General features: G+C 41.1%; 6 protein-coding genes across 22 annotated transcripts; 5 read left to right on the top strand and 1 right to left on the bottom strand.

The window, feature by feature from the left end:
* Nucleotides 1-4,485: 4,485 nt before the first annotated feature.
* On the top strand, nucleotides 4,486-7,061 carry LOC129377445 (probable N-acetyltransferase camello). 4 transcript variants are annotated; one of them, XM_055057396.1, is made up of 3 exons: nucleotides 4,486-4,632; nucleotides 5,873-5,970; nucleotides 6,070-7,061. In XM_055057396.1, exon 3 carries the CDS (start codon nucleotides 6,077-6,079, stop codon nucleotides 6,737-6,739), a length of 663 nt encoding a protein of 220 aa, XP_054913371.1. In that variant the 5' UTR covers nucleotides 4,486-4,632; nucleotides 5,873-5,970; nucleotides 6,070-6,076; the 3' UTR covers nucleotides 6,740-7,061. The 4 variants fall into 4 exon arrangements, with proteins under 4 accessions (XP_054913371.1, XP_054913369.1, XP_054913370.1 ...); XM_055057394.1 differs by lacking the exon at nucleotides 5,873-5,970 and having other exon boundaries at nucleotides 4,487-4,632; nucleotides 6,073-7,061; XM_055057395.1 differs by lacking the exon at nucleotides 5,873-5,970 and having other exon boundaries at nucleotides 4,487-4,632.
* Nucleotides 7,062-8,650: 1,589 nt separating this feature from the next.
* On the top strand, nucleotides 8,651-44,423 carry dctn1b (dynactin 1b). Of its 10 annotated transcripts, none has more exons than XM_055057387.1 (31): nucleotides 8,651-8,788; nucleotides 18,004-18,255; nucleotides 19,008-19,083; nucleotides 19,955-19,986; nucleotides 21,672-21,692; nucleotides 26,165-26,182; nucleotides 28,442-28,462; nucleotides 29,725-29,895; nucleotides 31,202-31,225; nucleotides 31,515-31,712; nucleotides 32,053-32,257; nucleotides 33,014-33,092; nucleotides 33,215-33,374; nucleotides 33,457-33,561; nucleotides 34,269-34,460; nucleotides 34,569-34,685; nucleotides 34,771-34,923; nucleotides 35,627-35,787; nucleotides 35,924-36,092; nucleotides 36,229-36,297; nucleotides 36,468-36,680; nucleotides 36,962-37,123; nucleotides 37,524-37,655; nucleotides 37,808-37,936; nucleotides 38,373-38,515; nucleotides 38,608-38,774; nucleotides 40,142-40,269; nucleotides 40,356-40,539; nucleotides 41,535-41,608; nucleotides 41,708-41,797; nucleotides 42,259-44,423. In XM_055057387.1, exons 2-31 carry the CDS (start codon nucleotides 18,028-18,030, stop codon nucleotides 42,394-42,396), a joined length of 3,759 nt encoding a protein of 1,252 aa, XP_054913362.1. In that variant the 5' UTR covers nucleotides 8,651-8,788; nucleotides 18,004-18,027; the 3' UTR covers nucleotides 42,397-44,423. The 10 variants fall into 10 exon arrangements, with proteins under 10 accessions (XP_054913362.1, XP_054913366.1, XP_054913358.1 ...); XM_055057383.1 differs by lacking the exons at nucleotides 8,651-8,788; nucleotides 31,202-31,225 and adding exons at nucleotides 12,838-13,250; nucleotides 38,948-38,959; XM_055057382.1 differs by lacking the exon at nucleotides 8,651-8,788 and adding an exon at nucleotides 12,838-13,250.
* Nucleotides 44,424-44,477: 54 nt separating this feature from the next.
* alms1 (ALMS1 centrosome and basal body associated protein) lies at nucleotides 44,478-57,292 on the bottom strand. The gene is made up of 18 exons (XM_055057381.1): nucleotides 57,203-57,292; nucleotides 56,390-56,477; nucleotides 55,951-56,071; nucleotides 53,275-54,901; nucleotides 52,990-53,149; nucleotides 51,352-52,356; nucleotides 50,894-51,009; nucleotides 49,403-50,261; nucleotides 49,156-49,275; nucleotides 48,288-48,455; nucleotides 47,283-48,064; nucleotides 47,063-47,180; nucleotides 45,974-46,192; nucleotides 45,664-45,863; nucleotides 45,361-45,526; nucleotides 45,199-45,256; nucleotides 44,851-44,950; nucleotides 44,478-44,726 (listed from the first exon to the last, which is right to left on the bottom strand). The coding sequence occupies exons 2-18, from the start codon at nucleotides 56,475-56,477 to the stop codon at nucleotides 44,682-44,684; spliced, it is 5,952 nt and encodes a 1,983-aa protein (XP_054913356.1). The 5' UTR covers nucleotides 57,203-57,292; the 3' UTR covers nucleotides 44,478-44,681.
* Nucleotides 57,293-57,933: 641 nt separating this feature from the next.
* si:dkey-33c12.4 (uncharacterized protein LOC560112 homolog) lies at nucleotides 57,934-68,942 on the top strand. Of its 5 annotated transcripts, none has more exons than XR_008607918.1 (18): nucleotides 57,934-58,128; nucleotides 58,412-58,464; nucleotides 59,567-59,636; nucleotides 60,638-60,792; nucleotides 60,999-61,082; nucleotides 61,170-61,226; nucleotides 62,530-62,712; nucleotides 62,808-63,002; nucleotides 63,110-63,164; nucleotides 63,261-63,351; nucleotides 63,464-63,605; nucleotides 64,137-64,241; nucleotides 65,012-65,120; nucleotides 65,201-65,417; nucleotides 65,551-65,625; nucleotides 66,246-66,348; nucleotides 66,713-67,890; nucleotides 67,990-68,025. XR_008607918.1 is itself a non-coding variant. In XM_055057354.1 (18 exons), exons 1-18 carry the CDS (start codon nucleotides 58,101-58,103, stop codon nucleotides 68,132-68,134), a joined length of 1,950 nt encoding a protein of 649 aa, XP_054913329.1. In that variant the 5' UTR covers nucleotides 57,934-58,100; the 3' UTR covers nucleotides 68,135-68,942. The 5 variants fall into 5 exon arrangements, 2 of the variants coding, with proteins under 2 accessions (XP_054913329.1, XP_054913328.1); XR_008607919.1 differs by lacking the exon at nucleotides 67,990-68,025 and having other exon boundaries at nucleotides 66,713-67,664; nucleotides 67,805-67,890; XR_008607920.1 differs by lacking the exon at nucleotides 67,990-68,025 and having other exon boundaries at nucleotides 66,713-67,489; nucleotides 67,805-67,876.
* A 26,454-nt stretch (nucleotides 68,943-95,396) lies between these two features.
* On the top strand, nucleotides 95,397-97,103 carry LOC129377332 (nanos homolog 1-like). Its single transcript, XM_055057212.1, has one exon. It carries the CDS (start codon nucleotides 95,515-95,517, stop codon nucleotides 96,181-96,183), a length of 669 nt encoding a protein of 222 aa, XP_054913187.1. The 5' UTR covers nucleotides 95,397-95,514; the 3' UTR covers nucleotides 96,184-97,103.
* Nucleotides 97,104-107,745: 10,642 nt separating this feature from the next.
* si:dkey-33c12.3 (uncharacterized protein LOC335380 homolog) lies at nucleotides 107,746-110,289 on the top strand. The gene is made up of 3 exons (XM_055057268.1): nucleotides 107,746-108,916; nucleotides 109,011-109,135; nucleotides 109,230-110,289. The coding sequence occupies exons 1-3, from the start codon at nucleotides 107,909-107,911 to the stop codon at nucleotides 109,288-109,290; spliced, it is 1,194 nt and encodes a 397-aa protein (XP_054913243.1). The 5' UTR covers nucleotides 107,746-107,908; the 3' UTR covers nucleotides 109,291-110,289.
* Nucleotides 110,290-111,077: the final 788 nt, after the last annotated feature.

The following is a 111,077-nucleotide window of genomic DNA, read 5'->3' as shown; positions in this document are numbered from 1 at the left end:
GACTGATGGATCATGTCATGTCTGCTCTGTCATTTGCCTTCCTGGACAGTTTTTTGCTGCTGCTATACGAGGAGCATATGGCTGATATGTATGGGGTCTAATTCAGCCAGAAAACACCTGACATTGCCGGAAACCCTGGATTCTGACACTTGCACCGGATGAGTAGAAGTCTGTTTCCTCATGTCACGCTGTCTGAAAAATTTGAATGAAATCAAGAGCAATTGGTTGTAAATTTAGCGGGTGGGGACTGAATAGTAATTTTTTAGAATTTTGTGGACCCAGAAGTGTTGCTGCCGCAGTTTGTCTGACTGTGGTACAATTGGTTTAACATGCAGGACGAAGCAGTAACACATGTTTCTTTGGTTCTGTAACACAGCAATACAGTTCAGGACTTAGATGGTGTGGTAAAATGCCTTTTATATGTTTTGAATTTGAACATTATAGTTTCTCCTCCTCTATTTTTTCTCTCCATCGACTGACACGTATAAAATATAACAAACAAAAATTGTCTGGGTAAACACTGGTTTTGGGACGTCTTTTGCTCCCTGGTTATCACAGTCTGTTTGACATCACACCAATCACATTTGGTTTTACAACCTCGTCCTCCCATTTGATTTACAGCAATTTCTGGAGACAGGAAGATAGGACAATTGGCAGGACACATGATTTGTAGAAGACTGTTTTGACGTTGGTAACCTTGTAGTGCCGGTCAGTACTTTTGGGTTCCTCTCTGACTTATATTTTTATGTTGATTTTGATAGCGCTTTATTTAGTTTTTCTCTTGCCAGGGTTGTAGAGATGTGTTTTCTTTTCCTTACACAAGGTGACCGTTCGTGGTATGTACTTCTGCCACAGATGTTTTCTTTTTATTTAGGAATGTTTAATTGGGTTTTGTAATGGTACTTGGCTAGTTGTCTATTTTTCAGTAGATGTGAATTTGGTTTAGTATGTTGATAATCTCCTGCTAGCTGCTGCTGCACATTTGGCTATACCTCATTATAATTTGCCGTTTAATTTGGATTTTTCTATAACATAACTGATGTTCTTTGCAGTTCTGTTTCAGAAAAAGGGGGAGAGCAGATAATTCTCCAGTAAAACATGAGATTGAATTGAGAGAGCTGGAGAAAGCATTGCTTCTGTGGTGATTCATGCAAGGACTATTGATGCTTAGATATAAAAGTTTGTAAATGGTAAGTATTGCGATTGAATAGGTGGAACAGAACCACGTGGTAAAATCATTCAACATCAACAGAGTTTTTGCCAGAAGAACTATCTATTTGGAAGGAAAGAAGAGCCATCATGAGATGATATCTAATTAAAGAGTATGTGCCATCCAGCCCGCACATATACACAAATATGCACAATCAATAACTTATTTTGCAGCTTAAACGGAGACGGTTCATTGTGGGTGCACATGTGTGTTTCTTGGTTGACAGGCTTTCAAATCTATTTTCAGTCAGACATTTTCCCAGGATTTCTTTTGGAGTGTATTTTAATTACAACTTTATTTATTATATTCTTGTATTATACTTTAATAGTTTATTTGAGTTAGACGTGAGTGCTTAATTGCTTAATTGTTTTGATACACTGAACAGATAGAAAATAAATGTCACTATAGTAATCTCTGGCCTTGGCCCATCATTTTTGGGTGTGGTGGCCCGAGTCATAAGAGAAACCGTCACAGGTCAGGTTGATAAGGTGATTCTCCCCGTAATATGAAAATAAATGTTTTTCCAGGTAACACATGGAACGACACGGGTAGGTTTTCACAGGTAGGTATTGAGGTGTTTTGAAACCATTTCTCAGGATTTTTTTATATACAAGGAGTACAATTAACTGTCACAAGGATTTGATTACTTATTAGATTCCAGTGATGGATTCCAGGAACTAATGAGGTAGGTTGATGCTACATTTCAGGTATCAGGATCTCCAGGAAGTGGAACAAAATCCTGGGTTTGAATCATTTTATTTTTGGTACAATATATTATCCATAAGTTGCAGGCAAATGTGGTGATTGAATGGAACAAAATACAAAATTGGCTAAAATCTGTGCACAGACAAAATTTTAATGGGGTAGTTGCAGTGCCTGTTATATTGCCTGTTGCTTTGTTGTCTGTTAGGATGTCCATTAATAAATTTACAGGGCTTTTCTCTTCGTACGAGCATGAGATCAGAAGAAGATTTCCAGGGCCAGCCGTCAGAACTCCCAGATGGACAGGTAACCCTGTACATTTATCTCATAAAATATTTTTTTGATGAGTTACAGTTAATAGCAGCGGAGTTTGTGGAGTACCAGGGGTCACAGGAGAGGTCGGAGAAGAGATCTGCATCAGGATACACCTGGGTGAGGCTGAAGGTCATCAAAACGGCAGTGGTCTGAATCCTGCTTCACTGAGCTCTACCAAGTCACAGGAGAGGACGTCCGAGCCGCTCCGACTGATGGTGTGATGAGAGACCTGGTTCTGATGGGGCCAGCAGAGGATCTTCAGTTCACATCAGACCCAGAGGAGGAGCAACACTCTGGGCCAGAAGGATAGCAGATTTATTCCTGCTATAGGTTCTGGTTCCTGGAGTTCAACGTTTTGAGGCCCAAAACAGGCATAATAATCCTTTTTGGGTTTTCTCTGATTGAATGAGAGGATGAAATCCCTCAATTACACTCACGGTGTTGGCATAATAATCCAATATTCAGTGAGCTTCGCATATTCAGGATGGACGCCTGCTAAAACTGTCGGGATCAAGAAGAAAGGAGTTGCCGATTATTGCGAACTCTTGCGAACTGTTGCGAACATTTCTTCCTATTTTTTCTCCAGTTTTTAATTTTTCTTCACCAAAGATTTTATATCTTTCAGGAACAATCGATGGACACGAAGCAACATAAAGAAGTAAAGACATTATTGTTTAATATAAGTGTGTGACTGTATGTATTGGTGTTATTTTTCTCTTCACAGCATTGTTGTGTTTTTCATGTTGTTGTTTTTACTGTTGATATTTTAGTGCATAGTTGAATGTTTTTTACTGCTTTAGGTGACAGGAAGTTTTTTGTGTTTTTGTGATTTTGTATTGATGTTATGTGATGTATGTTTTTCTTCTTTTTGATGTGACTGGGGGATCAAGTCTTGTTATTTTTTGGGGTTTTGTTTGTCGGGGGAATGTTAATCTTTCTGTTAAATCCTTATGTGTTTGCTCCCAGGTAAGTATGGTCATACTTTAGGTGATCTCTTTTTTAAAGAGATCAAAAGGGGAATGTTGACATAGAATTTTAAGTTAGCACAATACTGCACAGGATAGCTTTGACACATATAAAATATAACATAGAAAGTTAAAGTACACTCTAGGTTCATATAAATTTAGATGAAACTAAAAACAACGGCTCAATCTCTGAAACGCAGATAAATTCTTAAAAGGAGGATCAGACAGAAAAAACAGAAAACATAGGCCTAGACTCCTTGGATCTCTTGAGATAAGGAGCCTATATGCCAGGCAATTAACAAAGTCCTGAGCATGGTTCAAAAGTTCACTAGGATCTTAAAACTTTTTATAAATAATTTATCTATATTAGAATTAACTATATTTCTTTAAGCATGTTTTTAAATAGTTACTTATTAGATCCAAACTTATAGTCATTATTTAGCATTACATTGTGTGCAAGCTTGGTTAAAAATACAAACTACTTTCTTGTGGAAACATTTTGAGGCACAGATAGCGCTGCAGCTGCAATCATATATCAAACTGGACAGCGGCTGATACGAGAAGGGCTGGGCCATATATCTGCTTTTGGGCTCTTAGCAGGAGGTATAAAATAACATTGAGACAGCCCACACAAAGGAAAAGAACACACCTCCTAATGCATATATTTAAATGATGAGATTACGCATTCTATAAAATGATTTGGTTTACAGCAGAGTTGGAATCTCTTTGTGCTGGGTGAGAGTTTTCCCGGAGGATGCATCTTCTGTCTTTTTTACTCAGTTCTTTGTCTCTGTTCTGTAATGTCTTGGACTTTTGATATTCTAGGTGAGGTGCTTATTGTAACATTCTTCTTGCATTGATTTTCTCTGGATAAAACTCTGAATATCTGAAGTCTGACGTCGTATGATTGCTCTTTTCTCTCTGCACACTTACACAGACACAGGAATTCGGGACTAAGAATTAATTAACGAGCTAAGATCAAGTTCTTCATCTTTTTAATTCTTAACAAGGTGCAAAACACTACCCTAGTCTTTGTTTGCATTAAGCAGAAGTTGGCTCTTTCTGCACTATGTGACAAAATTATCTGCCTGGGTCATGTACTCCTCGTGCCGCGTTCAATGCGCCTCGGACGTGCCGCGGTGTTCACAGACACGGCAGGGAGAAAACACTTTCTGAGTTGTTTTATTTTCGTAGGAACGCCATGAAGCTTTCAAAATCCCACAAGAAACATTCATATAGAGAGCAGAATAACAGTATATATTAAAAAATTAAACAAAAAGCGACTTAAAACACCTTTTCTGTGTTTGTTTTTCCGAGTACCGATGAATGCACCATCGCTGAACTGAAGTGGGATTGGAAGAAGAGGGAAGTCGGTTCGAGGAGGTTTTAGCAGCAGGAAGAATCGCTCTCCGTTATTATCCCATGTATTAATAATATAAGGTAAGGAAGTTGTGTTTATCGGCAGAACCCCACAGAGCCTCGGCGTCGACTCTCAGCTTCGTGAGTCGAGGAAGCATGCTAGCATCTCTTAGCCGGTCTGTTATCGTCAGTGGTTGACGGAGCTCAGATTGACGAGCTGAGCTCGCGCGGACTTGTTTATTAAACGGCCTGCGGGGATTTTCACCTGCTAGCTACTGGAACCGCATGACTGACCTCAAATCAACCACATGCCCTTCAGTTTATTTGAGGTCAGTGGTTAAAGGTCAAACTTTAACCAGTTGTATGTTTTGTCAACTGGATCATTTATTTGCCAAATAAATACAGTGTCATAGTTTCGATTGTTTTTCTTTTGTAGTAGCTGTGAGGGCGGGCTAACAACTTTTCATTGTCTGTTTTTTTTTGTTGTTTAAGGCACTTCCCAGACTTCCAACACAATGTTTGGTGTGATCCCCACTGTGGGACACAAGCACAAGATGTAGCTAGCGGAGAATCCTTGTATGTGAATCAATATATATTATTACTTATCATCATCCTGGTGAATGTTCACTGCTTTTCGACCTAAGGGGAAACTTGTAACACTAGTAATATTTTTTGTCAGGCCGCAGCTACAAACTTTTTTTTGTATTTTGGGTGGATTTTATGTAATATAGTCAAAGTGTAGTGCATAGTTGTGACGTAAAAATATTTCATGCAAAGTAACACAAATAAAGAATGTAATGTTTAAGAGGTAATCTTTTTTAATAGGTTGCAAACTGTGACCTTTTAACATTTTTTATACCATCTGTAAAAATGGAATGCATCATTGAAGATGATTAAACTTGAAAAAAAAATCAAATTGTTCAACTTTTAAAAACCCTCACCAGCTTTCCAATAACAAGTCTTATAAAAAAGCAAGCTATATCTAAAATAGTCCCTTGAGCGCTGCATTTTGCATTGTTTCATTTGTGGACGATGAAGATGGATGGATTCAACAAGTTTGAATGACACACAACTCTTTATGAATATGCGATGTGAGGGCTCTGCACAAAAAACAACAAACGAACAATCAACCATCCCACGACTACTTTCTGTTGTCTTTCTCGTCGTTTTCACCAGCAGTAAAATCCGATTACGTGACCTGTGTTGACACAAAATAAATGTTTTCATGGCAGTTTTGCGAAATGCGTCCATTTCGATACATTCAAAAAACTTCTAAAAATGTTTTTCCATGAAACGGTTTTTGTCATTTCAATTTCTACAGTTTTAAGGTTAATGGAAATGCAGCTCGACGCATTGTAATGTGACCCAGACTCCTGAACTCAACTTTAGACGAAGGCGTAGACATCATCTTGAGAAAATGTTTGTGTTTTTACTCAAATAGTTTGTACTATAAAAGTTATTCACAATCTCTTCACATTTTTCCCCCTTGTTTTAAATTTCATTCATTTCTGTGACCAGCAGAGCCATGGCCAGCATTCAGATTAGAAAGTACCAGGATGAGGACGCTGAGGTCGTCAAGGAGCTCTTCACCTTGGGGATGAGCGAACACGTGCCTTCGTCCTTCACCCACGTCCTGAAACAGCCACTGGCCCAGATGTTCCTCATGGTCACGTTCTGCGCCCTCATCACCAGCTCCAAGTCCTTCCTGCTGCCCGTCTTGGCCGTCACGCTCATCCTGGCCGCGGTCCGGCAAATGTTCAACCAATACATAGAGACCAGCCTCAGGAAGGACCTCAACGACATCGGCGGGACCTACCTGCAGAATAAGAACTCGTGCTTCTGGGTGGCCGAAAGCGACGGTCGGGTGGTCGGGACTGTGGGGTGTCTCCCCGCCGAGAGAGCGCCCGGGTTTTTGGAGCTGAAGCGCATGTCGGTGCGGCGGAGTCACCGGGGGATGGGCATCGCCAAGGCTCTGTGTCGGACGGTGGCGGATTTCACTCGCGAGAGAGGTTTCCCTGCCGTCATCCTTTACACGTCCGTGGTGCAGACTGATGCTCAAAAACTATACGAATGCATGGGTTACACCAAGATAAGAGAGTTTGTCTTGCCAGAGGTTATGGCTAAAATCCTGAACTTCACACTGTTTGAGTACAGACTTGATTTGCAAACAGATAAAGAAAGAGACTGAAACAACAGCATTTTTGGGTTGATGGTACCATTCAGTTATTCTTCAGCTATCAAGGGACAGCACATGCAAAGCAAACTGTTTGCATATCACTACTGAAAAACAATCATCCTAGAGAAATCAGCAAACCTCTATTGGTCTTCATTAGAACATTTTTAGTACTCTATTGTTTTAAGGGCGTTCCGATCTGATTTTGGTATCGGTCCGACGTCAGCCAAAAAAGTATTGTACTATATCTGGCAATAGAAGGATTTCAGTTCAGCAGTGGTAGCAGACCTGTTGTGTAATAATAACCAGGTCATTTGTTGACTACTGTTCTTTTGAATACTCTCACTTGATCAAGCATTTTCCACCATTCCACACCACTAAATAAGTAATAAAAGTATGGCCGATATGTTCTGATATTGTATCTGGTCAATATTGGTATCGGCCAATACTCAAATCAACATCGGTATCGTATCGTAAGTGAAAAAGCTTTATCGGGACACCTATGCCATTGAACTATAATATCCGAGAAGTATGATAACTATTTTATTATTTATTTAATAACAGCTTAATTTCTTTACAACATTTCAGACTTTTTTGGGTAATCTAAGCTGTGCTCTCTTTAATCTTTCATTAAATTTCTGTTGTGCCCAGGTGTAAAAACTTCTTATGTACTTTGTTCTGTATGTAAATGTAAGAGGTTGGTTTTCTTCCCTTGATCAGGTGTATTTTACCCACCAGCAAATGAAGTTATGATTTCAGCACTTCTAAGATAATCTATTAATGAGGTATTTAATTAAGGACGAAAAGAACAAATGTAGCTTGAGTTGGATGCCTAAATCCATGTTAAAATAAGAATAACCAGAATTATGGTTTGATTAATGTTTGAGTGATAATTAAGTCATTTTCAGTTAAATGAACGGTATAGTTTTGCAGAAGAAGCTTTGTCAGTGTTTTATTTTGATAAATTTGCCTTCACCTTTCAGAAGGTGACAGTACGAGAGGACTTTACAATAGTTAACCAGAAATCTTCAATTTAATTTGAATTACTGATAGCAAATGTCAAAGCCAAGGAGTGAATTCAGTCCAGTTATACCGATAGATCTTGAGTCAATTACAAACATTTAAATTGATCTTAGTTGTCAGACAATGCAATCAAATTAAGTTTATTGCTAAAAAAAATTATCTCAGGAAACAAGAACAAAAATCCAGCAGAACCAAACAGCCGGTCAAGACCGACTGGGGGTTTTATTTCAGAGAAAGGACGTGATACATCCCATAGAGGAAGGGATGTAACAGGAAATATAATCTGAGAAACATTCACCAGCCCAAATTTGAATTAGATTGAGATGTGAGGTAAATAACTGTCAGTCTGTGCTAGGAAAATCTTCATGTGGCTACATTAAAAATATTTCTGCATAGAAACAAAAATACAATTCCGTCATCGCAACTTAGGAATCACGGCCAGATGTAGAAAAAAACTAATTAAACCTAGTAACTAAAACTAGTTTAGTAACTAAACACAGGTTTTATGTCCAGATGACCAGCTTGCTTTGGATAGATTTTTTTTCCCATGAGAAAATATGTATTGTGAAAACTGAGTTTTTGTTCACATGTATTAAATTTTTTTATCTTTTTGGTCTAATATTAATATCTCTGATATAGCAGAGAGAATAAATAATAAGGCTATTTGAAATATTGAAAGCAAGTACCATATAGTCTTCTTAAAATAAGTAATTTTCTAAATGATTTATTTCTTTTTTCTTTTTTCAAAATTGCCTTTGGCCAAATAAATAAATCATAACGGTGACAATATGTCAAAAATATTACACAATAAAATATTGTCTGTGTGTATATATGTTTTTGCTTAAATGACCAATAAAGAGTTTGGGGTGTCGGTCATGTCACCGGGCTCCTCTGCTCCTCTGAGTCCGGCTGAGTCAGGCGTCAACTCGGACGCAGCAGGACGGATCGGTCCGGTCAGACAACCATAGATGGATGCAGCTCTTCGGGGACGCGGAGCTGAAAGCGAAGCCGGATTTTGTTTTTGTTTTTTGACGCAAGCGGGTAAGACTCAGCGAGCAGCTGTCACTCTGAGTGTTGACGCGTCGGTGGAAAATGTATAACCAAAACAATAATTGGTGCATGATGATAAAATGTCGATAAAAGTTTAAAAAAGGGGTTTATTTCAGGGAGTCAGCCGGTGCATGCTAACAGCTTCTGCTGCTAGCAGCCGCTCAGGGAGTCGCCTCACTGACAGCTGACAGCAGCGATGGAAACCACTCGGTTTTATGTTCATTTTAGTTTGCAAATATGCAAATGTTTTTATTGTAATCGCTAGTTGAAATGGTAAAAGCACGCAGCGGTTCAATAGGTTCACAAAATGTAAGGACGCCTCTGTAAAACAGAGGCGTCTGAATCTGACAGTAATTCAGCGTAATTGCCCTTTAATTTCGTTTATTCGGTTTAACATCGAATCCAGCGAGTTTCCTGATTGGTGTTGAGCTCGAACATGTTGTCAATGGGCTGCCGGACCCCTGGTTGGATTTAATCAGAAAAAAAACCCCAGCGATTATTGAATGTACTTCACATTATTTATTTATATTTTGCTGTTTAACTCCTAAAATCACACGGCCAGTTTTCACCCAAGATGGCATTAAGTTGCAGCTTTAATTACAGCTTTAATTAAAGACTGAGGCTACTAAAAAGGTTTTTATCAAAAAGAACTAAAGTAGGTTATATACTTTTAAGTTGTGTTCTAATGAATACAATATAAATGTGACGGAACACAAATTCAAATTAAAGAAGTCAAGAAAATGCCTGTGAGATGACCTTGATCATTACCTGTCAGAGGAGGCAAAAAAGCAAAATTAATGATTGAAAATGAATGAAACTGCAAAATGAGAGAGTAAAGTTATCATTTTTTTAGATTACATTTCCAAGATTAGCTGCTTTTAAAGAAATGACTTTTTTGTGTGTGTTTAAATTTTAGTCCAAAATGACTGCAGTAAAACTATTGAATTACCCTCAAAATAAATGAAAAATGATTAACATCTATATTTGGAAGAGGAGGTAAGTCCCACTTAAAGGTTTCAATAGATAGAACCAGATTGGTGAGATCAGACTAAAATGTTTGACCTCCATGGAAAAAATGCTAACCCGACATGATACCCCGAAACACGGTGGCGGCAGCGTCATCCTGTGGACAAACGGAAGAAGCCTAGAGACCCTAAACATGTCGGACTGGCTGGAGTGCATGAGATTAGCATGGCACTATGCTAGACAAAACATGCAAAGACAAAATTCTTATTACAATATAGCAATGTTTGCTATAGATCCATATTTTACTCACCTTCTTACTTCTGACAATCTCTTGTAAATTTTCACATTTTGGTCACTGGGACATTTGGGCATCTGCAGCAGCTTGAAAAGTATTCACACCCCTCAAACATTTCCATATTTAATCATGTTACAACCACAAACATTCAACGTGAAAGACCGACACAAAGTGGTGAGACAAATTGTGAAGTAGAAAGAAACTTTCACACCACACTTTTCAGTTTGTCTAAAAAAACCCTTGTATAGTTTTCTTCCCACTCCACAATTGTATGCCACTCTGTGTCGATCTTTCATTAAGATTAAAATGATTTATATGTTTATGTTTGTGGTTATAATGTGACAAAATGTGGGACATTTCAAGGAGTGTGAATACTTTAACAGGACACTGCATTCACTCAAAAACAGTCTGAAAATGTTGCATATAAAGTGTGCATTTCTGACACTTTGATCGCAATGACAATTATTTGCACACATCAATAAGGCATTAACATTACTTTTTACAATAATGTAGTTTAGGTTAGACATGTTAGAATGGCCCAGTCAAAGTTCAAGCCTAAATCCAATTGAGAATCATCGGTAAGGTCTGAATGTTTGTCACTGATATTCAAATACTTTGCAAAAAAATCCCTTTTTCAAAGTGAAGTCCATTGTTGTCATCAGTCTTGAGCGCAGACACGTTGTCCTAGTGATGAAATCAGCTCTGTTCAAATGTAGTCCTGCTGCTGTTCTTCTTTTTTAATGTTTCACACAGACAAATGTCCTGTTATTCAGATAAGCCTCATTATTCTAGTTGTCTTCATTTTTACCTTGACGGTTGCTGCTCATGTGTTCCTGGCCGCCCGGCAGACGGACTGGTCACAATGTTTCTCCTTTAAGTCACCTCTGTTCCTGCTCATCAGGTTTGGTGGAGGTGAGATGTGGGTTTTTACAGAGCTGTCTTTCTTTTTTCTCTCTCTCTGCCCTCGTCTCCCATAAGGAGGCAGATCTTTGCCTTAAGCTGTCCAACGACCGTCTCCCTCTGTGGGAGATGAGGACGCGTCCTCCTTCCCACTTCCTGCAGAGCCGGAGCGTCCCCCCCCCCCATGTTTTGGTTCTGCCTTTTTCCAATTTGCATAAAAGGGGTGCAAAGAGACTGCAGGGGTTTGCTACGTGTCCCTGAACGCCCCGTTGACGTAGAATCCAACACTAAGCCTTTTTTAGTCCGAATGCACTTTTTTTTTCTTCCCGTATGGTTCTCAGTGGCTAACACTTAGCAGTAAGCTTCCAGCATTTGCTTCCACAGCAAAAAAAGATGACAACAAAGCACAGAGAGGGTATTTGAGTTGGAAGAAAAAAGCTCCAGCCTTTGGGTTTGCTGATAAAAGGGAGTTAATCCTCGCTCTGTGAAGGGCCACAATATCACCAGGCTGGGTCTGAATGAAATGTGCTTGCGATACAAAGCCTCACCTGGATGCTCAGTGCACACTGAAACAGACTCAGAACAAATAGGCTCAGAAATGCCTGCTGCCAGTTTTTCAACTGTATTTTCAGGCTAGTTGTTGAATTTTATTTTTATTTGTTTTTGGTTGGTTATGCCAGCAAAGAAAGGAAATTAAATTTTAGCAGTGGTTTGCTGAAGACTGCAATGCAGTGAAAACAGAGATACGATGCACTTTTTGGGTTTTTTTTTCCTGCGTTGAGGATTTATTTTAGTTGGATAGCCATAACTTTGGTAAATGTCCTAGTAGGAAGTGCTTTATTGGCCTGTTTTATGCTAGCATGAGCGTAATCTCTATATTTTATTTTATTTTTCACATTTTGTCATATTTAAACCTTACTTCGATATATTTATTTAAAATTATTTTTATCTTGTGATCCATTAAATGCTGTTTGAAAACTTTCCAACTTAAAAAAAAGGAAGCATAGTATGTATTGTTAGTCTTTAGCCTGCATGCAAAATGCTATGTGTGGTGGGAAGCTAAATTCACTATACTAAGTGAGAAAAACAGCATTGGCAGCATCATACTGTGGGAAAGGGTCATTTCAGCAGATACAGGGAAGTTACAGTCAAAGTTGATAAGAACAAAATCAGTACTGATCTCATGACCTAAGGGTTGAAGGCGGGGTCACGGCTGTATGTGACACCTTGAAATCGTCCTCTGTCTCTTTAAGAAGCTCCTACTCAAACCAAGTGTTTGCTAATTGCTGCTGCTGCTCGTCTGAAGGACCTGGATCCTTTTCTTTCTTTTTCTTGTATTAGTAGGTGTTTACTCACCTTTGAATGGTTACCATGAGAGTCCAGGATGTCTCAAACATACTTGACTGAATCAAGGCCAAATTGCTAGTGTGTTTTTGATTAGGAAAACATTATTACACAATGTAAAGTAAAAAAAAAGAAGTCAATTTTGAATATGACTCAATATTTAAGTTTTTTTTGTCAGAGCTTAAATGTGTAGTTTAATTCTGCTGAGATTAAATACTCTGTTTACTAATCTGGTTACTCCTAGATAGCTGGATTTTATTTAGGATAAAAAGATTAAAGGGCGCTGAAAGTAAATACACACCACACTTTTCACATTTTGTTCACACACCCCCCCCAAAATGATCAAAATAAAAAGACATACATGGTTTAAGGTTGCAATCTGGCAAAATTATCAATATAAATAATTTTATTTAAATTTTTTTTAAACAACAAACATGCAGGCTTTAAGACCCGGCGACTCTGTCGGGGCCTACGCCGCCCTCCCTCCTGCAGAAGCCAGTGCAGACACTGACACAGTGCAGTGCAAGCCGCTCAGCTGATGCGTTCACAGCCGAACCAAGCGTGGCTGCTTTGACTTCTTCTTCTTCTTTTTTTTTTCTTCTGCCCCCGTTTTCTCGGCTTGGCCATTTAAATCATCTGAGGGCTGGATCGGTTCGGAAACTTCCTGGGACGTGGTGAGGGAAGGTGGGATCCTTGCGAGGAGACAGAACAGAAAAGAGAGAGAGAGGGAGAGATGCTCCAGCAGCATCTCTGAATCTGAATCCCCCTCCTCTCTCTCTCTCCCTGTGTCTCTCGCTCTCTCTCTTCACTACTACCACCACCTTCCGTCTAGCCGATGCTCTCCTTAATTTTTATCCCACTCCTTCAGTGAAGACAGGCAGTTTTTTAGGGGGGGACGCTCAGCGACCGGTAAACATGTCACAGACCAGAAGGAGCACATACACCCGGGTGAGTGCCTGGCTGAATATTGAAGTTGTCTGTTTTCACTGTGTCATCTCCTGCTTTCAGTAGAACGGGGGGGTTCTAATCCATTTCAGCCGTGCCGCTCTCCAGCATCAGTTGTCGCCTCTTTGTTTGGCTCAGATGCCCCTCCGGGGTTCAACATTGTTGCTTTTGTTATGACTCAACTCTCTGTCGGTATATGACAGGCATTTATCTGGGTTAAAATATTTTATTTTTTATGAGTTCAGATTTTTAATAAAAAAAACAACAAACAAATCACAAAATCCAAGATTCCTGGGAGACTTCCTGTCGGTCATCCGTCTCTGAGTCAGGCTGGCTTCCCTGTCACAAGGAGGGATGACATCAGTAGAAATTTCCTGAAAAAACATAAGTCTCTGCATCCTTCAGATTGGAAAGCAGAGTAGATATCAGGAGTGTCCTGATACAACTTTTTCACTTCCTCTGATACGATACAGATATTGAACGATGCGATATCAGCACAAATCAAATCAAACAAACCTTTGTTACTTATTTTGTAGTGCGGAGTGTTAGAAAATGTTGGATCTGGTGATATTACTCAAACCATAATATGTATGAGAACAACTGACCCATTATAGGGAAATATTATGTAAAGTCAACTTTTTTGAGCTTTTCATCATTTTGTAATTTTGTTCTCTCATCAAAAACATACCAGGCTTGTTGCCTTGGTTCTTTCATGCATGTTTGAGAATTCTTGAATCTCCCTGGCAACCAATCAGCTGTGCAAAACGCCCGGGGGGACGTAGCTCCGCCTTTGAGATGCAGCTCCTCCTCAGAGCTGCAGTTTTTAAGCTTCCATCTCACAGAGGCGCTCTCTCAGCTCCTTAAGACTAGCCAGCAACAATTAGCAAACACCTGGTGGAACTGAGCATCTGCTGAGCTCATTATAGGAGCTACTTCTCAGTTCCAGCGTTTTTTACGCTGGTAAAAACATTTTTAAAGGGTTAATAGAGGAGCAGTGCCGGCTTCCTGAAGACAGAGTTCCAGAAAGAGCAGGCGTTTTAAAGAGACAGAGGGCCAATTTCAAGGCATTAAATTAGGAAGTACAATTTCTTAAAAGTCATGTTTGATGCATGCAGCATTTTTTATAACAACTCAAAGTGGCAGAGTTAGTTGATTATGCCATAAAATCATACTCTGAACCTTGAAAACATTTCCTGCTGCCTCTTTCACCAATGGGTGTGCATGCAGGATGCTAGCGATAGAAATGCGAGGTCAGATTAAATCCCGGAAGAGACTAAGTCCTGGATCTGAGTGTTTCCATTTTAGATTTTGGATGCAGGCCAATATAATCCAATAGTCGTTTTTTTGGATGATATCAAAACGATTTCCGATATCCACATGGGATCTAGACAACCCCTAGTAGGTACTAGGTTTTTTGTTTTAAATGTAGTTTTTTCTAATATAAATAAATTCTGTGTAGCGTAATAAAATGCACTTTGCAGACGATTCATGTAGAAGTTTTGTTCTTCCAATTTTACTTTAGGCTCGCATTGTAAGAGTGTAGTGGTAGTAAATAATTCAGCAGGGCCTGTTCAGGTGCTCTTCCTCCAGCATGTGGCTGTCGGGTCGAAACTATAGAACTACTTATGACTGACGGTCGACTTAAATTAACACTTTTTAAGCACAAATATCCTCAAGGTATTCCGCATGAACCTTTAAAAGCGATGCCTTGTTTTGTGTATCATTTTTCATTCTCTACCCTTACCAGCTGAAACTTTCTGGCGTTGTTTCACTGCAACTATTTGTCAGATCTCCAAGTTCTTAACTGTGAAGTTGAGGCTCTTCATGGGATATAACCAGTTAAAATATGCATTTGTATGCTGAGTTTAAATTATTTACTGGCTTTTGGTTTAGTAATGCTTGCTTTTATGTAAGCAGTTGATGTCGTGCATGCCTGAGATTATAGGGCTGCACGGCATCAGGAAAAATTGGAATTGCAGTGCTGACTCTTTTCTTGCTTTTTCTTCATCCCGGCTCCTCCTTCTGGGTTTAGAATCTCCCCAAATTTAAGCCCAACTACTTTATTCCCCTTTTTTAGCCTTTTAATGAGTTAAAATAGCTTGACGTATACTTTTCCAGCGACCTGCTCTTTAATGAATAGGCCTACTGTAATAAACAATAAGTCAATCGATCACATTATAAATTTAAAAGAGTTTGATAATTTCCACTTGCATGATTTATTGTTTCTTCTCTCTGTTTCTACCAAAAACTGGACAATAAATGTCTTCAGCCTGGTGCTTAGATTCTAACTAGCCTTTTTTTGGAAGGACAATTTTATTTACTTCATAATTAATTTTATTTGTCGTTTCTGTTGTTTTGTTTATTAAGTTTGGATATTTCGAAATGTTTTCTCGTTTCAGTGTTAAATCTTCATGAGAAGTCGATGGATATTTGAGGATGTGTTCTTGCATTATTTTGCCATTACTGCTTGTTCATTGTTGTTTTGAGAGCGTATGTATTGTTTATCGCACAATAACTTCTGGCACCATTTATCATCCAGCAAAGTTTGTTTCCATCTGAGGCCTTAAAATGATTTTACTAGACTTATTATCTATCATTAAAATGTATTTTTTCTCTTTTCAATCTACCATTTTGAGATGGCAATGCCAAGTTTTCAGTTTTATTTCCCCATTTAACTTCCAGGTGATTGGAACATTACATGACCATATCAGCCATTTGCTAGCTTTGTGGGCCATTAGCAGCAACAGCAGCCATCTGCTTCAGCCATTAGCCACAGCTGTTAATGGGCAATATGGCTAGTTCCAGACATGCTAGCTATATCGGCTACCATGTTGTTGCTGCTGTTGGTATTAGCAAGAACAGTGTGTTGCTGCTAAAGGCCAAAGTAGCTTGGAAATATAGTTAACGTATCACTACTGACTATTAGCATGTTACTGCTCTGAATGTTGGCTTGGCTTGATTTTTCAGCCTGTGTAAGTTTTGGAAACACCTCTTTTGATCAGAAAGAGGCTTTATACAAACAGCATATAGTTTTACTATAGAACAAGTGACTTCATACATGGTATATATTAATAAGATGTGATCAACTACTAAAAGAAGTTTCAGGAGAGTTAGCTTATAGAATCTCCACATGAATTGGACACATTAGTTTCGTTTTGTTGACTGACCTTTATGCTGCTGCTGTTTGTTATGAGTTGCTTCATATGTGGGTTTTCTAGCTGGTTTAACCTTTAAGTCAAACAGGCTACCTGGACGGTGTGTGTTTACGGTAAGGTCAAGGAGAGTCCGATCATGTTCCTTTGGAGGGTAATAAAATCTTCTCCTGTGTGTGCCGTTCTGCTGACTCACCGTCAGTTCTTGGACATCGCACTAGTTAATTGAGTTTTGCAGCATTATTACCTTCTAAAATTGGTGAAAGCAAAGATAGGTTTGGTTCAATGTGTGTTTTCCTCTTCATCAACAAGCTCTACATTAAGAAGTCACAGCAGCATTTTTCTGTTCCTAAAAAAAAATTGCAGAATCAGGACAAGGATGTTGTTTGACTTTTTTTTTCATCCAGACATCTGTAAAAGAAACAGTATAAAATTTTGCTTTTGATGCATGATATATCGGCATCAATAGCACAATATATCAGCAAATCGGTACCAATCCAATATTTATTTGCTTGTGTGACAGTAATGGTAGTTCAGCACAAGATTGTGGCACGCTTTACTGAAGCAGAGAAGAAATGTTGGCAAATGTTCCACTTTGCCAACATTTCAGGGGGATATACATGGGTAAATATTGGCTACAAAAGCAATATTATTATTGGTATCGGCCCAAATATTCACATCAGTGTATTCCTGTTTTTCGGAGGTTTTTTATCTTGTCTGTTTTTTCTGTCTCTTCTCAGATTTGACCAAACTCAGCCATATACCGTACACAAGCAAAAAACACTGTATCATTTATTGTATTGTATTGTATTTATTTATTATATTGTATTGGTCATTTATTGTACAGAAATGTGTAAACATGTTTGAAATTTTAAGATATCTTAAAAAATTGCTGTTGTATTTTATTGCTGGACCTTTGCTCAAACCTTAAGCAGCGTAGTTTTAGCTTCACTTGGTTCAATTTCACTAAAGGAATGCTGTTTATTGCAATTTAGGTAAAAGTTGTTTTTTTTGATTAAAAATAGGAATAAAATGTCTTTATTAGCATCTTTTATTGCATTTCTAATATTACATAAAAAATTTTTAAAGTTGCTAAATAAAAAATCTGCAGAATGTACCAAGTTTTTTTTTTTTTTTTTTTTTTTTACAATAATCTGACAAATAGATTGATTGATTGCTCGTTAGTTGCAGTTCTGGTTCGCTATATATTTGAATGAACTGTAAGTGTGTTTCTTGTTCTTGTATTTTTAATTCCAGCTTTTATCTGCTGTCTCTCTGCTGCAACACATGATCTATTTTTAGTGTTCTAAAAAAAAAATCAAAGCAGAATCACTTCCTTTTCAACATCTTTCATAAAATATATTTAACAGTTATTCATAATCAGGGATGTAGATTTAACAACACAGCCTAAAAGAAAACAGCTGGAAGTAACAGAAATAGATTACGTTCACAACCAATGTGAGCAGAAAGCTGAAAAGTCAGGAAAAAAACCCTGAATTTGTGAACTTTTTGGAGCACAAAGGGACGTCGTAAGTTGTTTTCAGTCACCATCTGTGATGCGTTTAGGTGAGCTAAGCATGTTACTTGTCCCCTGTCCCACCCAGACCACCAGCAGCGGCAGCAGCAGGATGAGCTCGGACGGGGGCGGGCGGCCCGCCAAGGTGGGCTCCCTGGTGGAGGTGATCGGCAAGGGGCAGCGCGGCACGGTGGCCTACATCGGGAACACGCTGTTCGCCTCTGGGAAGTGGGTGGGCGTCATCCTGGACGAACCCAAGGGCAAGAATGACGGCACGGTGCAGGGCAAGCGCTACTTCACCTGCCAGGAGAACTACGGCATTTTCGTCAGGCAGTCGCAGGTAATGCAGGAAAACAAAACCACTCTTTGAAGCATCTTTGTGTGGAGTTGAGAATATATAGAAGATGTGCCGCAGAAATTCATCTGTGACCCGGAGCGAGGTTGTTCCTTCCCACCTACACCTGCTGTTGTGTTTGGATGGTTTAGGTTCAGTTGCAGGCTCTTACTGTGGGTGGGAACATTTCCCTCTGCAGAAAGACCCTGTTCTCCATTGCTGCAGGTTTGTTTTTATTTGGGTTTTTGGCATATTTTGTCTCTGAAGTTTATGTAAAAGGCTCAAATATATACATACACCTCCACTGATATGTGGGGTGTTTCAGTGGAGTTTTTTTCCGCAACATAGCAAGTTGTAGAAAAAACAGCTCAGCTGTTTGACGCGTTCAGGGATTCTTCTTCCCCTTGAACACGAGTTTATTGGTATTCCTGGCTCAGGATGTTTTACACGTGTCTTCTTGTCATCACATAATAATGCAAGGCTGCAATTAAAAAATGCTGATCTGGTCGCTTTGTCTTTATCTTCGAATGACTGCCAATTTCCAGCGTGTTTTCAGAGTCGATCCTAAATACCTGCAGTATTTAACAGTTGAGCTAAATATTTTAAAGGCTTTTCATTAATTATAAAAGTCTTCTGTTGTTTTGTGTCGGTGAAACATGAGGTTGATGAGGGTGTTGGATCCGTACGCCTCGTTGTAAAGCGGCCTGTTTTTTTCAGACATGACTGACTGCTTCGCGCTCTCTGTCTCTCTGTTTCAGATCCAGCTGGTCGACGACGGCGCTGACACGTCTCCGGAGACCCCCGAGCCAACCACCGGCAGGGTCCCCAAACGAGGTGAACATTCGCATGTGTGAAGCAAGTCGAACACGTTCATCGGGTTCCCGACGAAATTTGCATTTAGTGTTTACAGAGACTGGTTGCTAAAGTGTCCGACGGATGCAAAAATGGCGAAAGTGCACTTTAATTTGACACTCTTTGAAACTACAAAAACACTAACTGAAAAAAATAAATAAATTAAAAATCAGCAGAAAAACCATGCAAAGAAAAAATGTTACAATCACAGAAAATAGATAACCCCACACCCAACAATCAACAGAAAAAAAAAAAATCTAAAAAAAGATACTGAAACTGCAGGCAAAATTCTGCAACAACATGAAGTGGAAGCAAACGTGAAAAAAAAATACAAATACTAAACATAACTAAAATGTTATATCTTTTTCATCATTCACACACATATAGATTATAAAGGGCTTCACAAAGTCAAAACAATTAAAACAAACAAAAAAATCACATTAAGCAAAATAGTAAAAACACCAACAAGCATGAAACACTGCAAACTCATGTCGCCAAACAGGTATCCTCAGGGCCACTAGGGGAAGTCTGGAGTAAGTCATATTACCTATGTCAGTACGTTGCTGTTCTATAAGATTGTAAAAAAAATGCATGTTGGAAACAGACATGAACAATGATATACCTTTTCATTCTCTTTTCCACATCTCCTTAAATAATGAGCCACTTATTTTGGTGGCTGACTCCCCCTAGTGGTCCGGTGCTTTTTGCGAGTCGAGTTTGCAGCATTGTTTCTATTGTTTTTGCTGTTTGCGCAAACTTTACAACTTGTAAAGCAGAGTTGAATAATAACGATTTCCCATTTGAGTATATGTCTTTGTTTGTTTCTTTTTTTTTTTTTTTTTTATCTCTGCAGAGATTCTGGAGACGTCCAAGTCTGCCAAACTGGTAGGTCAAATGTCATCCACACTGGTATAAGTTGTGTCCAATAGATAAGCCACTAAAAGTGACCTTGTGTTTCTGTTTACTATAAATTAAATTACTTTTCAGCATGCTTCAGCATCAATCTGATAACTGGCAGCTTATCCTGTTAAATGATACTTTGCATTCATGCAGAAAATCAAAAACTTCAAAAAGCTTCTGAAACCAGCAATGCAGCTTAGTTTCATTGATCCATTAGAGTCCAGAGTCTAATGTTTGGTCCAGCAGGGGGCGGTATTTCCTTTAAATTAAATCACATCTGATGCTGACCGGGATTTAGATTAGCGTGTTTTCAGTGTATGATTTATTCACATGTAGTTTATGTGACATTTTCAGCTCAGACTATTTTGCTACTTATCTTAGTCTTTCAGAAATCTGATGAAAGTTCCCTGAAAAGAAGTTTCACAGCACTGAGGTCTCATCTTTAAGTAGCAACTGAAGTAACGCTACAACATCGGTGGTCTCGTTTTGTTGACTTGGACAACTTGTTTGCCACATTTTGATTTCTGTTTTTAATCTGCCCTGCAAAAACTTTTGTACTCCATTTTGTCGTTTTGAAACCTCGAACTACAGCGTCTTTTACCAGAATTTCAAATGACAGACCGACACAAATCACCGCGTGACTGTGAAGGAGCAGAAAAGTTAGGCAGAGTTTTCCAATTTTCCGTCCCTTTTCCAGCTGTTAAGTGCCATTCACTGGAAACAATTGCCTTCAGCAGTCACATCACAAGTGAATACTGCTTTGCTGTGCCTATATGTGCAAATGGAGCAAAAAGAGTTTAAATGCTCAAGCAAAGCTATAAAAAGTTCCTTTTGTCACATGAAACGCCGTGGACACGGTAAACATGAGGCACAGGGTGATCTTGGCCCATTTCCGCCACGAAAGATAAACAACAGTCCAATCACAGGTATTAAATTCATAATTTTGAGTTTTAAAGTAATAAATTATGACTTGAATTTAAAGTCGTAACTGAGTTTTTGAATCATATGAGGCTTAAATTCATTATTCTGATAATTGGGTTTTAAAGTAATAATTATGAGTTGCGAAGTCATAATGAGGGATTTTAAAGACATAATTTTGATCAAAGTCTAGTTCCATTGGCAGATTATTTTGCTGTAAGCAAGACATTTTCCCCATGTTATAAGTAAAACTACAATGAAACAAGTACTTTTTTTGTTGCTAATATTAATGAATTATTGACTCAAAACTGGCTCCTTCTTGCTGAAAAGTAACTTCTATGTTTGTTTAGTCTTATTTCAAGTGAAGTAAGATTTTGCACTAGAAACTATACCAAAAATACTTGGTAACATTTTGGTTATTTTTGTAGAAAGTCTTGTTTCTCTTTGCTTTCATTCTCTACTCTGTTCTGGTCTTTCACATAAAATCCAAATAAAACACATCAAAATTTGTGATTAAGATGAAATGTTGTAAAGTTTAATAATTGTTAATACTTTTGTCAGACGCCACATGTGCAACTCATGAGAAAATAAACCAACTAACCGACTTGTACATCTGTCTACGGTGCTCCGAAGATGACCAAAAATCACTCGCGTTCCCGTCAACCCCTGCATGCCGCTGTCTTTCTCTTGACCTTTAACCTTCACCCCTCCGCCCAACCCCACTCCCTCCTCTCCCTCCTTGGACCACGCAGCGAGGACTGAAGCCCAAAAAGGTGCAGCATGTTTCCCTAAACTCTGTACTGTTGCAGTGATGATAATGGCCGCTGTCGCCGTCGTAGCCGTGGCTCTGAATGGCCTTGCCGCTGCATCATTCCCACGATTCCTCGCAGCTCACCGCTCCGCCGCCCCCGCTGTTCGTAGCGAGGCGCTCTGCGTTTGTTCAAGAGAGTTCACCTGAACCGATCACTCCACCTCACCAGCTCACTCTGCAATCATTCAGCTCCGTCCGGCATGTTTGCTCCGTCTCTGCGCTCTGTTCCTGCCTGCTTCTTGTGCATATTTACGTGTGACGAAAGAAAAATACAGAATACTTCACTTTTAATATTTTCAGACCTTGTAGTATAAATTTGATTTTAAATTAGGACGGTTTTCACAGACTATTTTTGCATGTTTTTATTCATAGTGAATAGAAAATGTTTCGCTAAGCTCACTTTTTGCATAAGATCTGTAAACATTACTAGACTAGAAAATCTGTTTTCTTTTAAAAAAAGTAAAGATAATAATGATGAATAATATTATTATCAAATTAAGTTCAATTTACATATCTTTTAACCTTCATCACATTTTGTCACATTTGTCGCATTAATTTTTGATTCTTAGCACAAATTTGTGATTAAATTTAGGTCTTAACTTTCAGAATCCTCTCTGAACGTTAAGTAGTAGTAGCTCCTGACTATACAGACTCTCGTAGTCGTGTTTCTCGTTGACTTTCGAACCTGTGACTTCAATGCCACAGAAACCCACTGTTCATACTGCAAATTATATTTTTATAGTAATAAAATTTCTTTTTTTCTTACAAAAGAATTTTTTTTTCTCTTTTTGTAAAAAAAAAAAGAAAAACTTAAAATCTATGATAGCAAATTTCCTGAACCAGAAACAATTCAGTTCTGCATCGCTTCGCAGTCTTTCAGGAAGTGGAAAGTTCAGTTGGTGCTGCAAGAAGCTAATGAGAGACGTTTGCTGCACATATGAACACCAGGCGCAAAGCAGAAAGTCTCTGATCAGCTTTTTTTTTTGTACTCCGTCAGGATATGTATATCTTCAGAAATAACAAGCTGGAAATATTTAATATAATTTGCAGTTTTAAAAATCTGATTACATCCTTTATTTATTTATTTTTTCTGGACTCACCGTGAGATCACTGTGGCTCGTTAACCGTCATCCTCTGACTCCTACGCACGGACGTGCCTCCGTCGTAGCAAGCGGAAAATGTCAGAGTGTGACCGAGGTGAAACGAGACGCCCCCCCGCCTGCAGAGACCTGCGGAGCATAGATTTTCTGTCGGCCTGCTGTATTCGATCATTTGTAGCATGCAGGAGGCTGAACTTTACCATCGTCCAACGACGAACCTCCTCTGTTCAATCTGAGAAAAGCTGACATTTCAGAAACACACAAGGCAGTGCTGGACGTATGCATCCTTTTTACAGATGAGAAAAGGAGACATTTATCTTGTGGACATACACACCCCATACCAGCTGAGGATGTTTGGTAAAGTGTTGCAAATGCTTACATGGTGGTAATTTGATCCCCTTTCTGTCTTGCACCAAGTGACCCCTGGGCAATATAGCAGATGTATCAGGCATAAACCTGATACATCTGAGCTCATCGTTCCTTTCTGCCCTCCAGCCTCTCTCTCCATCACTCTGAGAGCATCTCCTGAATCACAGAGTGGAGAGAAAGCAAATGGCTTTCAGAGAAAGACTTTAAATATTTAAACCGAACAGATTTCCCTCGATTGCTCTGTTATGATACACATAAACAGAGTTGTTTTTGTTTTTTTCTATGACAGTGCTTTAGGTTCAAAGCTTGCAGCTAATCAGGGTATTGGTCCCAAATTAATCCTCTTACTCCTCTCTAACTTCCTGCTGAGATGTTGGCAGAGAGGAGGAGATTAGTGGAGCTGAGGGAGATATCATGGTGGTCACTTAACTCGCTTTGGGCTGTAAAGGATTCAAATGACCATTTAGATCGGCGATACCACACTGCAACCTCGTTTTGCCACAATTGTTGCACGTTCTGGGGTGAAAGCAGGGCTGATAGGTATGGGTGACCTTCCCTTTTTCACCTTTCACCACACTTACAACCACATAACTCAATATACAGTACCTTGTTGTTAGTTTATGAAATAGAGCAACACAAATCAAATACCTTACAAATACTGTCAGAAACTCTTAGGCTGCTTAACCTAAACAGAGAAAGAAAAGCTGGTCATATATACTATGCATAGATGCATGGTGCTAAATAAAGGGCAATGCTGAAAGAAAACCTGTTAGAGACTGAGAAAGACTTGAGACTGTGGCACTGGTTCATCTTCCAGTTGGACAAAGAACCAAAACCTACTGACAAAGCCACAATTAGATCAAATCAGGAACACACAATGTCAGAAAAATATACAAATTCAATTCTATGCAATATTACCACAAGAACATACATCACTTGTGGCCTTTAAGGACAGTTTTGCCTAATTTCAACTGAGCGGTACAGCATTTAGTTGGTGCACTAGGGCCTATTCTCCAATTGGGGGGAAAGGGAGAATTAACCAACTTACACCCATCTTGGCTAGAACCAAACCACACATTAACCGGCTAGAATGAGACTTGACAATGGAGACAGTGGTTACTTTATACGCTGGAGTATTCACGAAAGTGTTTCCACGACCAGTTGGACTCTCACTGGCCAGGCGGAGTAAAACCCAAGCGTCTAATAACATACTGGTACAACAACAAATGTGACATACTAGTATATGTCATCCTTGTCCCAAGCATTTATTTTTTTCTATGCCTCCATCCAGGGATTGTGTTGTGACGCCAGTAGCTCCACCCTAACCATACTGTGCCGATGTCCTTTGGAGCTACAGCTAAAGGAGGGCCAGGAACGATGTGGAGCGGGTTGGTTGCATGAGCCCCTTTTACAGAGGAACCAGAGAAAATAACATACCTAACCACATTGGCCCATGCTGTACCACTCAATGGAAACAAGGCTTTACAGTCCATCTAACTGGCCAAATATGAAAATGCAGAGATATCACTGCATGATATTTGACATATAATATCCTTCCAAATCTTGTCTTTTGTAGTTGCAGTTCGCCACACACTGATGCTGTGATGAAAACTGCGATTGGACATGTTGTCCAATTCTAGATCAAAGCATATTCATGTGGTAGAATGGCCCAAAGTCCAGACTTAAATCTGATCCTGAATACAGCTACACATCACTCTGACCTTTACTCCAATAAAAACAATGCTCATTATGTTTCAGGTAAATGATTTTTAAAAATCAACAATGATGACCTTGTGTGGAAACCAACAGGCTCCTACCTGGCTGTAACAAGCTAAATGTCACCAAACTGTCTGAAGGTAAAAGTAAGGAAGGTTTTTTTCTTTTTTTTTTTTACTTTTAAAGGTTAGAGAAAAATCCTGTCTGGACTTAGAGGCAGACAGAAGTGAAATGTCTGTGCTCACGTTGCAGGTTTCACATTGCAACACCCGGTTAGTGCAGAAAGTGAACGCCTTTAGGTGGATAGACCATTTTTTTTTATTTTATTTTACCACCTGTCAAGACTCTCTGTTACCAACAACAGGTTGATTTATCGCCCTGTTTTTCAGATGTGATATTCAAATATGTCATCTGAGGAAGATTGAGAAATGTCTTATGAATGATAATCAGGAGTGACTCCATGTAGCACATCAGGTGTGACTCCCCCTGTCTCCCCCTTGCAGCAATCCCCTGTGGTCTTTGTGAACCTTATTTTAATAATCCCATTGGAGGGTCTACCAGTGTTGCTAGGAGACGAGAGGTTTGCATCAGCATTGCTGCTCATTTTTACACCCCACCTCAACACTTCCATTCACGGCGCCGCCCTCCTCTGTCTCTCAGCCTCTGTCTGTCCCCAGTTGCTGCCTCACCCATCCCTCCTTCTCTCCCTCCCTGTCTGTCTGTCTCTGGTCGGGGTGGTGATGAGTGGGTGAGCAGCGAGGAGGCAGGGAGGGCACACAGTGATGTAATGCAGGCGCGCGGCATCGGTCCGGGCTGACAAATCACAATCCGGGAGGAAGGGGGGTGAGAAAGGGGTAGGAAGAGGGCAGGTTAAGGGAGGCAGAAGCATCTCTTGTGTAGCCGGGGCGACAGCGGCGGCGAGAACACAGAGGAGGCATCGACCGAGGGCTCCGGCTAACGGATTATGAGAGAAACCGAGAAAGAGGACATAAAGAAGGACGACAGTGGGGAGGAAGGGATGGACCGAGGCGGGGAGGGCAGGGAGCCTGGGAATAAAATCGTCACGGCCGTTTGCTCCACTGCAGCTTCCCAGCCTGAGCCGCTGCCTGTCCTGATTGTTCGGCTTCCAGCCTGTCTGTCCTGAACTCTTTTTCTCCGTAGACCTGTTTAATCTCCTTCCTCTGAGCGTGTTTCTTGGTGACTGTCTCTTGTGTGTGTGTTTTCTCCTCCTTCAAATATGATGAGACAGACTCCTGCAACCCGGAAGGTACAGAACTTCCTATAATCCTTTTTTAAAAAAAAATTTCTGTAGGGTTGTCGCCGTTGCTGTCGTTGTTGCCGTTGTTGCCGTCATACCATTATTTTACGAAGATCATGCTTTGAAGTTTTCTCTTGTTTTTCAGTGTCATTGGAGAGTCTTCCTGCTGTGTTCTTGTTGTTTAGTACATGGCAGAGGTTTTTTTTGTGTTCAAGCATGTGTCTACATCGTTAAAATTATTGTGTTACATTTAGCTTGCAGTAAAAACTTTTTATTTCATTTTCTTCCATCTTATTAAGCAGCTCCGCTTTGCACACAACGTGTTTTTAAATCATATTTCTGTGCTTATCCTGATAATGTAGTGATGGCTTTGGATTGGTTGCTCTCACTGGGTATTGGCTGCAGCTGTTTACGTTACTCAGGCTCTGTTCATCTGAACGATCCCACTCTAATCCAATAAGGAGCGATAAAGAGCCGAAGTGATAATGATGCCTAAAGCTATAAGCAGAGTTGGGGGTGGGTGTGCAGAAAGCCAAAAACAAAGAAGGTGGAAAGTAAGAAGTAGAAGATAAAAGCAGAGGAACTTCATAATGCCTGTGCATGTAATTTTGTTTTATTAAAAGAGGAGAAATGTGACAAGGTTTTCCTCAGAAAACTTGCTAACTCTGGTGGCTGGGTGCCAAGGCTTGCTAACTCTGGTGGCTGGGTGCCAAGGCAGTCATTCATCCAGCGGACCGTCGTCTTTTTAGTTAAAAAATGTTAAAAGTTGACATGAAATTTATAATATCACTAGATAATTATGTCTCCCTAAAAGATTGGGAGATTAATACCTGAACACCAACTTTAAAGCCTTTAAACATGCAAACATTTTAGAAAGACTTAAATAAATATGTAATGCTTAGCCTGGGGGCCCACCAGACTAATAATATACTGAGGGAAACCCTGTGAACAAAAGGAAAAAGTAGATTGCAATGATCAATTTAGACTTACAATATCATAAAAGTATTTGCACTCTTTTTCCTGTTTTGCTGCATTTGAATGTTTCAGACCATGAAACAAATTAAGCGGATAATTTGAGCAAATAGAAGAGGCAGTTTTTAAATGATAATCTCATTTATTATTATCATAAGGAAAAAACTTTGTACAAACCAACATATGTACTAAGACTGGGCAAGAAATCTTTGCAAAATCCGCCTGATCAATCTCAATATGTACGTTTGACAGAATATTCCAAATATTCCCTGAACTCCGATCCAGAACCGCACAGGGTTCGGGGAGATGTAGGCAGAGGACAGGCTTTAGCTGCTCAACCTCTCCTGTCAAGCTAAGCAAGGTTGGTGGCATCAGCAAACGCACTCACTCTTTGGTTACCTAGCAACAACCTGTTGAGTCACTGGCGCAGCAGCAGTTCCAGCTTTCGCCACAATGCTAATCAATATTTATTGATATTTACAATTATTGATATGAAATGTTTATATCATAATATAATAATAATATAATAAGTAGTATTCGCTAACTTGCTGCTACTGATGGAAGCAGAATTTCCTGATCCATCAGCTCTACGTCAAAGGATCAAATATACTCCAAAGTGGCCAAATCACAGCAATTCAGCAAAGAAGATCAGGCTAAAATTCCCCTGCAGCGATTTAAGGCCCAGTGCGGGGAAAAAAAAAAAAAAATCACCATTATTTGCTTGGCTTTCTGGGTTTCAGGAAGCGTTTTTGGCTGAAAAGTGACTCTGGTTTGCTATGGGGACTCTTCAGATTTCTCTGCCCGTCTCGTGTGGCATCTCAATGTCGACAAGTGATGTATCGGGATAACAAGCTATTATCTTATCATGTCTGCATTGTGTATGCAGCATAAAAGATCCAGGCTCAGATGAGATGGATGGAGACACAAAGTGGGCATTGATGTGGAAGTGACCGTACCAGTCACAGTGCGTTGTTGTTCCCGTGGTTTTGGTCATGTGGGCGGAAGACATGAGGTACAACAGAGCAGCTAAGAGCTTTTATTAAAAGAATAGTCAATGAGATGGATGGGAGGAAATTTTACAATCAGAGAAGTAGAAAATATTCCACTACAGATCGGTCATATCGCTATCATCCACCCTTTTTTCCTTTTTTTTTCTCTGTGATTTCCCAATTACAATGAATTTTGCCTTAAATCTCTAACCCTGGCTGTTTGTTTCCTCCCTTCTTCCCATTCCTTCTTCTCCTGCCCTTTGACCTTCCGCTGCTTCCTTTACTTTCTCCTCCCTGTGCTTCTCAGACCACGGCCAGAAGGCCCAAGGTGAGCTCAAGTCTTCAACACCGTCAGCCCTCTAAGTCCTCTCAGACACCATTATTTAAGTGGCTGATTGTTGGTTTTACTTTATGGACATTATTTCTAACCATTTTTACAGATTAAAATAAAAGTAGTTCATTTACATTTTTATAAATTACACTATAAGAAAATACAGAAAGAAGACAGCAATTTAAAATTTTAACTTAATTATTTTTCAGTTGCAGAAATACATTTAAGGCATTAGATTTGTGTTGAATTTAGTAGGTATACATACACCCTCTTTGGAAACAGCCTTTAGCAGTTGCTGTGGCTAGCATTGTTAGCATAGCTATAAAAGCATTCTCCATCCGTGTTCCCTAGAAAACAGACAAATTTGTTCCCACCATTTTTCTTTTGAATTATCAAGGCAATTGCCATAAAACAAAGCTGAAACAACTACAGGGTTCACATTTTAAACAGAAATTAGTAAGGTATAGTAGCAGTTAGCATGGTTAGCACAGCAGTCTCTGTCTATATTTGATTTCTGAGTTTTCCAAGCGATTTCCAATGGATAAAAATACAAAATTAAAAGCTCAAAAAGAAAAAACTGAGCAATTTTACTGCGGACCTTTCAGCCTTCTTGTTATCAGGTGAAAATCTTGCTCTCTCTTTTTTTTCCCCTTGCACTTTTACAATTACAAGAAGCAATTGTACAGTTCCTTGCTTTTTACATTGCTCTGCTTCTTTTGACTTCATTTTTAACACCTCACCAATACTGAGTCAGCATCCGCACTAAAGAGTGTTGGTACCACAACCTGAGTGTGTGTAGCATGCATTCACTGATTATATCAGCTGACTCCGATCACAAACTTGGTGCATCTTCAGTTTAATAAGCATGTTGACTCTAACAACTTTTTAGAAAGATGAATCAGTAATGTGTTCATGCTTCAGTTATTTTATGGTTCTGATCATATTTTGTGTCAGTAACCAATGAAATGAATTTACATGCAACAGTGCTTGCCACAGTTTTAAAGATATATTTGAAACAGACATTTTTTTCCGCCCAAAACCAAAGAAATCACAAAATATGTTTCTCTTCTACTAAAAGATTAATGAAACGTAGCTGATTAAAACCAGGATAATAAAAGCAGTCAAGTCTTCAGATACCGAAACACTAGAGTCCTTTGTACCAGGTTCATCTAGATCTACTGATATTTATTTCTTTTCAAAGTTGTTTCTGTTTTATTTATTCATGTGTGTAGTTTATGGATCGATCTCTGTTCCCCCAGCAACCCAGCCGACCTGCGGGCGGCGGAGGAAAGGGGGCTGCGTCCGGCTCGGCGTCGGCCGGCGAGATGAGCAGCAGCGAGCCCAGCACGCCGGCGCAGACCCCGCTGGCTGCACCAGTCATCCCGACCCTCCACTCTCCTGGGAACCCGCCGGCCCCCGTCCCCAGCAAGGTCAGGATCAACGTTAGGCAAGCTGCGTCCTGAAACGTTGCTTACAAAGTAGCAAAATATGCAGAGATTCAAAAGTCATTGTTGAAAGCCTCCCTGCTGAGGGAGAAGGAAAATGACGCCTTTGGCCTTTTAACTTACATGTTTTGAACTCAGTTGTCAGTTTATGTTGTTGTGAAACACTTTACGATGAAGTTACTTAGATTAGAAGACTCCCATTTCTGGGAATACATTCTTAATGCTACCAAAATATTTTTAGGGATTCATGCATGAAGGAATGAAAAGGTGGAAAAAGTAGAGAAACCTGTTTTCAGCATAACACCCTCTCCCCTGACTTTATTTAATTAATTGCACATTAATGTGTCAGTTCAGTTTTTTTTCATGGAAATAAAGAATATTCATAAGAACTATTTTGTGTCACTTGAATGTTTCACATCATTAAACTAAATAGTATCACAAAAGAGGTTGCTTGAGCAAATACACAGTGCAACTTCAAGAAATGATTTTCCACTTTACCTCTTCCCAAAGAGTGGAAGGTAAAAAGAAAAAAGAACAAAAAAAAGTTTAAAAAAATAGGAGGGTTTTATGATTAAAAACAAAAGTGAGAGTATAAAAAAACATGAAATGAATACAGAAAAAGAAAAAAAATAGACAAAATGAATAATGAAATAAAATGTGACAAAAATATTAAAAACAGAATGAAAAAAATGAAAATTAGTAAAACAATGAGATTGTACTAAATGTGGACAATTAAATAATAATTGAAAATAATAAAAACACTAATTATGTCACACTGTGTAATCAAATAAGTTGGAAATTGTTTTGATCCAATATTTGGGACCTTTTTCTTTATCAAATCATTTATGAATTTCTACATTTACTTTCAACTTTGGCAGGTTCAGCCAGAATCAAAACAAAAAGAGAGGAAAAAATAAAAAATAAAACCTCTGCTGGGATGTAAGAGTCTCACTGGCATTTGTCATAAATAACTGATGAAAATTGTTACTGCCATTTCTTTTTTATTTTTTGCAAGTGAAATCTTCAGTTGAAATCTACTTTTAGTATTTTTTTAAAAATCTGAAATAAATGTAGTTTAGTAATAAAAAAACATTTGATGGTAACAACAAAAAAGCACAATACTTAGTATTTTGGCGCTGGGTTTTAGTAATCATTGATTAACTTCTAACAGTAGAGTTGAATCATACAATTAATTTCCTGCATAGTGAAGAAAACAATCTCCATGAAGATCATGAAGCAACCCCACCATGAGGGGTAGGTAACCTGTGTTATTTGTGTCTCACCCCCTCAGGAGGAAGTCGTCATGGAAACAGAGGTGCAGATATCTGGGTTGTTTCCGCACTTGACACTGAACTGTTGTTTTTCTGTCACTAACATTTTAACAAGCTGTCAAAGGTGTGATGGCTTCATAGGGAGTGTACGGCCTTCACAGGGGTGTGTGTGTGTGCATCCTGTGTGTCCTCCAAGCACACATTAAATGATTAATAAGGCATGCGTGCGTGCCCCGCGTCTCCAGAGATATGTTTTGCTCCTAACGGCGGCTCCATCGAAGAAAGATTACAAAAGTGGCTTCTGTTTCTAATCCATCCATGTCCGTGCTGCAGGAGGAGGAGGCCCTGCGCGCTCAGGTGAAGGACCTGGACGAGAAGCTGGAGACGCTGAAGATGAAGCGAACGGAGGACAAAGCCAAGCTGAAGGAACTGGAGAAGCACAAGATCCAGCTGGAGCAGCTGCAGGAGTGGAAGACCAAGATGCAGGAGCAGCAGGCGGAGCTGCAGAAACAACTCAAAGAGGCAAAAAGGGTAAGGAGGCAAATGTGGAGGACGTGGCAGCTGCTGCTGGAGGCCGACTGCAGGATTCCATCTACATGTAGCTGATCGCGACGCCATTCTACGGTGAAATCCAGCTCTGGAAAAAATGAAGACAGAGGGGTTATTCCTCCAAATATTGACTTCTGAATTCTTCCTGAGCTAAAACAGTTTGCATTGTTGTTTCTAAATGAATATGAACTTTGCATTATTTGAGGTGTGAAAGCACTGCATGTTTTTGAGGAAATCCAGGATGGAATATCTAAGCCAATGAAATGGTTTACATAAATGGTTCAATGTATACACGTATAGATTGTATTATTTCCATTTGTAGGAGGCTAAAGAAGCCATGGAGGCAAAGGAGCGGTACATGGAGGAGATGTCGGACACGGCCGACGCCATCGAGATGGCGACTCTGGATAAGGAGATGGCTGAGGAGCGAGCAGAGTCCTTACAGCTGGAGGTCGACTCCTTGAAGGAGAGAGTGGAGGAGCTCACCATGGACCTGGAGATCCTAAAGCACGAGATTGAGGAAAAAGGTATGGATCACGTCGTCAGAGTGACACAAGACGTATCTTTTACGTCGTGTTTAAACTTGACGCAGACATTTGGCCCAAAGTCATGAAGCCATACTTTTCTTTAAAGTGACTAGGATTTATTTTTCTTGTTTTCTTCTCTTTGTAAGCAAAGTAAATAAGAGTTAAACCAATGAAGGCGGTGAGAAAAGGTCGGTGAAAAATTGCCGAACATTTATAAAGCAGTGGAACAAACTTTATTGTACATGCTTTTAAACAGCACAAACTTTAGTGACTATTAATGAGATTTCATGTGATAAGCCAACTTTAATTCCTCCACAGTTAATAAGTGAAAGGAAAATGATGCATGATCTTTAAAATCTTTTGTAAAAATCTGAATAGTGTGGTGTGCATTTGTATTTAGTGCCCTTTACCCCGTGGAGCCTCTGGAGGTCTCTCTACTTTGCTGCTCTTAAAAAATGATCACATCTTAAGAGTCTTGACCTTTTGTCGTTAAGACAAGATTTTCTTTAGGAGTCACTGAATAAAGTCTGGCTGAATACAAATACATGGCACAACTTCCAGATGTTTATTTGCAATCTTTTGAAAACCATTCATCTTTTTCATTTCACTTCTCATTTACTTTTATTTTTTGTTTATTACTTAAAAGCCCAGTCAAATGCATTGAACTTTGTGGTTTAATGTGACAGAATGTTTAAAATGTCTCAAGACGCCATATAGCCACAGTCATCGCTAACTTTGTTTTGGCGTGTGCATCAGGTTCGGACGGCGCCGCCTCCAGTTATCACGTGAAGCAGCTAGAAGAACAGAATAGCAGGTTAAAGGAAGCTTTGGTCAGGTGAGTGCCTCTCCATTGGAAAACAAAAGTGGGGGTTTTAATTATTCACAAAAACAGAGTTTACACACAGATCCTTCCCATTTCACTCTACAAAATCCTGCTGTGTTCCTGCTCTGCGTCAGGATGCGTGACCTGTCCGCGTCGGAGAAGCAAGAACACGTGAAGCTGCAGAAGCAGATGGAGAAGAAAAACACTGAGCTCGATTCTCAGCGAGGCCAGAAGGAAAAGCTGCAAGAGGAGATGACGGCGGCGGAAAAGACGATAGACGAGCTGAAAGAACAGGTTCGAGAAACTCTTTAGGTGCCAAAGGTGGGCGCTGTGTGATGGGTCCAGTTAGTGAGAGCAAATCCATGCTGTCCTTCAGGTGGATGCAGCTTTGGGGGCGGAGGAGATGGTGGAGACGCTGACGGAGAGAAACCTGGATCTGGAGGAGAAAGTCCGGGAGCTGAGAGAAACGGTCACAGACCTGGTGAGGAAACACCAGCAGCTCAGAGGAAGACCCACTCGCTTTCAGTAACAAACGCGTCATTGTTCACGCCGGCTTCCATGTTAGATTTATGGCATGGAGTTCAAAGCAAATTAAAGTGCTGCTGTTTCCTCATGGATTTAATCTTTAAATTGAAATGAGTCAGCAGAAAAACTCATTGATATGCAGAAAGGGTCCCCAGAGTTTCAGTAGCACTCCAGTTGTCCGAGCAGCAATCGCCCTGTCAGAATCGGTGGAGAAGTGAAAGGAACACTCTGGTCCTGACATCTCTGATCATCGTTTTATTTTTTAAATTATTGATATTTTATGATTAATTTTGTGTTGAACATTTTTTCATCTTCTGTTGAGAAAAACTTTATGATGCGTGATGTTAAGCAACATCTTTGTTGCTTGTAAGTTGCACAATGAAGTTTTTCCTTTTTTTACATTTGAAGTTATAGAAAAAAATCATTGTAGTTTACGAATACCCAAATTTTAAGATATTTATTCAAGTATGCCCATGTATGTGAACAGCAAGGTTTTTTTTCTTGTAGAAATGCACTGATCAGAATTTTTTTTTTTGATTTTATCTTTATGCTTTGTCAGTGTTCATATTTGAAAATAGCTAGCTAAGTCTCCTCTCTATCGTACCAACTTCCACACCAGGAGGGTTTTTGTTAGCTATACTTGTAATCGCCTTTGTGCCGCAGGAAGCTATAAATGAGATGAACGACGAGCTGCAGGAGAACGCCAGAGAAACGGAGCTGGAGCTCAGGGAGATGTTGGACCTGGGAGCGGCCCGAGTCCGTGAGGCTGAGAAACGAGTTGAGGCGGCACAGGAGACTGTGGCAGATTACCAGCAGACCATCAAGAAGTACCGAGAGCTGACCGCTCACCTGCAGGTGCACATACACATCTGATCGTTGCTTTTTTGATATTTTCTTAAGCGTATCCGGCTCATGCTTTTCTCACACACCTTGTGTGCGCTGAATGTGGGGGATTTGTTGCAGGAGGTGAACAGAGAGCTGACCAGCCAGCAGGAGGCCTCAGCAGAGCTACAGCAGCAGCCGCCAGCAGAGATGTTTGACTTCAAGATTAAGTTTGCGGAGACAAAAGCTTACGCCAAGGTCAGTTCATATGGTACGAGCAAGAGGAGACTGCCGGCGACTCCACTTGTTACTCATTTCACGCAAATTGTGGTTGTTCTTTCAGGCCATCGAGATGGAGTTGAGGAAGATGGAGGTGGCTCAGGCCAACAGACACGTGTCTCTTCTGACCTCCTTTATGCCTGAATCCTTCCTTCGTCATGGAGGAGACCATGACTGCATCCTGGTCCTGCTGCTCATCCCCAGACTCATTCACAAGGTAGACTGCTCATTGTCAGAGTGCAGCTGAGGCCCTTTAGGTAGAGACACATCAAGAACACAGTAGGCCCCTCATCACACACATTGGCGTGCAGGAGTTCCCCAATGGTTTTAAAGATATTTAAAACGTCTGTTGTGAGATTGTGGTGTTTCTTTGCAAAGTATGAGATTTCAGTATATGGCATCATAGAGAACCATAGAGAACCCTACATTTATATAGAGAGCATAGGCTACACCATCCTCAGAAGAATCTTTAGAGACTCTCTGAGGGAAGTCTGTTATGCTTAGAAAATGGGACAAAGCTTCCCGTCAAAGCTACAACCTAATCTTTCCCACATCATGGTCACACTGCTCTGAGTTGTCTAATTTATTGTGATGTTTTGCCATGCCATGTTCTGACTCCTTGGACATAGAAATTGGTCTGTGTTGATTTTGCCAGGTAACAGGGCTCCCAGCTGGAGTGTGTGCCCACAACTCCAAATTGCACATACTGTAAATAATTGCATTCTGGAAGCCGAGGGAAGTTGCTGCTTAGTAATTCTGGAGTTCAAATGCAAAATATATTTGCCACACTAGCTCAAGAGAGTTGAAACAAGACCAGTCCAGCAAAGTCTTGGACATCCAGGAGAGGGATCTCTAAACCTGTCTTAAGGCTATCTTAATCCAGTGTGTAGGAAAGAAGAACCATCTTTGTGTGTCTTCAGGCTGAGCTGATCAGCAAGCAAGCGCAGGAGAAGTTTGACCTGAATGAAAACTGTGTAGAGCGAGTCGGCCTGAAGGGCGGCGTCGGTGAGCAGCTGAGCTTCGCAGGCGGTCTCGTCTACTCCCTCAGTCTGCTTCAAGCTACTCTCCACAAATATGAGCAGTAAGTTTCACTGCAGAGACGCAGATAAGAGTTCAAAATGGAGCTCACAATCCTTCCCACCATTATGCTTTTTATGTAACCCTTTGAAATACTGTACATCTACTGCAACAACCTTCTTCATGGGTCTGTTTGCCAGAGCTTTGTCTCAGTGCAGCGTAGAGATCTACAAGAAGGTGGGCTCTTTGTACCCAGAGATGAGTGTTCATGAGCGCTCTCTGGATTTCCTCATTGACCTGCTGCACAAAGACCAGCTGGACGAGACGGTCAACGTGGAGCCGCTCACCAAGGCCATAAAATACTATCAGGTCTGCAGACTTATGTTCCACATTGCTTAAAAACCGTCTCATTTAGCCAGTAAGACATTGCAATGTATCTTTTTCTCATTTTTTTTAATATTACCAGTGACCTGAATCTTTATGTTAAATATTTTTTATTCATTAGCACTTGTACAGCATCCATCTGGCAGATCAGAGTGAGGACTGCACTATGCAGCTGGCTGATCACATCAGAGTGAGTAAAAACACAACTAGTCTGTCAACAGAAACAACTAAACCACATTCATCCATCCATCCTCAATGTTATATTATTGCTACAAGTTTCCTTTATTTCCTGGAACAGCACTAGAAGTCTGTTAAGGTTTAGGTTAGGATGTGACCCCAATGGCTTGTTCTCATGTTCAGTTCACCCAGAGTGCCTTGGACTGCATGGCAGTGGAGGTGGGCCGCCTGCGGGCGTTCCTGCACACGGGTCAGGAGAAGGCTGACCTGGCCGTGCTGCTGAAGGATTTGGAGACTTCCTGTAGTGATATCAGGCAGTTCTGTAAGAAGATTCGCCGCAGAATGCCAGGAACAGATGCACCCGGCATCCCTGCCGCACTTAACTTTGGACAACAGGTAACCATGGGAGCCACGTGTTTTAAACTGCTATCCTGGTCACTTTCACTGTGTTGGCTACATCAACTCCTAACTTGTCAACTTCTTCCATAATGCAGCGATATTAAGAAGTCATGTTAGGAACAATCAAAAGGTGCTAAAATATAAACATTGCACTGCTGTAATCCAGGATTTCAGTAGCTCCTGGCTGGCTCGCCACTATTTAGGTAGAGGAGAGTAGATTGGATAAGATACAGAGGCTTTCAGATTGCTCTTCTCTTTTGACCGATTCTGCCCTGCAGGTGTCCGACACGCTCTCAGACTGCCGAAAACACCTGACTTGGGTGGTGGCAGTGCTGCAGGAAGTGGCTGCTGCTGGAGCTCAGATGATGTCTCCGCTCGGCGAACAGGACGGGCTGGCGGCAGTCAAACTGGAGGATGTGGCGTTCAAGGCTGCAGAACAGGTGATACACCAGTTCCTCTGGGTTTTTTTTCTGGGAGCAAATTGAGCCAACCTACTCAAAGGAAACAGTAACTAGAAGTTGAACTGAAGGCTATCACAAAAGGACTCCCAAGTCTTTCTTGGCAAGTCCAACCCTAAACTTCATCCTAGTCAATGCTGGCTCTCCTCCAGAGCGAGAAAGACGCACACGCACAATTGTGCTGTAAGATTTTTAGCCTCACAACACCATCAAGGTTTCCCCTAGAAAGCTCTTCAGATCTGGTTTTATTATAAGTTCCTACACACCTTCATTCCTTATAAAGGTTAGTCGTTGTCAGTATAAATACAATATGTTGCCGGGTTTAATTGCCGACTTGTTGGAAGGAGTATTCTGATGGTGGATTTAAACCTTATCTTTGCAGATCTATGGATCTCAGGGCGCCAACCCCTTTGAGTGTCTGCGACAATCCTGTAGCATTGTCATTGCAACCATGAATAAAATGGCTACTGCCATGCAGGAGGGAGAGTATGACTCAGACAAGCCCCAAAGCAAGGTAACTGGAAGGATTTTATTGGTGTGAAGCAACTGTGCAGATGTGTCTCCGTTATGAAAATTCCTCAAGTGGAGTGGAAGGGTTTTCATCCCGCACATGTTGTCCGAACGCAGAACACTAGTTTTATTTCTCTTTGCCCCATCATCCCACAGAACCTTCCACCGGTGGATCTGCGAGCCGGAGCTCTCCGAGCCGAAATCACAGACGCCGAAGGTCTGGGCCTGAAGCTGGAGGACAGAGAAACGGTCATCAAAGAGCTGAAGAAGTCTCTAAAGATCAAGGTGGAGAAACGCGGTTAAATGTGTTCAACGTCTAATGAAAACGCTTCGGTCAGAAAGCGTTTATTGTGAGCACAAATGGTTTATTGGTCGGGAAGATCATTCAACACATGAATGCATTGAGTTAAAATGTAAGAAAAAGGGGCTTCATTTAACATTTGATACACATTTTCTCAAAGTGGCTCAAATATGAACAAATTAAAATGCATTCCAAATATAAGTATGCATATAATTGAGTTGGTATGTGTAATTTTCACCCTCTGTGCTTCAGAGAAAGTTAATCAAAATCAAACACAAAATTCTTGTTTTTAAATTTTCGCTGAAGTTACATGTCAGATATTCATTCCGCCATGGGGAAAGGCATCGATAAATCACCGATTTTATTGAAACTGTGTTAGTCACCATGCAGAGACCCTCATGGCGCCGTGTGACGTTTCAGGGAGAAGAGCTGAGCGAGGCGAACATCCGTCTCAGTCTGCTGGAAAAGAAGCTGGACAGCTCGTCCAAAGACGCCGACGAACGGGTCGAGAAGATCCAGACCCGGCTGGACGAGGCCCAGACCCTGCTGAAGAAGAAGGAGAAGTAATTATGGTTTCACACGTGAGATAACCCCCCGAGAGCGAGGCGGTGGGAGCAGGTCTACAGCTCTGCCGCGGTGTCCCCCCTCTCCGCAGGGAGTTTGAGGAGACCATGGACGCCCTGCAGGCAGACATCGACCAGCTGGAGTCCGAGAAGACGGAGCTGAAGCAGCGAATCAACAGCCAGTCGAAGATGACCGCGGACGGACTGAGAGGCAGCAGCCCGTCAGGAATCGCTTCCATGGTTTCAGGAATAGCTGGAGGTGAGTGAGATCAGAAAAAGGAAAAAGCAAATCTGTCCTGGTTACTATAACAGCTGTATCTGTCACAATCTAATAGTTAATCTGTGAAGTATTTTGAGTTCAAACAAGAAATAACGTGTTTCTCCTTTTGATCTTGTTCTTTTATCTTCTGATTGATGTGCTTTGTTCTTCAGAGGAACAAAAAGGTATCCGTCTGCTTGCATCTGATGTGATTCTGCATGATGTTGATTCATTGTTGTCTCAGGGCTGAGTTTCATCAAATGAAAAATGCACGTTTTATATAATCGGGCCTTCAAAGAGCAGAAAGTATTTCAAGTTAAAGTAGACGAAGACTACATGTCTACACTATGTGTGTATTTCAGCATTTTTTATTACTGGTTTACTATTTGTTTGTTATAGTTAGATGACATAAACAGATATTTTTTCATACCCCCACCTTCTTCATTTGTGAATAAATTGCTCATGTAGCAAAAGTTAATGAGGATCAACGTAATCTCAAAAACTTCATGTCTGCTCTGTTTTAGTCTTAAAACCGACTGCAAGTGTTATTTGAATGTTGCTGTTAGCATTAACAACGACACGGCACCTGCTATCACTCTGTCGTTGTGATCAGGACTGAATGGTTGGTTTAAAAAATAGAGATGCTGGAAATGATTTTTTCATGATGTCAACCTTGGTTACAGGCGAAGTAACTACCCCCAGAAGTCCAAACCATATTAAGGATCCAGTAAGACTGCAACTAAATCATAGACGTATTGAATCTAGACTTCTCGTCCTGTCTTTAGCCGGTTTGGGACATCTTGAAGAAAGACTGTCCTGAGAAAAATCGTGTACACCATCCTGAGGCCAACCAAGAGATTCACTCATAGTTTAACTAAAAACACAGACTAGAATAGAGATCACTGTAAATACTAAAGCTTTGAATGAAAGCCAGTATACAATGGAAACCTCTAACAAAACGACGTTACGACTCTGACTGAGCTGTACACAAAAGCATGTGTCCAATCAGATCGATGGGATAAATCGTTGTTACTGTGGAGGTGTGTCATCATTTTTATTTCCAGGTTTGAGCTTTAGTTTATGGAACTAAATTAACATTTGTGTTTGCATTGTGATGAAGTATCTCTTTCAGTTTAGTGAGCGACGGATGTTGTAATTGGCCCATAAGAACGCACGACCAGCATGCATTCAACGTCACAATTGTGAGACAAAAAAACTCCTCCGTTAGCCAGAAACTTAGTACAATTGAGCGTTAAAAAAGAAACCCCTGAATGACTGAGGTATAAACAAGCGTCCTAAAGGAAGAGCGAAGCTATCATCCATACCTCCTTCCATGTCACAGCCAGCCTTCCTGTTGTCCTCCTCAGGCAACATGATGGCCGGAGTCGGCCCGGGCTCCGGCGTGCAGGTGATCGACTCTCCCCTGCTGAGTCAGCAGATCGAAGCCCAACGGCTTTGCATCAAACACCTGAAGAACGAGAACAACCGGCTGAAGGTGAGGACGGAACCGTGAGCCGCCCAAACGATCCGCACGGCTTTTAACCTCCATGCGCGCGCTCCTCCTGTTGCTCCTCCCGGCAGGCGGAGAAGATGCGCACCCAGCTCGCCTCTCTGCCGCCGCTCAACGTCACCAAGCTTCCCTCCAAGGAAGGACGACCCGAAGTGCTCTCCAGCGCCCTCTACCGCAAAACCGACCAGCTCCTCGAGACTTTGCTGCAGATGAGCGCCAACGTCAAGGTGGTGGACGTCACTGGAAAATCGCCGGGTCAGTAGAGGCTGAGTGGAGGAAGTTAGATGACTGGTTTCCTCCTCTCATCAATACTGCAGATGTTTTCTTTCGCTCAATATTGACAAAGTTTTGTTCACATTTTCATTGGAAACGCAGCGACACTGTTGCAACAGTCGCAAGTTTACAGAGGTCTGTAAACTGTATTTACTTGAGTAAAAAACGCTTGAAAAAGGCTTTAAGAATAATTTTACTGTGCCATACTTTTTACTTTTACTTGAATAAATCATCTTGAAGCAGTTCTACATTTACTTGAGTAAACGTTTTGGCTCCTCTGCACACCTTTTTGAAGTTTTGGTGCGTTTTATTGAGATGTTTTGCTGCACAAAGCAGCTCAGCATTTTGGAAATGGAAGGTTGAGTAAAACCATTTTCAAATTATTTCATGAATAATATTTCAGCTGTTGTACTTTTGGGAGTTTGTCTCTGCCAGCTCTGCACACCCAGCCTGACTTTTTCTTTTTCTCTTTTTTTATGCTCGGTATGAGTAAATAGAGAGAACCTTTGAACATTTTTTCTAATTTTTTTGTCTTGTCAAATATTCTCAGTTGGACTTTGTTTAGACCGTTCTAAACAAAGGTGGTGGGACTCGATTACAATTTGCCATTGAGTTGATTGCAGAGTCTGCAATTAACGAATTGATGAATTGCATTTTAATTGAGAACTATGCATTAATAGAATAAGCAAAAACATTTTCCAAAACCTCTTTTGCTGCTAAATGCTTGAATAAATAGACACATGATCTCACCAAAGGTATTTGTCCTTTATAATCCTTTAATGTTGGAATCCAACCATCAGATTGGTGCAGGGCTCAATTATATTTCAGGTGTTTCAGGAACTCCTGATTATGAATTTTTATATTATTCCACCTTCAACCAATACGCCGCCGGTCAGAGTCTGTGTCATTGTACTGATGAACACACTTCTTTGTGTGGAGGGAGAGGAACAGGTTGCTAACGTTGTGTTGTCCTACAGTGACACCTAGTGCTCAGCTGCTGGAACAGACGGCACGTCTGCAGTCCCTGAGAGAGACTCTGGACAGGCTGAAGGTAAAAAAAAAAAAAAATTTTTGGGATTGAATTAAAATAAATAAATAAAAAATCACTTGTAGTTTCAACCATCATGTCTTGTTCTCTGTCTCTGCTCAGGGAGAGGTAGCAGAGCACGTCGTCAATCTGCAGCCTGGAGCTCGAGTCTCGTCAGACTTTGCGACTTTCCCTTCGACCTCCTTTGTGAAGGTAGTAAACAAAAACATCAAACCTCTTGGAACCATTTAGCTAAAAGGTAACAATCGTGTTTCCATTAGAAATGTCTGCAGAACTTCTGTCAATGTCACCCAAAAAAAATCGCCCAGTTTCGCAATTGTGGCATTTCCATTAAATAAGGAATGCAATTGAAATCATAACCGGATATGTGTATTCATGCAGCAAGCCATTAAAGGTTCACCACGCTTACCACTTGCTGTTGAGTTTTTTTGTGAAATATACTCATTTTGATGCAACAGAAAAAGCACCTCGTCCCAGCAGCACAACATTTTATTGAAAAATACTCCAAATTAAAATTAGTCATATGTTGAGAAAAATACGGCGTTTCCACTGAGCAGAATTATTTTGGGATTTCCAATTTGTGCGATTTGTAGATCAATTGAAGCGCAGATCGAGAAGCTGCGGGTCTGACCTCTGTGTTTGCCTGTTTCCAGGCGAGCGAAGAGAAGCACTCTGACACGGTGCTGGTGGGTCGAGTCCTGGTGCCGTGTCCCAGCGGTCAGGAGCAGGTCCACCGCCTCGTCCTGTCCCAGTCCCAGCTGCAAAGAGTCCACAGTCTCCTGCAGACCTAAATGTTGCTTGACCCCTGTGACCCCCACCCTCCTCCGCCTGCTGCGGCACCACAAACATGCCACCATCAGTTTCTGCTCCCTCCTCCACCTCCAGAGGCCAAACGAGTCAAAGCAAGAGGAATCTGCAGCCTTAAGTGGAAGGTTGAAGACTAAAAACGGGGAGGTACCTTCATGTTTGAGATGTTAGCAGCTCTGTTGTTACAAGTGACATTTTTAATCTCAGCTTACTTGGATTTTATTTCCGTAACGCCAGGCTCGGTTTTGATGCCGCCCCGTTCTGCTCACGGCTGTTTGAAACGAGAATGTCAGAAAAGAAACGGTACAATTTGACAACTGAAACAATTTCAGGCCGTTAGGTTATTTTTCTTTTTTTCTTCTTTGGAGATATCATCAGCTCATTCAGTGACTTCCTGGTCACAAAATGAAAAATCCAAGCCTCTTCTGAACCGTAAATGCACCATTTGTAAGCGCTATATTGTGTTGCAGACAACAATCTTCAGTGTGGAGGTTGCTCCTGAATGAAGACTAACACTTTGTGTTTTCCAGCATCAGCACAAGGCGAATGAAAATGAATTTGAATCACAGACATAAAAGAGGTTGTTTAAAAAGGAGTCTGAGACACTGTGGCATGTCTAATGTTCATTCAAGATGGCAAAATGTTTAGCTTTGAACCTGTCTGTTATGCTGGATTTGGAAATGTTGGGAGCCGTTTGGAAATATCAGGGTCTCAGCAGGATCTGCACTCACTAACAGACACAGGGACTGGTGTTTTAGTAACGCTAGCCCATGTTAACAGCTAATATACAATACTATGATAAGCTAAGCTACTAACTTTGTCTTTATTTTGAAATATCACTATAGTCTTTTGTGCTCATACAGCCATCAGTTCAGCTTTTAATACAATAGAAATTATTAATGATCCCCCATGACAACAAAGCCAGAAAATAAAATACTTGTTTTGAATCTACAGATTAGGGCCATCTAAAAAAAAACAAAAAGAAAAAACAAAACAGGATTTTGACTTTTTTTTTTTCTTTGAATCCTGAGTTCAAATTTAAATATGTATCTGGCCAGAGATTCTCAAACAGAAATTGGCGTAGTCAGGTGGAAACATTACCAGAGATCAGAAATAGGCCTCAGCCTGATGGCAAACGACGTCACGTTTGCTCAGTGGTCAGTCAGCTTGATTCCATCGTGATGTGACGGAAAGCCGTGCTCCAGACTGCGGCGGTAAACCAGAGTGTATAAACTGATGCATGCCGCCCAGACTCACGAACGCCGAATTAATCAAGCTCTTCTCTGCTCCTGTGTGATTCCTGTGAAACTGTTGCAGAATATTAGGAAGTGTTTGGATCTTTTTAGGGAGTCGTTGCATTGTGCTCTGCTTAGCTTGACTGTGAGAAGGGAAATTATGAGTTGTAAATGTCATTTTTTTTTGTGTTTGTGTGTGAACATTAGAATTTGCACAACAGGACAAAGTCCTGCACATGTTTCAGCTACAAACAGAGGAGGGGATTTTCGCCATTATTCAAACGTTGGAGGAAAACCTTTGAGGCTAAAGGAAATAAATAACTTCAGTGGACACAACCTGGCTAGTTGGGTCGGGTTACGCTTCAGGTTTCTTCAATGAGAGCCCAGAAAGGTTCACATTCTAAAGACTGGAACTTTATACCCTGCAGCCATCAGTCGCCTGCCTTAGTTTTTTTTATTATTATTATTTAATTGAACCTTCTTGAAGAAAAACTACAATGATGTCTGCCAAAGAACGTTTCTTTTTTTTAGCACCATGTCTGCCAAGGCTGAATCCTCCCTGACATTTTTACTCATTTATGTTCTTTCTGTTTACACACGACTGTCATTATTAACTTGAACGTTTGTGAATTCGTCAAACGGGCAAAATGTGTTTGTATGAAAGTACGTTGCGATGCTGTGTGAATCTGCAGCTTGTCCAGCTCGTCTCTTTGTCCCCTGTGTGGTTTCCTGCTGCTGCACAACCGATATCTGATCAATAAATCCTTCAAAGCCAACGTCGGCCTTCGTTGTCTTCATATTCCCAAAACAAAAGAAAAACTAAAAAAAAAAACAAGTAAAATCACTTTAATTTCAACAACAATAAAAGAAACAATAACCAAGTTTCTGTTTCACATGATTAAAAAAATAGACAGAAATTATCTGGAGCACCTTTTTTCTGGTAAAAATATGTCTGCTTTCTTCTGTATTGAATGGCTCAAAAGAATTTCACATAACTAATGAAATAAATTAATATTTTGGAGCTGTTTGTTTAATCACTGCCAGGCCGTTCTCCTGCCCAGGACTCGGTTCCTCACTCTCTGAAAAACAGGAAAAGAACAAGAGGCATGTTTGTCGTTTTCCAACATGGAGTCAAAGCGGAACAAATTCTGATCAGGGTGTTTTTGTTCCTGACGGACGGACTGATGGACGGACGGACGGCACCTTGTTGTACAGCCTGGCGTTCAGCCTGTACGACTGATACTCGGCCTTCCGCCTTTCCTCCTCTCTCCTGCGACGCACCTCAGGAAGATTCTCATAAATTCTGTTGCAGTAAAATTTACAGTGTCAGTGTTGCGAATTAAACAAAGACGTGAGATTCATACTCTAAACTATGACCTTTATACACCTTTGTACTAAACAAACATCATTTCCTTAAAGGACACCATGGATACAGTGTCTAAGTGTTTATGTGCTGAATTTGCTCTTATTCTGTGGGACGTTTTCATGCTGTGCTATAATAAACTGAGAAGCTTCTACTGTGAAAAGCAGATATTAACATCAAATGCTTACTGTTTGGACCTCTGGATCATCTCTTTCCTGGGTACTGCTCTCTTCAACAGCGCTGTGCCTTTGCAGAGAAAAAAGCCCAACAAACTTTTAGCTGCTACAGTTACTGTAACTCCTGCCGTCCAGAGTGACGTGTGGAGCAGTGGCTCTCCAGGTTCTGGATACCTGCGGGTTTCGCCAGGCTCTGAGGTTCTTCTTGCTGGTCGAACAGCAGGTTTCTCTCTCGGCTGGCCGCAGACTGGATCCTCCTCTCCTCGGCCAGCAGAGCCAGACATCTGACCCTCTGCTTGGACTGAGAGATGAAATCCGGCCGCCGCGTCTCCAGAGCCTCCTGCAGGGACGAAGCAATACGATGAAATCTCCCGCAATGCGTATGTGTCAAACACTGAACATTTTTACTATTTGTATTTTTTTTTTTTAATTCACATTTCTGAAGAAAAAAAACCCCAAAACAAAACATAAACTTACTTGCAGAGAGACCCGAGCCAGACCAGGGGACAATAGTTTGGTTTTAGGATTCAGATCTCGGACTTGTCTCTGTCTGAGCAGCTCTCTCCACGGTCGGGTTCTGCTGTACGACTCAAACCACGCCGTGTTGGACCTCTCCGGCTGGTTCTCCCTCCTCATCTCGGACCTCAAGTTGTCAGCCGGGATGAACCACGCAACGCCTTTAAAAGCATCATTTAAAATGTCAAACACGACAAAAGTGCATCGCAAAATCATTCCCACTTCCTTGGAGAAACCCGTCTTCGGTCGGGAGTTGCACGAGCAAACCTACTTTTAGGGTACGGCTTGGTGGGGCTCCTCTTGCCCTTCTTCTGCTTCTGGTTGCTGTTTGATTTAGGAGGAGCTCTGCACCTTCCTCCTCTTCCTCCCACCGTGCCTGACGAAGAAGAGGAGGTCTGCCCGTGAGTCCTGGACTCTGCGGGAGACGGGAACGTAGTCCCAACATCTCTGGTGTTCCGCCGAGTTCCGTTACGAACGATCTCCAGCTCACCTGAGGAAGAAAGTGAAAATATTACCGACTTTACAAAACATTACTTTTTTTTTTTTTTGAGGGGAAAAACGATTAATTGATTATTGAAATGATTGTCAAGGGTTAGGGTCAGTAATGTATTAATAGTTAACTGGAGGATACAGGCAAAAAAAGAATATTTGATGAAAGAAAAAGATTCTAAATAAGCCAAAACTGCCCCAAAAAAATCTATACATTTAGCATCTGATATAAAAAAAACACTTTTTTTCTGTAAATGTGTTATTTGCCAAATACATCGAGACAAATAATGTGCAGAATATTGAAAACCAAGATGAATACATTTCATGCAGTCTTATTAATCTCCCAAAGAAATGCGTTCCTATTCCTTCCTACTCAGCCTGTCATGGAAACAAATTTTGGTGGATAATAAATCGTCCCAGTAAAAATTGTGATAAACAAAAACATTGTTGCTTTTAGACCATCTTAAAGTAATATATTGACAATGGCTTAATAATGTAAATTCACCCTGTCAAAGACCAATAAACCTAAAGTTTAAAGAGCACCCAGCGACGGAACTGGAAGACGTTTTAAATATCCAAAGTAAAACACGATACCCAAAAAAAGATATGGAAAACGGAAATAAAAACAAAACAATTGAAAACAAAAATAAAAGTGACATTACAATGCCTCTGTAAACAAAAATGGCCTTCAAAAAATATTAATCATCATATTGGAAATCATTGAGCTCCTTTTAATTTGTCATACGATTCATTGATTCCTTCCTTATTCTGACAGCCTTGATTCCTACATTAAAAAGATGAACATAGAAAAATTAAGAAGTTTTCATTTTTTCTCACAAGTGAGAGTTGATCATGGTTGGTGATGACTGACCTGCCTGGATGCTTTTGTTGACTCCTCTTCCAGCCCTCCTGGCTGTCAGGACCCTGGGAGGTCGGCGCTGTGGTGAGAGTGTGTGTGAGCTGGACGTTTGTGCTGAATCGGCAACAACCTGAGGGCAGGTGCGGAAGCACTTTTACGTTCAGACAAGTGGAATAATACATGTTAAAGGAAGCTGGAGTCTCCAGCTTCCTGTCCTCTCAGACACACGTACCGATTCCTCGGATGGCGTGAGGGTAACCGAGGAGTCGGCCTCCGTTCCTCTCCAGCCTTCCCTCTGATTGCTGATGGTGCTGTACAGTTTACCGAGTCGAGAGCTGCTGTTCACGTTTCTGACCCTGTCGGCGCTGAAGGCCCTGACGAGTCGGGCCGTGTCCATGGTGGAAGGGCTGGACAGGCTATCTGGACGATCCCTGTCTGCTGGCGAGGATGGGTGGTTCAGATGGGTTGGATGTTCCGCCTCTCCTCTGCCCACTTCCTGTCCCTTATCCGTCACTCCGCCATGTCCGCTCCATTTAATCTCCTTTCGTTCTTTCCTCTGTGTCCTTCCAGGAAAGTAACTGCTCCGCTCTTCCTGCCTCTCGGCTTCCTGAGCAGCCTGTGCGCGATGAATCATGCGAGACAGACGCTCCAGTCGCTCCAACAGGGAAGCGTCTTCATCGCCAGTGGGCCGAGCCTCGTCCTTGGTCCGCTGTTCACAGAACTTCTGCCACAGGTGGTCCAGGGTGCTCGCGCCCTGTCGGGGGGCCGGCAGAGGACGTTCTCGCTCTCTGGTCTCGGTTTGTGCCGTTTCCAAGTGTGCTGGATGAAACCTGTCATGAACCAGCTCTGCTGGTTTGTACTGGGGGAAGTGGATGGGGCTGGTGCCCTGATCCCTACTGCAGGGTTTGAGGTTGATTGAAGGCGCTCTGGCAAAGGTGGATGATTGCTGGGACGACGGCTTCACACCCTGGATCAGAGCTGGAGACCCTCGGTCTGCTGCTGCAGGAGCATCTACTGTTCATAAAGAAGATATGGAGACATTATTGTTATTACAGGCAGGGTGGATGGATGGGAGGAAGGAGAGAAGGGAGGAAAGAAGGTGGGATAAATAAGGAAAGGAAGTGATGGAACAGATGAGTGACTGCATTAAGAAGTCTTTCCATGAGAGCAGTAACCGTCATGTCTCCTGGCCAGTGTCAGATCTCATGTCCCCGTGTTGTGGGTGTGTTCAGCTCACCTGTGTGTGTGTGTGTGTGTGCCCGGTCTGCCATTGTGACGGCAGCTGTTCTCAGCCTCTTGCTGTAGATGCCCTCCTGGTGTCTGAACGCGACGCCGCGGTCCAGCCTGGGGTCCTGATCCCCAAGGACTTCGCTGCTGAAGGCGGGAGGCACGGCGTCGTCTGACCCTGGGAGGAATGCACCGGCGGTTGCTTACATCACAACGAGAGCCAATCGAATTTAGACAAAGACAAAAAGCTGCTGGGGAAGCAACTGAATATTCCCAGCCAGCATTCAAGAGGCTCCAGTCTGCCCCACCTCCACCTCTCTGCTCAGGCTGCAGCTCTCAGGCTGCAGCTCTGCCTTTGTCTAACTCAGCCCCCGAACATGAATAATGGACGTGCCGAGCGGCGTGTGTTACAACGGACCACCTGCTCTCCTTTAACAGACCGTTACAACATGACAGGAACCTGCTCTTCCTCCTCGACTCGAAGGCTTTCAGTTGAACCTTGAAATTTAGTTTACCGGATACACACTGTCTGTTACTGCGGTAACAACTACCAACATATTTAACAGACATGCATAGATGGAAATATGTCTACATTAGTGGTGTCCCGATACAATTTTCCCACTTTCGAAATGAAACGGATAATGCAGCTTTGAGTATCAGCCGATGCCAATATTGAGCAGATGCGATATCAATACAAGTCATACGTACTTTTATAACTTATTTTGTAGTGTATGACAACAACTGACCCATTTCTTATTATCCAACGGATCAGAGGGATACAAGCATTGCTGGATCGAAACCCTGGATCGGACTAAATGCTGGATCTGGACGGAGCGGCACAGTTCTAGGCAGTATGAATATTTCTGCGCTGTGTGTACCTGTGTGAGAGCTCTCCATGGTGGTGTCGGACCGGTTGGTGGAGGAAACGTCAGCTTCCATCTGAGGGACGTAGAAGAGCTCCTCACTGCCGCGAGGTTTGTAAGGCAGCAGCACAGCCACTGTTGAAAGGAAGACGAGTGACGGCACGTAAATTGCTGTTGCCACAGTTTTCATTTTCTTTTTAAAACAAAAATAAAAAGGTGGTAATAGAGTATGAAACTCAAATAAAACCTTCTAAAAACTTACCAGGTGTTTCAGCAGGATAAGAACTCAACGGTGTGATGCCGTTTCCCTGAGGATCAACGGCGGGAGCGTCTGACCTGTCAGCCGCCGGCTTCCCGCCGTCGTACCATTCTGCCGGACTCGACGACCCGACGCCTTCGTCTGGACTGCTGGTGGTCAAAGAGGAGGCCCTCACAGTGGCGGCGGCACCAGAACCGGAACAGTGGGCAGCGGAGGCCAAACTGTGTTCAGGCAGCAGAGTGAAATGACTTGTCCTGGATCCCTGCCCGACGGCCAGAAAAGAACTAGACTGGACGTTTGTCCCCACATCCTGTTTATCTACAGCCTGCGTGGCGATGGGGGGAAGTTCCTCACCCCGGCCTCCCACTGTGTCTCGCCTCTTTCTGGTACTTTCATCATGCTCAGACGGCGGTTCTGTTATAATCTGGACAAAAGGAATCGTCTCGGATTCGTCCAGATTGGTTGAAAGACACTGGCTGGCTGATGATGTTCCGGTGGAAAGCTCTGCCAGGTGGAGGGGGTCTGAGGCTGGACTGAGAGCAGAAGTGGAAGTGGGGGTCAAAGTGGAAGGTGAGGAGGTCACAGAGTTCCTTTGGGTGGGTATGCTGATGGATGGAAGGGTCTGGGGTCTTTTTGTCAGGAGTGTGACCCCTTCCCTGGCAGCGATGGCGCAAACTCTGGCTTCCAGATCCAGTTGGAGGTTGCTCTGTGGTGTTACCTGAGGGTCTGAGTGGACAGCTGGCTGCTTGTTAGCAATGTTCAGGGTAGGAAACGTTTCAGCTGCTGTCGGGACATTGGTCTCTCTGTGGACCCAAACACTGGAGGCCAGGCTGCTGCTTTCTGTATCTGTGCTCCCTTGGCTCTGGAAGAAAAGAGGGGGGGGGGAACAAGGAAGTTTTTAAAGGCCTCCAAAAAACAAGAAGAACCCACAAAATCTTGTTTCCACAGCAAACATGGGCAAACTTCGGCTTAAAAAAAAGCATTCACACCCCGAAATATTTTCACATTCCGTCACTTTGCAATAGTGTTGGTGATTCTATTCAATTAATAAAATTCTCTGTTTTTGTAGATTTTTTTCACTAATGAACTTCTTGGGTCTCCAGATTGCCATGAGTGGCGATACAGACTTAAAAGTTTGATGACATTTAAAAGTACTTTTGTGACGACGACAAAAGTGACGATAGTGTGACGGAATCTAAAAAGTTGAAGGAATACAGACATTTTAGCCAGTCGCTTTGCATTAATTAAGCTTAAAGAACCCCAGAAAAATCTGTACACAGCAACCCTAGAACAGAGGAACAGTTTGTATTTCAATTTCTGGCACACTTTGCAAGAAATTGCAAACACGCAGGTTACCTGGAGCACCTACACTCTTCAGAGACGAAAGGCTGACATAAAAATGACAAATATAAAAAATCAACTATTTGTTACATTTTGGAATGCAACTACAAAATTTGCGATTCTCTGCTCTTAAAGAGTATCGAAGATTATTACTTTGAGAGGATTTCTCATCAGGAGCTGTTTCTTGATTTCTTCGATGTGCCGTCTGTCTTCCACGTCCAACAGCAGCAGGTCACCCTGCTGACCCGAAACCTTTGACTTCAACCACTCTGCAATATGGGGACATAAATTAATGTGGGATTAACGTAGTCTGAAAAGAAAGCAGCCAGTGAAAGGAGCAACGCCAACTGAAGAGTGAATTAAAGGAGCAAGAAAGTTTTACACTTTAATTTGGTTACCAATCACTACCGATCAGAACTTGGCAGTGATTTGTATGCCTGTTGTATCAGCAACAGTCGACGTCTCTCTGTACCTGTGCGTTTTGGAGATTAAAAGTTGAATTGAATGTAAGTATCTCCAATAGCAACAGCCTTACAGGGAAGAGCTTTTAGATCCTTCTTCTTGGTTTGTTTTGATCTTAACAAAAACAAAAAATGATGTGAATCTTTTACCTCTGGCCTTGCCCTCTTCCTGATCTGTGACGCTGGGCGAGTTCGACGTCATGGTGGCTGACGACTCATTCTGCAGTAGTTTGGCCACCCTGATAGCCAGTGAGCTCTCGCTGCTGCTGTCGCTCATCACTTCCTGGTCAGCGTCCTCGCGAACCGGACAGAAAGAGCGACTCTCTGCACCAAGATCACCAGGTGTAGCCTTTTCTTCCGTTTCATTATCTTCTTCCAGAACCGCGTCGGACTGAGTTGTGCTTGCGGCTGCTGACGGCTGTGTCTGTGTTTTATCCGGCGCTGCCGCGCTGCATCCTTCCGGCTCTGTCCGCCGGGCTTGTGTGGATGGAGTACCGGATTGCTCAGATGACGTCAAACTCTCCAGCCCAGTGGAGCTTTGGTTCGGTTTCTCTGATGTAAGCATGGAGTCTGAGGAAGACCCGGCCCACGGTGGAGAGGAATGAGACTTAAAGTCTCCGCCGGTGGAGGTGGAGAGAGAGGAAGAGAACGAGGAGTTCTGCAGCCGGCTGGTTGTTGCTTTTGGTGGCCTAAAAATGTCTTTATCAGAGAAGGGAAGCGTAACGTTAGGTCCCGACGAAGACGTGGAAGACGTCGTAGATATCATGTCCTCTGCTTGAGAGAGTAGCTTATGGATCTCTGACAATGCCTCTGTGCTAACAAAGGAATTCTCTGCTTCTTGATCCGTGTTATCGCTGCTCCGGACGGATGACTTTGTATCTGCATCAGAGACGCTCGCGGCGACGGCCTTGAGATCCTGCTTGCTGTTTTGGATCAGGACAGAGGAGTGGGAGCGGTCACCGGGCCCGGAGCTGGAGGCCGGTCTGCTCTCCCTCCGAGCGGCTCCTGTGTTGGACGGAGGACAGGTCTCCACTCTGACCTGCTCTGATGGTGAGGAAACCAGTCCAAGACTGTCCGTGCCGAGAGGCCTGCGTGAACTGGAATCCACCGACAGAACGCTGGACCTGGGGAACTCGCCTTTATGGGGACTGCTACCTGGATACGAGACAAAAATGATTAGACATTAATAACATTTCATATGTAAATTAACATTTTTGTGCCTAATTTGAACTTACTAAAAAAATGAACCACAAACACAGCTTTAGACTTGTTTCATAAAGATAGATGACACCTGGGTCCAACAGTTTTCTTGCAAATATTACATCATTTTCCATAGTTTTCTTTCCTTCTAGCTCATTTTTACAGTTTAAATTCAAAGTTTCTTTATGAATTTAGGCTGTAAATGTGACAGCTAAAGACATGGGAAGTTGGATCTGAATGGAAGATTGCTGAGTGAAAGGAAAAATAAATGGATATTACAGATGAACAGATGAAAGGATTATTGAAGCCAAATACTAAATGTCCCTTTTTCATATTTTTCCGGACTTGGAAAAATGCCTAAATCAAATGTCAGACTCTTCCGTGCTGCTTCATGGCTGAGCACTCCTTAATGCTTGCACAACTAAAAACAGACCAGGACTTGAACATTTCAATGACGTGTCACGTTTAAAAAATGTGGATCTCATTTGATTGCTCTATTAGCTGCAGCTGCTAAAACATTACATTTGCTGACAAGCTTTTCCATCACGTTGCATATCATACAGAGAAGGTCATTGTAAGGTTTGTTACTCTCTGATGGTTGGGTGCTCTTCGAAGGAGTCCCAGAAGATCCTTTACTAGTGGAGAGATCAGTGGGAGAGAACTCTGGTTCTCTGATGGGCCCTCTAGGTGCAAACGGAGTCAGGATTTTTGACGGCGTTTGGTCGATACCAAGGTTTTGAAGGTACAACTAACAGAAAAACGAGAGAGGACTTATCAGACAACAATGTTCACATAAATATTCAACTGGATAATCTGTTACATGAAATACAATGACTTCAAACAAAGAAATAAATAAAAATCAGAGCAACTTACTGGAATTCGTTCGTCAATGTTGAGCTCTTTAGACCCTGGAGGAGGTGTTGCTGAATGTTTAAAAGTCCAGTAGGGGGCATAATTATCAAGCTCCAAGCTGACAACAGAAGAGGTTCCGACAGAAGGTCCGACTTTGATTTCCGTGTAGCTATCTTGGGAACTTGAGAGTTCGGAGGCGTCACTGAAGTGACCGAGGCTCTCAAAACGTGAGGGTTGAGTGGCGGTACTGGGTGAAGGAAGAGTGTCCTTCAGGCCCTGAGTTGTCTTATTTTCTGGAACAGTGTTGGTCAGCTGGTGCTTGTCAGCGACCATGACAACTGTACCAAGTGACGAGGGGGACTGTGATCTGCCAAAGGGACAGGCAGAAGGTTGCGTAGCAGATCCCTTATTTTCTAAGTCACCGGGAGCTCCGCCTACAGCCTCTCCTCGTCTAGGAGAAGAACCTCCTGAAGGTGTAGAGGAAGAGATCTGCGTGGCATCCTGGTTGGTGGAAGGCTGCTGGATAAAGGTGTTGGGTCCTGGCCCGTCACCTGTTTTAGGAGGAGCTCCTGAAAGTCTGTGCAATGCCAGGCCTTCTAATGATGGGGTCCTCTCTGAGCTTTCTTTTGTCTTCCAGGTGTCAACTTTCTGCAGATAGTTGAGACTTGGGAGGGAATGAACTTTGTGAGAGGCCTCCAGAGGATCTTCTGTGTCTGGAAGACTGGCATCAGCTGATTGTGCACCCGTGATTGATGGGTACAAGGTATCTATGTTAGATTCTATGGCTGAAAGATGTGCAAGTTTAGTCTTGACATCAAATTTCAGTGGTGCAAAGAAAACGCCTGGTGTAGATTGAGACTGTGGGAGGAAGCCAAGGTAGGAGCCATCACTTCCTGTTTGGTTCTGTAAAGACCATAGGTCTCTGTCTCTGTGAATCCATTCTGAGCCTGCCGAAAATGGCTTCCCCCTAGGTTTGCCTTGTGATTCTTTGAGAGAAGGTGTGATCAGCTCATGAGTTGGTGTCTGACCCCCTCGTTGCTCGCGAGCCTCAAAGTTGCTGAGTTTCTGCACCTCAGACAGCAGTTCTTTGTGCAACTCTTCGCTGCTATCATCGGGCTGAGTCGAGCGGGAACCAGTAGTGATGTTACTGATTTCTTTGTGCCTTCTCTGCTGTTGGGAAGGACCGGCTTCACCTGGTGGACCTTGTCTTTCAAACATGTTGTCTTTGAAAGCTTCTGTGTGTTGTGGCTGATCTGGACAAAAGCCAGTGCTTCTCATAGAGGTCAGGGATTCAGAGGAAACAGAGCTGCTGCTTTGCATGCCAACCTCTCTATGGTCAGCTTGAGGATCCTGCATAGGAATGTCTTTGTTCAGAAAGATATTTTCATCTTTATGAATTCCAACTTTATTCCTGTCTGTCAAGTCGTACAGTGTTTTCAAATTAGTCTCTTTGCTATCTCCTCTTGATAAGTTTCTTTGTGTGTCACGCTGAGATGGGGAGGAATTGCTACTTGCTTCTTCATCAGAAAGGAGGGTTGTCTGAGCCAAAGGATGCTGGGAAAGTGAGCTCTGCTCAGAGGAATGGCTGGTCCTGACATGGATAGGAAAACGGAACCTCTCTGATACCATAGAAACATCAGGAAATGCCCTGGCGAGAAGAATATATATGATTATCATTCCACTAGCAGTACAAGTGTCACCATGCCTTGTTAAAGTATCTAGTCACCTTGAACCTTTTTCAATATTTTGTCATGTTACAACTAAGGACACGCATTAACCAGCCAATAAATCGGCCCAATATTCTTAATTCTGGGAAATCGGCAATCGGCCGATACATATGAAACCAATTATATCCACCAATCTTATCGACCTCAGCAAAGATCAGAAAATCATTGCTGTCCTCTTTTGCTCTGGCGTAATAGAGGACTGACTGACCGACCCACCAGGTCACGTCTGCAGTTAACAAAAGTTCCGCTGTTGTCAACTTAGCATCTTTATCTCCATACTTATCAACTTTTCAGACAAATAAAATATAAATAGAAAATTGATCCTAACTAATATAGTAATTTTCTGGCTTTTTAAAGATGGGTAATCACCTAGAAAACTAGTTGGTGCACCCATAGTTACAACCACGTCTTTCAGTTACGATAGCAAATTTTGCTGAACAACAAATTGTTCCATAAATTCTTGCGATAAACAATAATATCGACGCTTTTCATTCAATAATCTTGACGCTACCTGGTAGTGTTATTACTACTTACTTACTATTTAGGTGAGCTCTTAGGTATGAATGTCTTTTACTGAAGTAGAATTTATTTAGGGGTGTTAAAGTTAAAGAGGACAGAATCCATTTGACAATGATGTGACACTGTGTTGGTCTATTACATAAAATACCAATAAAATGCATTGAGTTTTGTGGGTTTCCTGTAACAAAATGTGAGAAATGCATCTTTCAAGTGACTTTTTTGTAGAAAGGTGCACCTGCAGAACAACACTCATGAACTGAACAGCATTTTCTGTAATAGTTTTGTACAGTATATGATTACTATTACTATTTGTTATTTTCTTAATCTCTTTTTTATGTATTATTTTTTTATTTCCTTTGTGAGAACTTTTTTTTATCCTACGCTGCTGTTGCACCTGACTTTCCCCTTTGCTGGATAATAAAGGCTATTCTATTAACTCAGTGTTTCTTACCTTAGGGGAGCAAATTCTGGATCATCTTGCTGGAAGAAAGTGTATTCAGTGGCGCTGTGCTCAGGTCCTGAGATTAGAGGCAGCAGAGACAGAGCAGGAGACAGTTGACTGTCCTGGAATTCTGACGAAATACACGTTTTTGAAGTTACACATTTGAATCAGAGGCAGGAATATCTAAACACTTATACATAAATATGAAGCACTACTGTCAGAACAAAGTTCTTCTTGGCTAGAGAATATTGTTATACCAGTTTATTTAAAAAAAAATCAATACAGCACCAATTAATTAAATCAATCCTTAACCTGTTTTATTTTCTCGTTTATGTTATTTTGTTATATGTAGGAAATATACCTAGCTGGAAAACTTTTTGCTGTGACAGTTGAAGCTCCCGAACATCTGTTTTTATTTTAAGCGGTCTCTGATCGTGTTGGACAATACTTTGACTTCGGGCTGCCGATGGGCCTGTTTGTCCGTCAGGGCCAATTGCATCTTCATCTCCTAGTAGATGAGAAGGAGTCGTCGCCATCTAAAACAGACACAAGATAAGTTTTATTTCACCGGTCATCAAATGATCTTCAAACAGCCAAACAGTTAAAGGTTGAACTCCTTCAAACTCAATGGCAACTGGTGAGCTTTAAAACCTCTGGTGGAGTCTAACAAAAGCTGCAACATATTTACTGACCCTGTTGATCTGCTCCACTTCTTGTGCCTCTTGTGATGTTATCAACCCATATACACACAGGAAAGAATTTGCAGTTGGTTTTTTTTTTTTTGTTTTTTTTTAGTCCACTTAAAAAAATTTAATAAAAATTCCAGAAATTTTGTTTTACAGTCTGTGTACATTTGTCATAAAAATCTAGGCCATAAAAATCACCACTGCATAGCTTCTTTAACATGAGCCGACTTGAGTCTGAGTTAACATAACAACTGAAAGATGTGTTGTAGTACAGCTAGAGTATCTGAAATCGTTAAAGCAAAGCTTTAGACACTACTGGCTACTTAAGCTTCTGTAAATATAAATTAACACGCAATGGCTTATCCAAGGTTCCTCATATTCAAAGAGAGTGAGCTGAGTGAACATGTTAGCTCCGTTAACATTAGTATGCCAGTTAGCTCAACGCCTAGCAGCAGCTAGCTCGGTAACCGTTAACTTGCACTTCCGGTAAAAACTGGTAAAAACAAAGACGCATCAAAGAACCGTACAGTAATAACTTTATTTCGCGTGGTTAAGGAAGAAGTCGCATAAATTACCTGTTCTGGTTCCGTGTTGTTGTTTTGGTTCTGGTTGATGATGACAGTCCGCCACGCTGAGCGCGCTTCCGCCACGTCGTTACCTAGGAGCGTTGCTAGGAACGGTCAAAAAATACCCCGGAAGTAGAATATTTGAATGGCAGGAAAAAAGTGAGATCATCACGTTGCTCTAGATAACATGTAGATTTACCTTTGTCAGCAGGGCAACTTATGGAGGATAACTACCCCAAATGTAATAATTATATTGTAAATATTACAAGGTTCTTCATAGACAAATGCCTCTTTACCCAAAATGATGCTATTAAAATACTAAAAATACCAAAAATAGACTAAAATTCTCATTCTCAAAAGAATTTTTTTCTGCTGCCCAAGACATACATTGTGTAATTATTTTAATGTGACGTAATAGAATGCAAATTAGTTATTTATTTTGATAAAACTTTCATAAACCATTGAAAAAGCATAATACTCATCAGATAGGACTTTAAATATCGAGTAAAATGGGTTAAATATGTGTCGACATGAGAGTAAAAATAGGCAGTATTTCTGTTACAGAGACTGTTTTTATGTGAACTACAACATATAACCAATGTAGCTGTAAAAACATTTATCCAACATTCTCTGAAGATTTTTATTGAAGAATATGCGTTCTCTTCCAGAAGATGGCAGTGTCGTTCGGCAGTAATAGCGTTTGAGTACGTTTTCATCAAAGAAGAAGAAGAGGGGAAAAAAAAGAAGAAGAAGAAGGCGAGGAGCAGGACGCTGAAGGCTTCTCACCACTGTACACGAGCCAAAACTTCACAGAGGCCACAACAACTCAGCAGCACGAAACCTGCCGACCATTGGTGTGACATAGAGACAAATACTGGACCGGAGATACTGGAAATAAACGGAAACCATGCCAAAAAAGAAAGAGCTAGATCGGGGTGAGAATGCAGCAGTTTGTTTCATCATATCTTGAGTTTCATTTACCAGGAATTGGAACCGGGTCAGCTTGTTAGCTTACCAGCTACTGTGGTTATAACGGAGACTTTTAAGTTCAGCAAAAACGGGTCCGCTCCCGTTCTGTCTGTGCGAGTCGCGACTTTAGTCGAAGCTGTTATATGCATATATATTTATATATGTGTGAACGTGTGTTGGTCCGGTGTGTAATGTTTTTTTCTTCATCTTGTATGAACTTTTACGTCATCATTTTTCCTCACCTGCCAGGTGGGCCTTCAGTGCCCAGAATTCGCCAAGATTCGAGACTAATGCGCACCCACGTGAGTATAAGTCGAGACTTTTAATACAGTGTTGCTGTCTTTCTAAACCTGCAGCCCAACTCTTTAAAAAAAAAAAAACCAGGTGACATGTTGGCATCGCGTCAAATTAAACTTCATAAAAACTCCATAAGAGGCAGACGGATTCTTACCTGAACAGATTCGAATAAGCTCCTAGGTTCATATGTCAGCTCAGCATGAGAAATGTCATTGTTGATCACAGATTATTTTGTGAACTGATATTAAGTAAAAAGATGTTTTTGTTGAATTCGGAACTTGTGTGATATTCCTACAGTTTGATTTAAGATGCTTCAGCTGGACTACCAAAGATTAAAAATTAGTTTGTTTTCATGTAATCGACAGAAAAAACACAGAATTATTGTGCAGCTATAGCATAGCTGTTTGACTTCCCTTTTTTGTATTTCAAATGTTTGGTAACGATCAATCTGTCAGACCTTGTTGAAAAATAGAAATGGGTATTGTTCAGGATAAGGCGGATCTTAAAGTATTGTCTTTTTTTTTCTTTTAAGTAAACAGTGATTGATTAAAATATGTGTTTATACATGCATCTGTGCAAGAAATGTAAAATAAAAATGAACTAAATTCAGTAGTTTTTATGTAAACTTGCTTTTGACAGATAAATGTAACTTCTTATCAGCTCTGCTGTTTAGAGGATAGCTCAAGTCCAACAGCTGGATTTTTAGCCGATTAGTTAGTAGAGCGGAATCTTTTTGAATTCCAAACAGCCCCATTTGGATTCGTTTCAAGCGATTTAGACACACACAAGTCGCTGACCGGCAGTGTGCAGCAACATTTGGAGGTAAAATCTAAACTACTGATGAATCGAACTGGATTGTTTTACCTGGACTGAACAAAGTAAGGAGTTTGAGTCATTTCTTAGCTTTGGGGTGAATGCAGCAGGATATTCAGCTGTATCATCATTTATCTTGTGTCCTGCACTTATTGAAATCTAACTTGTTTCCAAAGTATCAGGATTTCTTTTTGTTAAGAAGTTTATTCTATTTCTTCCCCGTGTCTTGTTATTTATTTTTTAACCATCATGGCTGTAAATGGTCCTAATTTGCTGATCTTGTCTTCTTTTAAGGAATCAATAGTGGATTTAATGAGTGGGCGCAGGACTTCCATACTAGAAGCATTGGCTCAACCCTTCCTCTGTAAGGCGTTTTCTGATTTAGGCATTTCACACAAGTCTTCTTTAATCACTTATTTACATCAGCTTTAACGTTCATACTCATTCTGACTGAAAGAAGCATGTTGTTGTTGTTGTTGGTCCTGTGACGTCAAACAGGATTCTCACACAGTCCCAAAAAAATATGGATTTTGATACAAGTACATTACTACTCTGGAGAAGTATGGAACAAGGGTAAAAAAGATTTCTGGAAATTCATTTAGAATGTCTTTTCCTTACGTCCTGTGGTTTTCCATATTCCATACTTAAAAGCCAACTACTGTGGAGATCATTTTGTGTTTAGACTTCAAAGGATGTTTTAAAATTTGAAGTGAAAAATATGCAGGGAACTCTCACATTAGCTGCATTTCCATTGACTGTTCAAATTGCAGAATTTGACATTTTCAAAATAAATTTGCTCACTGAAAACGCGCTTGTGTTGGTATTGAAATTGGCCAAAATTATCCTTTTTGGGGTTTTTTTTTGTTGCATAACTAAAATGGAAACACTGTTTTGCATCACACAAATCACATGATCAACTACAGGATATCGCCACTGGCGCAAACCATGAAGAAGACGACAGGAAGTAGTTGGAGGATGTTGGTGCGGCATGTTTTTTAATGATGGCGTGAACAAACATATTCATGTGTGATCTTAATTGCGCTTCTTATTAAACACCACAATTGCGGAATTGGCGAAATGTCAACAACGTTTTGAGCACATTTGTTATGTAAATGCAGCTACTGAAGTAGGACACTCCAAAGAGTTGCATTCTGGGAAAATATTTTACATGGCAGTGAAAGACAATTGTTCCCATTTTGTTTAAAAAATACAAAAAAACTTCAGAATTCTTCAAATCGTAAAAATCTTTTTTTTTTTCAAGAAATGTAGATGCAACGGACTTTTGAGACATTTCCATGAAACAGATGAAAACTTAATTGATCCTATGGTATGTATTTAAATCTGTTTGTTCTGTTTAACTTTCAGCAGCCTTACAGTTTGCTCAGGTCTTAGAGGATGATCTTATATATTCAGATGATGATGATGATTATTGTGATGACAACGATGATGATTATCATCCACCTTATGCTGCGAGTAAACCTTTGGAACCACATCCTCAGATAAAGCAGCTCACAGACGAGGTAACGCGCCCAGTTCCACTTATTGGGAAGTGAAATCAATACTTATCTGAATGATGTCCCTTCTGTTGGTGACGGAACGGAAAATATGACTTATGCAGTTGAACTTTGACATTTGTAATACTGTATTGGGTATAAATTTCTTTAGAAATGTCAAGTTTTTTTATGGGAGATGAATTTGTAACGTTTGCTCTACATGTTCTCCCCAGGAAGCAGATAAAATTGCTAAGGAATTGATAGAAGAGGAGGATCGGCGTAAAGAAAAAACTGAAAGGAACAAACGTAAAAAAAAGGTGATCTTGTATGATAACCGCTGAGCCTATAATGTCTTATTGTCACTTAACCGCTGCTCAACACACACGTCTGTATTTTTGTCCCAGCGCAAAAAAGAAAAGAAACGACTTGAAAAGGAGAGCGCGCTTAAGGAAAATTTACCTGTGAGTAAAAATAGTATTCATCTCACTAAACTGGAGTAGAATTGAAAAGGTCATTTATTTCAGCAAATGCAAATTCAGATCAATTTTTTTTAATATTTATATATTTTTATACATGAACAGTTGTGTGCAAAGTGTTGTATTTCAGTACTAATACAGATGATATATTTACAATCTGACTGACTTATCCAGAGGAAGCATTTTGATATGATTCATAACTTCTATGTTATCATATCTTGTGATATGATAACTGACATGGACACTGTCCTGACATGTGTTCATGTCAAAACAGCCCAAAGTTGTTCCAAATACAATGTCTAAAGTTCACTGACATCAACAGATAGAAAATAATATGAGAACAATGAAGCTTGTGTATAAAGAAGAGGTCTCACTTTGATGCAAATTGTGTCTTTTTGACCAAAATCATCCTTATTCTTCATGCAGCTAACCAGTCAAAGAAGTCAGAAATGGTACTCAAGTCAATCCCATAAGTGCATATTTTTCAAAATGTAGCTTTGTAAATGTAGCTAGTTAATGCCCACCTTTGCATAAAATCAATAAAGTACTTTTAGTACAAAATTGCTCCTTTTGCCTGAATGAAGTTGCTTTAAAACCATTCTATGGCTAGATAGATGTTAATTAGCTGCTGCTACCTCACTGCTAACACAAGCTTGCTAGGCTAGCTCTAAAAAAATGTATTTCCATTATGGGTGAGTGCAAATTTGAACATGTCTGAAAAAAAGGTCTTAAATTCCATTCATTGTGGTCTTAAAAAGTCTTAAATATGAGTTCATGAAACTTGCAGAAACCCTGTTAAGCACAGACTCCATGCCTCCTCAATCTCTTTGGGGGTTTTTTTCACAATCCTGCAGTCGGTGCACTTTTTGCTACCGCATCTTCCTTTCAGTGAACTTTATGTTTGAACGCATCGTTCTGTGAGCGCCCAGTTTCTTGTAAATGATCTTTGGCGGATTATCCTCATCTTATGGAGTGCCGGTGACAGTTTGCTCCACAACTATCTAGTCAGGTGTTTATTATTTAAGGCATTTTATTAGTCTTTACTTATATTTAAATTTTCTAAGTGACTGAACTTCAGGTCAGCTGGAAACCAGGTAAATTAAAATGAACTGAAGCAACTGCACACAGAATGAAAATATGTCACTCTGTGTGCAATGACTTCCTTGTTGAATCAAATTACTGAAATAAGTTTTTGATGAAGGTCTAATTTATTAGACTTTATCCTGCATGTTCTAGAAAAATGCAGTTCCAACCAGAAATAGCTCACTGATTGGCGATTTAATTTCAGGAGAACAACGAGGAAGAATCTATAGAGAATGAGGAACCAACTCATACAATTGATGATAATTCAGAAGAAAACCAGCCTCCTGAATCCGACCAATCCCAGACGGCATCCAAGGACGGCGGATGTATTGAGCTTGCTGGAAAAGATATTGTGAAAATAAATGCTACAGAAGATAAGCAACAAAATGTTTGTAAAAGCTTCTTTTGTTATTAAGGCAAACATCTGCGATGATAAACTCTGACAGTCTGCAAAATATGACTGCACTGTACTCTTCTTCGCAGGACTTGAATTTAAAAAATTTAAATGCTGCATCGACTAAATTGGTCCCTGAGGAGAAGAGTAACTTGAAGTCTAAAAAAGAGAAGAAGAAGGAAAAAAGCAAAGTCGTTGAGGTTCAGCAGCCGGAGGACAAAAACCTCCATGTTGCCGAGAAACCTGAAGTTCAGATGAAAAGCGAACCTGAAACCAATAACGAGGTTTAATACACAAAAATACAATTTTTCTGAACCGTTAAATGATCTATTTATTTGACAGGATCCATTGTGATGAGGCCTGTGGATCATTTATGCTCCTGTTTCAACAGAAACTGCTTGGTCCCTTGACTGAGGAGCTAGCGAAAAGAAGTGTAGAGCTGGCCAGTAAGTGAATTTTCCTCGTTTTAAATCTCTTCATTGAAATTTTTCCACAAAATTAAAAAAAACGAAACGCCTGACCTGACCTCTGCTTCGCTGCAGGTATGGGGAACCGCTTGGCTGCGTCCGGACAGTACGACATGGCAGTGTCGTGTTTTACGGACGCCATTAAATATAACCCAAAGGAATTCAAGTAGGAACATGAGCTTGAATTCGGCTTTTTTTTTTTTCTTCTTTTTTTTCCAAGAGAATCACAGGATCACCGGACGTAAAATGAGCTTTAACTTACCCTCTGCCTGTTTCAGGTTGTTTGGAAATCGCTCTCTGTGCTACGAAAGGCTTGAACAGTATGAAAATGCCCTGAGGGACGCCGACCTGGCGCTCTCCATGCAGCCCAAATGGATCAAGGGTTTGTTCCGGAAAGGGAAAGCCCTCTGCGGCCTCAAGGTAAAACAAAACGTGTCTGCTAGCATTTGGTCACATCTCTTGCTTTATTCCATTACAGTATATATTCCTTGTAAGTCAAGTTACTTGACAGTAATTCCCATTTTTTGTTTGCGTTGATTGAAACGATTGTGATCAATCAATTAGTTGAAATAATCACCAACTAATTTAACCAACTGATTAATCGTGACTAGAGTATACAGATTGAGAAAATGGGCGATTCACTAAAAAAAAACAATGCACTCAAAACTATGCAAAATATATTTCTACATTTGCATGTCAGAGGAAAAGATCTTTGTAAATATGTTTTACCTAAAATTCCTCAAGTTGGAAACATATTTACAAAGATGTTTTCCAGATGCTGTCCTGGAATTTAATTCATTTTGTTTAGTTGCATCTTTTACTGTATTTTATATGAATCATTTGTAGAATGTCCCAATTCATCTTTTCTTCAATTAATCATCAGAAAATTAGAATAATCAGTTACTAGAATAAAGGTCACTTTATTCTTGATTTTTGTTGTGACTCCTTCAGAGGTACTATGAAGCCTCCCTGATCTACAAGGACGTGTTGACTCTGGAAAGCTCAAGTGTTGAAGCTGCGCAGGAGCTGAAACGAACGCAGACGTTGCATCTTATGGTGGGTGTTGATGTTTGTATGCTGTATTCAAACCAGTTAAGGTTATTTTATTTTATTTTTTTTACAAGTCTGAGAATAATACAGAAATGACTATGTACCACAGGTAAAAAAAAAAAAAAAAAGAATCAGAAGTCAGTGTTAGCACCTGTTGGACAAAAGTGTGGAAAATTTGCAGGAACCCTCAGACCTAAATCCACCTAAATTTAGGCAAAACTTAATTTCTGGAGTTTGAAATATTTTGCTAAAGAATTGCCCAAAACGTCTATCTTCGGAGGTGCAGAGAGTCCTGCTCAGTGCAGTAGAAGGTGCTTTTAGTAAGTTTAGTAGATATAAAAGTTCTGCATAGCTGCCTTCTTGTTACAAATGTCCGCAACACTTTGATATTCAGCTTGTGTTGAAAAAAAGCTATATTTTGCATTTACTTTTACCGTTTAATAAAAATCACACGGAAATAATTTTATTCACACAAGACGTCATTAAAAAAACATGACACTCCAACTACTTCCTGTCGTTGCCTTTTTGGCGCCAGTGGACACGTCCGACTGTTGATCGTCTAACTAGAATGAAGTGAAGAAATGTTTCCATCACAGGTTTGTGAAATACCAAAATTTTAACATGAACGACAAAACCCACCTCATTCTAGCACTGAAACGTTTTCAAAATGTATTTTCGAGACGTCAAGTTGCGCTATTATGCGGCCTGTGGAAATGCAGCTGGTGTGTCCACAGTGAGTCACATTCAGGAAGCTGTGTGTTCTTTCGTTACCTCAGGAAATGGGTTTCTCCTGGGCGCAAAGCACCGAGGCCCTCAAAGCTCACCCGACCCTCGAGGAAGCCGTGGAAACTCTGTTTGCCAGGAACAGAAACAAAGACCCTGGAGGTGACGTTTCCGAAAAACACAGAGCAGGTCTCTCTGAATGTTACATCTGCTCCACGCCGTCCGCTCTGCTCCTCCTTCAGGGGCTCGAGCCATCTGGGACAAATTCAAACAGACGTCGCATCAGGACGACAACGATGAGGACGAAGAGGAGGAGGAGGAGGACGACGATGACGGAGAGTGGACCGTCCTGCAAACAGCCCGTCCACGAACGCAGCAGGTCAAAGATACCGACTGTCTGGGCCAAATCAGATCCAAATCCCAGTCGCCGACTCCTCGCTCCAGGGGTTCAGCCAAACCGTAAGCGGTCGATCACGGTTGAGACGTTGGCTTCTCTTTGTCCCTTTTTGTCTGTTTTCAGTTCTGTGTTTCAGAAATGAGCAGCGATCTGCGCGTTTGATTTAAGATGAATAAGCATGTGTTTCTCTCCAAGTGAGCTGTTTTCGGTTTGGGTGGGAACCCTGGGTCCTACCGTGACTTATCCAAAACTCCATCAGCTTTTCAGCAGGTGAGTTCTGACTTACAGGCCTGTGACCAGAAGTTATTGCGGTAAACGGCAATGTTGTTGTTTGGAGACCGTTTTCCAATATTATAACGATAACGATGTAATAATGTAAGAACATATCCTAAGAGATCAATAAACTTTAAATTCAAATGGAGATTTAACAGTGGACCTGGAAAATAGTTTAAGTATCTAAAATAAAATAAAAAACAGAAACATCGCATAAAATGAATTATGAAATCTCTGACGTGATCAATGCTTTAGTTGTCCAGGTTTTAGTAGAAAGAGAAAATATAAACTATTAAATTATGCAAATGAAAATTACTGAGCTTGTTGATTGATTTATTGTGACAGACATGACTCCTCCATCACTCTGAATCTCTGACTGTTTACTCTGTTGATGCAGAATAAACTTCTGTAAAATGACACTGACCCCCTCCGCATGAAATCCTGAGTTTACTTAAACCAATCTTTAAATGTAAAAATCTGAAATCTTCTTTTCGAAATAAACCAAAATGGAGGTTAAACTATACCTTTTCTTTTTTTCTTTATTGTCCTAGAAAAACAATTTGCACCAATTTAAGCTTGCGTGTTGTTGATGCGTCGTCGGTGTTTGCTTCTTGCAGAGTGGGGACGATTTACAGCATCAAGATGCTGCTGGAGCAGCAGTGTGCGTTTGTGAACTACACTCGAAGGGAGGACTGTGAGAGAGCCATCCAGTGTATCGACGTACGTATCCGTTTACTCCATGTCGTCATGGTGAAACATGGAGCTGACATGGTCAAATTGAACTTTGACTATTTGTTATTATTCCACAAAGAGCCTGTGGAAGAATAATGAAAGTTTGCCTTAGTTCTGAATAAGAAAGAAAATGTTTTTTCCCCTTTAACTTGCACATTTTCTTTTTGGTGTTAAACAATTTTTGAAGATTTTCTGCTAATTTACTTTTGCTTTTTAAAGGATAAGAGATGTCTGTAGGTTCACTACTTTAATTAATTCATTATTTTAAAAAAAGTTCAAAATAGTGTTTTCATTTTATTTTCTGAATATCCCACCTTATGGATTCTTCTTATTGCTTTTTGTTCTCTTTCAGTAGAGCCGGTGCCTTCACCCTGCAGCTGAGCTAATACACAGAGGCACCGATTGCATTTGTTTTTGTTAGACGAGGCGTTTTCTGTTTGAATCTGCTCCTGTGGGAAGAGCTGCCTTTGAAAAGTTATTTACCACAAGTCATCAGATTCCTGTATCTTGTCCACTGGGTTCAGCCAGGAAGAAAACGCCCCGAAACGCATCGCATTTTATAATTCTTATAAGATGACTCCCCATCTAATTCAAGTGTGTTTGAATTTGTGATCCTTTCTTCATTTAGAAAAACATTTAAGTGACAAATTTGTGTTTGGTTCTTTTGAGAAGAGCAAAAGTCAGTTTTTACAACTTGTCACCTCAAGGCCATAAAATCTTGAGGTGACAAGTGACCCAAAATTTGCAGTTTTCTAGCCTGACAAATGATGATAATAAAAAAGTGTGCAGAACACTTAGGATGCTAGGTGTATTAGCATCAAACTTGTGAACATTTGGTCATGTTAAAACCTCATTCTTTACGTTATGTACACAGCAGTCCCTAGCCATATTTGTTTAGGAGGACATTTAAGGATGCGCCACACCAGGCCTGCTTCAGTCCAACTTTAACTCCGGTTTGTTTGTCTGGAAGGTCTGGTTTGAATCAAAACTCTGATACGAACTCTGGTCTGCCTTTGAACCTCAGTTCAGTTGAAATGAATTCTGGCACCATTCAAATCCACATACATATGGATGGAGGCGGACCGGATACGGCTCCAAAAGAAGACAGCTATAGCGCAGGGCATTCTGGGTAAATGCAACCAAAACAAATACCTGTGTGTGGTGCTAGCAGGAGTCTTTTACGAAAGACAAAAGTGAAATCTTATAACCGCTAAAACTTGATGGCACTCCAACTTTTGAGGTGTGCGCGTCGTTTCCTTCGCTGGTTCTTGGTGCAGCGCCGCCACAGGCGAGGAGGGGAACAGGTTTGTCAAAGGGTTTGATTCGTTAGCGTGAAAGCTGACAGTCTCCGGGACTATCAGGTGTTGAAGCACCCTTAAATGTGGGTGAAAACTCACCCCAAGAGACAGATGACCTTCGAGATCCGTTTTTGTTTCCTTTTCAGGGAATGATATTGGACGGCGCTCCGTTGACTGTTCGGTATCCCTTTAAGGGCAACACTGGAGAGACAGAGTCCTACCAACGGCTTAGGTAAGAACACCGCACTCTTTCTTCAAGGGGCAGAAAAAGCTCTACCCTTATTAATGTATAGGTCGAAGTTGAGAGAGATTTTTAATTTTTTTTAAACAGTACGTACAAGAAGGAGTGCTTTTTCTGGCGGACGACGGGCTGCACGAGGGATGATTGCACCTTCAGACACATCCCAGAGCACAAGAACATCGACCGAGACAAGTTCACCAGCAGGCTGGGTCTCGCATCATACGCAGGGAATTAAAAATCAGTTAAAAAAAAAACATGTAGAGCTTTCGCGCAGGGTCTTTGATTCAAGAGGATAAAAACACTAAAAAAGAGCTTAAGAAACTATGAAAAGTTTCCCTGTCCTTTGCATGCGTCTGAACACGTGTATAACTACAAAACATATACTGTACTGTCATAAAATGAATGTGCCTTTTTATAACTGTACTTAAAACATGCCTCTCGGTTGGATGCTTATTTGACGGTCGGGGAATGTGTGGAAAACAAGTTTTGCCGTTTTAAAATGCTGTTGAAGAGATTTCTCCGGTTGATTTCTAAGCCACCACTAGGTGGCGGTGTTATATTTTAACCCTTGTAGGGGGGTTGGACCTATTTGCTTTCATTTTTAAGGCTGGGATTCTTGGACATTTTTATGCATAGTTGTTTCATTTTATGCCTATTTTTCTTAATTTATGTTTCTGGGTTTTGGGTCTGTCTGTGTGTGTGTGTGTGTGCATTTGGACGTGTGTGTGCGCGCAGACCATCAATGGTTTAGTTTATGACCATTAAAGTTTTCCTGTTCCCAGAGTTTTGGAGTGTTTGTTTTAATTTGATTCTTCGTCTGTGGTAGGCTGGGAATGTTGATGCCAAACAGAAAAATGGAAGGTTTGTTCCATTTTCAAAATTATTTTGTGTCAGAATGTGTTCAGCTCTTGATTCGTCCTTTCTTACATCTCAGTTGCTGTAGCTGTAAGTCACGTTTGTTGATTTGGGGTGATATTTTGGAAGGCTACTCCTTGCAGAAGCCCCATTTGTTCATCGTTTGAATTAAAGTTGTCTTTGGGACCACTGGATAAAAACAAGTGTTTGATGTGGGAACAAATAAACGAGGCTGGTTTATGATTTAATACAAGGCTGTGGGGTGGGTGGGTACAAAGTCTTGCAAAAAAATATTTATGACCCCTCACTATAAATGTTTGAATTCTTTGTTAGATCAGTATTGCAAAAAGGAGCATCTGAAAAGTGTGGCTTGCATTTAAATTCAGCCCTCAATTGACATAAATTGACACTTTGTGGAATCACCTTAAGCTCACGATTTTCAATCAGAATCATGTTTTTAAATGTTTCTCAATTTGTTTAGCTTTGAACTTTGACGGGGCCATGCTAACAGGTGAAAATTAAAAACGTTAGCGCATGCTACATGGTTGTCTTAGAAGGTGAACCTCATGTCTTTTGCAACAGCCAACAGGATTTTTTTTCCATATTTCTTTCCGATTTTAATAATGGCCCAAGATTTTTCTTTTTTGCCAGAATCACTTTTGGCAAAAACTACCACAACCTGTGTCAGTTGGGACCAGTGTCACATAGCAGTGAACCAATTACAGTTTTTGGCCAGATACCTTTTTTTCTTCTTCTGTCTGCAAGAATTGCTGATTTTCAGACCTTTGTGAACGATAAATGAGATCGGTGGGGAAGATCGAAGATGGCCAGTCTCCCAAAATCTGGTCCGATTTGTCGGTGCACACACACTGTTTGGCGATGTTTTTTGTGGGTGCCTTTTTGGGACCCAAATCTGTGCCAGAAAGATCTATTTCTTACTCAAACCAGGGCTGGCTCGGTTTAAAGAACAAGGTTCGAGTTGCTTCGCTGTGAAAAATGCTTCTCCTTGACCTTTCATGCAGACCAGCTGTTTTCATGTGCATTAATTGGCATACCTTACAAAGCCCTTTTGATCTGAGCTCATGAAAGGCCCGCGACACTAATACCTTGAACTCCCGCTGAACCCGAAGGCGTCACCTTCACGTTGGATTGATGCGGTTAAAATGTTTCAGAATTTATCCCTGTTTACTCCTGTCTGCGCTCGCCGCTTTGCCCGCCGTGAGTGAGCCGCCCGAACGCGAGCGAGAGGTCAAGGTTCACGGCGCGGCTGGAGTCAACATGCCAGTTCCCTGGACGAAGCCCAACCCTCTGAACTAAAGCAAACAGAGAAAATTAAGTGCTTCTTGTTAAAAGGCTGTTTGGTTTGGAGGGCTTTTAACTGATTTTCCCCTCCCGAAGAGAGCAAAGGGGAACGTCGTAACGGAGCTGAACCAGCACACATGACAGCCTCCTCTCCCACTCTCCGCTTTGTGATATATGGCTCTGCAGCAAAAATCCTCCACACTCCCCCTCAGGAGAACATTTCAGATGCAGTAATTCAATGCAGCTTTTAGTTCAGGGATAGCTGATCTGATTATTATTGTAATTTCCTGCTCTCTTCTGTTGGTAAATAAAGTCGCTGTGTTTCTTAGGGAAGGTAAAGAGTAAAGGTTCTGCTCTCGCAGCAGGCCTGTTGGGAACCTCATGACCTTCCCAACAGGCCTGCTGCTGTTTGCTTGTCCTCTTTGAAGGAATGATAACACAAACACCAGTCTGTGGATTTTGGAGAAACGCACTCGGACCTGAAATATTAGTCTCCAAGTATTTTTCAATAGGCTCTCGCAAAAAGTCTGTTTTTTTCACAAGCGACAGAGTCCCATGAAAAGCCAGGGTTATTTCACCGTTGTTGATTCTTTTATTGTTCAGTGTGTAGCTTCAACTCTTTAATATTCCAAGAAGGAGCGAACGTTGTAATTAAAATCTGATGATATGGACTAAGTTATGTTTAAAACGCCCCGCTGTGGCTTTAAACGTTTTGAAAAACCTGTTTTCCTCCTGGCCTGTGGTGGCGCTGCAGCAAGAGCTACTGCAGGAAACGCTGAGTGCAACTTCCCTCTTAACAAAATGGAAACAAAAATGGAGTAGCGTCAGATTTGAGCAGTTGCAGGGTTTCTCTATCAAAAGGCAATGAGCCATTTCTCCCGCTTAAGTGCGAGTCACTTGGAATTTGTTTTGGTTGTATTTCCCAGAATGCCCGGCGTTATAGTCTGCTTCCTGCTTTTTGGAGTGAGGTGAACTCGGGCCCTCTTGGCGTTCAAACCGAAGTGCGAGGTTTGTAGGCGGACCCGAGTTCACCGGGTCAGAGCGGTTTGAATCCCTTTCTTTCCAGTTTGTTCTTCTCTTAATCCAGCAGTTCCCAAAGATTATCTGGACTGGATTACAATAAAATCCCCCCCAAAAAAGAAAAAATAGAATCAACTGGGCCCACACATCGTTCACCCAGACATAAACCTACACGCATATTTTTGTTTTCAAACCCCGCTGAAGTTTATTTCACACTTCAGGTTGCAACGAAACCATCTTTACAGTGAAACACTTTCATGTAACTGTAATTTTTGAATGTTTTTTTTCCCCCTGCTGGTCTATTTTTGTCGCTCTCATCAGCTTGATCACTCACAACTCTTGTCTGATTCCTTTTGTTGCGTCGTGAAACGAATATGGTATCTGTCACAATGAGAGATTGACCTCCCGTTTAATCTGGAGCCCTTAACAGGCTGCAGTGGCCCCAACCCAATTAGGGAATTGATTGCTTGCTTTCATTCCCCTCATTTGCATCAGGATCATATGGAGAAGATAAATTAGCATCTTAGCCTTTTGTCCATGCTGCCATTTAAGCTTGTGGAGTATTTATTACTATGAAATAGGCAGCGGTGGAAAAAAAAAAAAAGTCTTTGTCCCTCCATGACAAAACCTTTGCTGATAATGTGATGTTAAAACAGCCACACAAAGAAAAGGCCTCACTCTGCTGTGGTCACTTGATGAATCATTTGAAGGACAATGTGGGCATTGAATCCTGGATTCTAAGCTCCTCCATACTTAACAGTGATGGAAAAAAAAAAGCTGTATCCGAATGTTTAAACATCATGTTTGGGTTCCTTTCTTTGCGTCACACTGAAAAACTGAACTAATGATGATTTATGAATCCAAAACCAACAGTGCAGCCCCCTCCTCCCCCAGACCCCGCTCTCTTGAGAGAGTTTGCTTGTCTTTTGTCTCTGCCGCGCTAATGTCGGCTAATGGAGCTTTGAGAGTCTGGTGAGTTGAAGCTTCCAGCTTGTGGAGTATTTTTCACTCCACGCTCCAGTTCTTTTACATTTTTATTTTTTTTTTGTGGGGGGACATTTCATCCGTCTGATTCAGTCCTAGTGACGTCTGAACAGTTCACGCCTCCTGGTCTCTTCCACGCTTTTATCTGGTTACAAGCAGAACGTCCAGGTGTTTCACCAGGATTTTCTCCGACGGTGCAGCACAAAGTAGCAAATGACTGTGAAATGAAAATTTAAAAAAAAAAAAACACATGATTTTATTTTGAAGCATATTAAAAACATGGGATGCATTTTTTTTCCATTCTCCCTGACTCTGTGCTTTTGAACGTCTTTTACATTTATCAGTTTCCCACAGGCGCTGATATTTTGCATCCTTCTTTGTTTCGGTCAAAGATTATTGTAAATTCAGTCAGATTGGATGGTCTGAACTTTAACTGGACCATTCCACTGTTCCCCTCACTGCATGTTCAGCCATTGTGAAAGGTGATCGGTAATTATTAACTGATTAATACGTCACCCTTGTTCCCAAATATGTGTTATGACTTTGTAATTATCAAATACCACAGTACTATTCGTAGTCATATAAATCCCCAAACATTAAGACAACTTGCCTGATACTATGAGTTTTATATAATGTACAGTTAATGATATGATCAAAAAGAAATAAATCAATTAATCTCTCAGTAAATTGAAATGAGCTTCATAACTCCCTTTTGGACAACAAAAAGTGAACCAGATTCTGTTGTAATATTGTTGGATGGCTGGCAATTTAAAAATTCAAAAGCAAGTTTGCACATATTTATTTATTTATTACAGAAGTAACTGGCTCCTTTGCCTGTGTTTCTCATCTCTGCTGAGTGACTCATAGTTTTTGGACACAGAAACATTAGAATCCATGTTGGTTGTTTGTCACAGTTTTGTTTATGTATTTTGGACGTTTCAAACTTTTTTGTTTCGCCTCATTTGACCCAAAGCGTTTGACTTATTCTCACAGAGAAAGCTTTAAGTGGTGGGTGTGAATCGCTGGGTTTCAGACACGTGACCCGGATGACGCGCGAAATTCAGATGGAGGGCCGGAAGGGGATTTTTCCGGTTCAAAACAAAGCAAAATCGGCACCTAATGCCCTAAATAGGCTGGAACAGACGCAACATCTCGAAAAATATATGTGCATATTTAAAATATGATCCGTATTAACTCAGTAAAAAAGTCTTCTCTTATGATCTTGAGACCTCTTATTACACCATGAAACAGAAGAAAGCTTTCAAAATACAATCATTTAGTTTCAAGTTGGATCAAAAACTTGATCAAAAAGAAGCACTGAATGACTGTCGACTTGTTTCTGGTGAATAGTGAATTGTGCTATTTTAAGTAATTAGTCTTTGATAACGAATCTACCGCTAACAACGAGCTAACCCATGTTATTTTTCTGAACTTGGATCTGCTGGTAAATAATTCATCTATCTTCTGTAAACCCAAATTCTTGCTGGAGTTGTACGTTAATGTTGAGTCATTGTGGGACGGTGAATCCGGGCCCAATGTGGGTCAACTATTCACACCGACGTCTCTATTCGAACGGTTGGAACAACCGTGCAGGACACAAGGACACAGACTTTAGGCATTTTGATGCTGGATCAACAGAAATAAATGGGCTGCATTTACTTCCGGCCCTCCACCTGCGTTGGGTGAAGTCGGAGCTACGTCACCTGAAACCCAGCGGTACTTTAGTACACTTATGCAAGGCAAATCGGAGCAATGACAGGAATGCAAAACGAGTTTCATTCTTGTGTCGGCCTCAAAGCTAAGGTCACGATGCAGAGAGGCATAAATCCTAAGCTTTGGCGTAGAAAACGGTTTTCAGTAATGGCTTAGCTGGCGTAACACTTGTTCATTTTATACACTCACTCCTTATTTCATAAAGGTCCATAATGCCCTTTAGTTCTTTATTCCTCTGAAAAAATCATTCAAGTGTTTATGCTTAAAGTCTTTGGTTGTTGCTATGTGGCATTTCATCTCCCTCAGACGTTCAGAGGGACAAATCCTGACTGTTATCGCTTTGTAATCGGCCTTTTGCCAGCCGTAAATATCGGCTCGTAGACGGAGCAGGTCGTGGAGTTTTCGCAGATAGCCGCTCCTCTGCGTCAGGAACCTGGGCATGCCTTGACGCGCGTTTCCTCCTAGTATTTACACATCTTAAAATATGTGGCCTGTGTGTAATCATTTGAGGCTCAGATCAGGCTGTATTTCACCCAGCTATCGACCCCGGTACGCTAAGGTAGCACGCTGGAGGGCATGAAAAATGTCACAGCCTGTAAATCCTCTCATTGTTGCCTCAAGGAACCTGACTTCCAATAATTGATGCCCACTTCCATTCATCACCTGCTCTCATTCTTCGCCGGTGCCACTTCCCACACTGACCTCCTGCACACGGCGGCCAGAGCCTGTTTAGTCGTTTTCTGTCGTTCATCATTTCTCGGAAAAACCTCAGTTAACCCGCGCAACGCCAAGCAAAAATGGTGATTTACAACAGGAGACACTTGAAATGAAACTTTAGCTCCCAGGCTTCACCAAACTGCTCACATCCTGTGGAATAGAAAACCTGCTTCCTTTAATGCAGATAATGCAGAGCCTCGGCTCTTTATATATATATATATATATAACTGTTAATTTCTGCTTAATTCAATTATTATTTTTTTTCATTTTTCTTGTTGCACGGAGCAGACAAAAAGTGTGTGTCGATATGCCTCCTTGCAGTTTTTTATGAGTTAGCAGAGAAAATACAAAAGAATCATTTTCAAAATATAAAATCTATTAAGTGAAATAAAGCTGAGCCAGTCTGCTGTTCCATACATACATAAGTCTGCCAATGACTTTTTCAGGAGTGCACCGATTGCGGTTTCCTGGCCGATCACCGATCTTTAAGGATGTTTTCACACCTCGTAGCTGAAATGTCACAGTTTGTTTGGGGACCAAAGTCACAAAATTAGTTACATTTTCAGCTTCACTTTCACACTGCTTAGTGTCAGATAAACCAACTACTTGTTTCCTACTCTTTTGCGGCTCGTCTTTGCTAAAATATCCAGTTTAGTGATTCAGTGTTTGAGCATGAATCACCTGCTAGTGGCCTTGGACTTAAGTTTTCTGGTTCCATCGATTACAGCGATTTAGTCAAGTCATGATGTGTTCCTGGACCATTACGCCGTTTTTCTGAAATACTGTGTTACTTTTTAGATGTACATACAAGGAGCACATACTCGCTTTTTTTCTCAGTCCAGAAAACATTATCTGAAAAGTCTTGGAGATCATCCGGATGTTTATTTTTTTGAAAAATGACCAACTATTGTTTGTTATTTGGGATTATTTGTGTGTGTGGCCTTTTCAGGTCCTGCTTCGTGTTGCCAAACAGGTTCTTTTGAATGGATTTCCTGATTCAACACATCTGCTTGTAACCAAGCTTTGCTTTGAGCAGCAAAATTGGGACTCAGCTTCTAAAAATGAAATGAAATAAAAGTTTTATCACAGCTGATTCACTATTTAAAGAGAGGGAAGATACCGCAATACCGACAAGATGAGGCAAAGCAGAAAATCTGAAAAAACAAACAAAACAAAAAAAATCAATAAATCCTTACGTTTGTAGGGCCGACGTTTTAATCTAATCTAATCTGCTCAGACAATTTGAACTGAGCAGGTTTTCTCCTTGTATGAACAAGACAAGACAAACAAGGTGGTTTGATGTTGGGTATTTACAGCCTGTTTAAAAAGCACTGAGGAGCCTGTTTATCTCCCTCCTGGTTATGAGGTCTGCGAGGTAACCAGGATGTCTGGGACGATTTAAGACTTCCTCATGGCTCGCCTGCTCGCTCTGCCTGTTCAGGAGAGCTGCAGTGAACCCATCCACTCCTCCGGCTGTAATGAACCTCCCTCGGGGGGCGGGGAGCGGGGAGGGGGCTGCGCTCCATGGTGAAGACGCCTTAGTACCAGAGCGATTCATTACCTCGGAAATGTGAGCTTTTGTTCCGTTTTCAGCAGAGCCCCATTAATCTTGAGCTGCCTCCTGGCATGCAGACCAGGTAGTGCTAAGGTAATTACAGTTAATCATCATTCAGACGTGCACACGGACCGCTGGCCCCTCGGTGGCTTCCACACAGGGCCAGCTCGACCCACTTTATGTTGTTTTTTCTCCTTTTCAAAAACTTAAAAAAAAAAAAAATCCACCTCCAAGTTGCATAACGACAAAGCTTTGCGTCAATAACCAAACTGCAAGAGTTCTGGCAGGCGCTTCCACCAAAACTACGGGCTCCAGTTGTCCAGCCGCTTCTCTTCAGCAAACTAATAAACAGCCCAGCTGCTTCTTACCAACTCCTTCCATACGTTTAGCCGATCCAGCTGTCACTGCTGCCTGGATCCTGGAGCCGGCCCTTCACCTGCCATTTATGATTGTGATTAATGGAGAGATTATAGAAAGGTTGTTGGGGTTTTTTTAGCAAGAACAAGCCATCTGTTTCTACACTCGAAGACAAGCGGGTACCAACGACATTGTCTTCATCAAGCCCACAAAAATTGTAAATAAATGATCAGCACCGATCCATTGTATCATGTCGTATAGTTTTATGGACGAGATCAATAAAAACTGCTCTATAATTCTGAACAAAATAAAAATGTCCACCGTTTTCAACATTTTCTAGCAGACACCAGGGATGACAGTCCAGCAGAATTGCATTGGGTCTGTTTTTTTTTTTTTTAATGTTTACAAGTTACACTGATACAGGAGGCAGTGCGCCAACAATAATCTTCCTGTTGGAAACACTGGAACAACCTTTACGCACAAACTCCTGCTGCTATTTTCTAATAGCCGGCCTCACTAATGAAAACATGACTGTCTCAGTTTTATAAAATACCATAAAATATTCACCACAACTGTTGTGAGCTGTTTTTAAAAAGCTGAGGTTAGCTTTGTTCTTGGCTTGACCTGTCTGGATTCCTGCTAAAAACGACCGCCGAAAAGCTCCAGTAATACTTTGTCGCCCTTAAAAGAAAAGACGCTAGAGTGGTTGAATTTGTTCAGCTTCATGAGCTCAATCATCAGCACCAGGCTGAAAGGACGATATTGTACAAACGCAGCGGATCTGCGGTGAAGGATTCGTTACAAACAGCCTGACAAAAACATAAAACTGTGTTTCTAAATGAAATGTTTGTCTTTGAGTTCTCTCTTCGGGTTTCCTCTCTCTCTCTGTGTCCTGGTGTGATGCGTACAGTGCAAATCACAGGATCGGTTTGTTTGACTCAGAATAATATCTGGTGCCACAACTAATCCTCTGGCATCGCCTCTATTTTGAGTCCAGTTCAGTATTGAAACAGTAAATCTCTTCTGTTTGTAATGCACTCATTGTTTGATGGCAAGCTTCATAGCAGAGAAAGTCAATTATTTGCGCTCAGGTACTGAAGAGACTTCCAATGTAGGTTTTCTGCTAGCCTAGCCGTTGACTTCCTTCGCCGTTACACGCGATTCGAATCTCGCTTAATAGACAGTTTCTCCTGTTCACTTGCATCGTCTCTGGTAGAATTTCAACCGGGCCGATCAGCAAACGAGAGAATTTGTGACCGATGATGTTGATTTTCTGGGTGTTTTAGAGAATTGTAGTTTTAGCTACGGCAGCGGAGGCGGTGAACGAAGTGATGCCCACACTTCCACATATTGAATCAACATCAACGTCCTCCTCGTTTGGCTCAGGACTTCTCGCTGTTTACAGTGCAGGCAATTTCCGGCGAGCTTCGTAGCACAGAACTAGCGCATTACATACGTCGAATGGTAGCAATTGGGTGAAATTTAAAACTTCAACAGAGCCTTGCGCCTCCAAGAAACAATTGCTTCTCGATAGCCAAGTTGGTAAACTCGGCTAATTAGTTTTTACCAAGCTAGTTTTTACTAGCCTGGTTCTTACCAGGTTTTTACTAGCTTTTATTAGCTTGTATTTCACTGGGCTAGTTTTTTTCAAGGTATGGATGCCAAACCTTTCATACCACAAACTGAATTTCATTGCACTGTAACCTCCCTACATCTGACTTTCTGATCAAATTGCATGGATATGAAGTGAGTTGATTTGAGTCTGCACCAAACAGCACATTTTAAACAACTGAATATCAATCGGCTCGACAAAATCAACCAAACCGAATCGAGTTATTGATCACAGGAAGCCCGGTTACGCTGGTGAAACGGCAGCTTATCCCTCATAGTCTAACTGAGGAAAGATATTTTTATATTGCAGCCAAATATTCTTTTCCCTCCCATTAGACAGGGAGCAGCTGTCAGTTTTTAGAAGAGGCTTGTGTTTTACCTCAATTTTACAGCTAAACCCTCTCAACTGCGCACTCTCCCCCAAAGAACACCCAGTCAGCCATCCGTTAAAAAAACAACAAAAAATCTGTGAAGATTTCCTGTCAGCTCGTTTCTCCACAGACCAGCCGACGGGTTCCCAGGGTATTGATTACCATTTTATTGTGGAGCCCAGACTGACATCAGTTTGTGGCTGTTTGAAATTTAAATGAAGGTAACCACGGAGCTCATGAGGCCGCAGCAGCAAACCTGACTGGGCGCCTTCACATTCACACTTAATCCAGGCTTGTTGCAGATGAAAAATCAAATCCAGCGAGACGCTCTGAGGAAACGGGACGTTTTGAGCGAAGAGGTCGGACATCCCGCTGTGAATGGGGGTTAAAAGCTTTTCTCGGGTTGGTGTCACACCTTTTGGCCAGCAGTACGTCGCATCTGCAGGAGGAGGAAGCAGATATTCTACCTCTGTTGTTCTTTAATGTCACAAATACGAAGAAAGAAGAAAAATAAAACCATGAACACGGTGAAACACAGAAACATACAAATTAACCTAGACGTGTTTTAGTCGGAACAGATTGGAGTGCACGGACACTTTATGCCAGAAAAATATAAAAATTGCGCTTCATGTGAAATGATTGTTTTGTTTTAAATCATTTGTGTTTCTGAAGTGTGTGCTGTTGACCTCTTGGCTGGTTCACCCTTGTAAAAGAAAAACATGAGTCTCAGTGTTTCTTTCTTTTTTTTTCTACTTTTGTTTAACCTGTTTAAATAAAAATTACTACTACTAATGCAAAAAATTTAAAATAAATACAAGTTATTTGGAAAAAATATCAGTGGACAAGATCCTGAAAAGACACACAGCCTTTTCAAAAGTATTTGTTGCCCTTGACCTTTTCTGCATTTAGCCATATTATAACTATTTTATTCAGATTTTTATACCAATAGCAAATTGAAGTAAAATGATATGCAGTTAAGAGTCAGTTATCTCTGATAGTGAGCAAACTTTAATTGAAGAAAAATGACTAAATAAAAAATCTCTAAAAAATATTCTCGCCATGTTTTCTGGCATTTAGCAAACAGAAATAATTTCCGTAACTCGAACTAAGCTGAAACAAGAGAAGTTTGGTCAAATTTAACTTCAGACAGTAAGAAAAAAAAATGTGTTAGTGACTTTTCATTCGGTTTGTGTAAGTATCAGGCTTCAACTGTGTGTTTTTAGATTGTGTGTTTTGTCACCATGTTTGTTCTATAATTTCTGTCTGTTTCAATTGATATTGTTTTTCAGATAAGCTAAAAGAAACAAACAAACAAACAGCAGCAGCTTGGTTTGCTGTGGTGGTGAAATGTCATTTTGATCGATGATTATGTAATGCTTCTCTAGAAGGAAACCTGAGATGGGGGCTCTTGCCTTTGTGGCCCCGTTCCCCTGTAACTGCAACACACCTGTTCCTTTGTGTAACACTTTAGCCACACACACACACACACACACACACACACACACACACACACACACACACACACACACACACACACACACACACACACACACACAGAAAATGGACAAAAACAAAAAACTACCCCCAGAGGTTTCTGCCCAGTCATTTGGCACATTTTTGATGTTGAATCAAAAAAGACAAAATGAGAGAACCTGGGGGGAGCAAAGGAAGCAATCTGGGCTTCCCAGTCCTGTGAAAGGCTTTCTTTGTTGAACACTCCTCTCTGAACACACACACACACACACACACACACACACACACGCACGCACGCACACACACACACCCCCCCCCCCCCCACACACACACACACATCCCTTTCTGTATTCACCCTTCCCACCCCTTCTCTCTCTGCCTCCCAAAGCCTGGCTGGATGTTTCATTAAACGCTATCAGAAATGTGACTTCTCCTATTCACGGCTTGATGGAGGGTCTGGCTGTGCGGCTGCAGAATGACAGGAATCCAGGTTGCAGTGAAGCTCAGGGACATGACAGAGAGGAATAGACTAATAAAAGCTGTGTCACCTGTTTGCTTTTCCGTTTCCTCCTTTTATTACTATTTCCAAATGAAGAGAGAACTGCTGCAACATCATAATCATTTTTTTACCAATGCTTTTACTTTATCATAAAAAAAAGAATATCCTTGAAATGAGATTATGTTAAGAGGCTTTGAGGAGTTATTACCTTTCCCGTAGTAGATGGCTCTTTTGGCGTCTTCGTTCATCACTTGCATACAAGTTGTATAAAAATTTTTTTATTATGTCGTCATTGATTGCATGCACTTTAATTTCTACAGCAGTAAATGAGATGGGAAATATATGTTCCTTTCTGAGTTCATGTTTCTCACAGGAAGATCATCGTGACGCACTGCCTTCTCCATCCATTTCCTGTGTGAATAATCCCAAACTTTTATAACTTATTTTATTTTACTTTTTTACCTGTAGCAATTTTTGCTTCTTTTCTTGCACACAAGCCAGTGTAGGTGATTTGAAAATATGTCAAGCTCATATTGTTATTCTTTTTAAGTCTCATTATTTATCATTTTCCTCAAGAAGCACGGGCAAACAACTTCATTTAGCATTTTTCGCTAAATCGAAACATGTGTAAATACATTTGGCTCCAGTGTCATACCTGTAATAATTGTTATGTTTTGCTAATTTAACAGCAGTAGGACTAACTTATGCTTTTCAGACATATTTTTCCAAAATTTTAAATAGTTTTTTAAAATTTGTATATGTTTTAATTGTTTGTGTTAACACCATGAAACTATTTTGTGTTTTAGCTCGGGGTTATTATAGATGTCCAGGCATAATTACTACTCCTAACGTCTGTAACAGTTTAGTATTATATATTTTCCAGACACACAGTTCCATTTTATAGCATAATTAAGTAGCTATGTTGCCTTCATAGCTACTTAATTATGCTTTAAAGTGTTGTACAACAATTAAAATGCCTTAAAAGAAAGGCCTAGCCCTAATCCTGACGCTTGCAAATTTACACTTTGAAATTGACGTCTGTCTCTTTAAGAAGCTCCTACTCTTTTCGACACTGCCCTTCACTACATTATCACCACAGTGTTCCTCCACAATGTGTTGTAAGTTCAAAGCTTACAGGAGCGTTGAACATAGAGCTTCATGTGATGAGCTCAGCAGATGCTCAATTCCACCAGGGCTCCTCCCACTTTGGAGGAGGAGCTTTGGGTGAATAGGCGGTGCTTTGTGTGAGGAAGCGTTTAGGCCTCCTGAATGGGAGATTCATTATTTTATGAATATTCTAATGTTATTTTGATGAGGAAACAACATCATAACATGATACAAAGCTCAAAAACGTTGATATGACAAAACACCCCCAACTTTAACCAAATCTCACTTTAAAAATGCTGGACTCTCCCTTTAAGGCCTTTTGCAGTGAAAGGAGAAAACGAGGTCACATTGTTGCATCTAACAGCAGCTCAGTGATTTCCTCAAAGTAAGGCCTCCTTGTCCTCAGTTTGCTAAAGTGCTTGAAAGGTCAACAGTGATCTGCCTACACCAAGAACGTCGTATCGCCGTCTCCCCCCGATAAACCTGGAGACTGCACACCTTCCTGCTTTTAACTTCTCTTAAAAGAGAAAAGATGAACCTCTGCCATTGTGACAGGCTGGTCAATTCCGCCTTGGGACAAAAGGACGACAGCAGACACAAACAATGATTTCCGCAACAGCACTTTAATCCCCCTGGCGTTAAGAACTGACAAAAGGCTAGGAGGTTTTTCTACCAATGGACCCAGAATCTGAAGATTCAGGTTGAAGAAAAGTGGAGAGGGGAGGGAATCTTTTGTGTTTAAGGAAAAAAAAGCTCCTTTATCTGCTTTTGAAGTCAGTGAGACCTGCCAGCCCGTCTTTGTAAGCAGCCCCCATGTCCCACAGCAAACCAGCACCTCACTTTCATCTGCCCGTCATCTTAGGGGGCAATTAATGCCATTCAGGTCAGCCCACTACACACACACACACACACACACACACACACACACACACGCACGCACACCCACACACACACACACACACACACACACACACACACACACACACACAGAGAGGAAGGGACATGGTGGGAAGGCTCGTCTGCTTTAGTGTAGCCTCATTTGGAGAGCAAGGGGAAGCAGCGTTTCTCAGTTTGCTAAAAAACCTTCTCTGCTGTTGTTTCTTATAAAAGAGCGGCGAAGCGGGTTGCTTTGGCGACTCCAGGCCACAAGGGGCTCCTCAAACAATCTTCACTTTTCATGACGCATAAAGATTTTTAAAAGTAATACTCATACACCACTTTAGCAATGAGACCGTCTTTTAAACAGTGGCGCACCTGAGAGGAGGCCGAGGGGGGGCCAAGGCCCTGACTTTGAAAAAAAAAAAATAACAAGTGAAATCTGAATATGAAAGCCTGGAAAAGTGAGATGTTCAGTTCAAAACAATGAAACGTGCCTTTAAAACATTAAATGTAATGATTAATTGTGATTAATCACAATGCTTGAGAGCCATTCATTTGATTAAATCTTGCAAAATCAGTGATTTTGATTGTTAAAAAAAAATCCCAAAATAGCGTAATCCCGGAGCGATTGATGAAAAGATGTTCAATATAACTTAGCGTAAAGAAATGCAAACAAAGCTATGTCTTTGTTTTTTTAACAGTTTGCTTATTGGTTTTATGAATTCATTCAGACAAAAACCATTTGAGAACAACAGTGATCCTTCTATGGGAGAAATGAACTGAACCATAAGAAGGTTCCTAATTAATGACGAACGACATTGTGTGTTTATAAAACTAAAGCAACTAAAGTTATACCTGTAATGTCCTTTATTTTAGTGTTTATGAATATTTATTAACCTTTCAGACGGATGTGAAATAAATTTTTTTCCTGCCAAACAAGCAGTTTACATCAGCTGTCTGCAAATTACAGCGTATCCTCCGCAAAATGGCGTCAGCAAAAGTTGGGATGATTGGTTATTCGACAATAATTGAATACATTTTTTGAAAATTGTGTCATCTGGTGAGTATTCATTAGCCAATCAACATATACAAAAGCACCATGCAATATTTTAGCCTTCTTGAATTCTGCACCTAAAAATGAAGCAAATTATGAAAGAACTAAAACTGCTGTTCTAACTAACAAGAACTAACAACAAAACAATATTTGACTAACAGAAACTAGCAAACACATTCTGAAAACTAACTGAATCAGACAAAAACAAAAAAGTCACAACAAAATAAAACTAAACTATAAGGAAAAGCACTAAGCTGTGAAAACCCTGCCCACGGCCCTAGAAAATCAGTGATCCGGCCCTGTTGGTTTGGCTTCTGTTTACAGTGGAGGAGTGCGGGAAAGCAGCCGGTTCTGGTTCTTAATGAATATTTCACTGCTTGGAACGACGGCCCCTTGAGGAAGGCGTGCGATTGTGGCGCTTACTGATGACTCTCACTCATGACCGGGTCAGGAGCAGGCTCAGGTTTTGTCGTTTGACCTTTTCGCTCTTGGTGGTGGTTCCTTTTTACCCCCTGGAGACTCCCTGCTGTTCCTCCTCTAATACAGTGGCTCAGGCACTGGAGTCTGGGGGTCGGGGGGCCGGAGGCAGGGGAAATAAGGCCTCCATTTGCATTACGTAATTTCATGCATTATTCAGCATCATTTCACCTAGACAACTCCTCAGAGGGCGGCGGGGAGATAACTGTTAGCGACAGAACCGGCTCATGAAATGCAGAGCGACTTGAACCGTGCAATCTGCAGATATTACCCCGAGTATGAGTAGGAAATAGACACCGTCGCATCGACACACACATGCACACGCTGGAAAGCAGGATCTGGTCAAAGCTTTTGTGTTTCTTCCTCCCTGGAATACGAGGATGCACGGCTTTGCAGTAGGAGTGTTTTATGGTCGTTTTATTTCAGAGCATAAAAGCGTAAATAAAGAAGATTGGGAAAAAAAAACTTAAGAGTTGATTTGCATCTTTCCACTGTAGACACAAAACCACAGAGAGGCTTCACACAATTCATACATGTCCAGAATTCTCATTACTTTTAAAGTCTGGTTTTAGAGCATGAATGAATGAATGAATGGATGAATGATCCAGCAGATTGATGAAAGTATGGATGGATGAAAGAATAGGCTGAGCAAATGGATGGATGGAGAAGCAATAAATCAATTAATCACATGCTAAATTAAAATGAGCTCAATAATTTACATTTGCATGACTTATTGTTTTTCTCTTTTCTCGCTTTGTGTAAATTACTGGATGAGGAAAATTTTCAGTCTGGTGTTTTGGTTTCAACTGGCCCCTTTTTTGAAGGACAATTTTGTTCACAGACTTCATAATTCATTTCATTTGTTGTTTCTGTTGGTTTTTTTTTTGTTCATTTATTTTCCACTTTTAAATGTTGATCAGAATGTGAAGTTTAAAGATCTTTGACATACCAATACTTGAAAACGACCTCAAAACGACAATATTATCATTTATCGCGATAACTTCTGGGACAATTTATCGTCCAAGCAAAAATCTGCCATTGTGACAACTTTGTGTAAAGAAAAAAAAAATCTGCATACTATTTCTCCATCCATATCTAGACCAATGAAATATTTCTAGAAGCCATGGTCGAGGCGATGACGTTGCGTTCAGGCGCGGCCGGATAATGAAGGTCTCCTCCGCTCTCCCGCTTGCCGTAGCCTTGTCAAACCGGAGAGCGGCGAAGGATTTTGTGTCATAATCCATCTCTTTTAATGAGCCACTTTTGTCTGAAAGCAAAAAAAAAATTTCACAGAACCTGCAAGTCTATCACAAGGCGACGGGAAAGCTGACAGCCCAATTAGTTCAATCAAACAGCCCCGGCAGCACAAACAGTGCGATCTGTCGCAGTGTGCAACCGGACATTGTTTCCATATTTTTGCAGCTAGTTGTGGTTTGGGAGCCGCGGCGCTCTGCAGCCCTCATCTTCTAATCAGAGACAATGGAGTGTGTTTCATTAAGCCAGATAATGGTGTGTGCATTTCATTACCATAGATAACTAGGAATATTTAGATGAGGGATGAGGTGCTCATAGAGCCCCTCTTGGTAGCCATGGTAACCTTGATCTTGGCAAACAAAAGAGTCAGGAAGAATTGTTTGCTAGCAGACTGAGAGGAAGCGCAGGCCAGAGCAGTCAGGTTGAAACGTCTCTCTGCTGCATCCTCCAAAAATAAAAAACATCTATTAGAGACTCAGTTGACCGACTTTGTTCTAAGGCCATAAATATCCCCATCTCTCTCTCACACTGTAGGATACCCGGGATAATCGTATGCTAATGCAACCGTGGGCCAAATAATAAACTTAATCACCCGAATGTGGAAATGAGTGCACAATCAGAAAGCCTATCCATCCATCTTGGCCCCGCTTCTGTGAATATTACAGTCCCCCCAGCGCCGCTCACGCCGCCAGTCACAACCTGAATTATTCACTCTGAATTTTAAATGAAGATGCTCTCCGACAATAAGCCGAGCCTCCCGGCCCAAATCAGCCCCTAATGCTGACCTTGACCCCAGGAGATGGTTTTCATTCATCCCGCTTCGGAGCTGTCAGTCTGAGGGTGAGACGGCCGGCGTCGCCGCGCCTCGTTCCGGCCGCGCTTCCGCTGACCACGTAATCGTGCAGATTGCCATTTTGAAAATAAATTTGTGTATAATAGAAACACAAATGTTTTGGAAAAAATAAAAACATTTTTGACAAAAAGGTTTTGGCGCCAGGACGAGGTGAGGTTTTCGAAACAGATTTATTTTGCAAAGCTGCAGAGGAAACGCTTTATTTTCGACGAACAAACGAAGAAGATGACAGGGAAAAACATGAAGGTGCAGCAGGATTTTTACTGAACTTCGGCGTGAACAGACTAAATTGAATTGCATGGTTTTTGTTGCAATTTGTAATGTAAACGTGGTTATTGCCCCAACTGACTAGCTAGCTAGCACCACCTGCTAGCTATTAACTGTGTTCCAATTGGACAAACTGGAATTACAAAAATATATTTCCTTGATAAAAACAGGTTCATTTTGAAACAACTGAAATTAGTTTTAGAGAACAAACTTCTTTCTTACTTAATGAAAACACCACAATGATGAAATTGTGTTTCGTCCACATTGTCAGAGTTTTGCGCGCATTCGTAATGGAGGAACAGCGATAGATGTCAGTAGGTCTTTAGTTTTTATCCTCATGTAACGTTAATCTCCACCCAATAGACACAAGTCCATCAGAATTAGTTGTTCTGGCTGACTTTTCTCTACTAGCATTATTAAAATAAATAAAAAAATTAAAATATACAACAGACGAAGCAAAAGAAGAAGAAAATACCTCGCCATGACCGACACATGTACTTCAGCCATTACGTGAAAGCAGATGGGACTCCATATGGAGTTGCTTTCACCCAAATTCTTCACAATGACAGGAATGCAGCGCTGCTGTCTTCTAAAATGTGCTGTGAAACATTTATCCACTGTGGTTTCAGATCAGTAGAGAGCAAGGAGTTTGCACTCACTGACTCGCTGCCTTCACTCATCGATAATTCGGGAATCTCAAAATTACGTTTTTTTGGGGTTTTTTTCCGTCTTCTTTTTAGCAAATATAACATTTTGGCTTGTTCTCAGACAGACACCGATCTGCAGGGACCTCAAACAGAGCGTGCTTTGTGTGAGCAACGCACACGTCCATCCTTTAATAAGGCTCCTCTGCAAGGTGTTCCATAATGAAATACTCAGAGCTGAAAAGTCAAAACTCCTCTTATACTGTTAGGTTTTCGTTGCCAATTAAAATTGGTAGGACTTTTAATTGGCAAGCAACAGTGGCTCGCCACTTAAAAATCTAACTAAAAAAGTTTTTTTCTTTCGGAAGAAAAATTTGACACTAGAAATCTTTTGTGCAAATATTTTAGTACACTTGAAGTAAGACAGAAATAGCAGACTTTCTGGTAGCACAGTCAGTCGTGAATGCTAAGGCTAGTTAGCATAGCCACTGCTGACAACAGATAAATGGTTTTCCTGTAATGGTAAATTGTAAATTGTTTCTCCTCCATTAGCACATTGAGTAGTGAGTGCACGAGGTTGATTGACAGCCCTAAGCCCCTCCTCCTTGGCTCTGATTTGGTTGTCTTTCTTCGTAAGCGGCACATTTGTTTATATGGTAGGAGTTGAAGGTCACAGATTATCTGTCTCATATTGTACTGTCACAACATAAGAACAGTTTTAACAAAAATGCAAAAAACAGTTATAAAAATTACACGCTGCAGCTTTAGTAAGGATAAAAAAACACTAGTTCCACTTATGGGAAATAATGATCTTCCAGTGGAACTAATGCTTTCTTTAAAAAAATAGTCTAACTGAATTATTTACTTAAAACAAGCTTCTATATCTTGAAAGAATACGTGTAAGTTAGTTTTGTGTTTTTTGAAGTGAACTGAGACGTTTGGACTAAAAACCAGACCAAAAACTCTTTTCAACGCAGTGACAAAAGGGGCACAACGGCGTCGACGCACCTGAAAATCTGAGCTCGCGAGTTTTCTAGGAAGCAGACTCCAGTCTTGGCCTGGAGTAACCGGATCAGGCTGTTTTTGGCTCGACAGACTGCACCTCTCTCAGGGTGGCCCATCTGGCCAGCGCCCAGGTTGCGGCGCCAGCCACCAGCTCCTCTGCGCAGGGACCCATCTGCGGTCCCGCGTGGGTATCGACCATTTCACCGCCAGGCCTGTCCCGATCTGCACATGGGTCCTCCGCTCTGTGTGCGCTGCAGATGGGACGGTGGGTAAACTAATAGCAGCTCAACCGTCTCTGGTTTGAACTCGCCTGCAGTGCAGATGGGCAGAATTTACAGTAACTTAATGAATGAATTAATCAGGTTTCAGCTTCCCTATTTTCATACTATAGAAAGGTTTAAAGTTCAACTTTGGTGCAAATTAAGCTGAGATGAAACTTGGTTTGGACAGAAAAAAAACCAAAAATCTAATATTTTTCTATGTTTTTTTTAAGTAGCTAAACTAAAAGTCCTGGTTCAAAATTAAACATAAACATTTTACTTCTTTTACAGTTATTGGCAGCAAGTTTGTCTTTTTCTTTATGTATATTTTTTTAGTCTTCAATTCACTTGAAAAATACATCATAGACCCCAAAGGGAATCGAAATGTTATTAATTCAAGATTCACAAGTGAACCCAAACTAAAATTTACTACATTTTCAGTATATCTCATTAAATGTTCACAAATATTTCTGTTGCTTAAAAACTTTAATTGTCCATATATTTTTTTTACAGTATATCTCCTGGTATATCCACAAACATTCACACAAAGTAGAAAATATAGAAAAATTCCTTGTTCATTTACCTACCTTTTTTTTCTTTTTACAATACTATTATTTGATCTAACCATAAGAAAATATGTTGGAAATATTATTTATGACACCAGGGCTGGAACATATCTGGATGTGACTTTTCATGTTTCCATCAAGCGAACATGTTTGAAATATCAAATTGCACAATTTCATGGTCAACGGAGATGCAGCTGATTAAAAAAACCCTTGTTTGGTGATGAAACGTTGTGACGCTGGGTGAGGTGATTTTTGTTTTTGTCAATTAGTTTATTTTGCAAAACTGTCACAGGAAAACTTTTTCCGTGTCACACGAGTCACATGACCAGCAGCTGGACGTTGCCACCGGCGCGATCCACAAAGAAGAGGACGACAAGAAGCAGTAAGGAGCATCATGGTGCTCCTTACTTATTATCACTTGTGAATTTGCGATTCTTTCCTACACTTTGACAAAGCCTTGCACACATTTGCAATGTAAGCACAGCTTTTAACATTCTATGAACTGAACTTGATTTGAGCTCCCAGCTGCACATGGTGTATATATTGATGAGCTGGAGCTGCAACAATATGCCAGAATCATAAAATATATGCAAAAAAAACAAACAACAACAAAAAAAACACAGCATTGTTTTAGTCAGCGTCATTTCCACTGGGCTAAAACCCCACAAGTAAACTTCAAACGACTCCCCGTCCACTCGCCTGGCTGCACAGTTTAAAAGCTCGACATGGTGCGCGGGGGACAATGGCGGCTCTCGAAAGCACGGCGGTAATCAGGGGCCGATGGAATTTTCCCTGGATCATTAAAAAGGGATTGGTGTGTCCGCTGCGTTCATGGGAAGCGCCGTTAGTTAACCCAACAAAGGTGCTCCGGCTGTGGACCCCCTGAGATGAAGGGCATCCCGGGAGTTCAGCGAATCCACCTCTAATCCTCCATGCTCCATTGTACAGATATACTCTAAGCCCTTTGACTACTTCCAGCTCTAATCTGGGCAGATTTAGGTGAGTTAAACAAGTTTCTGATCCCTGGGCCCACCGCTTCCCCTCCTCCGTTCTGCCCTCCCTTCATGGTGACAAGTTCGGTTACACGAGCCGCCAGCACTTCCAGGCTGCAGCCCCATACTCGCAAAAGACGTTTTGTCCTACGAGTTAAAACGCGAGCCACAAACATAGTGGGTTTTTGAGGCAAAAGAAAATTGTGACATTTGAAGAAAACTCAGTAAAACTGTCACAGACAGCCAACTCTTTATTTGCAGCTCAGGGTGTTTGTTAGACACAGCAAAGGAAGCACAAAGTTGAAAACAGGAGGCAAAACAAATCATGAAAACAGAAAAACAAGGCTAAACATTGGGGGGGGGAGAATTATAGGAAAGGCTATCATGTTGATGACAAGACATTAGAAGTACGCTTAAAGTTCTAAAAAAAATAAAAGCATCAATTATGGGGTGTACATTGGTGTACCAGTTCTTTAATAACACCAGTAACGACAAATTGATTGAATTGAATGTCGTCGAGAGAAAAAACAACAAAATTAAACTTGTACTTTTATATTACCTATCAGACATGAACAATGAGATGCAAATATACCACTCATTAAAAGTGAAACAGAAGAATTAACTCAATATTAAGTCAAATTGGGGTGAAATCTGACCTTTAATTTATTAAAGTGAAACAAAAAGCATGTTTTGACTCTCAGTCGGTTTTCTGAGGTCATTTTTATCCCCTCTGCCCTTACGCTGCATTGACCTGTGGAGATTTACCCCCCTGGGATGGGGGCAGTTATTTTTTATTCGTTTTGGCAGAGTGTTGCTGTGGGAGAGTAAAGCTGTTTGATTAAGAAAAAAAGTTTTTTTCGAGTGATATCATCTCCCGTCTTCTGTAGGTGATATTTTGTGGTCTTAAATTATTTGTGCTCTTGATGGAAAAAAAAAAAGTTTAATGCACCATTCTGAGGTAATGAATCGTGCATGGTTTGTTTTTTTGGGACACATGTTAGGTTTCATTCATTGAATGCTATACATAGTACAATATGAAGTGACTGTAATCCATTTTTACAGTGGAAGCGCTGTGAAGTAATCTCAAAGGTAGCCATCTTGCAATGAAACAGTTGTTAGCTCAACAAGAACTAAAATATGTCTTATATGATGTCAAGATAAGATATATCTTTATCATTAATATATGATAAAGATAAATATCTTAATATCATACTTTAATATCATATTATCTTAATATGATATGTCCCACTTAACATGTTAGTGGTTGAGTGTATTGTCTACCACTGAGCTCTCCTCCCTCACTCAGCTCCTCCAGACTAGCGGTAGCAGCAACTAGCAAACACCCGGAGGAACAGCGAGGAAGTACTACTCTGTGCAGCATTTGAAGGAACGGCTGTAAATGGCATAATGGAGAAGCGTTGTGATGAAGGTTGAGTGTCGGAAGGAGCAGGAGCTTCTTAAAGAGATATCACCCGATTTCAAGGCGTCAGGTTGTGAAGTCAACTGTTTTTACGTCATATTTGAGTTGCAGAGAATTTTTACAACAATACATTAAAAATCTAAAACACACAAGTGAAGACCATAAAGAACCCAAACATGTTTCTTTATGTTCATTTGTTCTTCGTCTCCAGTTGCGATTGGTTAATCGCAACTGGATCTGCGATAAACTGTTTGGTGGCGACGGTCGTAAGAATTTGTCCCGCGATCAATGGGGTCAATCCCAGCTTTGTCTGCCTCTGCCGTGGGGAAGACACTCGGCCCACCTTGTGTGCCGTGATCCCACTATTAGCGCGTGAGTGTGAAGCGCTTTGGAGTCCTCTGGACTTGGTGAAGCGCTTTACAAAGACAGACCGTTTAATGTTAAGGAACCATCCTGAATTGCCACATGGCAAATCTATTTGCACAAATAGTAGCACAACACATTCAAAAACACCATCCAGCTGGAAGAAAACAGCATTACTGACATGTTGCCTCAACCTCTATTGACTGAGTTTAAGCGTGTAAAAGAGAAATCCTCGGCTCTGGATTCTATTCAGTCCTCGCACTTCAACCATCTCAAGAGGTTATTAAGTGTATGTGGGTGAATACATGAATGTCTGGCTGTGTTGTGTGGTGGGGGGTTGGTGGGTGGAGCTTCAGCGTAAGTAATAGCAGGCTGCATTCAGCGAGCCGGTGGTCATGACAAAGCACTTGACAGGCCTGAAAAACACCCCCTAATTTGGAGCTGACCTCGGCTCGTTTGGCATTCCCTATAGCTGCCGGTGACGACGACACGCGTCAGGCGTTCGGTTGACTCCGACAGTTTGTATGTGTGTGTGTGTGTGTGTGTGTGTGTGTGTGTGTGTGTGTGTGTGTGTGTGTGTGTGTGTGTGCAGATGGACAGCCATTGGGGATGCCCTCTGATATTCTCAAGAGAGGGAGCTGGAGGTCAGGGATCAAAGCCCCAGCCGCTCCATCGCCCCACCGATACGTCTGGAGATCCGGGACAAACTTGAAGTCTGCGTTATGCAGGGCTTGTTGCAATTAATGTGGTGTTTATCGGAGTACCAAACCGTGTAGCTTGCACCATGAAGCAGTGCAGCTGGCACATGCTCCTAACACACACACACACACACACACACACACACACACACACACACACACACACACACACACACACACACACACACACACACACACACACACACAAACACACACACACACACACGCAGACACGAATGTGGACAGGTCTTTTAATTAAGGGATTGGTTAATTTCCTATCCAACTCGACAGTGATGGATGAGGAAGCTGAGCCGCCCATCTTGCCCACGGCTTGCCGGGCCAGACAGCACTGCCGCCTGGGAGGCCTCTGGGTACCATCGCCAAATTTACACATGGAGAATTTGGTTCTCTAACCCTTCGGATGCTCATCTCTGCATTTACAGGAGGAAGCGTGCTAGATGTGAGCTTGGCACTCGGCAGCAGCCTGTGCGGAGGCCAGATGGTGCCGACGAGTCAACACAGAGAGACAATGGCCACTTTTTAACGCGAACAAAGCAAGGATTGTTTCTGCTGTTTGGCTACAGTTGAGATTAGCTCTTATCTTGGCTCTGCTTATCATGCCTTCTCTTGGTCTTCTTAAGTCACTCGAAAACTCCTAAAATTGATTTCTTGGGGTTACAAATTAATTTACTAATTTGTGAAAGCTTTGCTACATTTAAAAAGCACAAAATAAATTGAATGGAGTTGCAAATAATAAATAAGTACAAAGATATGCCTGGCTCTGTTGTCTCTGTGGTTATGCGAGGCTTAAGGCTGCTCTCTTTCTTCTCCTACCACTCTCTAATTTAACCAATTAAGTAATAGTGCTGCTCACAGACAACCTAGAATGCCTCAAAAATCTAGGCTTGTTTCGTGGGTTTACAATTCATTTGAATCTGTTTTTTAAAGGAATTTCATCCAAAAGACCAACGGAAAGTAGAGCCCGTATTTGAAGATTTCCCAAATACAAATCTGAAGCGTGTGCCACGCAGACAGTCCAGTAAATCTTTCAGGTGTGTTTTGACTAGTTTTGCATCTCTGATTTTATTTGCTCATTTAACTTGTAAAAACCAAATCTATCTCACTCAGATGGAGCAGTGTTCTCGTGAACATCAGTTTTTAAGTCTAGGCTGTAGTTTGACAATAATAATGAATAAATACTGATATAAATACTCTTCACATTTCCAGTTTCCTGAAGGAAACCCCACAGGATGATGCTGCCACCACTAAGCCTCACTATTTTATGAGAATGATGTTTTTATGGGTTCCATGAACAGATTCCCTTCCTTTTCACTGTAACTTGGTATTTGTTGATCGTATAGCAAACAGAATATATATGTTTGTGGTTGTAAACTCTGCGGAAAAACCTGCTCCTTTTTTTCTCTGCGTCTGGAATTAATTTTCTCTACTCCGCTTTATTTCCCTTTATTATTATTTACCTTTAGGGGTAATCTATCAAGTTCCCCAAAACTGCAAACGCACTCTGTTCTCTTTATCAGCAGAGGTAGTCACCTTTTAAACTGCTTTTTCTTTTCTTTTTGCACCAATGCGGCTCGTTCATTGCCTCGACTCTAGTGGCAGGAAACCATTCAGCTGCTTCTGACCCGTTTTCAACTTGTTGACATTTTCCATTCAACTCTTCGCCGTACGACTAAATACTTTCCATTTTCCCTCTCCGTACCGTCTTTGTTGTCGTTGAACAGATTTTTTTTTTTTTTGTTTCTAAAATGTATTTCCAGTCATGACGGCCTCCCTGAAGCAGGCCCCCACCATGCGATTTACCCATTGTGATATGGCAGCCATTCATCTTTTAAATGCTCTCTCATGATTTCCTCTGTGACCTTGAAAACGGCCCAGGTGGCATGTTCTGAAGAAAACGTATTCGTACACAGCCGCTGGCGTGATTTCCTGCAAGACACGATCTCCTTCCAGGCTCCTTCTAGCCTGGCTGAGAACTTGAGCGTCAGAAAACTCGTTTGCACGCATGCTAATTTTTAGATGCTAATTTTTAGACGCTAACTTTCGATGCTGCTCGTCTTTGCTGACGTAACAGCATGAATTTCGGTGAACTATTCCTATTTTATGGCATTTTGTGAAACGTGTGCTGACAACCACGAATAAAATGCCTTTCATTTCGAATCTGTGTTTTAAAAACGTCAAAGTCTGAAGCACTTTTTCGAATGCAGCTCTCTGTCTTGTAGCCTTTGGGTCAATGATCAAACTCCCTTTTTTTTTTCCCCCATTTTTTTGTTATGTTTTGTGAGCCTGTCTAACCAGCCCCCGTCTGACTGACAAACACAGATGCGTCCCGCTCCGTTTTAATGCATATTGATGAAGTTAAACGGCCAACTGCGGTGATGAAACAATGGGGCTAGAGGAAGGCTGGCTGTGGCACAAAGCCATGGACTCTGATGCTTTACGCGGAAAGACTCATTCATAAGTGAAAGAGGAATGGTTGAATATACTTAACATCTCTGTGTGCTAAATTGTTCAAAAATGTTCCCTGGCGATAATTTTGTTTTGATTTTCTGTCAAATTATAACTTTTTGCACTTTTTTCACTCAGTGAAAAAGAAAATCCACATTTGTTTTGTTTTTCTATTATCACGTTAACATGTTTGTTGAAACATTTCGTTGACAAAATCTTTGTCCAAATTCTGTCCTGGCTCTTAAAGCAATTCAGGGGTAGGAACGACAAAAACACCTAGAGGTCAAAAGTTTGATGATATATCACAACGAATAAGAAGAAGCATCGGTATCGGTATCAGTCTTGGCGATACTGGCATTGTATTAACTTGATATCAAATCGATACCAAAATATGCAGCATCCCAGATCAAATACTTTTGTATTTGATCAGTGCGTTCAAGTTTTTACTTTGTCTTGAGTATAAATGTGTTGAAGCTGAAATACTTTGATGTTTTTCTTGAACTGTCCCTTTAAGTTAAATTCAGTTTTTTTTTTTAACAATAATAAAGCAGCAGATTTCTACTGCTTACAGGGAGATAACACATAGAGGAGAGTTTTCAGTGAGATTGTTACAGAATGGTTGTGGTGTTGTGGGCCCTCCTATGGGGGCCACAGAGTAAATCAGCTTGATCTAAGCCACGCCCCCCTGCTTTATTCCGGAGAGTTTATCAGAGCCCACACGCTCAGCAATCCAGACTCAACAAGAGAGCAGAGAAGAAGAAGCGCCTCGCAGGCTCCTCATGCTCACAAACGCAGCATCCCAACTCTTTCCTCTCTCCTGTGGACGTCATTAGAACCCCGCCGCTCCGACAGGATGGACTTCTTGGACATGCGCTCACCTTATGACTACACGTTTAATTTCTGGAACGACTACCTCGGGTTGTCTACGCTTGTTGCCAAAAGCAAGATCAACAGCCCGACCTGCAACCCGAACTCCATCACCGAGTCTCTGAAAGCGACTCTGGGTTTGGAGGACGACTCCCCGGTTTGTTCCTGCCTGACCGGCCAGGCCAGAGACGCGGACGGAGCCCTGGACAGCTGCTGCTGCTGCTGCTGCTGCGGGGCGCCCGCGGGCTCCCCGCCGATCTCCATCTACGACCTGAAGGAGCGCATCTCCCTCCTCAGACCGTACGAGCCGCTGGGGGGCGGCGAGTCCCCCTCACACGGCGGGGGCTTCGCCGCCTTCGACCTGTTCTCCGCCGAGCCGCGGCGCAAGCAGACTCAGAGGGGCAAGTCGGAGCCGAAGGTGTGCGTCTTCTGCCGGAACAACGGCGCGCCGGAGGAGGTTTACGGCACCCACATCCTGAAGACGGCGGACGGGCGGGTCCTGTGCCCGATCCTCCGGGCGTACACCTGCCCTCTCTGCAGCGCCAACGGCGACAACGCGCACACCATCAAGTACTGCCCGCTTTCCAAGGACCAGGCGGGCCAGAGGGTCCCCAAGGGGGCCAGAGCGTTCGGCAAAAGACTGAAGATATTTTAAGCAAGAGGCAGGAAACAAAGAAGAAGAAAAAAGAAGAAGAAGAAGCTTAAGTTGCACTGGAGTTAACAGAGAACGACTTGAAGAGAAAATCTTTTGCTCTTAAATGCTTTGGTCTATATATTGTAACTGAGCACATAGTTCACTCCCGGACGCATTGTGCGTCACAGTCACCCCTCCCCCCACCCTTCTCCCCCCACCCTTCTCCCCCCACCAGCACTCTAAAGACAAGAACCAAAGTGTCCAGCTCGACCTGTGAATGACCACTTCCATGCTGCCATGTGAAGTCCGACCAGACGGCCCTGTGCATGCGTCCAGCTCAAACGGAAGTGAATATGCAGATCTTTCTTTCTCTCACTCTCTCTTTCTCTCTCTCTCTTTCTTTAGGTGAATGTCTGTCCACTGGTCTGTGGACGTAAGGAGTCTGATGCAAACACTTCCTTACATTCAGCACATATTTTCCTGAGATAAACAGTTTTTTTTCTACCAAAGGAATACACTTTTATATCGATACTTATACCGCGAAGTGATTTTTCTGGACTGTTTATATTGTTGGATGTCTTATATTGTATGTGAATTGCAGTGATTACAAATTGAAGCTAATTGTACAACAGAGGGGGAAATAAAATTTAACATGACATGCGATTTCCCCCCCCCCCCCCCCAAACCAGTTCCCCTTTATGTCCAAGAATGATGAAAGAAAAATTGTTGTTTGTTTGGTTTGTTTTTTAATGTGGGGTGAAGAAAAAAAAGTTGTGGATTCTTGTAAATGTATAAATAATTTTAGAGATGAAAAGCTTGACATTCCAAAGTCTTTAAAGTGTCAATAGAAACGTTTTATGTACTTATTTTTACCTGATGTGTTCACTGGGGAATATATTCACTGTTCGAAACTTCTGAATAAACACGTGATTTGCAGATAAGCTTTGACTACGTCACACTTTGACTGAAACCAACCGAGCGCTTTTTTTTTATAGAGGTCAAACATAAAGAGCTCACCTTATAAACAGCGCAAGTCTGCCCCCTAGTGGTCAGAGCCTTCAACAGCAACATTGCTACGGCTTAAGATGCTTAAGAAGCCTTAAGATGAATTCATGTTTTAAAGCAATAATATGATTTCACTCACAAACACTTTCAGAAACCCAATAAACAATGAGTTGTTTATTGGAGGAGCAATCGCATGTCGAAGTTCAAACAGCTTTGTCAAAAAAAACCACGCAGCACAAAGATTTGCCATAAAAACGAGAAAGTAAATGTAACCAAATGTATGTTGTTGGTTTTTTTAATTTAGAATATTTTTTATTGCAGTGGAATATAAAGTCAGGGATGTGCAAACTTTTCATCATACGGTCGAGAGCAAAGCATCTTGACGTTTTATTTTCATAATTTTTTTTTTGTTTTTATTTCTTGTGGAATAAAAAAAATAAATAAAATTATCTGCTCAATAATAATCTAAAAATGCAATATGGTCAGATTTTTGTAAGACATGTAGCTGGATAGCTTTGTTTTTTTTCTTCTTCTATTTTGGTTGATGATCTTTCAAGCTGGAGGACTTTTTCTTAGTCTAAGCTCAGTCTAAGGTCATAGGTCACGAGTTCTTATAAAGGGGTTGCTGTATTGTTCATTGAGGAACGGGGTTGTACCTGTCAACTCAAGACTCGTTTCTCTTACTGGAAAGCTGCAGGCATCCTGTTGAAGGTGAGACTTTATTTGTCTTTTAGTGCTTTTATTAGGTTTTGCCCAGTTTAGTTCACAACAAGGTGCCTTTGTTTGTAAAAGAAAGTTCACCACTGAGGTCGTTACATAAATTGTGCAAAGATGATCATTAAGCTCCTATTATCAAATTAATCCTCGGCATCAAATAACCTGCCAGGAACCTCCTTCCAAATTCGTCGTGCAGCATCCTATGATGAATTAGTTCAATACGACTCGGCTTAGTGTTTGTATAATCCACAGTCACACACCTGAACCAGAAACTGAATTGTCTTGAATTGAATTGTTGCCTCAGTCCCACAGTACAAGTCTTGTAAGACGGCGCCACCTGCTGCCTCACTAGTGACTAAAATATCAAAACCTGTCAGGTCTTGAAAATTTTCAATACTGAACAAAGTTCAGAAAATTACACATTGCAGCTTATACATCTCAATATATAAAATGTTCTAATTCTTACTCAGATGATTTTTGGCGACCTTAGCGATGCACACAAGCTCCTCCGTATCGGTCAAAGCCTGCACTGATAAATGATTTTCCCGTTCAGCATCTAGAGGTCGGCGCTTTTCTGAGCAACACGGCAAAGACAGAGCGACTTTGACAGCACGTTCAGGCGACATCCATCAGTCTGGACGTGCCCACCGATAAAGCTGTGAGCTCCTATAGTGGGTCATAGCTGCTAATCCGCCAACAAACAATGATTTGTGCGTTCACTTTGACTCTTTGGTGAATGAATGAACAGCAGGGAAGAGGGGGAGTTCTGTGTGTCAGCAGATGCAGCTTGCACTGTCTTCATCAGTCGTGCCTCCCACACACTGGCGGAGTCAGGACAGCTGAAGAGCTTCAGTGACTCATCAGTTTGCAACCTAATTAGATCAAATGGATAGAGCTGGACTCCTGGGAAACAGATGACATAAAGGCAACATGAAAGGGCATTCACAGCAACGCTCAACGAAGTCAGAGGTCGTTTATCAGAAAAGAGGTTATCTGAGATCTAAAAAAAAAAGAATTGGGTTCTCTCTTCTAACAACACATTTAGAGACGAGGCAGAATGTGAATTCAAAAGTCAACTGTTAGAAAACAAACTAAATGTAAGTCATTTTCCAAAAGCTTCCATGCTTGGCTGTCTCGTTTCAAAACCTTTCAGACCGCACAATCCTTGAAACATGGTGGTGGCAGAATTATCTCGAGGTAGCTGCTGGGCAGAGTTGATGGAGAGATGGACAGAACTTAATAGAGGGCAACACAGACGGAAATCCTACAAAAGACTTGAGATTTGGGCAGAAGTTCACATTTTAGCCTGAGTCCAAAAACATGACTGTGAGGTAAATTGGTTTCTCTAATTTCTTGCTGTGTGTGTGTGTGTGTGTGTGTGTGTGTGTGTGTGTGTGTGTGTGTGTGTGTGTGTGTGTGTGGGGGGGGGGGGGGGGGGGTGTGTGTGTGTGTTTCAGCAGTAATAACACAGAAATGACCACAACTCATCTGAGACTGAGAGTTGTTGTTGAAGGGTTTTGTGTGTGCTTCTACCAGGACCCGTCTCAGACTGCAGCTCTTGTTTCACAAAACAAATCTAACTGAATATCATTTTTAGATTTTCTAATTTCTGTCAGGTTCCCTCCCTTCAGCTCGGGGGAGCCAAAGTTCTGCCTGTGTAAGATATTAACACACTAAGGTGAAATGAACGTCTCAGCAGATGATCCGGCGACAAAACAACCACCTGAATCGATGACACAAGGAAAAGTTACAGGACTTGGGTTTTATTGTGTTCATCAGTATTACTGATTAAACTTTAGCTTTAATAATATAAAGCTACATAATTTAAAGTTTAATCAGTAATACTGATCAGTAATACCGTTATAACAAATTTATGTCAGATCATGATTTCTTGGTTAATGTCCAGTTATCAAACACAGTTAACAAAGACATTTTGAATAATATCAACATTGTATTAAAAGTGTCATGATTTACCAAATGACATTTTATGACAACAGTCATAAATATTCATGAATATTCAAGACATACTCTTGACGGTGTCATGACAGTCTTATTCACAACCTGTCAAATACAGAGTTACTGAACTGAAACTACTACTAATCATAGCAGTGCTAGAAACTATTACTATAAACTTTAAATCATTCAGACAACCAGCACAACAGAGACACAATCAAAACTGTCAAATGACTAATTACCCAGCGACAATAACTCAGAAAGAATCCCAATTAGGATTTATCTTTATTTATTTCCTACTTACAGAACGTTTCTGTTTATATCATAGGTTTTTGATGCCTTTCTATCCTATCCTAATAAACAATAGAGAAAAAAAACAGGCACTTTTTAGAGGAAATGTGAAAAATATGTCACCAAAGAACAGAATATTGTTTTAATTCAATGTCTCAGCATTCCAGTGCAAACTAACAAATTCAGACAAACTAACATTTCTCCTTCCTAAAAACAGTCAGGATCAATGACAGACGATTCCCATTCACTGCACTTCACAGAAACCTACAACAACCAACAATGGAGCAATGAAGTACCTGACTTTTTATTTCCATCGAAGTCTGTTTCTGCCACTCTGGAAAATATAAATATATACCATCTCATTTCATGAAATACTATATTGTAGTATTTTATTATGTCTCATTAATATATAATGAGATATAGCATTATATCTCATTATAATAATGAGATATAATGCAATCTCAATATAATGAGACACTTTCTCATTGTATTGTTAGTATCTATCTCATAAAGATGATGATGATTATTATTATTATTATTATTATTATTATTATTATTATTATTATTATTGTTATTATTATATTGAGGTAGTATCTATCTCATAAAGATGATTATAATGCTATAATTATTATTATTATTATTATATTGAGATAGTATCTCATTGTTAAAATGAGATATAATACTATATCTCATTATGTAGATATGAGATATGACAATATAATATTTCATTATGAGATAGTAATCACAGTTTCTCATATTGAGATAACTATCTCATAATGAAATATATTGTATTATATCATTATATCTCATTACTATGTTTCTTCCTGCTATATCTATGTAATGAGATATAGCAGGAAACAACTGCTCAGAATATATCTCAATATATCTCAAAACAATGAGATATATATTGAGATATTTTTGGAATGCTTTGACCTCTGTTGGTATTGGAATTGAGAGGCCAGATGGACAAATCTGTATTATATTGACATATAATACTATTTTGATATCATGAAACATCAACCACAGTGGTGCCGCAATTATATCTCATTGTTGTAATGAGATATAATACTATAGAGTATTTTATAGGTTTGAAACTTTAATGTTTGTGATGCTGTCATTCATTCTGAAATGTAGATTGTTTTGTTAGTTTTTGTCCGCTTTGTGTTTTCTCCACTGATTTTGAAGTTAGAAATTTTTGATGTGTCAAGGCACTAACCTGGTGAAACATCACTTAGTACCACCTGGGTGTGGGTCAGCGTAAAGGCTGAGCCGGGCATCATTTGGCCTTCATTTCAACGGCAACATGATGGACCTCCATGTAACCAGTGGATGTTGGTGGCATGGAGACCAATCGTCTAGCGGCGCCACTGTGGTGTATTGTACGTCCTCTTGTCCTCTGACCTCTCAAGTTGGTTTGACGTTCGACTTACATGGCGCCACTGCGGTTGATAATATGTTCTCTTGTCCTCTGACCTCTCTGGCTTTTTGGAGGCCCGACTTACGTGGCACCACTGCGGTTGATTGTAGGTCCGTTGCTGGGGGACTTCTGGTTGCTGGGGGACATTTGATTGAAGGGGGACCTTTGGTTGCTGGGGGACCTCTGGTTGCTGGGGGACCTCTGGTTGCTGGGGGACATCTGGTCGCAGGGGGACATCTTGCTGCAGGGGGACCTTTGGTTGCAGGGGGACATCTTGTTGCTGGGGGACCTTTGTTTGGGGACCTTTGCAGGCTCCAACCAGAGCCTGCAAAGATGTTACTGTTTCCTCTAATTTACGAACATGTTCTGATTGATTCTTTAGTTGTTCTTCATATTTTAATTTGATCCTATATTCGTCCATCATAACTTCTATTAGGCCTTTGTTTCTTGAGGCATATATCTCTGCCTCCCTCTTAAACTTGTCCAGCTCTTGAAGAAGTCTGTTGTCCGTTGTTACTTCGGAAGTAACAACGGACAACAACGATCCTCCTATTTTGTCAGAACCACTGATGTTTCTCTCTTGGGCTGATGTTTTCTTCATGTGACGTTCTCTTTCCAACAAGTTCTTCAGGTTTTTTATTTCTTCCTGCTGGACTTTGAGTTCTTTCTCCCTGGCAATTCGTTGCTGTCTTTCCTCATCCAGCTCTTTCTTTAAATCATCTATCTGCTTTGTCAAATCCCAGATGTCATAAGTTGTTTCTTGCTCGTTGTCGTAGAATGGCCTTGGACTCTCAGTATGTTCGTCTTCAGGCGCAATGGGGCATTCCTCTTCATCATCAAAATGAAGGATTGCGTCATAGTCTACCTGGATGTTTTCTTCTATCATCTATCCATGAAAGTTGTTGGTCCATGTTTGTTATCTGTTAATTCTTGTTTCTTTGAAATGTGATCTGTTGTGATAGAGCTGTGGAACAGGTCTGAGAAAACACTGTGAGAGCTACAATCAAGAGAGAGATTCCTTTGTTGTATCACAGTGATGTCATAACCGCTGATGTCATAGAGACCACTGGAACCAAACATGTTAATTCAACCTGCTGTTTGAAAAATGCCACACAGTAGCACTAATGACATAGATGGAGGAGAATGATCCGGACTGTGCAGCTAAAAACAATGAATGAGACATGGAGGAGGTGACCAATCCTCGGCATTAAGTTGGCAACATGTTGAAGATTGAAGGCTCACAGGTGAGCCAGAAGCCAGAACTGCTGACAGCACAGTAAACAGATATCATTCAAATGGTGAAGGAGCAGATATTGGAATGGAAATCAACTTGCACACAGACCTGAAAATGCTAAACTGCAGTGCTAACTGCTAAGAGAATTTAAAAAATGTACATTTACATCTTTATGTAATATAGTTGAAATGGTTCAGGTTAAATTCTGCTAAAATGGGTTTCATAGTTGTCCTGTAATGAGTGGTTTTTGGCGCCCCCTACTGGTTGCCTTTAAAAGGAGGAGAAACTGGAGATTCCACACAGTCTGTTCAGCACTTTACTATGTAACAGAACTAGTGGGTATACAGTAGAGTGCACCCACAACAAATAATTGCTCAATAACTAAAATTGCTTAATCTTGTGTGAGAAATACTTTAACTTCTTTGCCTCTGTGATTTGATGTTGACAAAAGCAGCAGGAGTTTCCAGAAAAGCCTCCATCTTCTCCATCACACGTCACTGAGATCAAACCAGCAGAGCCTCTAAAAGATGAGGAGGATGAAGAAAAAGGCTTCCCTGGAAATAACTTTCTCTCTGTCACTGATGTCTGTTTGTTTCTGTGTTAACACACTAGCATCCTGTCCAGGGTCACCCCGCCTGGAGAAACACCAGCAACTCCCGACCTCACTAGGGACAAGGTGAACAGAAAATGGACAGATGGATCATTATTCCACCAGAAACATACCTGGAGCGTTGGCCTGATTTTTTTTATGCATGTTTGAAAAAAATCCTTCAATCTCCCATAGCAACCGTTCACCACCTCCTCTATGTTCTCCAGAACTGCCCCGCCCACTGTCACCTTCAGACTAGCAGCAGCAATTAGCAAACACCGTGGGGGAGCTGCACATCTGCTGAACTCATGAGCTACTTCTCTGTGTAACGATGGTTGAAACACTAAAGGAGCCACAATGAGTTACAGGAAGAGCTTCTTCATACCCTGGTGCTTCTCTAACGTCGTCAGTCGAGAACAGAAGCATACAATCTTCTATTATGATGATTGTAATCACGTATTTGTTTTTTATCATTCTACATTGATGTTCATTGAGAAGTCATGAAATTCAGATGCTTTGACTCACGCTTTGCTCTCCAAGAGGTTAACTCCTCCCACAGAGCCTCCTTCTCACTTTACTGCCGGGTGACTGTTAAGGAGTTTAGTGAAAACTAGATTCAAGCAGTCTGCATTTATACTTCAAATAAATGCTGCTTTTAATCCCACTGTGAGCGCGGAGTTAGTGACAGCTACTGCATTCATGGGCAACACACATCAGGGCCATGCAGAGACCTTTGGAGGGGCAAGGTCTCAAAGTTAAAAGGGGCACATTGAACAAAAACACAACAACCATATTAATCAAGAATCTAATTGGATCCCACTATATTACTGCCATCATGCAGGGACAATGCAAAGCAAATGTAACAGCTATAAAGTTTCTGTTTCTGCTGACAGTCCTGGAGGGCTGAGTTGATCTGAGTCTGTAACTGTTAAACAGACCAGAGGAGAGAAGGTCAAAGGTCATGAAGTTATGAAATAAGCAAATTTTCTGCCACTTTACTAATTCAGCCCTAATAATATCTATTTAACATCTGTAACAACATGGCTGCAGACTGATTTATAGATTAAAAAAAAAAAAAAGCTCAATGGGGTTAACTCTATATACTCTGAGATCTACAATTATAAGACTGGGATAGAAAACTCAGTAGCTGCTGGTAGGGGCCATTCAGACATTCAGGGGCCATTCAGACATTCAGGGGCCCCCATAAATTGTTTAAATAGTAGCACAGACCATAGATCTAGACCTGTAGCATTCATTTATAGAGAATGACAACGTTATTACATTTTATTTAATGGATTCAGCTGAGAAAAAAAATTACATTTAGGATTTAATTAAGAATTTTACTTTGTAAAAGTTTAAAGAATCATCTTGATAGTTTGATGTGTTACTATGGCTACAACGTGGTGTAATCTTTGTGTTTGAGTTGGGTTTGTTCACAAGTACATCACAGCAAATAACCAAACTGGGCCAATAAACCTGGTCTCCCTCTCACAGATTCACCTTATCGATATTTAAACATGTTTGTGATGCTGAAGTTCTTAGGAGGAGGGTTCTGTCTAAGACCCCATATTGCCTCAGGCCGGCCCTGCATGAACAGCCGCTGTGATGCTCATGTCTGGAATCTCTTGTTGTATCAACCTTCCAGAGCCTGTCAGGTCTTCTGGTTCTGCTCTGTATCCAGAACCAAACATGAAGAAGCAGGATTCAGCTTCTATTCACCACAAATCTATAACAGTTTTCCTCAAAACAGCCAAATCACTGAGTTCCTTTCAATCAAGGCCACCTGTTTAGAGCTGCTTTTGATTCTTAATAACTAGAACATTGATAAATATATTTATGATTTTGTTTATGCTATTTGACTAAATGTAATGTTTACTGCTATTTCCTTATTGGTTGCTGGGTCATATTTATGGTGTAAAGCACTTTGAACTGCCTTGTTACTCATTATTTTCTACTCAAATAATGGACTTGATCAATTCCTTGGTCACTAGTTGCAAACATCTGATCATCTCTGAGTTTTAAGCAGTTTTCATTAATCGAGCTAATCTAGTTTTGTCTCTTGTTTGTTCTCTGATTCAAGATTTACTTTTTCATTCAATACAACCTCAAAGATTATGCAGAAAGAACTTGTGTTGCACCAGGTCACACACAAACATAAAAAGTTCACCACTGTTTAAAAAGAGAAGCATGATAAATAAATATGAAATAGTAAGCCAAAAGCCTCTGATGCATTTTAAAACACACACATACACACGCACACAAACGGTTGCATTTTAAAGATGTCCCTGCACCCTGGTTATGATCCTGCATCATGAAATACATATGCTACCATTTCTTCTTCAGTCTCAGTCTGAGCGTTTTGCTCTTATTACTTAAAGATGAATCTTTATGACATTGTAAAAATAAGTCATATTTACAATAAATTACTTTGTGGAACCCGTTTTGTTCACTTTATGTTTAAACAACTTCAGCACCCGAGATAGATTTTTACAGAAAATGCTGAAATTGACAGTTTATTTTTCCATTGTCAATGTATATTAAAAACAATAAGACTCCACAAATGCACCATCCGCCTGGAATGGAAAAAGACAGCTAAAACTGTGATGCATTTTGATAAGGTCAGAAACAAAGGAAATTCTTCAGTTAGAATGTTTGTTTGCGCTTCAGATTCAACAATGTTTTATAGAAGAAGATGGATTCTCATCCTCAAATGACCTTTAATAAAAGGTTAAGCAATCAAAGAATCGCTTCAAATTAAAAAAAATAACTCATATTGTTAGACTAAAATATTCATACATGTTGAAGTTTTAAAATTATACTATTATTATTGTTGTTATGCAACCAAAAAAGTTTGTTTCTGACAGGAAAAGAGGCGTGTCAAAAGGTCATTAAAGAACAAACGGTTCCTTAATGTTTTGTTCAATTTATCCCCTTCTAAAAATGTATGAAAACATCTTCATGGGTATTACAGAAATCAAAAACTTTCTTCTGATATTTTGATGATTTATCGCTGATGATCAGATTTGCAGAATTCTTGTTCTCACAGTCTGACATCATAGCAGAACCAGCACTTCCTGTTTCAGCTCAGGGTTACCTAAAACATTTCAGAAGTCACACAGTCCCTACTGTGAAGCATGGGGGCGGCAGCAACATGGTGCGGGGGATGTTTAGCTGCAAGAGAGGTTGGCGCACTCTGCATAATAGATGGCGTCATGAGGAATATTGGTGAAAATGATGTGATCATATAGACAACAGGTTCTGGTTTCTTAAATAATGAAATAAGAAGATTAGCAAAAATAAATCCCATCGTCACAAAATTAATTCGGCCAAAGGAAACATTTCCAAATCAGTTTTACTCAACAAGAAATGTTTGAAATAAACACTTGAATTAGATATAACTGTCAGGTTATATATTCAGCTATCTGCTGAACAGTGGTAAAGTTGTGAAAATAATGTAATACAAGCAGAGTTCCCGTAGTTCAGTTTATGTTTCCTCACTGTTTTCACCAAAAACAGAAACACATGCAGATGGTGGAGTTGTCTTCCATCTCCTCTATAGTCTACTCTTTGTCCAGCTGCTACAGCATCAGGTATAATTGTAGAAAATGTGGCTTCTTTGTTCTTATGACAAAGAGATCCCTTCCAACCTCCTGGTCTGAAAAGACTTTTATTGGCACCAGTCATCCTCAAGGACACAGAAGTCTGGTTCTGATGAGGCAGAGTTTCTGGTTGGATAGAGGGTTGATGGTGTGAAGGACAGAACTGGGTAGAATGGGTGAAGGGTCAGAGTTCAACTGAACTCTATGAATTAAAGTCAATGCACTGTTCTGAAAAAGCATAGCAAGAGAAATCTGTATCTGTGTGTGTGTGCGTGTGTGTGTGTGCGTGCGCGTGCGTGTGCATGCGTGGCTGTTTGTCCTGTCTGTCTCTGTGTTGCCCTGCGACAGACTGGTAACCTGTCCAGGGTGACCCCGCATCTCACCCAGAACGTTAGCTGGAGATAGACACCAGCACCTCCCGACTCTTACAAGGGTGTAAGAAAATGAATGGCTGGATAGTTCAGTGCTTTCACGTTTGCTGTTGCTCGATTTATTTTCTCAGTGACAGAAGGAAACAGAAAAAAAAACTAGATGATAACCAAGAAAAAAATCTACAGTAAATGAGAGCTAAATGTTTTAGCTCTCCATGTCTTAAAGGCAGAATTAAGAATCATCGGCTATCGCTGCCTTGCAGAGAGAGAGAGAGAGATTGAGAGAGAGAGTCTGAAAACCTCCTCTCCCTTCACTGCAGAGGCTTGCTATTGGTCCAGCAAATGCTGACACCAGTGATGTTTCTCTGTGGAGCAGGAGGGGGGAGCAGGCTCACTCTATAAAGGCTCGGGATCTGCAGCATCACTGAACTGGTGCAGTGCAAAACGCACACTCATCCTCACCGATGGTGTGCAGAACAAGGGGGACATAAAAAAAAACAACCTTCCGAAACTAAAACATACATCTTTTTCTTAAAACCCTAAAAAAAAACACAACAAAAAAAAATCATCATGAGCTACGAGTCCTTCTTCTCCCACCGATATCCTTGGGACAGCTACAAAGGCTCCCGACCTACCACCAAGTCTTCCATGTCATCCTCTCTGTTCTCCTCTCCCCGAGCTCCTCCAGCCGGAAAGAGGATCCTGAAGACGACGTCCTCTTTGCTGCCGGACGGTTCGCAGAGGATGGATCTGGTTCAGGTGAGCTCCATCAACACCGAGCTGCTGGAAATGCGGTCCCAGGAGAGGGAGCAGCTCGTGGACCTGAACGACCGCTTCGCCACTTACATCGAGAAGGTGAGGCACCTTGAGCTGCAGAACCGAGCCCTGCTGGCCGAGTTGGACGCACTGAGGAGGAGGCAGAACGACCCATCCCGGCTGCAGGCGTTCTATGAGGGGGAAGCTCGGAGTTTGAGAGCCATGATCGACTCGGAGAACAACGAGAAGATGCAGATGGAGGCAGAGAGGGACTACCTGCGGGACGTGTACGAGCAGATGAAGGAACGCTACGAAGACGAGGCAAGGCGCCGTCTGGATGCCGAGGAGGGCCTGCAGAGGGCCAGAGAGGAGGCGGGACGGGCCGTCCTCTACAACTGTGACACAGAGGCCGCCGTGGTCTCTCTGTGTGACGAGATAGCCTTCCTGAAGAAAGTCTTTGCAGAAGAGCAAGTGGAGCTCCAGGCCCAGCTGCAGGTGGCAAACATCAGCGTTGACATAGAGTTGTCTAGGCCTGACCTCTCCACCGCCCTGCGGGACATCCGGGCGCAGTACGAGCGGCTCGCCAACAAGAACATGCAGGCCGCTGAGGACTGGTACAAGAGCAAGTTTGTGAGTGTGGCGGAGATGGCCAGCAAGAACAACGAAGCTGTCCACGCCATCCGAGAAGAGACTATGGAGTACCGGAGGCTGCTTCAGTCTTGTTCGTCTGAGATTGAAGCTCTCCGGAATGTCATCAACTTCCTGAACAAGCAACTGGAGGATCTGGAGGACACCCAGGCCAAGGAGGTTGAGAAATACCAGGTAAGAATGAGTCTGAATCAGAATGCTACATTATGATTTTAACTTTCCTATCATTTGTGATGATGAGGAGCTGTGTTTTTTTTTCTACTTGTAGGTGAGGATAAGTGAAGTGGAGCAGGACATTACTGAGGCGAAGCAAGAGATGGCGCGCTACCTGAGAGATTACCAAGACCTTCTCAATGTCAAGATGGCCCTTGACATTGAAATCGCAGCGTACCGGTGAGACATTGTTTTGTTTGCTCTAAGTAAGCAAACTCACTCGCTATGTTCTATCTGATACATATTCTCTGTTTGTCTTTTTTTTCTCTTTCAGGAAACTCTTGGAGGGGGAGGAGATTCGACTGACGTACTCTTCCCTTCCAGCTCTAAATTAAAACCTAAACGTCGTCTGCGTACCGTAACACTGATATCTTCAGAAACGCAGCCCACCCTTTTCTCTTCCTTAAATATTCTTCCCAAACATTCTTTATCCCCCTCTCACCTTTCCTCTAACTTCAGTCTCTCCGAAACAACCATTCATCAATCAACTCTCCCAAGAAACATACCAAAAACAGAAACTCATCTCTCTCAAGACGGCAGCGCCCTTGTGCTAAACAAGAGGTCCATAAGAAGTCCCCCTTCTTCTACACACGTCCTGACACCACGCATCATGAAGACGACGACCTGTCCAACACAGAGTGGCTGGACTGCATTAGTTATGTAATAATAGCAGAAGGCAGTTTTGCTTTGGCTGAGTTCCTCTCCACTAAGGCAGGGTAAGGTCCAAGCAACAGGGTTAGCCACTGGACTTTCTTGATCCCTCTGTATCCGAACATTTGACCAGCTGTTTGTGAAGGAGGCGGAAAGAAATCCAGTCATCTCTCAATGTTTGGATCTTATCTGCCGCATAATCTTTTTCCACCTGGAACCCGACCAATCAGTGAAGCAATGCCCTGCATCTGGTTTTCCGGTAATAGTTTAGAGGTGGTAACTTTAAACATTTCTTTTAAACTGATGATCACACGTCCTACTCTGTTCTATAATATGGTACTACAAAAATTGGGTGAATCTGCTCTTTGTGACTGGATAATTGGCTCTTTGGATGAATAATGAACAACCCAACTTCCAGACACGTAAATGCAATAAAATATTTGAGTTTTCTCTTGAGGAATTGTTTGTCTCATAGACGATTTGTGCCAAATTTGCTCCACAAAGTCATTAAAAACGAGAAAAATGTCAACGTGACAGCTCTATCTACGGGAACCCCTTGTTCTTTGCCGGTTGATTTCAGATCTACACCTGTGAAAACCGTACAAAGTCGGCACCATAACGATCGGTGTCCTTGTCCTTGTAACAACCAACAACAAGCTGAATAAACACATAACTGACCTGCATCTGTGTATTTGTGTTTTAATTTATAACTCAGACATCCTTACAAGGCATTCAAGCCTAAAGTTTCATTTTAAGTTCAGCCATATTCCAAACCGTGAAGATAAAAGGCGACATGTGCATCATCTGTTTGTCACCTGACTGGATAATCTGGCACGAGAAACATATTATGAGATTTCTGTTTTATACGTTTCATGTAATGCATGGCACCAGAAACATTTTCTCAAATATTGTGCTTTGCAAGAGAAATTTGGCAAACTAAATTTGTACATACAGCATCCTACTTGCATCTCTTCCCGCTTACAGTGTGAAGGACTGACACACCAAAAGCACGTATCGATTTGTACTGAGTTGACAGACGGCCTGCAGCATCATAAACAACTTCTAACAATAACTCTAAATCCCGAGGAAAGAAACAGAATGCACAGTTGACTGCAGATGCAGCAATGTGACTGCACGAGTAAGCAACTTTTGATGTACTTCACTTCACTTAGGGAACTGAAAACATCAGCACAGTCCTTCAGCTGTCACAAGGCACTGGCCTTGTAACAGTGGAGGAGATGTTTCCCTGAAAGAAGAAGAAAGCACCATTTTTTCCCCTGTGAGTAATAATAAAAATAAACACCTAAGAACATAGAAGTTATGATGAGTAAAGAACAACTTGTTACCATTAAGAATATGCACCCCGTCTGGATATTTTATTATCAAATTTGGACGAAAATGTGCTCTCTGTCATACATCTGCTGTCTTTTTATCTAACCCGTCAGTTAAATAGAATGCCATACAATGCATT

The sequence above is a fragment of the Poeciliopsis prolifica genome, unplaced genomic scaffold, assembly GCF_027474105.1.
Source record: "Poeciliopsis prolifica strain line A6 unplaced genomic scaffold, Auburn_PproV2 SCAFFOLD047, whole genome shotgun sequence".
In the NCBI taxonomy this organism is placed as follows: Eukaryota; Metazoa; Chordata; class Actinopteri; order Cyprinodontiformes; family Poeciliidae; genus Poeciliopsis; species Poeciliopsis prolifica.
The sequence above is the reverse complement of the archived record's forward strand: the minus strand, read 5'-3'. Positions and strand labels throughout refer to the sequence as shown.

What these genes read in the sequence shown, in the direction of transcription:
- si:dkey-33c12.3 (XM_055057268.1), top strand. Translation starts at nt 107,909, where the DNA reads ATGAGCTACGAGTCCTTCTTCTCCCACCGATATCCTTGGGACAGCTAC. An exon ending in AGGAGGTTGAGAAATACCAG is followed by an intron (nt 108,917 to 109,010) that starts GTAAGAATGAGT and finishes TTCTACTTGTAG; the next exon opens with GTGAGGATAAGTGAAGTGGA. An exon ending in ATTGAAATCGCAGCGTACCG is followed by an intron (nt 109,136 to 109,229) that starts GTGAGACATTGT and finishes TTTCTCTTTCAG; the next exon opens with GAAACTCTTGGAGGGGGAGG.
- dctn1b (XM_055057382.1), top strand. Translation starts at nt 13,218, where the DNA reads ATGTCACAGACCAGAAGGAGCACATACACCCGG. An exon ending in CGGCCCCCGTCCCCAGCAAG is followed by an intron (nt 29,896 to 31,201) that starts GTCAGGATCAAC and finishes TCACCCCCTCAG; the next exon opens with GAGGAAGTCGTCATGGAAAC. An exon ending in TTAAAGGAAGCTTTGGTCAG is followed by an intron (nt 33,093 to 33,214) that starts GTGAGTGCCTCT and finishes GCTCTGCGTCAG; the next exon opens with GATGCGTGACCTGTCCGCGT.
- LOC129377445 (XM_055057393.1), top strand. Translation starts at nt 4,837, where the DNA reads ATGACTGACCTCAAATCAACCACATGCCCTTCAGTTTATTTGAG. An exon ending in TGCCCTTCAGTTTATTTGAG is followed by an intron (nt 4,881 to 6,072) that starts GTCAGTGGTTAA and finishes TGTGACCAGCAG; the next exon opens with AGCCATGGCCAGCATTCAGA.
- si:dkey-33c12.4 (XM_055057353.1), top strand. Translation starts at nt 58,101, where the DNA reads ATGCCAAAAAAGAAAGAGCTAGATCGGG. An exon ending in GGAACAAACGTAAAAAAAAG is followed by an intron (nt 61,083 to 61,169) that starts GTGATCTTGTAT and finishes TTTTTGTCCCAG; the next exon opens with CGCAAAAAAGAAAAGAAACG. An exon ending in AACCTGAAACCAATAACGAG is followed by an intron (nt 63,003 to 63,109) that starts GTTTAATACACA and finishes CTGTTTCAACAG; the next exon opens with AAACTGCTTGGTCCCTTGAC.
- alms1 (XM_055057381.1), bottom strand. Translation starts at nt 56,477, where the DNA reads ATGGCGACGACTCCTTCTCATCTACTAGGAGATGAAGATGCAATTGGC. An exon ending in CACCAAGCCGTACCCTAAAA is followed by an intron (nt 45,864 to 45,973) that starts GTAGGTTTGCTC and finishes ATGCTTTTAAAG; the next exon opens with GCGTTGCGTGGTTCATCCCG. An exon ending in ACGCCAGGCTGTACAACAAG is followed by an intron (nt 44,727 to 44,850) that starts GTGCCGTCCGTC and finishes CCTGTTTTTCAG; the next exon opens with AGAGTGAGGAACCGAGTCCT.
- LOC129377332 (XM_055057212.1), top strand. Translation starts at nt 95,515, where the DNA reads ATGGACTTCTTGGACATGCGCTCACCTTATGACTACACGTTTAATTTC.